Below are 144,179 nucleotides of genomic sequence, written 5' to 3'. Positions count from 1 at the left end.
AATCCTAGATGAGAAAATCAAAAGAGGGGACACATACACACACACACACACACACACACACACACACACACACATACACACACACACACACGCCAGGAAAATAACAAAAATCAACAAACAGTGCTTATTGATATCTTTCAACATCAATGGTCTCAATTCTCCAATAAAAAGACACAGAGCAACAGCAGAATGGATGCAAAAAGCAGACTCCATCCTGCTACACCCAATAAACACATCTTAACATTAAGGACAGATATAATCTCAGGTTAACAGGATGGAAAAAGATATTCCAAAAAAATGAACCTAAGAAACAAGCTGGTGTAAACATTTAATATCTGACAAAATAGACTTCAAACCAAAACTAACCAAAAGAGATAGAAAAGAACACTACAATAGACAGGACATTCTCCACAGTTGAGTGGAGAGTGGGGACTGACTTTCACACGTACTCTGGTGCCTCACATTTGACCACATCGCCTGGATGGGGAGGCCTGGTGGTACTCAGAGGAAGGACAGCAGGCTACCAAGAAGAGACTTGATACCCTATGAGCATATACAGGGGGAGGAAATCCCCCTCAGTCACAGTCATAGGGGAGGGGAGTAAGGGGAAAATGGGAGGGAGGGAGGAATGGGAGGATACAAGGGAGGGGATAACCATTGAGATGTAATATAAATAAATTAATAATAATATGAAAAGAAAAAAGTTTAAAAAAAAAGAAATGGACACTATGTATTCATCAAAGAAAAAATCCACTAAGAAGACATTGCAATTCCTAGCATTTATGCACCAAACACAAGGTCGCCTAAGTTAATAAAAGAAACACTACTATAGTTTAAGTCACATATTGATCCTCACACACTGATAATGGGAGACTTCAATACCCCACTTTCACCAATAGACAGGTCATCCAGACAAAGCTAAACAGAGAAACGCTGGAGTGAACTGACATCATAAGCCAAATGGACCGAACAAGTGTTGACAGAACATCTCATCCAAACACAAAAGAATACACCTTCTTTTCTGCACCTCACAAACTTTCTCCAAAATCAACCATATGCTTGGACACAAAGCAAATCTCAACAGATACAAGAAAACTGAAATAACTTCCTGCATCTTATCTAACCACCATAGATTAAAGCTGAATATCAACAATAGCAAAAAGCTTACGAACTCGTGGAAACTGAACAACTCACTACTGAATGAAAAAAAAAATGCATCAAGAAAGAAATTAAAGACTTCCAAGGATTGAATGAAAATAAATCCACAGCATATACAAATGTATGGGACATACAGAAGGCATGTCTAAAAAGCACATTTATAGCACTAAGTGCCTCTAGAACAAAAAGAAAAAAAAATCACGCTCAAAAGAAATAATTAAATGCAGAGCTGAAAACAATAAAATGGAAATACACATACATACAAACATACATACATACATACATACATACATACATACATACCAGAAGGAAGAGGAAGAGAAGGGAAAAAAGAAATAAAGCAAAGAGTTGGTTCCTTGAAAAAACAATAATATTGACAAATCCTTATTCAAATTAACTAAAGTCCATAGATAAATATCCAAATTAATAAAATTAGAAAAGAAATGAGGAACCTAACACCTGAGGAAATACAAAAAGAAAATCATAAGATCTTTAAAACCTGTACTCTATCAAATTAAAAAATACAAAAGAAATGGATAATTTTCTTGATATATATCACTTACTAAAGTTAAATAAAGATCAGTTAAGCAATTTAAACAGAGCTATAAACCCTAATGAAATAGAAGCAGTAATTAAATGTCTCCCAACCAAAAAAAAAAAAAAAAAAAAAAAAAAAGTACAAAGCCAGATGATTTTAGTAAAAAATTCTACCAGACGTTCAGAGATGAGTTAATGTTAATACTCCTCAAATTGTTCCACAAAGTACAAACAAAAGGAACATTGTCCAGTTCCAGTCTTTGTATGAGGCCACAGTTACCCTGATTACCTAAACGAATTAAAAACTTAACAAATAAATGAAATTACAGACCCATTTTCCTTATAGACATAGACTTAAAAATCCTCAATAAAATGCTCACAAGCCAAATCCAAGAACACATCAAAAAGATCACCCACTGTGATCAAGTAGACCTCATGCCAGAAGTGCAGCCATGGTCCAACATATGTAAATTGATAAATGTAATCCACCATATAAATAGACAGAAAGACAAAAACCACATATCCATCTCATTGGTGCAGAAAAGGCCTTTAATGAAAAATTTTAACACATTTTTATTGAAAAATAAAATAATTCATATTACATCTCATTTCCTATCCCATCCCATGCATCCTCCTATTCCTCCCTCCCTCCCACTTTCACCCCAATCCCACTTCCCTATGACTGTGACTGAGGGGGACCTCCTTCCCCTGAATATGGTGCTAGGGTATCAAGTCTCTTCTTGGTAGTCCGCTATCCTTCCTCCAAGTGCCATTGGGCCTCCCCAACAAGGGACATGGCCAAATATGGGGCATCAGAGATCATGTGAAAATCAGTCCCCAGTCTCCGCTTAACTGTGGAGAATGTTCTGTCCCTTGGTTAGATCTGGGTAGGGGTTTGATGATGGCTGCACGTTTTGTACTTGGTTGGTGCCTTAGATCAATCAGAACCCCTGGGCTCAGATCCACCCATCATAATGCTCCCCTTGTAGGTTTCTAGGACCCTCTGGATCCACCTACTTCCCTATCCCCTATATTTTTCTCACCTAGAGTCTCAATAGGATGTTCTCACCTCTATCCCACTTTCCTGGTAGGTGCAGACTTTCATGGGACCTGCCCCTTGGGCTAGTGTCCAGTTATAAGTGAGTATATACCATTTGAGTCTCTCTGCTTCTGGGTTAGCTCACTCATTATGATCATTTCTAGTTCAATCTATTTGTCCACAAATTTCGGGAATTCCTTGTTTTTAATAGCTGAGTAGTATTCCATAGTGTAAATGTACCACAGTTTCTTTATCCATTCTTTTACTGAGGGACACTTAGGCTGTTTCCATGTTCTGGCTATTATGTATAAAGCAGCTATGAACATGGTTGAGCAAATTTTCTTGTTATGTGCTGGAGCATCTTGGGTATATTCCAAGGAGTGGAATAGCTGGGTCTTGAGGAAGCCCTATTCCCAGTTTTCTGAGACAGCACCAGATAGATTTCCAAAGTGGCTGTACTAGTTTGTATTTCCACCGGCAATGAAGGAGTGTTCCTCTCCACATCCTCGTCACCATGTGTTGTCACGTGAATGTTTGATTTTAGCCATTCTAATGGGTGTAAGATGGAATCTCAGAGTTGTTTTGATTTGCATTTCTCTGATGACTAGAGATGTTGAGCATTTCTTTAAGTGTGTCTCGGCCATTTGATATTCCTCTGTTGAGAATTCTCTGTTTAATTTTGAGCTCCATTTCTCAATTGGATTATTTGGTTTGGTGAGGCTTAATTTCTTGAGTTCTTTATAAAGTTTGGATATTAGACCTTTGTCAGATGAAGGGTTGGTGAAGATCTTTTCCCAGTCTGTAGGCTGTCGCTTTGTTCTTTTGACAGTGTCTCCTGCCTTACAGAAGCTTCTCAGCCTCATGAGGTCCCATTTATTAATTGTTGACCTTAAGGCCTGGGCTGTTGGTTCAGGAAGTTGTCTCCTGTGCCAATGTGTTCCAGACTCTTCCCCACTTTTTCTTCTAACTGATTTAGTGTCTCTGGTTTTATATTGAGGTCTTTAATGCATTTGGACTTGAGTTTTGTGCATGGTGACAAGTATGGGTCCAATTGCATTTTTCTACATGTAGAAATCCAGTTAGGGACCGATCCAAGATGGCGGCGAGCAGTGTGGACCACGTTTGGAGGCTCCAGTGAACAATTCAGGGAATTGCACAGATTTCTGAGTCAGGAACACCGAGGTCCGAACATCACGGCAGCAGGAGTGCTCCACGGTTCGGAGGGACCAGGGTGCGGAGGACCTGCATGCCCCTGCACACGGGAAGAGCGTGGATTTTCTCTGATTGGAGCGGCAGCAGCAGAGGCAGCAGCACCAGTGGCACCAGCAGCGGCGGCTGAGGTTTGCAGCTCATAGCCTTCCGGTGGAGGCGATTGGTGTGGTGGCTGGTGGGAATTGCTGCGGGAGAGGGGACTCGGGGCAGGATTTGGGTCGAGTGGAGCCTTTGGACCCAGACTGGACTCGGCGGACAGTTCGGCCCCAGAGTCCCGGGTATTGGCCCGGCCCAGCAAACAATTCTGCCTGAGGCACTAACTCAGCGTGGCCATAGCTCCCCTGCTGTGGCGCAGGCTCAGTTGAGCACGCTGCTCCACACTAGGCACTACCTCAGCTCAGCGGCAGCTCCCCTGCGGTGACACAGTCTGGGCGGAGCACTTGGTTTCACCACAGGCGCTAACTCAGAGCAGCTGCAGTTCTCCTGCTGTGGCGCAGGCTGGACAGAGCTCTCGGTTCCACCAGTTCTAAGACTCTGGTTGGACACAGTGTACAGTTTGAATCCAGAATTCCTGGCTGAGATTGGTGGTCAGTTCGGGCCCTGAGTCAATAACTGACCACAACACGCACTTTGGGCCAAAAGGCCCTAGTGGAGCTTGGTGCGTAGTCCCAGCCCAAAAATTCTGGCTGGACCCTGTGTGCATTTTGGGCCCAAATCCCTAGCTGAGCTTGGCAGACGGTTCAGGCCCTGAGAATCTAGCTGAGTTCTGCCCGTGGTTCGGTCCCAGTGCTCCTGGCTGGACTTGGCAGGGAACACAGAAGGCTGTGGATACCTTGGCCTGACCCAACGCTCATTCAGAGACCCAGAACAATTGCAGGATCCACAGAAGAGGGGGACTGAGGATCACTGGCTGTGAGAGACCAGAACAACAGGGCTAACCTCCTAACATCCACACCAGTGAAGCTTTGAGCTCGCAGCCTAGGGAAATCGTAAGAAAACAAGTGAATCTATCGTCAGACACCCTCCATTCAACTCTGGAAGCTACCCAACAAAAACAAAGACGGCAAGATGTCTAAAGGACAACGAAAAAGCATATGCAAAAAACCCCAAAACAACATGGCGTCTCCAGTTTCCAGCTATCCCAAAGAAAACCACCCAGAGAACTCAAATACAACGGAAATACAAGAAAATGACCTCAAATCCTTAGTAATGAAGATGATAATGGAGGAAACAAATAAAATTCGTAATCAAATGCAGGAAGACGCAGACAAACAGGTGAGAGACATAAAAGAAGCACATAGAGTGGAACTGGAAAAATTGCAGGAAAATGCAAACAACCAGATGAAAGAAATAACTAAAACGGTTCAAGCTCTGAAGACCTATAAAGAGGCAATGGAAGAAACTCAGGAATATACAAAAAATCAGATGAAAGAAATCAAAAAATCAGTTCAAGATCTGAAAATGAAAATGGATTCAATGATAAACACACAGACAGAAGAAAAACGAGAACGTGAGACCTCAGAGAAGAAGGCGAGCAACACAGAGGTGAGCTTTTCTAACAGAATCCAAGAGATGGAAGAACGAATCTCAGGGCTAGAAGATACAATCACAGATATTGAATCAACCATTAAAGAAAATGCCAAATCTGGAAAACTCCTGACACAAAACATCCAAGAAATTAAGGACACCATAAAAAGAAGAAATCTGAGGATAATAGGCATTGAAGAAAGAGAAGACATCAGACTCCAGGGCCCAGAAACTATTCTCAACAAAATCATAGAAGAAAATTTCCCCAATCTAAAGAAAGAGATGCCTATAAACATACAAGAGGCCTACAGAACACCAAATAGAATTGACCAGAAAAGAAAAACTGCCCGCCACATAATAATCAAAACACAAAACATGCAGAACAAAGAAAAAATATTAAAAGCTGCAAGGGAAAAGGGCCAAATAACATTTAATGGTAAACCTATCAGAATTACACCTGACTTCTCAGCAGAGACCATAAAAGCCAGAAGGGCCTGGACAGAGATCCTGCAAACCCTAAGAGAACACAGATGCCAGGCCAGACTACTTTACCCAGCAAAATTATCAATAACCATTGATGGAGAAAACAAAATATTCCATGACAAAAACAAATTCAAACAGTACCTATCCACAAATCCAGCTTTACAGAAGGTACTAGAAGGAAAACTCCATCCCAAAGGGTCAAGCTACAACCAAAACTACCCAGGAAATAGATAACTATCCCATGGCAAAAACACAACTACACAAACGCTCAACTGGAAACAACATCAAAATTAAGACTCTTAACAGTCACTGGTCATTAATATCTCTCAACATCAATGGCCTCAATTCTCCAATAAAAAGACACAGACTAACCGAATGGGTACATAAACAAGACCCAACATTCTTCTGCATCCAAGAAACACATCTCACCCATAATGAAAGGCATTACCTCAGGGTAAAAGGTTGGAAAAAAATATTCCAAGCAAATGGTCACAAGAAGCAAGCAGGTGTAGCCATTTTAGTATCGAACAAAATAGACTTTCAACCAAAATTAATCAAAAGGGATGAGGAAGGACACTTCATACTCATCAAAGGTAAAGTCAACCAAGATGACATCACAATTCTGAACATCTATGCTCCCAATACAAGGGCACCCACATATGTAAAAGATCTCCTAAAAAAGCTTAAACCACACATCGATCCCCACACAATAATAGTGGGAGACTTCAACACCCCACTCTCACTGAAGGATAAGTCATTGAAACAGAAACTAAGCCGAGAAATAACATCATTAACAAATGCCATGGGTCAAATGGATCTAACAGATATCTATAGAACCTTTCACCCAACAAGAAAGAATACACCTTCTTCTCTGCACCCCATGGAACCTTCTCCAAAATTGATCACATCGTAGGTCACAAAGCAAGCCTCAACAGATACAAGAGGATTGAAATAATACCTTGTATCCTATCAGATCACCATGCTCTTAGGCTGCAATTCAACAACAACAGAAATAACAAAAAGCCTACACGTTTGTGGAAACTAAACAACTCTCTGCTAAATGACACCTGGGTCAGGGAAGAAATAAAGAAAGAAATCAAGGAGTTTCTGAAATTCAATGAAAATGAAGAAACAACATACCCAAATTTGTGGGATACATTGAAAGCAGTGCTAAGAGGAAAATTCATAGCACTAAGTGCCTTTAAAAAGAAATTGGAAACATCGCACATAAGCATCTTAACAACACAACTGGAAGCCCTAGAAAAAAAAGAAGCAGAAACACCCAAGAGGAGTAGACGCCTGGAAATAATCAAACTCAGAGCTGAAATTAACAAATTAGAAACTAAGAAAACAGTCCAAAGAATCAACAAAACCAAAAGCTGGTTCTTTGAGAAAATCAACAAGATAGACAGACCATTAGCCAAACTAACTAAAAGGCAGAGAGACAGTATTGAAATGAACAAAATCAGAAATGAAAAGGGAGACATAACAACAGACACTGAAGAAATTCAAAGAATCATAAGGTCCTACTTTGAAGGCATATACGCCACAAAATTTGAAAATCTAAGGGAAATGGACGATTTTCTTGATCAAGTTCACTTGCCAAAGTTGAATGAAGAACAGATAAACAAGTTAAATAGTCCATTTCCCCTACAGAAATAGAAGCAATCATCGATGGTCTCCCAACCAAAAAAAGCCCAGGGCCAGATGGTTTCAGTGCAGAATTCTACCAGACCTTTAAGGGCGAGCTAATACCGATACTCTTCAAGCTACTCCAAAAGATAGAAATGGATGGAAAATTACCAACTTCATTCTATGAGGCCATAGTCTCATTGATACCTAAACCTCACAAAGACTCAACAAAGAAAGAGAATTTCAGACCAATTTCTCTTATGAACATAGATGCAAAAATACTAAATAAAATACTTGCAAAACGAATACAGGAGCACATCAAAGATATCATTCATCATGACCAAGTAGGCTTCATTCCAGGCATGCAGGGATGGTTTAATATACGGAAATCCATCAATGTAATCCACCATATAAACAAACTGAAATAAAAAACCACATGATCATCTCCTTGGATGCAGAGAAAGCATTGATAAAATTCAACACCCATTCATGTTTAAAGTTTTAGAGAGATCGGGGATACAAGGCACTTTCCTCAACATAATAAAGGCTATATACAGCAAGCCAATAGCCAAAATCAAAGTAAATGGTGAGATACTCAAGGAAATTCCTCTCAAATCGGGAACAAGGCAAGGCTGCCCACTCTCTCCATATCTCTTCAATATAGTACTCGAAGTTCTAGCCAGAGCAATAAGACAACAAAAGGAGATCAAGGGTATCCAAATGGGAAAGGAGGAAGTCAAATTATCCCTCTTTGCAGATGATATGATAGTGTACATAAGTGACCCTCAAAACTCCACCAGAGAACTCCTAAAGCTGATAACACCTTCAGCAAATTGGCTGGATACAAAATTAACTCAAAAAAGTCTGTAGCCTTCCTATACACAAATGACAAGCTTGCAGAGGAAGAAATTAGGAAAACCACACCCTTCACATTAGCCACAAGCAATATAAAATATCTAGGAGTTACCCTAACTAAGCAAGTGAAGGACTTGTATGAAAAAAAAATTTCAAAACTCTGAAGAAAGAGATTGAAGATGACCTGAGAAGATGGCGTGATCTTCCTTGCTCATGGATCGGGAGAATTAACATAGTAAAAAATGGCCATCCTACCAAAAGCAATCTACAGATTCAATGCAATCCCTATCAAAATAACTACACAATTTTTTAAAGACATTGAAAGTTCAATTCTGAACTTCATATGGAAAACAAAAAACCCAGAATAGCTAAAACAATCTTGTACAATAAAAGATGCTCCGGAGGAATCTCCATACCTGATCTCAAACTGTACTATAAAGCAATAGTACTTAAAACAGCATGGTACTGGCACAGCAACAGGCTGGTTGATCAGTGGAATCGAATCGAAGACCCAGATATGAATCCACACACATATGGTCACTTGATTTTGACAAAGAAGCCAAATCCATTCAATGGAAAAAGGATAGCATCTTCAACAAATGGTGCTGGTCTAACTGGAGTCTATGTGTAAAAAAATGAAACTGGACCCATATTTGTCACCTTGCACAAAACTCAAATCCAAGTGGATTAAAGACCCTCAACATAAAACCAGAGACACTAAGCCACTTAGAAGAAAAAGTGGGAAAGAGCCTGGAACATATTGGCACAGGAGACAACTTCCTGAACAGAACACCAACGGCCCAGGCCTTAATGTCAACCATTAATAAATGGGACCTCATGAGGCTGAGAAGCTTCTGTAAGGCAGGAGACACTGTCAAGAGAACAAAGCGACAGCCTACAGACTGGGAAAAAATCTTCACCAACCCTACATCTGACAAAGGTCTAATATCCAAAATATATAAAGAACTCAAGAAATTAAACACCACCAAACTGAATAACCCAATTGAGAAATGGGCTTGGAACTAAACAGAGAATTCTCAACAGAGGATTATCAAATGGCTGAGAAACACTTAAAGAAATGCTCAACCTCCTTAGTCATCAGGGAAATGCAAATCAAAACAACTCTGAGATTCCATCTTACACCCATCAGAATGGCTAAGATCAAAAATTCAAGCGACACCACATGCTGGCGAGGATGTGGGGAGAGAGGAACATTCCTTCATTGCTGGTGGGAATGCAAACTAGTACAGCCACTTTGGAAATCTATCTGGTGCTATCTCAGAAAAATGGGATAGGGCTTCCTCAAGACCCAGCTATTCCACTCCTTGGAATATACCCAGAAGATGCTCCAGCACACAACAAGAAAATTTGCTCAACCATGTTCATAGCAGCCTTATTCATAATAGCCAGAACATGGAAACAGCCTAAGTGTCCCTCAGTAGAAGAGTGGATAAAGAAACTGTGGTACATATACACTATGGAATATTACTCAGCTATTAAAAACAAGGAATTCCCGAAATTTGTGGATAAATGGATTGAGCTAGAAATGATCATAATGAGTGAGTTAACCCAGAAGCAGAAAGAATCAAATAGTATATACTCACTTATATCTGCATACTAGCCCAAGGGGCATGTCCCACGAAAGCATTCACTTACCAGGAAACTGGGACAGAGGGGAAGGCATCCTATTGGGACTCTAAATGAGAGACGCATGGGAGAACAGCAAAATAAAAGGATCCAGAGGGTCCTAGAAATCTACAAGTAGAACAATATGATAGGCAGATTTGGGCCCAGGGGTTCCCGCTCAAACTAAGGCACCAGCCAAGGACAATACAGGAGGTAAACTTTAAACCCCTTCCCAGATCTAGCCAATGGTCAGAATATTCTCCACAGTTGAGTGGAGAGTGTGATACGACTTTCTCACGTACTCTGGTGCCTCACATTTGAACCATTCCCCTGGAGGGGGAGACCTGGTGGCACTCAGAGGAAGGACAGCAAGTAGCAAAGAAGAGACTTGATACCCTATGAGAATATATAGGGGGACATAATCCCCCTCAGGAACAGTCATAGGGGAGGGAATAATGGGTAAATGGGGGGGGGGGAGGAATGGGAGGATACAAGGGATGGGATAAACATTGAGATGTAACAAGAATAAATTAATAAAAAAAAAAAAAAAGAAAAAAAAAAGAAAAAAAAGAAAAAAGAAAATTTACAAAAAAAAAAAAAAAAAAAAAAAAAGAAAAAGAACAAAAAAAAAAAAAAAGAAATCCAGTTAGACCAGCACTATTTGTTGAAGATGCTATCATTTTTCCATTGAATAGATTTGGCTTCTTTGTCAAAAATCAGGTGACTATAAGTGTGTGGATTCATATCTGGGTCTTCAATTCGATTCCATTGATCAACCAGCCTATTGCTGTGCAAGTAACATGCTGTTTTAATTACTATTGCTCTATAGTACAGCTTGAGATCAGGTATGGAGATTCCTCCTGAGGATCTTTTATTGTATAAGATTGTTTTAGCTATTCTGGGTTTTTTGTTTTTCCATATAAAGTTGAGAATTGACCTTTCAATGTCTTTTAAAAAGTTGTGTAGGTATTTTGATAGGGATTGCATTGAATCTGTAAATTGCTTTTGGTAAAATGGCCATTTTTACTATGTTGATTCTCCCGATCCAAAAACAAGGGAGATCCCTTCATCTTCTCAAGTCACCTTCAATCTCTTTCTTCAGAGACTTAAAGTTTTTTTCAAACAAGTCTTTCACTTGCTTGGTTAGAGTTACTCCTAGGTATTTTAAATTGCTTTTGGCTAACGTGAAGGGTATAGATTTCCTAATTTCTTCCTCTGTATGATTGTCATTTGTATATAGGAAGGCTACTGATTTTTTTTTTTTTTTTTAGTTAATTTTGTAACCAGCCAGTTTGCTGAACGTGCTTATCAACTGAAGGAGTTCTCTGGTGGAATTTTGGGGGTCACTTATGTACACTATTATATCATCTGCAAATAGGGATAGCTTGACTTCTTCGTTTCCCATTTGGATCCCCTTGATCTCCTTGTGTTGTCTTATTGCTCTGGCTAGGACTTCAAGAACTATATTGAAGAGATATGGAGAAAGTGGGCAGCCTTGTCTGGTCCCTGATTTTAGAGGAATTTCCTTGAGTATCTCTCCATTTAATTTGATGTTGGCTATTGGCTTGCTGTATATAGTCTTTATTATGTTTAGGAATGTGCCTTGTATCCCCGATCTCTCCAACACTTTAAACATGAATGGGTATTGGATTTTTGTCAAATGCTTTTTCTGCATCTAAGGAGATGATCGTGTGTTTTTTTCTTTAGTTTGTTTATATGGTGGATTACATTGATGGATTTCCATATATTAAACCATCCCTGCATGCCTGGAATGAAGCCTACCTGGTCATGATGAATGATATCTTTGATATGTTCTTGTACTTGTTTTGCGAGTATTTTATTGAGTATCTTTGCATCTATGTTCATAAGAGAAATTGGTCTGAAGTTCTCTTTCTTTGTTGAGTCTTTGTGAGGTTTAGGTATCAATGAGACTATGGCCTCATAGAATGAAGTTGGTAATGTTCCATCCAGTTCTATCTTTTGGAGTAGCTTGAAGAGTATCGGTATTAGCTCCTCTTTGAAGGTCTGATAGAATTCTGCACTGAAACCATCTGGCCCTGGGCTTTTTTTGGTTGGGAGACTATCAATGATTGCTTTTATTTCTATAGGAGAAATAGGCCTGTTAAATTTGTTTATCTGATCTTGATTCAATTTTGGCAAGTGGAATTGATCAAGAAAAATGTCCATTTCCCTTAAATTTTCAAATTTTGTGGCATATATGCCTTTAAAGTAGGATCTTAAGATTCTTTGTATTTCTTCAGTGTCTGTTGTTATGTCTCCCTTTTTATTTCTGATTTTGTTGATTTGGATACTGTCTCTCTGCCTTTTAGTTAGTTTGGCTAATGGTTTGTCTATTTTGTTGATTTTTCTCAAAAAAACAGCTTCTGGTTTTGTTGATTCTTTGAATTGTTCTTTTTGTTTCTAATTTATTGATTTCAGCCCTGAGTTTGATTATTTCCAGTGTCTACTCCTCTTGGGTGATTCTGCTTCTTTCTTTTCTAGGGCTTCCAGATGTGTTGTTAAGGTGCTTATGTGGGATGTTTCCAATTTCTTTTTAAAGGCACTTAGTGCTATGAATTTTCCTCTTAGCACCACTTTCAATGTGTTCCACAAATTTGGGTATGTTGTTCCATCATTTTCATTTAATTTCAGGAAGTCTTTTATTTCTTCCTTTATTTCTTCCATGACCCACGTGTCATTAAGTAGAACGTTGTTTAGTTTCCATGTGTGAGTAGGCTTTTTGTTATTTCTGTTGTTGTTGAAGTCCAGCCTTAGACCATGGTGATCTGATAAGATACAAGGTATTATTTCAATCTTCTTGTATCTGTTGAGGCTTGCTTTGTGACCTACTATGTGATCAATTTTGGAGAAGGTTCCATGGGGTGCTGAGAAGAAAGTATAGTCTTTTGTGTTTGGGTGGAAAGTTCTGTGCACATCTGTTAGATCCATTTGATTCATGGCATTGGTTAGTGATGTTATTTCTCGACTTAGTTTCTGTTTCAAAGACCTATCCTTCAGTGAAAGTGGAGTGTTGAAGTCTCCCACTATTAATGTGTTTGAATCAATGAGTGGTTTAAGCTTTGTTAATAGTTCTTTTACAAATGTGGGTGCCATTGTATTTGGAGCATAGATGTTCAGAATTGTGATGTCATCTTGGTTGATTTTACCCTTGATGAGTATGAAGTGTCCTTCCTTGTCTCTTTTGATTAATTTTAGTTGAAAGTCTATTTTGTTGGATATTAGGATGGCTACACCTGCTTGCGTCCTGTGACCATTAGCTTGGAATATTTTTCCCAGCCTTTTACCCTGAGGTAATGTCTGTCCTTGTGGGTGAGATGTGTTTCTTGGATGCAGAAGAATGTTGGGCCTTGTTTATGCACCCATTCTGTTAGTCTATGTCTTTTTATTGGAGAATTGAGATCATTGATGTTGAGAGATATTAATGACCAGTGACTGTTAAGTCCTTTCATTTTGATGTTTGTTTGAATTGAGGGTTTGTGAGGTTGTGATTTTGCGATGGTGTAGTTATCTATTTCCTGTGTAGTTTTGGTTGTAACTCATTCCTGTGCAGTTGAGTTTTCCTTCTTGTAGCTTCTGTAATGCTGGATTTGTGGATAGGTATTGGTTGAATTTGTTCCTGTCATGGAATATTTTGTTTTCTCCATCTACGGTTATTGATAATTTTTCTGGGTACAGTAGTCTAGCCTGGCATCTGTGGTCTCTTAGGGTTTGTAGGACCTCTATCCAGGCTCTTCTGGCTTTCATAATCTCAGCTGAGAAGCCGGGTATAATTCTGATAGGTTTGCCATTGTATGTTATTCTGTCTTTTTCCCTCGCAGCTTTTAAATTTTTTCTATAGTCTGTATATTTTGTGTTTTGATTATTATGTGGTGGGAAGATTTTCTTTTCTGATCTATTCTATTTGGTGTTCTGTAGGCTTCTTGTAGGTTCATATGCATCTCCTTCTTCAGATTGGGAACATTTTCTCCTATAATTTGGTTGAAGATATTTTCTGGGCCATGAAGTCAGGAGTCTTCTCTATCCTCAATGCCTATTATTCTCAGGTTTCTTCTTTTCATGGTGTCCTTGGTTTCTTGGATGTTCTGTGTTAGGAACTTTTCTGATTTAGCATTTTCCTTGATGGTTGATTCGAGTTCTACAATTGTATCTTCAAGTCCCAAAATTCGTTCCTCCGTTTCCTGGATTCTGTTTGAGAAGGCCATCTCTTTGTTGGCTGCTTTCTTCTCTATGGTTTCTCGGTCACATTTTTCTTCTGTATATTCCTTCATCATAGATTCTGTTTTCGTCCTCAGATCTTGAAGTGTTTTTTTTTATTTCCTCCATCTGTCTGTCTGTATTTTCCTGAAATTCTTCCAGTGCCTTTCTATATGACTCTTTTATGTCCTCCACCCACTTGGTTGTGTCCTCCTACAGTTGTTTACAGGTTTCTTTCCTTTCTTCCATTATCATCTTCCTTACTAAGGACTTGAGGTAATTTTCTTGTATTTCAATTGTTTTTTGGTTCTCTGAGTTGCTCCCATTGGGATTGTTGGGATCTGGAGATTCCAAACTGTTTTGGTTTTTGTTTGCATTTTTTCGCTGTCCTCTTGTCACTTTGGTGTCTCTGATGTTGGGAGACCTTCACTGGTTGAGACTTGATAGTTGGTGAATGATTATAGGTCGCGTGCTCTTGCCTGTAGGGACCAGGTAGTTTTCCCCCTGACACAGGTAGGTGACCTAGTTTCCACTACTGGAGACTTTACTCTACACCTTAGGCTCTGGGATTGGTCAGAAGAAGTAGGCTTCTGACTGGTTCCTTTCACATTAGTGTTGTGATTCAGGTCCGCTGTTATGGGGTCTCAGATCGAGACTGGCAAGCTCTGATTGGGCAAGATGTTCTCAGTTGCCTGCACTACCCACGGACCTGTAGTTCAGATCTCGCCCAGCTCAGACCCACTGAGCGAAATGCGCCTTTTAGACCAGCATATAGACACCTCTGGGGTGTCCAGCCTTTTCCGAGGGGGTGGGAGATCCTGCTGAGGCTGTGTGTAGTGTCCATACTAGGTTCTAACTGCTGGTATCTGCAGGCTCAGGCCCTGCGCTCTGTTCCAATATGGGCCCGGTATGGCCCCGCTGGCTGCACACTGCTCTCTCTGAGTTAAGTGGGCCCAAGCAGCTCAGTATCCCGCGCTCTGTTCCAAAGTATGCCTGCTTTGGCGCCACGGGTTGCGCATACTCTCTCTGAGCTAGGTGGACCCAAGCAGCTCAGTATCCCGTGCTCTGTTCCAACGTGGGCACGGTTTTGCGCCGCAGGCTGCGTGCAGCTCTCTCCAAGCTAGGTGGACCCAGTTGCCTGTGTTTCCACGTGGGGTGGGGTCCTCGGCAGCTTTGCGTGGGGCAGGTGGATGGGACCAAGGGTAGCTTCCCATTTCCCTGTAACTTCCACAGGCCAGGGGCTCCTGTACCGCCCCGCACTCTGAATTCGGGCTTTATCTACCAGTTGCAGCCGGCAGGTGGGTTCCGTCCGAGCACCCGGAGAGTGGGTTCAGGGCCTCCGTGGACTGATACTTGACTCAGGGCCAGGCCCGCTGGTGGTCTGCATTCTGCGGGACCCAACTCACCTAAAGTTCTCTGGATTTAACAGTCTGTGGCTCCATTCAAATCCGTGCTCTCCGTGCAGTAGATCAGATACAGTGCTTGCTGGGCGCCGCCATCTTGAGGATCTTTAATGAAATTTAACACCCCTTCTTGATAAGAGTCCTAGAGAGACTAGTGCTGCAAGAGACATACGTCAACATAATAAAGGCAGTTTACAGTTAGCCCATAGCCAACATCAACTTAAATGGAGAGAAACTCACAGCAATTCGACAAATCAGGAACAAGATAAGGCTGTCCACTCTCTCCACACCTACTCAATATAGTGCTTAAAATCTCAGCTAGAGCAATAAGAAAGCTGAAGGGCATTAGGGAGGTTAAAAATTGGAAAGGAAGAAGCCAAAGTATCTTTCTTTGCACATGATACATAAGTGGCCCTAAAAATTGCCCTGGGAAACTCCTACAGCTGAAGATATGGAGACGTCCTGAGAAATGCCATTGTCCAGGCACAGTCTTATGGGGTCCCATCCCTACTGCTCAACTATTGGCTTCTGATAGACACTGAGTGGATGGGGAGCAATTATCTTCAGTCATTTGCCTACTCGGTGACTCCACCAGGCCCCAATGGATAGTTCCAAGTCAGGGTCACACAGATGGCTCAGGTGAAGGCCAACGGGTCACGAAACTTCAACTCTTGATTATAGAAGAGATTGGCTGAAGAAAAATTAAGTTGACATGGGTGGAAGGGGAGATAAGAAAGAAACGGGGAGAATGATCATAATGCATCATATAAGACTGGAATCATCAACAGAAAAAAAATACTTTTAATAAGGAATTGCCACTGTCACCCTATAGCCTTTAACAACCAACATCAGGTGCCAACATCTAGATAAGATCATGAGTTCAGTGTCAGCCTGAGATATATCTGGAGAAAGACTGATTCAGAAATGAAAAATACCGTCTTATTTCAGAGCAATACATTTTCCTTTGGAGAAGAAGTGTTTAGGTAGCCAATCGTTTCACCACAGCCATCTCAATTTGGCTGGATTCTAGAAAAAAAAATGGGAGACGATTATTCTAGAATATACACAACTCCAAAATTTCTGCCATCATCAGATGGAACTGTTCTCAGGGTAAGAGGTTACCCCATTTGCAAGGTGGCAAAGAGGCAAGATGAGGTGACAAGCCCTCAGGTCCAGCTACCCCATCATCCTTCCACCTGCATAAATTGCACCACACATGGCAGGGAATTTATAAGCTTTTCAGGCTGCAAGAGTTAAGAGATTTTATTTTTCCCTGTTAGTTCCTTTACTCCAAGATAAAAGAGATCGCTAAGAATGAATAACTGAAATTGAATTGAACTGTCCCAGTCTTGATGTGCTTAAGCTTTTCAAAGAGGGAAAGGAGCCAGCTTCCTGATTCCTTCATGACTAAGAATAAGCTGTGCTCGGGGATTTGAATTCAACCCAGGCTCCTTCAGTCCTGTGTACCTGGAGCCCTGACAGCCTGACACCTGTCTGTAAAGTCCCTTAGCAACTGTGTCTCTATGGTTAATGGATACACGCACATTGGATGATCAAGCTCCTGAGATGGCCTGACACTTGCTCGCCAGAGGGAAACTCATGCTAGCAGCCCACTGTGCCCTCCAAAAGCCTTCCTCGTCCTTAACTACTGCCAGTCTCCCACCTTATCTAAGTTGGCATTGAAAGCTTCCAATTAAAGGAGCTAATTGGATAAAGACAGAAATGCATCCTTGAACTGGAGGGAGGGATTGTGCCTGCGTTTTCTCCTTCACTTGCTGAAGCAAAACAAAAACACACATGAAGGTTGTGGTGTAGAAAAGGAAATTAGCCGCAGCTAAAACCTATGGCGTTTCAGAGACTACCGAAACATACCCAAAAGACCTAAAACAGCCCAGGATAGCAGCTGCCAAATTATCTCAGAGCCAATCTTGTTCAATACACATTTTAATAGCTCAATTTACCTCTACACATGAGAAAGTTATTTGTACCTAAAGATAATTTTTTTATGGCATGAGTTTATGGCAGTTTCATAACTGTGACACCTTATGTGGGTCCCAGGAATAAACAGAGCAGAATAATAATGCATCAAAATAAGGGTTGAATGTGAAATTGCCTAATACAATTGAGAGTCACAGCGAAACCAACAAGACACATTATGTTGTTCCAGTAATTTCTTGTGGACTAATATGGTCTGCATTAAAAGGAAATCTGCACTTGACTCAGGAGACAAGACTATGTTCCATCACCCTATTTTATGTAAAGATGTAATTAAAATATACAGTGAGCAATTTCATCTTTTTTTATTAAATTACCCCGAAGAAAAAGCAGTATTGCGACAGAGTGATTAAGACGCTCAGATTCAAAGGAGCTTGAGAGTGAGATAAGCTACTGGATTCACACCATTTAAAAGCTGGGCAGGATTAAGGCCATGGTGACTTTCTTCTGAAAGTTCACATCCATGTGTGCTATATTTTAATGTGGTTTTATACTCTGTCCTTGAAGGGGGCAGAATTAGTGGGGGCCGTGAGCTGGCACTACCATGAGGGAAATGAGGGACAGTGAGGAGATAATAAATTGATAGCAAGTGAGGAGGTGCTATCATGATGTGAGGGGGGTGCTGAGGAAAGAAAGAAAGAAGTTGGTCAACAGGAAATAACAGAATACCATATCTGTTCCACTTTTACAAGGTTGTGCAATGCTTAGCTCAGGGGGAAAAAAAAGACAATTCTGTGAGAAAGGCTCGAAATGCATAGCTAATTATAATCTAAATTTCCTTTGTTTGGTATTGTACACTTTTAAAATCATTGGTGTATATTCATTGTATATGGTAGCGGACTTTGCAAGAACATTTTCATACATGTATTTAATGTACTGAAACCCTGTCCCTCTCCATGCCCTCACCTCATTCCCTTCCACTAATCCCCTTCACTTCCATAGACATGTTTGTTTGATCTATTGTTACATATATATACAAGATTTTATCTGCCCATATAGAATCTAGCCTCCTTAGCTGAGAGAAACTATGTTGTTTTTCTGAGTCTGACTTCATTTGCCTAATGTAAGAGTCTCCTCTGCACCCTTTTTCTTGCATATGAAATGAGCTTTTATTATTTTGGCCTCTTTTAGAGATCCCATAGTGTAAGTGATTTTGTATTACTCTTTGACAATTTCTTGTATGCCTAAGTTATATCATGGTCATTTTTATTCCCCATTGCCCTACCAGCCCCTCCTCTCTCACTGAGTCCTTTCCTCTTCTCAGCTTGCTCCCTCCTACACTTTGATGGGATTGGTTTGGTTTGATTTGGTTTGGTGACCCACTGAATTTAATTATGGTTGCTTGCATGAACAGGCATTGGGGTTTATTTGCTGGAACATGGGCAAATTTTCAATGCTTACAGCACTAAAACCCCAACCCCAGCACCTTGGAAACAAGCACGAAAATCTTGCTGTCAAACCTGGAACTGTAATGCACTGTGCGTATTTGCAAGGTATCTTGCTCTCCAGGGGGCTTCTTGATGTCTTTACTGGGTGCTCAAGTACATAGCAACACAACCTATTCTTCAAGTTGTCTATTGAAACCCAAAGGACTTCCAGGTGTTTCTTCTCTGGGCCTGCCACAGGTGCACAAGAACAAGAGAAGTCTCTGGGTTCAAGTTCCAGAGGAAAAATACACAGCCTCACCCCAGTCCCTGCCATCCCCCCATATTTCATGGACAGTTCCCTCCTCTCAAAGTGCTGATTGGTGGGGGGCAATCCAAAAAAACTTCGAGTATCTGCTTTGTTTGCATCTTCTACGATAGTTAATTTTCTTCCCCAGTGAAATCTACATGTTCTATGAACATATATGTTATGTCTATAGGCTAACCTCCATCTCTAAGACTTGGAAAGTGATCAAATGAATTTCCAGGCTTGGCTTGAATTTCTCCCACAAAATGTAATGTGATGATTTAAAGGCATCATCACTAGAAAGCTGATTGCCCAGGCTTGCTCCTAATTTTAAATGGGGAAGTAATCAGAACTAATACTTATAGATATGCACACACATTTCCTCATGGTCATAAGCAGGTTTTTAATTAAGTCAGAGCATGGTATTTAAGTCATTAACTTTGGTAATAGAAATACAGGTAGGATTCAAGTTCATAAATTCACTCATTGATCTGCCAGGCACTCTGCATAGGAGAAACGATACCTCCTGATCTCCAAAGAACTCTGTCTGCAGGAGGCAAATAGGTAAACAGATTCTAAAAATAATATGAATCCTTCTATAGGCTCCTGGTGCTAAGAGCATACTAGATGAGCATATCGGACAATAAAAGGAAAGGTGCGTGATAATTCAGCAAGAGATTCTGTGGTTCATTCATATAGTAGTCTAGATGCTACATCCAAAACACTAGGTGATGAACACACTGACCCACTTCCAGTCCGTTATGAAAACTTAAAGAATTGGAATATAGAATTCTGCACAACAGCTACTGTATGTGTTATTCCAGCTCACGGGTGGGTGGGTGTGCACATAAGTGAGTATGTATATACTAACTTTCCCCAATTATCTGGGGAGACCATTTGGGAAATGGGCTACATTGTTCCTCCATTCCATGCTGGAGAATAGCCTGGTGATTGCACAGGAAACACACATATACACAGTATGTAATGAAAGGCGGAACTGAGCATCCTTAATCACAGCACTCAGGGGAAGCTGGAGGCATGAGGACCAGAAACTTAAGGCCAGCCTCAGCTACATCATGAGCAAAAGTTCTGTTTCTATATGAGATCCTACCAAGAGATGGAGGCAGGGTTGGGGAAGAAACTGACCACCTCCGAGACTGTTAGGAAAGACTTCGCTGAGAACATAGTTAGATTTGAGTTTTGCAGAACACATAGAGAATCGTGTAGCTAATATTCTCAGAAAAGGAAATAAAAACAGCGCACACAAAATGCAGATATGAAGACACTAGGGAGAGTCCAGGACACATGTAATTACTTTGCATAGCCAGAACCTGGAGACATACTGAGAAGACACACACTTGGAGAGTCAAGGAAAGGCCATATATGACAGGATTGGTCATGACAGAGTAAATGATATTTGATTCGAGGTGGGGAAGCGGTTGCTAAAGAGAGAAGACCTGAAGTGAGCAGAATACAGATAACCCACATTTGGAGGAAAGACTAGATAGGAAATTCATCTGAGCCAGAACCCAAAGCTTTACGGACATGACCTTGGAAGAACAAGCCTAAGCTGGGTGTGCACAACTAGGGAAACTTCGTAGAAAGGAGTAAGCAGTGTCAAAAGTGCTTCTACTCTAAATAGTCGTAGTGCCAGAGAAGTGCAAGGACTGTAATGCCACAGGCCATCCCCATGCAAATAGTCCTTCCAGCTGCTCTTCCTCTGACTTTTTAACAAGGGGCCAGCATATTATCTATGGGGCATTCTAAGTATGAGATTTGTCTGTATCTGCTAAGTGCATCTGAAATGACCAAGGTGACCATATCCGTGTACAGGATCCTGTGCTCTCATACCCTCCTTAAAACACAGGGTGGGATCCTTGGTGACAAAGGAGGCAAAGTATGTGCTATGGAAATTGGAACGTCCCTGCTCTGTGATGATCCATCTCTGCACATGGCATAAGAACTTCCTGACAAAGCAAACAAGTGACTGTGTTCGTATGTCATTGAAGATGAAGAAAGAGGAGCCAAGTGTAGTGACCCAGCAATCTCGGAATCAGGAGGTGGCAGCAGGAGAGCCAAGGCTAGCTCCTGCTACACAGGGAGTTCAAGGTTAGCCTAGGTTATATAAGACAATCTCTCAAAAATTAATAAACAGAAAGTACTAAGATGTTAAATAATATACATATTAAACACTTACTCTGTGTGTGTGTGTGTGTGTGTGCGCGCACGCGTGCACACATTCATGTGACAGAGCACAAGTATGGATGTCAGAGGGTAACTTGTATGAATTCATTCTCTTCCTCCACCATTGCAGCACAGGGGATTGAACTCAGGTCATCAGACTTGGCAGCAAGTTCCTTTACCCACTGAGCCATCTCTCTGGCCCCTATTCAATAATTTACCAAGCCAAGTACATTTGAATTTTAATTTTTTTAAAGTAACTCATAACTCTACTCGTGCTTACAATGAAAAGAGGAGAAAGAAAACTAGATTTTATCAGTGAGTAGCTAACAGATGGAACCAGAAACATTTAGGGGAGAGGACACAGAGGCAACCATGGTTGTCATGGTTTCCTTGAAACTCAGTAAACATAGGGACCCAAATGGACAGTGAAATCCCCCATTGGGAAGAACATCTTGTTGCTGCTTTCTTTCTTGGATAATTGCCAAAGCAGGCTTTGAATGAGGGGAGTCCATGTGAGATGACTAGAGAAACTGTCACTCATCCTGAGCTCTTCTCATTTTAAATTAGCCTAGACTATGATATCCTCCTACACAACAGTCACAAACAAGTAATGGCTATCTGAAATTAATCAGTTACCCCAGTGGGCACTGCCTGAAGGAAATAAGTAAACTCAAGAGAAGGTGGGTGTGGCCTGAGCCTGAGTCTGCTTCCCTGAAATGCAGAATGTAAGGGCTTATCTCAAATGACTTGTCAATTCTGGTAGATACCTCCAGGTCCCTGGTCCTTAGCAATCGCTTTCTGGTCATCTAGAAACATGTTCAAACCCCAAAGTGCCATATAACGGCATATCATACTTACACTGTCAAATGTTCCCCCCCCCCCCAAATACATTTGTGCAGATGACAGAAAGGGAGAGAATAAGGGTAGGTAGGGCTCTTTTGAGATTTCCCAGTGCAGGGAAGACCAGGCCTGAATGCTGTCAAACAAACATTGAACACATGGTTTGGCTGAACTTGCATGTTTCGTCTAGAGGTTCCTATCAAGTCGACACGGACTGAAAAATCTTTTCCAAGGTCACTTCTGAGGCTGCCAGAAATGAGATCACTGTTTAGCAAGGGTCCTACAGCAAGGCCCTCCTCACCGCAGCCAAAACAGATTCTAGTCCACACCAGATCACCACGGGTCATTCCCTGTTTTTTTCCGTCTCCTACGATTGACCCTCCAGCTCACTGAGGGATTGTGCAACCTTGCTGGGGACTGTGTGACGCTGCAGGAGTAATGCTTGTGGGTTTCAGAAACTAGTCTGCAGTGGAGGGTGGCAATGCTGAGGGCACATGAGCCTCCCGCATTGAGGTATGGAAGCTTGGCTCAGCAACCTAGTCTCCAGAAGCCAAAGTGTCACAGAGCACTTTTTAGAGCATTGAAATGTGTCTCTCTTATGACTCTGTCTCCAAAGCCCAAAGCTTGCAACATCACATTTCCTGTTTGGGGATTTCTTGCAAATGAGTGTAGGCTTTATGAAACACACACACACACACACACACACACACACACACACACACACACACACACACTTTCTTTATGGAACTATCTGTGCATCAGCTCCACTAAGCAATCTGCCCCAGCAGTTTAACACTTTATCACCTCCAAACAGGCTTCTATAACTTCTCTACCTTTTCCATACTTGTATGTTCCATGTTGTTAGTCTTCCAGAGTTTGGGAAATTTTGAGAGTCTTTTTCTAACAGATGGTCCTAGACATATGATGGCTCAATTTACAGTGTTCTCAACTTCATGATGTTATGAAAGTAATACACATTTATGGGACTGTACTTCCAATTTTGAATTTTAATCTCTTCCTGCACCAGGGTTATGTAATCTGAGACTCTCTAGTGAGGTGGGGTGGCAGCAGCAGGTCAGACTGCAGTGAGGCACAGGATCCTGGCTGGGGGAGGTGCGGGGGGTGGGAGCAACAGGCCTGCACAGGATACTCTGGCTGAGATGGAATTCAGCACTCAGGATGGACTAAAGGCATTTTTAACTTACAAATATTACTATGAAGCCACTTTCTAAGTCAGGGGACATCTGTTTAGTAAAGTTTATTTGGTGATGTTTGTCTCTCAAAAAATGGATGAGAATATGAGTTTTGGAAGGAACCAATAGGAGATAAATATAGATGACATTGACGTTTCTCCAGAGGAAGACAGGCACATAGATAGACAGATAAATGTCATGACGTTTACAGAGGGATTTGCCTCTCTGCCTACCAGCTGTAGCTGGAGAAGTAAGGGAACTTGGAGTACAATTCCTGGTCCAAGAATTAGGAAAGAATTGAAAAGGGCAGGTTGTTGGGGTGGCAGGGGAATTCCAAGGTTGAGTCCAAAGGTCCCTGTACCAAGAACATCACTGCTAGGGGAGGAAAAGGTGGATGTCCAGGCTCAGGAAGAACGAGGTTTGGACCTTACTAGGCCTCACTTCACCACTGCAAATAATAAAGTTGCAGCTTTTAACATGACCATATATCCTTTCTATATCGACCTCTTTCATAACTCTTCTGATGAATCTCATAATTTAAAGTGACCGTTAGCTCATGGTTATTATTGCTTTACAAAGAGAACATTGGAAAATAGCTCATTCACTGGAGAGACTCGTTTTTCAATTGGCATTACTCATTTACTGTCGCAGACACTAATATGTTTCTCTGGGAACCTTAGTTTTCTCTTTCTTCTCCTGACTCTTTTTTTCTTTCCTTCCTGCTATGGTTTGAAATTTCCCTAAAGGTCATTTGAAAAAACAACTTGGTCCCTGATGGGTAGTACTGGGTGAAGAGGTGGAAACTTCATAAAGTAGAACAAGTTACAGGAAATTAAATTACTGGAACTGTTTCCTTGGTGTAGTGTGTGTGTGTGTGTGTATGTGTGTGTGTGTGTGTGTGTGTTATAGTGTATGTGTGTCTTCATGTGTATATGGAAGCCACAAATTAACATTTATCACCTCATGTCTTACATCATCATCGTCGTCATCATCGTCGTCATCATCATTGTTATGTAGTGTGTACATAATGTGTATCTAATGTGGGGGAAGGCTATGGAGTCAGTTCTCTCCTTCCATCGTTATGTTGGCTTGACGGATCAAACTCAGCTTGTCAGTTGTGCGTAGCCAATGCTTTCCCTACTGAGCCATCTCTTGCGCCACTTTAATTTTGAGACAAGGTCTCTCAGTAAACCCAGAGGTCACTGTTGGTTAGACTGCCTAGCCAGAGAGCTCCATCGACCACCCTCTCTCTGCTCCTCCTCCCCACCCCCAGCTGTCAGGTTGCAGATGCACACTACCATACTAGGCTTGGTGAAACATTTCTCAAACAGTTGATTGGGACCCTGACTTTCCTTCTCTCTATCATGTCTAGCCTCCTCTCTCCTTATTACCTTCCAGTACCGTGAAGTCAGCAGATACAAAATGATGGTTTCAAGTTACATGGGTGGGAAACTCCAAAATTATGAGATTAAAATAAATCTCTACCCTCTATAAGCAAGCTCAGCATTTTTGTCATAGAGGTATAATACACTCATCTTGTTTGTCTTAGTCCCAGGCATATATATCACAGGTCATCTCATACAACTACCCGCCCCATTTACTGGGTATGAATACTAGGTTACTATGCCCTGCCTCTCTTTTCCTATAAGTCTCAGGGGTCACTGATGTCTTGTGATAAGTGTTCTCAGTCGTGATATGGTCTCTTAAGTTCATCAAGATATTTTAAATAATAGTAAACTTAAAAAGAGCCTAATAACAAAATCATGACCTACAATGCATGATTATAGAAAAGAGCACACCTGACAGGCATATACTATCTTACTTGTAAAGTAGTGTGGCTGAGTGCAGTGGCTGTGGTGCCCTTTGAGTGTCTGAGGTAAAGCTGCTCTCCTTTCATCTGGGCAGGTGTTTCCCTTCCAGCCAAGGAACAGATCAAAGGGATACAACAGTCATGTCCTTCTACAGAAGTTGAACATGAGATGCCTTTATCAGGAGCCAAGGTGAAGGTCATGGGGAATACAACAGTCCTGTATCCACAGAGGTTGGCCACAAGGTGTCTCTATCATGCCTAAGACATTACTGAGCCAAGGTGAAGGTCACTGGGATACAACAGTCTTGTCCTGCCAGCAAAGGAGTTGACCATGCACAGTGTCTATCCTGCCTAAGACATTTTTGAAGGATTTAAACTTTCCACCCCTACTATTATCACCCAGAAGTCTCCAGAGCTGCAGCACCACCCAGTGCGGCACTGTTGCTGATAAAGTGAGCTCTTGTTTGCCTTCATCCACTCCAAGCCCTTTCAGCACAACCCTGGGACTCTAACAATGAGACTCCATTACCAGATGCTGCTACCCTTCCACCTTGGAGCAGAAAGACAAGCCAACATATTCCTCTCTCCTTTGAAACTTACTTGGTCTCTGGTACTGTGCAAGACAACATCAGTAAAGATGGCCATCGTTTCTGCTCTATCACATCCAAGCTGGACTCTGATCCTTAAAGATGCTCATCTGAGTCACCTGTGTTCTCTCAGGCCAACAGACTGTCTCGGGGCCAATGAGTCTTGGTAATGGTGTGTGAACTATGTATATGGCGCTATGGCATATCAACTGGTAAGATAAAACTTCACCCTTTGAAGTTGCTCTGCCTCATCACGACCTTTCTACAGATGGACACAGCCTGGACAATTTCTTGCCTCTATGGGATTACCAATGTTATATCCACCACCACCACCCAAATCTCAATTCTTGTCAGAAATCATCCAACTTTGGAATAAAGAGTGAAACACACACACACACACACACACAGAGAGAGAGAGAGAGAGAGAGAGAGAGAGAGAGAGAGAGAGAGAGAGAGAGAGAGAGAGAGAGAGAGAGAGAATTGCTTTAGACATGCCAACAACAGAAATGAAGTCTTTTTTCCTCCTTATATTGAAAATAGCTTTATTTTCTCATACAATATATACTAGCTATGGTTTCCCTTCCCTCTACCCCTCCCCTCCCATCTGGAGCCACTCCATTTCTATCTCTCCTTAGAAGACAAATAAGCTTCTTTGTACAATAATAAAATATAATAAGATAGAATAAAAATCAATATACCAGAACAGGAAAAAAGAAAACAAACAGAAGAAAAAAGAGCCTCCCCCCACCAAAAAAAGGTACATGGAATGTATATGGACTCAGAGACTCATTTTCCTATACTCTCGGGAATTCCTTAAAACTAAACTGGAAGCCACAATATATATCCAAATGGTCTGTAGGGTAAAAAGAGAGAACATATATATAAGCAAAGTAAAATAAAAAATAAGATAAAATTAAAAAAAAAAGAAAGAAAACAGCCCTGACATGACATTATGAGACAAGGAGCCTCCGATGATGCCATTAAGGTCGTTTTTTGGTGGCCCTCTAACACTGAGCGTGCAGCCTACCCTTAAGAATAGCTTCCCCCTCCCTCCTCTCCTCCCAGTCACTTCCCACACCTCCTCTCTCCCCAATCCCACCCCCCACCCACTCCTCCTCCATTTCTTTTTAGAAAAGGGCAGGCCTCCCATGGATATCAAACCAGCCATGGCAAATCAAGTTGCAGTAAGACTAGGCACCTCCTCTCCTATTAAGGCTGGACAAGGCAACCCAGTAGGAGGAAATGGTCCCAACGGCAGGCAGCAAAGTCGGAGACAGCCCCTGCTCCCGCTGTTAAAGAGTCTCACAAGAAAACCATGCTACACAACTGTAACTCTATGTGCAGAGGGCCAAGGTCAGGTCCATGCAGAATCCCTGGTTGGCTCAGAACTAAACTCTTCGTGCTATGAAGGAATCTTGCTATAAATAAAGCCCATTTAATATACTCCATAAATATTCCACACTTATATCACATTTCACATGGAGTAGTAGGGACCCAGAAATAAATTCCATCTCACCAGGCTCTCATGAAGAGAAATAAAAGTGTCCTTGAATGTTTTATGTTCTGCTGAAGAATTTTAAATTTTTCATCCCCTACTAGAATTAAGAGCTCCATGGCAACATTGTTTGAATGCATTAGACTCACTCTTGTCTGCTCAATGAAATTTTACTAAAAATATTAATAAGTCCTGGGCTGTTTGATCAAAACAATAATTACTTTTTATTGTTTTAATACATATTTTTCTTATTCCTTAATTTATATTTTCTTGTTTCCCAAATAAAAAAAGCCAAAAGCGTTATTTTCCTTGTTGATAACTATAATTGTCACATCTTACTCTCACTTTCGAAATAATCAATATTTGGCTTTGTTATTTGTTTTTAGAGAACAGGATTTTGTGTTGTAACCTCAGGTGGTCTTGAACTCGTAATCCTTCTGCCTCAGTCCACTGAGCACTGCAATTATAGTGGTGAGCTAGCATGCCATACATCTATCAATATTGTCAAAACCTCACATAAGGAATGCTTCAAGTAAAATACAAAACAAAACTAAAATAAACAATTCTCTCCCCAGCATAGTCTCTCTCCCTTCTTTAGAATTATTAAAAAAAAAAAAACACCCCATGCTTTCATCTTATCTTCATTCTGTGTCAAACATTTGTTAATATTCGTTCCCTTGTTTCCTTGGGAAAGTCTGTACTGGGTAGTTATCAGGTTCGATCCAAATAGATACTAGCTTCCCAATTTTCAATTTTCACTTGAAGGTTCTTTTATTTTTAGTCACTGACAACCAATTCTATTGGCTCACTTTGTTTTCAAGAAAACAACTGACAAGAACTCAAGGCTGCACTTGTGTAGCTTTCCAGACACTCTTGTCTTGAGCAATCATGGTGTTCCCTGAAAAGCGTGCACTCTGCACACGCTCCACCACACAGGACTTTCCCTCCAGCTCCTGCTGTACTTCATAAAAGAACTGTTGTTATTTAAAGTCTATGGATGTGTGCATGTGCACCTGCTCATGTGGGCCTATGCCTGTGTCTATGCAGGTGTATGCACATATGCACACATGGATGTGGAGGCCTGAGGCTCCTGTTGGGTATCCTCCTCAGTCATAGTCTTCTCTATTTTTTATTATTTTATTTTATTTTTTGTGAGCAGTGCCTCTCAGTGAACCTGGAACTCACTCATGTGACTACATTGGCTGCCCAGTAAGCCCAGAGATTCCCCTGTCTCTGCCTCCCAGCACTGAGATTATAGACATGTGATATAGCACCCTGCATTTTTATGTGAACACTGGGATGCAAACTCGGGTCCCCAGGTTTAGTGCAGCAAGCACTTTATTGCTCAGCCATCTTCCCAGCCCTGGTAGCAGTCTCGTGTACATTCCCAATCTTGTCACTATGGTTGGTTTTAATGTCAACTTGCCACAAATTAAGATCACCTGGGTAGGAAGCCTCACCTAAAGAACTCTCTTGATTGCCTTTAATTGCTGAGTGGAAACCCACCTGACTGTGAACAGAATCTTCTAGAGGCAGTCCAGAAAGAAAAAGGAAGCCGAAGATTCCTTGCCTTTTGTTCACCTGACTTTACTTCTTGACACTGAGTTGAGTTCAGTTGCTGCTGCTGCTGCTGCCCCCACCAATTCCTTCACTGATACCAAAGCCGGGGTGGCCAAGCTTAGTCCATCAATGGACTAAGGACCAGGAATTTCCCAGGTTTTGCGTGCCAGATTGTGACTGCTGAGAAACCGGTCTTGTGGACTGGGTGGTTGGCCCCTCTTGGGAAAATACAGCTGCTTTGGGACCACTCTCATGGCTGAGGGACCTGGCCTCAGGGCCAAGCAACTACACAGTTTTCAGCCTCTCAGGTGTGATTCCGCTATTGTTCCTATTTTAAGGTAACCTAACCTAATAAATTTTTCATATATTAAATATTAATATACATTCATCCCATAATTTCTGTTCTCTAGAGAATACTGACTAATACAGTCACACACAATAAAAAGACAGGGCGTGATTTAGTTCATCATTTTTATTGCGTTTATTTTTATGTCATGGGCATTCTTTCCTAAAACTGCCCTTTCTCCCCTCGTTTGAGTAGACTCATCAAAAGAGTTTACTCTGTGTGTTTGAAAAACAACTTCAGTCCATCTCAAAGGCTCTTGGAATGTGGCCAGCCTCAAACCATTAGTACCCCCATGACCCATGATCATTAATGATGATCTTTAAGTCACCTAATCAGCTAATCATGGTTACACATTAAGTTCATGGTAGTAAAATGTTGAATATTCATAACGACCTGTGTGGGTCGGTTCTTCTCATGTTCTAGATTGGATGATGATGGTGGGGGAGGGGGTGGGGGAGGGGCAGGTAAGTAACATAGAGAACATATTTTGGGCCTAATTCCCAAATGTCCACAGAAGTATCCATCACTGAATCCATCATTCTGAAGTCTTGGTTCACTTCAGAAGCTTCGGCGGCACCGATTGAAGGAACCTTCCATTTACAGGTAGTGAAGTGACTGGGGTGTAAAAGCACACTCCAGTGTTGTGCCTGTCATCTCATATCTACATCACATGGCGCACAGGAGAGGGCAGGTGTGTTTGCAGAACACTGATCAGGTTTCTCTTCTTTTCCTTCTCCTCAATGATCTTCTGGGAGTGAATAACTGGGGTTCAGATCTACAGACCTTGTCACTTCTATGTCCTCTCTCTTGGTCCAGGTACATTAAATGGCGCTAGTGCCAAGATTCAGGACAGGGAAATGGGAAGGAAACAAAAGAGCCTCCTTGGGTGCCAGGTCTAAACTGTACTCATCAATCAAACAGGCAGGTTAACAGGGTTTGTCCCCTACTATCACAGGACCATTTCAGAGTCACTATGGTGCTTCAAGCTGTGTGTAAAGGCATCAGAAACTGCACAGGGGTAACCGAGAATACTCTGGGCATTCCGTAGTACCTGTTTGGTTTTTTTAGGCTTTATTTTATGAGCCATGGAGGGAGAGGGGGGAGAGCTAGAGGAAAATGGAGAGAGAGGCAGAGACAGAGGGTATGAATGTGTGGGGATGTCCTTGGAGTCCAGGAGAGGACATTAGGTCCCCTGGAGATGGAGTTACTAGCTGCCAACATGGGTGCTGGGGACTGAGCTTGGATCCTCTCTGCAAGATCAGCCAGCACCCTCAATCATGGAGCCGTTTCTCCAGCCTCCTAGTGCCTGGTTTTAATAAAACCATAAAGCCTTCCCGGAGCCCTTTGCCTTCTCTTTCACACACATCTTACATCATTACCTTGCCTGTCACAATGCCTATTTCACAACATCCAATAAACACATATCAAATAACAAACAAGAACAAAAGGGTCATTCCCCCTTATATTATCTTCCACCAATCTGTCTTACTGGACAAATCTCAGTCCCAGTCTTCATAGATAAAACATTTGTTTATTCAGCCATCACAACCATCTCACAAAGAGAGTAGCTAGCACACTAGGCATACGGTAGAATAGGTCGAAAGACTAAGTAACTTCAGCAAGTTACTCCATTGCAGAGAGTCAACTGGGGCTATACTTTTCATCTTCATAGGGCATATGTATTTTTAAAAGCCATTTCAGCACAATTCCTGCTAAAGATAATCAGAGGTCTCTTCTATCCTTCCCTTCCCCCAGTTCCAAGACACATAACTCATTTAACTCATTCTACATGCCCTGACTTTTTCCAACACATCCAGCAATCATACGTGTACATGTTTAATATTTATTATACTTACATCATATAGTATGTATACATATTATATGTATGTATACATGCATATATAGTATATGTTGATAATATAATATTCAGTAAAGATAGTCACTAGTAAATTTTAAAGGCAAAAAATTTAAGAAACAATTAGGGCATTTTATAAAACAGTCAAGACTTCAAAGTTTTCTGAAACATAAACTAATTCCTTTTTAAACTATACTTTGAAGATTCCAAGACACATTACTTATGTAGAATTGTGCCCATCTTGCTCTAGGGTAATCAACTTATTTTACAGTGGTGCTAAAATTTTAATGTCAACTATTTGGCATTTACCACCTGTGCTGGTGCATACCTTTAATTCAAGCACTTGAAAGGCAGAGGCAGGCAGATCTCTGTGAATTTGAAGCCAGCATGATATACAAAAAGAGTTGCAGGCCAGGCAAAGATACATAGTGAGACCCTATCAAAAAAGAGATAGATATATAGATAGATAGATAGATAGATAGATAGATAGATAGATAGATAGAACCTTTACGAGGTAAGTAGGGCATGTAGGTGGATCAGTGTTGTTATAAAATAAACCTCAGAGCACTCACTCACCTACTGTTGTGTGAGCCACAGCAAGAAGACTGTCATCTATGAGCCAACCAGTCCCTCATCAGACACCAAATCTACTGGCTCCTTGAACTTAGATTTCCAAGCCTCCAAAAATTTACACCCAAAGAAGTAGGTTTTTGTTATTAGTAAGTCACCAAGTCTATGCTATTCTATAAAACAACCCAGGGAGACTAAGACAGAACTTGGTATCAGAAGTAGGGTGTTGACGTTCAAGTACCTAAAGTGGGTTAAGTGTCTTGGAATTGGGGAAAGGGAAAGCTAGAAGAGATCCCTGATTATTTTTAGCAGGAATTATGTTGGAATGGCTTTTTAAAAATGCATAATATGAGGCCTTTCAAGTTCAGGTCAGTACTGTGTAGGATTCGGTGTTCTGCAGACACTGAACTGGCTTTCCTATGTGTAATACATAAAGTATGACTGGAAAAGTGATGCTCATTTTCACTTTTCTCCCAAGTAACATACTATGCATTCGGTTACTAATAATGATAATAGCCCTAACTGATGTTCTAGCCACCAGAAACTAGTCTTTAAGCCAGTGAGCACTTAGTCTCGGAAACTTCAGATTTGTTACATGACCTAAAGTCAAAGTTGTCTTCATTTTCAGATACAGAGGTGAAGACTATTGGTGAGCATTAGTAATATCTTCATAAAAATTCTGGTAGGTTTTCCAACCACCTTCTCTATTCTCACTGCTAAATAATAAAGTCCTGAGACCTTGAGGCATAGTTTCCAGAAGCCTCACAGAGAGTTCAAGGTATAGCAGGGCTTATCTCAGAGAGATGCCCATCTAACTTGTGTTTAATGGAAGAGGTTTATAATGGGCACATAAAAGCCATAGTGTTTCTCATGGATTCTGTCTGGGTGGAAAGAGGCCTATGATGAAGATGCTTTCAAGCTGATATGATTCTAAGAGCAAAGAGTAGGACGTTAAATCTACCCGTCTTGGCTAATTTTATGTCAACCGGACACAAGCTAGAGTCGTCTGAAAGTTGAAAGAACGCCTCCTTAAAATACAGCTGTTTGAAACTCTGTGATTGTGAATAATCTAAGTGAAATATACTGAGGCACCAAAGTGACTATTTCACTGGCATTCCTTATGGCGGTCCTTTGTAGCAGTTCACAGAAAGTGAGGTAAAGAGAAGTGTGGCATGAGTGCAGCTTCTATTTGCAGACAAGAGGCCTGTCAGATTAGGAGCCACTCCTCACCCTATAAAAGTGATTATCAGAAGCAGAAAGGTATCTTACTAAAGAAAACCTAATGAAAGAAGGAGCAAATGCTAAGAAACAAAAATAAGTCTCAAATCTGTAGGTCAAAGTATAGTCCTTTAATGTCTCACTTATTTTCATTGAAATATACTCCATTAAAATATTTGTATTAACCACTCCCTTTGCCTCTCTCATCCACCGGTCATGACGTGAAGAGAGTTCTCTCTTCCCCTCACCAGCTGCAGCACTCATGAGACCTGGTCCTGCACCTCACCTGGGCAGGACAATAGTGCTGGTCCTCATTGAGGGGGAGCAAGTAAGTCATCCCCAGGTCAGGTTAGGAAGAACTGGCCCTGTTATTTATCTGCTGAGAGGTAGTGTGAGTGTGGAGGGGATGCTTCCTTCACTCCTCACCACTTGCAACAGTCAGAAGAACTGGCCTTGGTGTCACAGGAGCAGGAGAGCTAGCTCTGACCCCTCACTTGTAGCAGTTGGGAGAGTGGGCCTTGCACCTTGCCTGCCCTGAAGGCAAGGCACGAGTGAGCCAGATCCATGGGTGTGAGAGTGTGAGAGCTGCCTCAGCACTTCCTGGGATGCAGCACTTGGTAGGGTGAGCCCCAGACCTTGATTGGGCAGCACAGATGAGCTGGCTCTGGAGGCCTGGTTTCAGATGAGCTGACCTGGAGGGTGTGAGAGCAGGAGAGCTGACCCTGCCTCCTGCCAGGGAGCTGGAGAGCTCACCCTGGTGGTGCAGATAAGGGAAAGCCTGTGGGCTGATCAGATCAGCTACCACCCAGGCCCAGAGCCAAGGCCCTGAGTTGGTCCAGCCCCAAATCTATATCATCTGCGAATGGTTGGGATGCGTGGAAGGGCCAGTCTTGTTGACTTAAAGCTCCAGGATCTCCATGAGACAGGGCAACACCAGAATAACTGGGAGGACTCCTGGAGAAGATGCAATATTGAAGGTGCCACAGAAGGTAGAGATCTCGAACCAGACCAATGACTCATTGCAACGAACATTTGCTAGTAAAGATGTGAGGACAGAGGAATGTACTGCACAATATACTGTGACATAGTACAGCTTCCGCACTAAGATGTTTTCTAATGCTCTGGTTGTTGCTGTTGTTGCTGGTGTGTGTGTGTGTTTTATTTTGAGGGGTAGGTTTCAAGGGTTAAGGGCAGATATGAAGAAATTGAAAGAATCAATTAAAAGTTTTAGATGTTTTTATTAATTCCTTGAGAACCTCATACAATGTATTTTGATCATATTCACCCACAATTCTTTTCCCCATCTCTTCCCAGATACACCTGCCCACACGTGGCCCACAATGTCATATCCTTTTTGTAACAACCCACTGTGTATTATCCATTCATTTCTGGGTGTTGAATAATCTACATGAGCAGTGGTGACCTACCAAGGGTGAACTACACCCTTAAAGAAAAACGACTCTTCCCTAGAATTCAACAACCATCCACAGTTCCTCAGTTGCTGGTCAGGGTTCAAAAATTCTTTCCCATTCCACACCATATTGACTGGCTTGATCTTGTGTGGATAAGCACAGCCTCTCTGAGTTCAGGAGTGTCGCAGTCCTGTAATGTGCAGAAGACACTATGTCACCCCAGTCCTCCATGACCTCTGCTCCTCAGAAAATTTCTATTGACAAACTGAAAGAGGGAAGGAGGGGGAGAATGGAAAGATACAAGTGAGGGGACAACAACTGAGATGTAATATGAATAAATTATTTAAATAAAAAAGTAAAAATAAATCAATAAAAATCAAAATTTGGAACAAACAAACAAAAACAGACGTCAACAATTATAAGAGCCAGAGAACCAGGATATCTATTACAAGATAGTGTCTTCTAGACTTGGCAAGGGCATTGCACGCATGAAATCTTAACAGAAGGGTTGCCTAAATAAGACCTGCACAATGACCAGTTGACATGCCAGTGGGAATGGATGAAATCACACAAGGGCTCATCCCTTCCTAAAGAGCTACAGGCAATGAGTGGCTGCTGAGAGAGAAAGAATCAGATTCTCTAGGTACATGCCCACTGACAGGTGACCTGATATCACCTAGTCAGCCCTACCCAATGGCTGTGGGTAGCAGCCATTGGAGAGACGCACAACTAGTCAAAGTGCTGAGAATAATTGGCCGAGTGCTCAGCCATAAATAGGACATCTATCTCAAACATCTACCCCTAGTCAAGGCTCAGGCAACACTGAAGAAGGGGGGCAGTGTGAAAAAAGTGTAAGAGCAAATAGGTAGGAAGTTGTAAAATGCTGTCTTCTAGACACAGCACGGCTATCATACCGATGAACCCAGAGCAGCTGGGGTTACCTGTATACGACCTGCACAGGTCATGTCAGTCACAGTTGCTGTAAAAGTGGGACAGATTATCTCCAGGCTCCATGCCTTACAAAGGAGCTATTTACAACTGAGGATGTGGCACCTGACAGTGCTCCTATGTACCAGGGTATGGCCACTCACCCATGCACATATGAGTGGCCCTAACTGGATTTAATGTGTTCTAATATGCTTTTTATGTCCATCCTCGATATTAGAGCTTTCACCTTGTCTTGTCGTATCTGGTTTTGTCCTGTTTGGCTGTTGCCTTTGCTCTTTTCTGAAGAGGACATGGAGGTGGAGTGGATCTGCAGGAAAGGAGAGGTGAGAAAGAGCGGAGGGAGGAAGAACTACAGTTGGGGTATATTGTATGAGAGAATAATCTATTTTCAATTTTAAAAAAGACAGAGTTAGGAGGAGTAGACATTGCAGGGATATTGGGAGAGGTGGGGAAGAATCATATTCATCACTACATACTTGAAGCTCTCAAACATGTTTTTAAAAATTGCCTGAAATATTGAGATTTAAGGCACATGCAAGCAGTGGGTATTTGTCTTACACTTTTATGGGAAGAGAAGCTACTGTGTTATTTTGTCAAAGGTTGCAGACCACTTTTGAGGATTCAGAAAGGATTCCACTTCATTTAGTAAATAGTTTAAAGCCTACCTTTCACCAAAGACCCTTTTCAAACACTTACTGCCTTGCTGTTACTAGATGGAATGCTGAGAACCCCCTCTGTTCTCAATACTGTCTAAAATACAGCCACTCCTTCCTCCAAAGGGCATATTTTTCTTGAAAAACACACATCTAAGCCAGCTTATCCCCACTGTACTGAAAGTGCCTATAAAATTAAACATCTTAAATTTTGATGAGTAATTAAAGAATGTTACAAATTGAAAAAGCAGTTCAGTCACTTCTTCTTAGGATACAAACCCAAGGCCCAGAGAGGTTAAGCTATTTGTCTGAGATCATGTTTAGTCCATGTCAGAAGTGGGATGGAGGAGAAACACTCCACAGGCTCTCCCACCAGCAAGGTGACCCTAGTACTTAAAAAGATTATGCTGCTTTTTTAAAAAGATTTTATTTATTTATTTTATGTATAAGTGCCTTGTCTGCATGTAGAAGAAGGCATCAGATTCCACTATAGATGGTTGTGACCAACCATATGGTTGCTGGGAATTGATTTCAGGACCTCTGGAAGAGCCGCCAGTGCCTTTACCTGTGGAACCATTTCTCTAGCCTGCTTTTAATCCTCATTTCTTCACGGCTGAAGAGTGATGACTTGTCTTCCCATGTAAAGAGCACAGAAGTCAACATACCCATTACCAGAGGCTTTTGGGTTGACTAGAAGTCTTCCTACCATCTAATGGAAAGAAAGCCAGTGTTGTTTCTCCTTATTTCCAGAGAGCTGCAGTGGGTAACCAGATAATATGGCTGAACCTTTTGCAGCAGTATCAGAAACTAGGAAATGCTCATCGTGGCCTACCTGCCTACCATGACAGGCTGTATCCATCATCCTAATGACGATCAGCTTCAACCCAAAGAACAGACAGGGCATTTACTCCCCTCACCTCAATCAAAATGAATGGCTGGTTGCCACGAATCTGACAATTTTTCCTGTCTTGTTCCGTATTATCAGAACAATTAGTGACATCTCACTGATGGAAAAACTAGGCAGAGTAATGTCTTTATATAAAATTCAGGGGGAAATGGGAGGAGGGCAAGGATGAAGTGAATATAGATGAGGCTAGCAAGGTGGCTTGGGGTGTAGAGAGGCAGGAAGACATGCATGTATCCACTGGACTGGGAGAGCAGAGAAGCTTAACACAGCTTGTCTTACTCACTCACATGCCCGAGAGCAACAGATGGACTCTCTCATTGCCAAGTTCTAACGTGCTTCATTCATTCTTAGTATCAAGAATCTGGACTTGCCAAATACCAGTGATCTGCTGACAGGGAGGTGAGCATCGCCCACTCACGGCTAGAGGGAGGTGAGCATCGCACACTCACTACTAGAGGGAGGTGAGCATCGCCCACTCACAGCTAGAGGGAGGTGAGCATCGCACACTCACGGCTAGACGTGCAGCAAGGAAGGCACTTGACCTGAGGTCAGTTTCCAAAGAAGACAGCGAGTACATGGCTCCAAGCACATAAGCTGAAGGCAACCAATGTCCAAAGTCTACTTTTTTTAGTATAAAAATATAGAGGCGACCCCTAAAAGTAATTCACAGCTATTATTTGACAGAGCTCTTTGTGAGAACCGCTGCAATCAAGTCGTATCCTAAGGGATACTCGGTGGAATAGCTATTATCATCCAATATTAAGGCAACCAAGAAAATGAACCTCATCCTGTCATTCCAGTACCTTTTAAAATTAGTCCTTAAATACTAGGGCCCAAAATTCTTCAGATGAAAAGTTTTGATTCCTCTCCACTAGCCACCTCAGGGCCTGGGCTTCTTTCTTAGCCTGCTGAAAGCTGGGTAGCCACAGCTCTCTCAGTGATCTCCCACGTAGAGCCGGAGAAGCTGGAGATGAGAAGGTGAACAAGTTAGGCTCTGGGCAGCTCAGGTGGTTGACTTCTGCTTTCCATTGTTTGGGTGGTAAGCCCTGCATTGAGAGAAAGAGAAAAAAGGAATTAACACATAGTGTAAGGAAATGCAGTCCCCGTGTGCCTGCTACTCAACAACAGGACACAGCACACTTTCCGCAAAGCAAATACTGTGCCCTCCACAGTCTCAGCAGTTACAGGGTTGAAGTGGCACAGGATAAGTACCGGAAACTCCACCAGGCACTACCTGAGACAGCCTCACTTAATTCTCCTGGCAGGCAAAGGAAATAAATACAACCACCATATTTTACAGAGGTGGGAAGTGGAGTTCTAAGTACTGTCCTAAAACAATATGTCCACACACCTAAGGCTGGGCCTACTTCGCTTCAGAGTCTGCTTCCCCTGCCTTGCTTGTTGTCTTATTCAATTACTTGTCTTCAATGTCACCTATGCCTATATCCTCCTCTGCGTAGGATAGTTTTATAATGTAACATAGTTCTTGATATTATGATGTGACACTAGTCACTTTTCTACTGCTGTGACAAAACACCATGGTGATGACTGTTTATTTTTTAAAAAGTATTTGATTAGGTTTACAGTTTCAGAGGACTAGAGTCTTTGATAGTGGAGCAAAGGCACAGCAACAGAAAAGCTGAGAGCTCACATCCTCATCTACAACTAGGAGGCAGAGGGCTGGAGAGATGGCTCAGAGGTTAAGAGCATTGGCTGCTCTTCTAAAGGTCCTGAGTTCAATTCCAAGCCACCACATGGTGGCTCACAACCATCTACAATGAGATCTGGTGTTCTTTTCTGGTGTGCAGATGTACATGCAGGCAAAAACACTGTATATATAAAATCAACAAATAAAGCTTTTTAAAAAATAAGTAGGAAGCAGAGAGGACACATGGGGGATGGTGTGAGTCTTTTGAAATCTCAAAGCCTGCTCTCCCTCCACCCCATGATACACCTCCTCAAATAAGGACACACCTCCAAATCCATCTCAAAAAGTTTCACCAGTTGGGAACCAAAAAATCACATGCTTTCCCCTCCCCCACACCTCCCCCACAAACCCATGAAACTTCATGTTCTTTCTGTCTCTAAATAAATAAATAAATTTAAACATGGCTAGAAGTTACCTCTAAGGGAAGTTACCTCACGGCAGCTTGGCCGTGCATACGCCAATGAGTATATGGGCAACACAAATTGGACCTGATTTCTTTTTTCTTTTTAGGGGGAAGGCACCAGGGTGGGAGGAGGAATGGGAAGCAAGTGTGATCCGGGTACATTAAATGAAATTCCCAAATGGAATCCGCAACAAAACGGAGCCTGAGTCGTGCATGGGGCCTGCCCTGGAGTATGTCTGACATGCCTAGAATCACTCCATTAAAGAAAACTGGCTTTCTCTCTTCCAGCAGCTATCCATTGCAAACAGCTGGAGAAATGCAATAAGGTTTCTCTAATGTGAAACATACCTGAAATCTGTAATTCAACTAGTAGCAATATACCAATTTTAATGTGTTAGTGATAACGTGTGTGTGTGTGTGTGTGTGTGTGTGTGTGTGTGTGTGCGTGTGTGTGTAGTGGCTATTAAGAAGCTAGGTAAAGGGTATATAGAAATCAGCTTTTCATAACTCTTCCATTAATAAAATTTGTTCAAGAGAAACATTTTTAAAGGCAATGGTAAATGCTATAATATTCACAGGAAAACTGATATTTTCATAGAACTATTATGCTGAGTTATGTCATAAACACTGGAGTAGAGTGAGGATTCCCCACACATTTGTCAGAAAGCTACTGGGCACCTTGACCAGCCAAACCCAGGGAGCAAACCGAGATAACCACGAAGCAGTGTCAACTCGAGAAAGAACAGAATTCCTACAATCAGCAAAGACTAACTTAGAAAGAAGTCACCAGAAAAAAGTAAGCCAACAAGAAAAAATACTAATTAGAAGGAAAGAAAAAGCTATATAGGTAAGAAATAAGATATAGTATACTATATAGCTAATCCCAGCACTTGGGAGACAGAGGCAGCTGGAGCTCTGGATTTGAGGCCATCCTGGTCTACAAAGCAAGCCCAGGATAGCCAAGGCTATACAGAGAAACCCTGTCTCAAAATTTAAAAAAAAAAAAAAAAGCTGATTTCTGAATAAGCTATATAACATAATCATATGAACATTGACTATCAAGACAATATAAATATTGTTTTAGAAATATCAAATAAATGTCAAGATGATTACATAATAGCTAATTATTGTAGTTTCTGAAAAAGCAAAAAGAGTGTTTTAAATGTGTTGGATTATTTGATGCTTCACCTATATGCATAACTGTCTTTCACTAAAAATACGTTTTTTTGGAATAAAAATGACATTAACGCATCAGGTTTATAATTATTACAACCCTATTCTATCTAAAATTTTAAAAGCAGCAGAGCAGTAAACCAAATTTGGAAATCTAATAGCAATTTTGATGCTACCATAGTTAGGTCAGTATACTTTCTTTTCCTTAAAATGCCCATAGAAATCATATGAGAAGACACAGGATGTTTACTCTGAAGGAGAGGGGGCTGTGGGTGAACAGCTGTGGGACTGTCGAGGGAAGTGTGAACTAGTTTACTTGGGAAGGCCACCCTTCCCTCCCCAACCCTCCCTCTTGTCAGCCTGGTTTCCAAGGGCCTGGCACCATTACTGAAGAAACATCAACCATCTCCATCTTCAGGCTTGGCCTAACATTAGTGCTATGCCCAACACATCATTTTATACAAAGCTAGAGACCAGAAAGGAAACTAGGGAGCTCTTATTAAAACCAAAGTGCAGGGGAGAACAGAGCTTTGTAATAAGGGGTGAAAGCAGAAGTGGGTAGGGTGATACTGCATCTTGGAGTCTGTTCTGAGGCTTTATTGGCATAGGCATGGAAAGTGCATTTCACTCCCTTGGACCAGTGTAGGAAGAAACACATAACCATTTATCTCTGATGGTTTTTAACTTTGGGTCTGTTAAATGCTGCTTATGGGACCTAAGATTCAAGATAGGTGTTTGGGAAAGGAGACAGCTGGCCTCTTTACACGCTTGGGGTCTCCTATCAATGTGTGTCAGCTGTGTGGTAAGAAGGTTGAGACCAGCACCTGCTGCTTTCAGTTTACCTTTTAGCTTTGGACTTCTTTATAACTAAGTAGTGATGAGCAGTTTAAAGACTGCTTTCCACAATGATAGCAAATTGAAGTTGTTGAGTTGCCTTTTCGACAAATGGCCCCCTCTCACAATTCCCTAACTCTTAGCCTACTGGAAAAAATGCCACAAGAATTCTTTGCAAAGACATTAAGACATTTCTGAACAGAGAGAACCAAATGGCAGGTCATGAAGAAATTCTCAGACTGAAAGATGCAATAGCAATACAAAGCTCAAAAGACCAGAAGTAGATTCAAAATTGAGTTGTTTTTGCTAGGCTTTGTGTTGAGGTACTCTTGCGTTGCTTTGGGCAGGCACTGCGTTGCTATACACTTGGGTTGCTTTGATCTAGCATTACGTTGATGTACACCTGGGGTCTCTTTGGCTAGGCATTGTGTTAGGGTACACTAGGAGGAGGAGCTAGTAGATGCTGTTAATGGCATCCCAAGGTGATAACCACAGACACTGGTCCAGTTCTCATCAGTAGAAGAACTGGAGGCGGGTAGCTAAGAATGGATCACAAAAAAAGAATCTTGGGAGACATATAAAACACCACACAACTGTCAGAACTGATGAAGGATAAATGAAACTGCCTTTTAAAAGTAATGTCATCACCCATGCTGGAAACATGATAGTGACGACCTGTACAATTTGAATCATCAGCCAGCTAGTGACTGTACTGGCCACGTAAGTTTGGGAGTCTTCCTCAACCATGACCCTGCATAGATGTTTATATGAGGCCATCAGTAATAAGAGCATTTTTTCTGCCACTCAAGAGAAGGGTCCACTGAATGGTATAGTGTTAAGTTCCATCCGAAGGTGACACTACAGAGAAAAGAAATGTATGAAATGTACTGTTTTCAGTCTAAGATTCTACCAGAAATATTTCACAACATAACCTGAAGTACATTTGATGAAACAGTTATGACATTTTTAGAAATAACTACGTTTCTCCACCTCCTTCCAGCTGAGGACTTGAGTAGAAAAACCAGCTGTTTCTAAATGATTTTTTTTAATATTCTGCTTCCAAAGAGAATGGGTCTCCTAGGGCAACAAAAAGCAGATTCTGAGAGTCCTAAATTTCTTAACTCTCCCACAGTCTATTAGAGAACTGAATTACAAAGAGTGAGAAAAAGTAAACTATAACTTCGGGCATTAAACAGGAAAGAGGAGCTGGACATGGTGGCACACACCTTTAATCACAGTACTTGGGGAAGCAGAGGCAGGTAGGTCTCTGTGAATTCGAGGCCAGCCTGTTCTACAAAGCCAGTCCAAGACAGCCAAGTCTACACAGAGAGAGCCTGTCTCAAACAAACAAACAAACAAACAAACAGGGAAGAGGTGGCTGCCACACAAACAGGTAGCAAGGGATGAGCAAAACTTTCCACAAATTCCTAAAGGTCAAGAATCATCTACTTTGTCCTTGTGGAACACCTGGAAGGCCCAAGTGCAAATGAAGTTCAAATGCACTCAAATCATCTCCTCTATGGTCTTCCATTAAATACCCAAGAAGTAAGGTAAAGGCAGAACAGAAAACCCAAAGTGCCCCCCTTCTTTGTTACAAGGTAAGGGTGGTGGACAATCAAGAACTCCAGATTCTTTTCACATAAAGAAAACCATATTGAGCCACTAAGGGAACAAAATAAAAATCCTTCTACCCCTGGATCTACTTCCATGGAAGAAACAAAATAAGAATCATCTTTCTAATGGTTGAGGGGAATCTAGAAGCCATTTTGTGACTGACAGGCTACAATAACAGTAGAGGTCACTGAGGTCATCTGCCATTGGAATTCTCACATCCAAACCACCCAGAAATACAAGGTATCATCTGACTCCCATGGGAAGTAGACTCAGGAAAATCCACACAGCTTTAGCCCTACATGCAGAAATCAGAGGCTGCCTGGGTCTGAGTCTTCTAAAACAAAGAGCCTAGTACACCAGCCATGAGCTGACCACATCATAGGCCACAAAAGCAGTTTACAATAAGGTAAGAGGGAAAACATTGAAGCCTATGGGGGGAGGGCGGAGGCAAGTAACAAAGGTCTAAGGCAACAGCACAAATAGTAGAGTACTTGTCTGATATATTCAAAGCCCAGGGGTGCAGCATTGGGGGAGGGGGAGGCAGTAAACGCAAAATCAAACTCCAACTCCACTCCTAACAGACTGACTAGAGCCAGACAGTGACAGAAGCATAGGCACTTTAAATACAATGGCTAGACTACCTCCATGTCTGCCCCTCTGTTACTTGCAGTGCAGCAATCAGTCGAGAACCACCAGGGCACATTAAAAAATAAGACTGAAAAAAATGTAAGCATTGTTAAAAGAAGAAGAAATGAACGGAACCAGAATCGGAGATGACTCAGATGCTGGCCTTACCAATGGCCAGTAACGTGCTAAAAATACACAGTGGTTAATGCAGGAAATAGGCATAGTAGGGTCAGAAACATAAAATGAATCAAATAGAAATGCTGTTCCAGTAGCTGATGAGATGTTGAACCTGGTGATGCCTAAGCTGCTTTCCATTGATGCTCTATGACTTCAATGGTTTTTGTTTACTGGGTGGGGGCATGCCATAGTGTACAGGTGGGCATGAGAAGAAGACAGCCACTCCTTCCCCCACATACGTTCTAGGAAGTCTAACTCAGGTCACCGGGCTTGGCGACAAGCATGTTATCCTGCTGAGCCATCTCACCAGCCCGCCCGCCCACCTGTCTACGATTTCTAAGCCACCACTTCAAGATACTGAGAGAAGAAAAACAAAACGAGGGCATGTGTGGTGTCTACGTGGGAACTGTGAGGTGATCAATAATCTCCAGCTTGGAACTGTCCCCTCACATCCTCTCTCGGTAACATAAAAAGCTAAGGAATTTCCAGGCGACTTTTATTACAGTAAACCCTATTAACCTGAAGCCACACTGCTTAGCTTTGCATAAGTAGAAATAGGAAACACTTAAATTCTCCTGTACAGTCAGGTCAGAAGTCTACCCTCTCTTTCTATTAAGAGTGTTTATCACTCTAATACCTCCAAAGTCATCCAAAATACATAAAATATTGTTTAACATTTAAGAAGCATTTTGACTCAAGGTATGTTCATTGGGCAATTTTTAACAGCTAGTATCTGTGCTACAGGAAATACTAGTTTGTACATTTAGTAGATATTAGGTAAAAAGTTTGTTCATAGCTAGATTAAGGGCTAAGCGCTGGGGAAAGGGCTCAGTGATCAAAAGCTCTCTCCATTAGGACCACAGTCAGACTCTGAGAAACTATGGAAAGTTGGGTACATGGTAGCTGACACCCACAATCCCCGGCTGCTGAGGTGGGATGGCAGGTCAAGGTGGGGTGCCCCAGAAGCTCACAGGCAGCTAGCCTGGTGTACACAGCAGTACCACACAACAGAGGTCCTGTTTCAGATAGGGTGGAAGGTGAGAGCCAACCTGAGTTGGTCATCTGACCTCCACAGCTACCCTGTAGCACATGTGACCACACTCACATCACACATGAAAGTGCTCTTTTCTCCCTCTCCCTCTCCCCTTCTCTCCCTTCCTTCCTCCCTCCCTCCTTCTCTCTTTCTTCTTCTTCTTCTTCTTCTTCTTCTTCTTCTTCTTCTTCTTCTTCTTCTTCTTCTTCTTCTTCTTCTTCTTCTCTCTCTCTCTCTCTCTCTCTCTCTCTCTCTCTCTCTCTCTCTCTCTCTCTCTCACACACACACACACACACACACACAGGAATTCATTCATTGGTGACTTATGGTTATGACAAGGGTGCTTATTTAGTACCAATGGCTATATCTTGCCAGAGAATTCTGAAATGTGACTCTGACTCCATTTAATTCTGTCTTTTGTTACTCAAATATGCACTTTCTTGGTGGTTAATGGAGTCACTGTTAACAGCTGGTGCCCTCAGGACTGGGGCAGATGTACTAAAAAGTTTCTTCCAATAATGAGGATGGCCCTTTGGAAGATTCTAGTAGAATCTAGACTGTAAATATTCATGTTCCCCATCATAGACTCTTTCCTTCACAGAGCCCATCAAAGTTTATTTCCATAATTATTCAATGATGTCTGTTCAAACTTACAAAGGCAATGTCTTTTATCGATGGCCATTATCTAAGTAAGTCATTCCAAAACGAGGGAACAGCCTTAATAAAATAGTTTTACAGCATTTTTTTCCAGTAAATAAAATGGAGATGTTCAAGTAAAACAGTATTCACTGGACACAAATTTTAATTCCATTCTCTCCCAAATGCCCACAAGATGAAAATAATATATTTTGTGTTATGGTGTAGATTCATGAGGAAAAATTTAAATGATGAAGAAAACAATGTCCAAGTTTTAGAAATTGTGACGTTAATAGATGGGCAGCAAATAGATGGCCAGAGAAAGACCAGTCCTAACACACAGCAAGTACACTGATAGCTTGATAAGAGACAGAATCCCTGGGTGTGGCTTGAAAGATGAGGGGGACAGCAAAGTAAAGGCTATCTGTTGTTGAGTAAGAAGAAACTTAACTACCCATATCACCACTCTGCACACAGAAAAATGATGCTCACCATGCACGGCCAAAATAGGTCTGCTTTCTAAGAATTTGAAGAGTGAGACTTGATTCCCTTGATAATAATGAGTTACACTTTACTCTGTGGGCAAGACAGGAGGGGTGTGCAAGCACAAGATAGAGAGCAACCTTGCAAGTCAGTTCTCTCCTTCTATCCTGTGTGTTCTCGGGATCAAACTCGGGATGTCAGCCTTGGCATCAAGCACTATTCAGTGCTGAGCCGTCTCCCTGGCTTCATGGCGAGACCTTAGATTCCCAGGGGTGAGAGTACCTAGATGAGTGTAAGGCCATTGTATTCCAGCAGATACCTGATTGTAATTTAGATATGAGGTACCCCCCCCCCAAAAAAAAGCTCAAAAACTTGGTGTTCAGCTGGTAGTACTGTTCCACAAGGCTCTGGTCACTGAGGGCTCCTCAGGGAGTCCCTCTCCCTCTCCTTACACCCCTGCCTCCTGTCTTCCACTTTCATTCTGCCCTGAGGTGAATAACTGGCCCCATTCCTACTGCCATGGTGTTTCCCTGTTAACATAAATACACACATACACACATGCTCAAAGACTGTGGACTGAAATTTCTGAGTCCTTTTGCCCCACACTATCTTTACTAGGGGTGATATGACTGACATACGTCTCACATGCCTAAAGAGCTCAGCGCTCTCTTGTTGCAAGCAGGGCTTGACCAAATGCATAAGTCACTGCCCTCTGTGTGACCTCCCTGCAAAGATAACCACTGACATCATGGAAGTCCTCATAACCATATCCCAACCCACTACAAAAAGGAGTCGAGCTCCTGAGGGCACTCTTTCTTTAACCGAGACGATAAATTGTATCTCCGCTCTACTCTGCAGAAACAGTCCTGAGAGGCAGGGCATGTGTCTCTGTGGATAAGTACAAAGATTTAGCCAGCGCAGTTCATGGGAAAGCCCTGTCACACCCTCACACCTGCCCCCCTTCCTTCCTTGCTTCGTTCACCACTTCCTCTCCTCTCTGGGGTTAGACGCCCTAATAAAACCCAACTCCTTAAGACTCTGTTTCCATTTTTGCTTTCTGTGGACACCAAGCTAGCAGTGCACTCTTCACCTGATGACAATAAATGCTGCCTCCACAGCTGTGATAAAGAGGCCCCAATATTAATACAGATTGCGCTTACCCATCACCAGGCCTGAGAAGAGACAGCCTGCACAGACCACAGGAATCCTCCAGCAGACCTGAACAAGCTCTACTGGCAAGAACTAGGGAAGCATATGGAGCCTGTCTTGAGGTGTGTGGGCTGAGGTGAGAGCTGCATAGAATCGTTTTCACAGACCTGGAGGGACACACTTATGAAATTCAATGCTATAGCAAGGATGCCCAAAGCTGTTTCTTGTGACATGTTGAATAGCTCCTTGAAACTTGGACGTGATGACAGCCTTCTGCAAATAGAGATGTCAAAGCCTCCTTGGAGTAATACTGAGCAAGGTGGTCCAAAAGCTATGGGAGCTGGAAAAGCCAGGATAGGCTTTTACCGTGTGATTATGATCCCTGTGACAGAACACATTCCCCTTGTGATGGCAAGTTGGAAAGCAGAAGTGAGGTGATTGGCTATATTTTTTCTCAATTGTACATGGGGATCCATAATGTTACATTTAAATAGTAGTAAATATGCAGTATAACTTTTTTTTTTGAGACTGTCATTAAATTTTTCCCTTATCTTTCCTCCCTGGTCCAAACCCTCCCATGTACCCCTCCTTGGTCGCCTTCAAATTCATGGCCTCTTTTTTCAGTTTTTATTGCATGCATATATATATATATGCACATATATGCATACATTCTTAAATACAATCTGTTCAGTATATACAACGGTGCTTGTATGTATATTTTCAGGGTTGACCATTTGACCAATTGGTGTGCTTTTCCATGGGGAAGACCACCTCTCCTGCTCCCAGCCTTCTCTGATTACCTGTATTTCTTTGTAGGGTTGATACAGAGTTGTCGAGCCCAGTGCAAATGGATATATAGACACAAAACACTACTTCACCTAAAGGAACTTTGAAGAAAGGGCAAAAAGATTATCAGAGGCAGAGAGTCAGGGAGTCTGCTCTGAGGTTTGTTTCCTACCAATAGCAGAAGCTAAACCCATAGCATATCACCAACATGAACAAGGATGATACCAGTGGCCACAGCAAAGTGGACAGGAAAAAGCCCATGAGGCCTTGAGCCTATATTGTATAATATATATATATTATGTATATTATATTATTGTGCATGTTTATTGTACCTGATCCTTGCTACACAAAGACATTTATACACATATATATGACATACTGAGGAAAATTCCCTCCATACACTCTTCTCTCTGCTTTCTAAGCCTCCCAGTTCCACTAAGGCCCTTTGTTTCCATAGCCAATTTTGTTTCTCCTCAAGCATCATATTTTCTCATGTGGTTTTTGAGTCTATATAAAATCGTGAAACTACATATGAGATACGTTTATATGAGAATGGCTTAATTCATTTAACATTCTCTCCAGTTCACCCATTTCCTTACAAACAATTTTATGTCTTTATAGGAAAAAAAACACACACACACATTTTCTTTCTCCATCCCTCTGTCATGGGACACCATGCCTGATTGCACAGCAGCTGTTGTGGACAGTGCTGCAATAAATATTGGTGCGCAAGTTTCTCTGAGATATGTTGACTTGAAGTACTTTATGTAAATACCCAGAAATGGCATAGCTGTGTCACATGATAGATATATTCTTAGTTTCCTTAGGACCTGCCACACTGATTTCCATAGAGGCTGGACAACTTTCCCTCCCCACCAGGGTTCCCTTATGCCCCTTACCTCATCACCATTTGCTGTTTTCTCGATGACAGCCATTCTGAATGCAGTTGAAATTTCAGTGTTTTCATTTCTCTTTCTCTGGTGACTACTGAGGCTAAGCATTTTTTTCAAGTTTTAATGGCCATTTGTGTCTCATCTCTTAGGGGCTTGTCTGCTCAGCTCATTAGCCCACTTACTGTTTTTGTTTTCTGGTGTTAATATTTGCGGTTCTTTCTATTTTCCAGATATCAATACTCCTGTCTGAAGTATAGCTGACAACAATTTTCTCCCATTCTGTAGGCTGCCTGTTGCCTCTGCTGACAGCTTATTTTGCTGTACAGAAGCACTTTAATTTCTTGAAGCCCCAGTTGTCATTTCTGGAGGGCATTTGCTGTGTTCATCAGGGGCTATTGAGAAAGTTCTTGCTTATAACTTTCTTTACTCTGAAGTATTTTCCTCCAGGAATTTGGCTGTTCTTAAATTAAGGTCTTTGAGCCACTTTGAACTGATTTTTGAGCAAGGTTGGGGGGGGTCTAATTTCATTCTTCTGCTAGTAGAAATCCAGTTTTCAGCAAAATTCACTGAATAGGCAGTCTTTTTCCGGTGTGCTTTTTTTTTTTTTATCTTTGTCAAAAATGTATATAAAGTCTTCCATTTTGAGTCCTTGAGATGTGAATGGAATGGTTTTTTTTTGTGTGTTTACCCCCATTTCCCAACTTCTTCCAGATCCAACCCTCCCTCCCTGCCCCCCTCCACTTCATGACTTCTTTTATTTTTTTTTTTTCAAATAATCCATCCAGATCAATATGGGCTGTTCACATACTCCTGGGTGTGGGGCCATCCACTGGAGTATGGCCCCACCTACCAGTGGTCACACTCTTAAAGAAAATCGACTCTTCCTCTCTCAACAACTAATTGCCAATAGATCATCAGCTAGTGGCGGGACTTCCTGACCACTACCCTCCTCCATGCTGAAATTTCTGTCTGGAGCTTCCACAAGTCTTGTATGTGATGTCACGAACTCTAAGTTCATATGTGCAGCTGCCCAACTGTGCCCTGAAACCCCTATTTCAATCCTAACCCTAACCCTATCCACTACCTCTGATTCTTAACCATCTTTCTCCTTCCTCTTCTACAGTGATCCCTAAACCTTGGGAGCAGACGTGTAATATACACATCCCATTTAGAACTGAGACCAGGCTCTTAACCTTCACATCTTGAGCAGTTGTGTGTGTCTGTGTTAACTGCCATAAGCTACAAAAAGATGCTTCTCTAATAGGATTGAGAGATACACCAATTTATGAACGTAACGATAAGTCATCAGGAGTCGGTTTAGCAAAATAACAGCAGGTTCTCCCCTGGAGCCTCGATCAGTCTAGCCATATCACAGGTTCTTAGGCCTTATAACGGTGCCAGGTATGAGTGTTATCTTAGGGGAAACGCCTTGAATATAACCAGAACACTCGTGCCACAATTGCACCAGTGGGCATACCTCTCAGGCCAGTCATTTTTGAAGGCCATATAATTCACAGCCAGCTAAGACTCATAGCTACTTTTCTCCTGAGGTAGCAGGTATAGCATGTGCCAATACAAATGAACCTTCCAGGCCAGAAGTAGCTTGGTTTCTCCATGTGCTATGGCTTTCATATATGGGGTCTTCAACGAGGGTCTTACCCAAGATCTGGAGAGTTATCAAGAACAATGGCAATAGCCTGTAACATTTTGTTGGGGAGTCTATGGGACCAACAACTCCAAAAGAAGAGGTAACTCACTCCTGGTATTGGCTTTTGATAGCCTATAGGGTCTAGCAGGGGCACTGTCTTCCCATTAGAGAGTGTCTCCATTAAACGTCATACAAATGCTTCTACAGTAGCAGGTTTCCATATAACTGTTTCAAATGTCTGAAGTGTTAGCTACTCCTCCCTGTAGTCCCTCTTTTTCCCCCACTTATTCCTTCCTGTTCATTATTTTCCACTCCCCTTCCTGTCACCTGCATTCTATATCCCTTAAAGCCCACACCCAAGCTTCTGACCAGATATCCCAAAGGTATCTAAAGATTCAAAGCTAACTCCACAAATGTGAGAAAACATGTCATGTTTGTCCTTCTGGGTCTGGGTTATTTCACTAAGAATGATTGTTTCCAGCCCCATCCATTTACCTGCAAATCTCATGTACGTTTGGGTCATCTAAACTTACATGTGTACTTTTTACATTCATTTGTCAACTGCTACAAAAATGCTTGCTAGGTCTTCTACTGAGATTAGGTTAAATCTATATCAATTTTAGAACTGACTATATTGACTAAATCCTTGGACATGATTTATCTTGGCCACTGATTTATCTGACCATTGATTGAGCTCTTCCTCTGCTTCTCTAAACAGTATTTTTCACTTCTGCTGTGTGTTATTTTGTAACTGGTCAGGCATCTCTAATTAGTTCATGTTTTATGGTACCAAAAGAGCATAACAATTTTAAACTATTTATTTCTCTAGTTGTTTATTGCTAGGATATTAAAAAAAAAATCATTTTATCCACTTTGTGTACTTCAAGTTCATTCAGCTCGCAAATTAGTTCTGCTGTTTTCCTTGAACATCCCCTTGTTTAGTATCCCACCTTGTGTCTTAGTGCATTTAGGCTGCTGTAACAGAACACTGTGAATTCGGTGCTTCTTACAAGTCTGTAGCACGGGCAGCACAAAATCAAGGAGCTAGAAACTTCAGTGTTTGGTGACGGCTTGTCTCTTGCCACAAACATGAGCATCTTTGTGTGTGTGTGTGTGTGTGTCCCCATGAGAGATGCATATGCACACCAGGGGATTGTGGTATAGGTCCATGCACAAGGATGTGAAGAGTAGAGTAGGGGGTGGCCAGTGTCGTCTCTCACATTCTGTTTCATTCCCTTGAGATAGTGTCTCTCACTGAACCTGGACCATCATGCCCCAGCAAGGATCTTGTCTCTACTTTCTACATCAATGGAACTATAGGCCCACACACTGCCATAACGAGCTTTTCATGCGAGCTCATTACTCCCACCCCTAACTAAGATTCTCTGGACAGCTGATGGCTTCCGGGTGGGAGTCCACTCCCCTTAAAGGTGTGGCTTTGGGTAGGTTGACCATGCTCAGGTTCATAACCCGATACTCATGGGCATATGAGCAGTGCAATCAGACTCAATGAGTTTAAAAAAAAAAAAGAAAGAAAAGGACATGATGTTGGAGGATAGGGAGGTGGGGTGGATCTGAGAGGAGTTAAGGGAAGGGGTGTGGGTGGGTATGATCAAAATACATTGAGGAAGTTCTCAAAACTTAATAAAGATATTTTAAAATAAACACTTTTACTAATAATATTATATATCATAGCCATTCCTCAATAATCTCGCTACTTTAGATTCCTGTACGTGGCACAGAAGAATACTCAGGACTGTCATAATTCTTTCCATTTTCTGTGATCTACGTCTTAAAAGAGAGTAAAGGCAAATCTATACCTCTGAAAGTTCTGTTTTATGCCTTGATGTAGCCTGAGAATAAATAATTGTCACAGCATGGGAAATTAGTGTAGTCTGTGTTCCCATGTGTTACTGCAGTGTGTGCGTGTGCGTGTGTGTGTGCGCGCACACGCGTGCGCGAGAGAGAGCCTGTACCTTGCATTTTCCGTGATGCAGCACTATAAATTGTATCATAAAGGAAGTCATTAGAAAGCAGGATACAGTCTCTGAGAATGATGAAATATTTAGCGTTCTTGCTGCTGACCAAGATGCTGAGAATATACCAAGTAATTTTATGGCTTAAAATTTAGTCTATAAAATCAGGTAAGATTCTCAATTTTCATATTTGTTGAAATTAATAAACTGACACTTCAAATATATTAAATTTATCTAACCACGCATATATATGTATGTATATATTTTGTATACGTAAGTTTCACATAGTACCCACATAATACATAAAAATATCTATACTACTTATGTGATAACTAAAGCAAACATTTAATTACATCATGGGCCTTTGTGGAATTCAGATAAGATGTGTTTATAGGAGTCAGGAAAGATTATGATAGGTGGCAGAAAATAGTATATGAGGACCTTTCTTAATTTTGTAAAAAGTTGACACTAGCATTTCTGTTTCCTTCGATAAATACCATTTTAACAGTTTCAGTTACGCAGAAGAGTGGGGCCATTTGCAATGCAAAGAAGTATCAAAAGTAACCTAAAAATCTGAAGATGTACCCAAAGAAGATACGTAACGAGGAGCACCCAAGGGAGGATGCTTAAATCTCACTCATAAGGGGAACTACATAGAGACAGGTAGTGGTTGAAGAGAGGGAACAAGGTAGGAGAGGGAGCACAGAGAGAAATGAGAGTGGCAATCAGATCTGGGAAGAGGCTGGAGGACAAAAGGCCTGCAGAGAAAAGAGAGACTGTGGGTGGGGACATCTCTGTGACAAGCTGGAAACCTAAGTCAGAATAGGCCTCTGGGAGGGTATGAGGAGGACTCTAGCTAAGACTCCTAGCAGCAGGGGCCATGAAGACTGATGAGGACACACTCTAACTAGACAAGTCTCCTAGTGGAGGGAGGAGAATACAACCCATCCAGAAAAAACTTTAATCCACAACTTACACTGCCTACAACACATGCAAGGACAAAGATAGGTCAGGTAGAGAAGAGATTGAGGGGCTGTCCAACTAATGGCTGGCCCAACCAAGGACCCACCCAATGGAAGAGAGCCAACACCTGACACTATTAATGATACTCTACTATGCTTGCAGCCAGGAGCCTATCAGAGTTGTCCTCTGAGAGGCTCCATACAGCAACGGTTCAAAATAGATGCTGAGAATTGCAGCCAAACGTTGGACAAAGAATAGGGAGTCTAGTGGAAAAGTGAGACGGGGTGGGAGAGGGGGGAGAGGGGGGAGGCTAGAAGGACTTGGAGGTGACAGGAGCTCCACAAAAAGACAAACAGAGCCAAGTAACCAGGGCCCAGAAGGGCTTGTTGAGACTGAAGCACCAACCAAGGACCATGCATAGATTAGACCTAGGCTCCCTACACAGATGTAGCCAATGGGCAGCTCAGGCTTCATGTGGGTCCTGTAGTAATGGGAGCAGGGATGTCTCTGACGTGGATTTTGTTGCCTGCTTTTTGATCGCTTTCCCCTGATGGGACTGCCTTGCCAGACCACAAGAAAAGAGGATGAACTCAGCCCTGATGTGACTTGGTTGGTGGATGGGGGGGGGGGGGGTTCCCCTTTTCTGAGAAATAGGGGAAGGATTATGGAGGAGAGAGGGTGGGACTGGGAGAAGACGAGGGAGGGGGCTATAACTAGGATGTAAAGTGAATACATAAATTAATTAATCAAAAATTCTGAAAATGTTATAAGCCATTTTGTAAAATTTAAGGAAAGGGTGTTTCCTGAGGCTTGGTGTGATGTTCCTCTTTCTCTGCTGCTGCCATTGAAGGTCTGACTCCCCGTTTAAACCCCCTCCTGTGGGAAAGTCCCTTGAGAAATAACCCAGCCTCATCCCAGGGGCCTGAGGTCAAGATGCCCCAGCTCACTGCCCCTTTCTACTTCTGTGAAACTGCTTGCTTGCCCTACTTCCACTTGTAACTCACAGCCAGGGCCTGGTTTCTGCCTTTAAAAGCTCCCTGCAGAAAATAGTCAGGGCTGCTCTGTGAGAACTGGTTCTGGCCAGGCAGTCAGGGAGGGGGTATAATAAATACTCTCAAATCTGTGCTCTGGTTGTTGAGTGGCCCTTGGGGGTCTTAGCCCCATGAGGTTAGTTTGAGCAGCCATCATGTGAAACCTGAAGATCTGAAGTCCAAAATGCTCCAGTGTTTGAAACTTTTTGAGAAACAAACTGACATTCAAAACTTTCTAAGTTTATAGCATTTCAGGTTTGGTATCTGGGGATTAGAAATGTTCAACTTGGGGCTGGAGAGATGGCTCAGAGGTTAAGAGCACTGGCTGTTCTTCCAATGGTCCTGAGTTCAATTCCCAGAACCACATGGTGACTCACAACCATCTATGAGACCTGGTGCCCTCTTCTGGTGAGCAAGCATACATGCAGGCAAAACACTATACTTAATAAATAAATAAAATCTTTTTTAAAAAGAAAAGAAATGGTCCACTTGTAAAGTCTATGTAAACAATTTAAATTTTGAAAAACTTCAAAATCTAAAATACTTCTGATCCCAAGCACTAAGGACTATGATAATTAGAGCTGGTCACAGTGGTGAGCACCTATAATCCCAGCACTCTAGGAGACAGAGGCAGGCAGATCCCTATGAGTTCAAGGCCAGCCTGGTCTACAAAGCAAGTCGAGGACAGCCAAGGCTACACAGAAAAAACTTGTCTTGAAAAACCACATATATACACACACACAAAGAGAGTTAAGGTAATTAAATTACATTAGTAAGCATGAGTATATATCAGAAAGAATAAGATCAAGATTGGAGACAGAGGTAGCTAACTGTGCATGCAAGCTGAGGTTTCTGATGGCAGGCTTTAGTAAAGGGGGCTGGCACAAATCACAGGCTCCTTAACAACTGTATTGATGGAGATGTCTCAGGTTGTTTTGGGGGGAGTTGGGGGGGAACCTTCTCCTTTTTTCTGCAGCCCCCAGTGCCAGTGCTCAGCTCCTGTAGCGAAAGCATCCTTCAGAAGAAACAAGGAGAACTGAAGAGCTTCAGAGGTTGCCGAATTGTAAGCATGCCAACGTCCCCAAAGAGTAAAGCGATCTTCTACCTTCTCGCGTGGCCCACCTCTCCATTAGGGATGGAGAAGGCAGGCCAGCACCACACAGAGACAACCCTCGGCCCCCTGCCAGCCTCCCACTCACTCACCTGCTCCCGTAGCCTACTGTTGGCCCACACCCTGCGGCACACCATACACTCAAATGTATCGATGTAGTTGTCCTGGTTAACGTCTTGCACTCCCCACTTCCGTTCCCGGAGAGCTGTCAGAAGGCGCTGGTTAGAAATCTCACCCTTTAGCTTCCACTCTACATAGGCCTCATACGATCTGTCATCATAGTCCAGTTGTCTGATGAAACGTGCCAGTTCCTTGGGGTGAGAAAATTCGGATACAAGAATGGCACTTCTGTTACTTGGAAGCCAGTCTGCGATGCTGGGGGACCCATAATACACAGGCACGACCCCCAATTTCAGCGGCCTCCAGAACTTCTCTGTGATGTAATCATCACAAACCGCGTTCTCAAAAGCAAGCATGAACTTATACTGGGCTACGATCCTGTAGAAGCCATCAGCATCCATGGAGGCGGGGTTTCTCAGCCCCTGGGGAAGATCTTTGTTTTGTAAGCACTCACCATAGGAATCAACTTCAATATAAGCCATCAGCTCGCGAACGTAGCTGTCCCTGTCTGATGGTGGATCGCAGTCCGACTGTACGTACACCAGAGGAGCTAGTTTTTGTCTTAGGTGGTTTTTAGACTGCAGCGGAACCAGGTAGCGTAGTGACTTCAGGGCTTCCACGCTTTCCAAGTACTGAGTTGTCAGTGGCAAGTGAGAATGCCTGCTGAACGTGGCTGTGTGGTTGAATAAGGTGATGACCGGCTCGTGAAAGAGCTTATAATTGTTCTTGGGGGACTCTTCATGGAAAAGGGCCCAGTCGTGATGCGCCTTCCGAGGCAGGGGTAAGCTGTCTATGTTAAAGTCAGTACCTAGGGGGAGAAAATAAAACATGAATGAATATATCCAAAGTAAGTGTGGTATCTTGGAGTAAGATCATAATACAGAGAAGTCTGACACTATAGATAAGTATATTTGTCAGTACCCCTCCAAATGAGCCAGAAGCCAATTGTGAAAAGCCTGTCCCCCAAAACTGACCAAGAAAGGAATCACCAAATATAAGGATATTCTTTTTAATTCTATTTAAAAAAAAAAAAGAAAGAAAGAAAAAAAGACACAGGGGAGGGAAGGGAGTGTCTAGGCAGATTTAAAAAGAAACATTATTCTATTGACTTCTACAAGTGGCTCTTCAGTCCAGAGGTGTTGTCTACAAGACAGCAGGAGAAATAAAGACATCAAGATAGATGGACGGTTCCTTAAAAAAAAAAAAAAAAAAAAGAAGAGCAAGAAAAAGAAAGCCAAAATGGAGAAAAACAACTGGCTAGCAAGTTGATTGATCGGGTTGGGGGGGGGGGGTCATGCAAGAATAGCCTTAAGAAATATGCAGAATAGATTTTTTAATCCAAAATTATTGATTCCAATAGCATGCAGTTAATCCATCTTAGTCAAAATGGTAGACAGGAGGCTTTAAAGACAAAAGCCCTGATAATAGGCTAATGTTACAGACTGCGGCAAGGACAGGCATGAATTAACAAGTACATCAAAAAATAAAGAGGCATAGCAACTTTATAATTAGGAGTGATTCTGGCTCCCACAGGATTAATTGGAAAACCTTTGAAATGCGATAATATGCAGACAGACATGATAGATGTGGTCAGTAGTTTTTTTTTTTTTTTCCTGACCATGTGAGTAGAGATCCACTGACAAAGAACTAATTTCTGTGCCTACGAAAAAAAAATTAAGACTTTATCCCAATATAGAATTTCTGAATGTTTATGACAATCATACTGTGAACACCGGCTTGAGGTTTTCAAACATTAATATAAGGAAATAGCAAAACCAAACTACACACACATACACACATGTGCGCACATACACGTGCAAGAAGGAAAAAAAACAAAAACAAAAATGCTATCTTCTATCTCCTACCGGAGGACTAAAATGTACCAAATAACTACAGCAGTATGAAACATAGTCTCCAGTGGGCTCATAAAAAGCAGTTAATGTAAGTGCAAATGCTCTCAGAAAAATATAAACTCTTCAATATCAACAGTACACCAGTGAGAAATCAGGTAATCAAAAAGGCTTTTAGTCGAAACTGGTGAGACTGAATGTGGTGGCCTGGAGCTGCTCATACACAACCCTGAGCTCAGATGGAAGGCAGGATGACAGTCCCGTGGGTCACCATCATCAGTCATCAGCAGGAGTGAATCTGAGTTGGCACTGGTTATACTTGATATTAGGTCACAAGAAGCAGTCTCACCTACACACTTGAAATGGAACACACAGAGCCCAGAAAGAGTCTGATAAGATTGTTCATAGGGGTTAATAATGATCAGCACAGGAAAGCAACAGGAAGACATAAAGGAACATCCAGTTAGAAATTCACCATAATGAAGATGCAGCCACTGAGAACAGGTCTAAGCTGGTGGCAGCCAATGAAGGGAACGGGAACCCATAACAATTAATTTGAAGATCAAATTTCCACCTAGAGCATAACAGGAGATGGAGGCCATGTGAACACCAAGTGTTCACACATGGTAGCCATACTTGTACTCCCAGAATTCAAAGGGCTGGGGGATCCCATTTAACACTTGGAAGGTTGAGGAGGCATAGTATTTGGAGAGCCAAAGACTCATACCTAGCAAATGAGAGGCGAAAGTAGGAGGACCATGGGTTTGAGATCATTCTGGACTGCATAGTGAGATCCTGTTTAAAAAAAAAAAGAAAAAGAAAAAGAAAACACAGAAAGAAAGGAAGGAAGGAAGGAAGGAAGAACAACAGGTCGAGAATAAACTATTGGATCAGTCACGGGTTCTGAGCAAGGAACTCCTACCCACCGGCTGTCCACAGCTAACTGCTCAGTGGTACATGAAATATTCTTAATCCAGGTCACAGTGGGACAGCACAACAGAAACTCTAAACTGTAGAGCAGCATAGGGAGTGGAGGAAGCTCTAAAGTCCTGAGTGAATATATGTCATTGGCATTAATTGGCCATATTGAGGACTACAGCCAGCATCAGGCCCATGAGAAAATGGCAGAGCCTTCCCGTCTGGTCCCTGTGTGGGTGTCGATGGTGTCTGCAGAAAAAGTCCTCCACAGCTTTCTGTCCTCAGATATTTGCAGCTGGGTGACTGCTCCCCCACAGAGACTGATCCTTCTGAGGTTGGCTAAATCTGACTCCTTGACACCATGACCCTCACCGTCTGTTGTTGTATGTAATATGCCATATGCAATAGTCCCGCCTCTCTGTTCAACTCCATATCATAAACACAATGCGCTCCCAGGCCGCTGTGGTTTCTTTAACAGAAAGCAAAGACTACCCGATCCCAGAACACTCATTTGTCCATCTGTCTATTTTTTTTTTCTTCATCCCCTCACTTCCTAATCAAATCCATCTTTGGAGCCTTGCCATGTGCAGCAGAGCAGGGGCACAGAAGCCCAGAGCATCCTCCAGTGTTCCCGAAGCTCTACCTCGGCTTGTCCACATCAGTGAACTGCAGCAGGAAGTAAAAACAGCTGCACCAAGACTGCTGTGAACACTATGAAGGTCCACAGGTGTTGTGATATCAATGGGACTGAAAGGAGCCTGTTATGCATTACAAGCGTACTGGGCATCTAGGTGAGCTGCTACAGACTCTCGATGTCAGAAAAGACAGAAGATGATGAAGGCCTCACACATGCAACCTAAGCAGGACTATTTATATTTGTTTATTAAGAAGCAATACACATAGATGGGCATGGTGGCCCACACACTGATAATCCCAAGGTTTGGGAAGCTGAGTGAAGAGGAATGAGTTCAAAGCCAGCCTGCCTACATCCGGAACAACACAGCATGACCCTGTCTCCAAATACTGAGAATGCACATCAACAGTAGGAACACTGTGCCTACTACCATGCACAAGAATGTAGGTTCAATGCCCAGTGCCTCCCTGAAAAAAAAAAAAAAAAGTTAAATCTTAAACTGTGAGGTTCCTATTCTCTCTTCTTAATTCTGTCAAGTCTGCAGGGATAGGAGAATCCCCCTCTTAGTGAAAGATGTCATTGTACTAGAGAGAAAAGTTAAAGAATTTAACTTACCAGAAGTACTTTGCATGTTTGCTATTTTCACAAGCATTGCCCAGTAACTTTCCTGAGACATACACAGAAGGTAGCACAACCGCAAAGCCCTAAGCACAAACATCATCACATTAAGTAAGTCTTCTCCGGATTGTTTCAAGCTAAAATGCTCCAGGGAACAATTTTTCAAATATCACTTTGCCCCTATAAGCTACTATCCTAGCTTAAGATAGAAAATGCTCAGAAATAGTAAAAATCAGAACCACTACAGACCTCAAATACCACACTAGGGACAGCACAGCCTACAGCGGTGTCAATGCTGAACCATTCTAAAAGGGGGTGGCTGAAAAAACCAAATAAACGGATTTGCTTCAACTCCAGGGTAATGGCTATTACAGGAGTGGAGCTGAGTAACAAAATGGAAATAAAAATATGGCGATCCATTTATATAGTCACTTTGGCTGCCTCTAACATTTAATAGCTTTGGATTCAAACATCTGTTTCTCTGGGTTATTTTCTGTTTACGGAATATTGATACATTTATTAGCTCCTTTAAACAGCTGCTGATGAACAGAACTTATGCACTAAAAAAGTGCACTGTAAAGGGATTAGAGATAAAGTTGATGCTAGCAAATCATGCCAGATTGCTGACTACAGAAGCTGATTTGCAACAGCAATAGGAGGAAGTGACATGTTTTATGGGATATGTTTAATGCCTCCTTCCTCCAGGCACATGGACATCTTTCATCATCCACACAAACTGAAAAAAAAACAAAAAAATAAAAAAAAACAGAAGGCACTTGGGTTATTCACCCGACTCCAATCACAAAGGTTGGCTTACTTGGCTAGAAAGAAAAAGCCAGATGAGGATTGGCTGAAATCAGATTGGCCAATGGCAGAAGACTAGAATGATCAGTGGCCCTACTATGGTCCTGATTCTAGCAAGTAAATAAATGAACGAGTATGAAGGAATGAGTGTGCACACACTCAAGTACTCCCACCAAAATATGCAGCTACTTTAGCATTCTAGTAGTATGGTAAATCCACCCTGCTTAGAAAGGTGGCACAGCTTCACCCGAAAGAGAGGCACGCTTCCCAAAGCATCTTCCAAACTTAATGCATATTTAATAACAACAAAATATGCTGACCTTAAAGCTGCTTAGTCTATAAAAACTCAGTCCTACCAAAAACACTCAAGAATGAGAATTAAAACATCTGAAGAAAGGCAGCATAGAAAAAGTGTCAGAATATTCTCCACAGTTGAGTGGAGAGTGTGATATGACTTTCTCACGTACTCTGGTGCCTCACATTTGACCATGTCCCCTGGAGGGGGAGACCTGGTGGCACTCAGAGGAAGGACAGCAGGTTACCAAGAAGAGACTTGATACTCTATGAGCATATACAGGGGGAGGTAATCCCCCTCAGGAACAGTCATAGGGGAGGGAAATAATGGAAAAATGGGGGGGGAATGGGAGGATACAAGGGATGGGATAAACATTGAGATGTAACAAGAATAAATTAATAAAAAGAAAAAGAAAAAAAGAAAAAGTGTGGCCTGGTGTGAGCTCATTCCATGAATGCATTTACTGCTACTTTCACACCCTTCTCCCCTGAAGTTTCCTTTTTTTTTTTTTTTTTTTTTTTTTTTTTTTTTTGGCTTTTTAAATATATATTTTATTAATTTCTTCATATTACATCTCAATTGTTATCCCATCCCTTGTATCCTCACCTCCCTCCCTCCCTCCCGCTTTCCCCCTACTCCCCTCCCCTATGTCTGTGACTGAGGGGGACCTCGTACCCCTGCATATGCTCATAGAGTATTAAGTTTCTTCTTGGTAGCCTGCTATCCTTCCTCTGAGTGCCACCAGGCCTATCCATCAAGGGGACATGGTCAAATATGGGGTATCAGAGTTCGTGTGAAAGTCACTTCCTGCTCTCCACTCAACTGTGGAGAATGTCCTGTCCATTGGCTAGATCTGGGTAGGGGTTCGAAGTTTACTGCATTTATTGTCCTTGGCTGGTGCCATAGTTTGAGCAGGACCCCTGGGTCCAGGTCCACCCATCATAATGTTCTTCTTGTAGGTTTCTAGGACCCTCTGGATCCTTCTATTTCCCCATTCTCCCTTGCTTCTGTCACCTAGAGTCCCATTAGGATGTCCTCCCCTCTGCCCCACTTTCCTGTTAAGTGAAGACTTTCATGGGACATGCCCCTTGGGCTAGTGTCCAGTTATAAGTGAGTATATACCATTTGACTCTTTCTGCTTCTGGGTGAACTCACTCATTATGATCATTTCTAGCTCAATCCATTTGTCCACAAATTTTGGGAATTCCTTGTTTTTAATGCCTGAGTAGTATTCCATAGTGTAAATGTACCACAGTTTCTTTACCCATTCTTCTATTGAGGGACACTTAGGCTGTTTCCATGTTCTGGCTATTATGAATAAGGCCACTATGAACATGGTTGAGCATATGCCCTTGTTGTGTGCTGGAGCATCTTCTGGGTATATTCCAAGGAGTGGAATAGCTGGGTCTTGAGGAAGCCTTATTCCCAGTTTTCTGAGACAGCAACAGATAGATTTCCAAAGTGGCTGTACTAGTTTGCATTTCCACTGGCAATGAAGGAGTGTTCCTCTTTCTCCACATCCTTGCCAGCATGTGGTGTCGCTTGAATTTTTGATCTTAGCCATTCTGATGGGTATAAGATGGAATCTCAGTGTCGTTTTGATTTGCATTTCCCTGATGACTAAGGAGGTTGAGCATTTCTTTAAGTGTTTCTCAACCATTCGATATTCCTCTGTTGACAATTCTCTATTTAGCTCTGAGCCCCATTTTTACTTATCCACACAACTGTATCAGGTTATTTCATTTTTCCAGGGTTATAAGCAGTAACTAACAATTTGAAATTACATCAGGATAAGAATCCTGTTACCTGAAGTCAAAGTCAGAACAGTGGAACTAGTCACATGCACCTCTGTAGACATCCTGTCTCTCTAGCCATTTCAGAGGGAGCTCTGACAGGACACTTGACTCCGAGAGTCCTTCACCTAACTGCTGGGCCCACATTCCTCCCTCCCCTGTGCCTTAATCAATTCCCCAATGTGCAGCCACCCTCTCTCAATTACAGACACTCATTAAACATTCCTATTCGCCCCCCAGACATAGAAATTTCTCAAATGCCTTATTGAGCCTGTGCTGAGGGCCAGTCAATAACTTTGCAATCCACTTCCTAATATTCACAGGGCCTGAGGCAAAGCAAAAATAGAATACCACAGACCACATGCCTAAATATTTTAAAGGCTAAAGATCAATCTAAGAAGCTATTCAATGTTCTCTCCTTCCACCTTTGCACACATGACTTTATGATTACTAATATGTACACACATGCATGTGTAAGCAGTTCATGACATGTATTTAAAACAACCTTTTTCTCTTTTCAAGTATAGTAGTGCGCATCCTAATCTTACCCCACTGTCTTAGTTAGGGTTTCTATTTCTGTGACAAAACTCCATGCCCAAAGAGCAAGATGGGGAGGAAATGGTTTATTTAGCTTCCACTTCTACATTGCTGTCACCAAAGGAAGTCAGGACAGAAACACAAGGAGGGCAGGATCCTGCAGGTAGGACCTCACACAGAGGCCACGGAGGGGTGCTGCTTACTAGCTTGCTTCCTGTGGCTTGCTCAGCCTATTTTCTTGTAAAAACCAGGACCACCAGCCCAGGGACAGCCCCACCTACCATGAGCTGGACCCTCTCCCATCGATCACTAATTGAGAAAATGCCCTACAGCTGGATCTCATGAAGACATTTCCTCAAGTGAGGCTCCTTCCTCTCTGATGACTCTAGCTTGCATCAAGGTGACACACAAAACCAGCCAGTACACACATTGGAGACTGAGGCAGGAAGCTCAAACGCTCAAGGCCAACCTAGTCTACATAGAAAGTTAGAACAGCTTTGGCTATACATAATGGGACCTGCCTTTAAAAAAAAAAAAAAAAGTCAGGCATGCCTATCATCCCAGCACTCAGGAGGTGAGGGAAGAAGGACCAGAAGTTCAAGACTAGCCTGGGCTACATAGTGAGATCCTGTTTCAAAAGGCGAAAAACAAAAACATCCTTTGTGTCAAAGTCAACAATTCTCTTTAGAGCAGAGGTTCTCAACCTTCCTAATGCTGTGTCCCTTTAATGCAGTTCTGCGTGTTGTGGTAACCGCCCCCCAACCATAAAATTATTTGTTTCTGCTTCATAACTGTAATTAAAAGTGTGGTGGTTTGAATGAAAATGGCCCCCATAGGTTCATAGGGAGTGGCACTATCAGGAGGTATAGCGTTGTTGGAGGAAGTGTGTCACTAGGGCCTGAGCTTTGAGGTCCCACTGCTCAACACATTCAGTGAGTGTGGCATTCACTGCCTGCCAATCTAGACATGAAACTCTCAGCTCCTCCAGCACTATGGCTGCCTGCTTGTGCCATGCTTTCCCCATGCTGATAATGGACTAAACTTCTGAAACTATAAACAAGTCCTGGTTAAATGTTTTAAATGTTTTCTTTTATAGGAGTCGCCAAGGTCATGGTGTCTCTTCACAGCAATAGAAACCCTAACTAAGACAGAGAGCATTCTGGGTAATACTATCAACTTGACTAAATCCAGAATCATCTAGAAGACAAACCTCTAGTTGTGTCTCTGAAGACATCTGTAGGTTGGGTTCACTGGGGTGAGACTATGGGCTGGAGCCTAGAGAGGAGTGAAAAGGAAAGAGAGAGCTGAGCAGCAGTGTCATTCCCTTCTCTGCCCTGCTGTGGATGCAACGTCACCAGCTGTCTCAAGTTCCTGCCACTCCGACTTCACCACTGTGACAACTGTAGCCTTGAACTGGGAGCCATATACCGTTCCTTCCTTAAGTCGCTTCTCGGATTTTCTGTTCTAGCAATGGAGAGAGACACTAATTCACTGGCTTACCTTTCATTCACCTGGGATGCCACAGCTGAACACCATTTCCTCTTCCTCCCGCTGCTCAGAGGACTCCGAAAGCACCTCACCTTGGTGCTTCTGAGATTTCTCCCCAGCTTCTCGTCCACAGACAACCTCTGCTCTACATCTCTGCTAGCACCAGTGGGTTAAGGTTCTCAAATCCTCAGAGGTGGAAGCAAGAACTTCTCCTGCTCCTGGGCCTCTCCCACGTCGTGAGTGATCAGTCTGTGCACACACACGTGGCTGTCCTAACCTACAATCCCAAGGTGCGTAGCACCAAGGTCTCCCTCCTCAAACTTCAGTCAAACTCCACAGAGAGCCCTTCACCATTTGATCCTCACCTTAGCCTAAGTCCAGATTTTTTTTTTAAGATTTATTTATTTATTATTATGTGTACAGTGTTCTGCCTGCACGTACACCTACAGGCCAGAAGAGGGCAGCAGATCTCATCATAGATGGTTGTGAGCCACCACGTGGTTGCTGGGAATTGAACTCAAGACCTCTGGAAGAGCAGTAAGTGCTCTTAACCTGTGAGCCATCTCTCCAGCCCCCTGAATCCAGATTTTTCAAAGAATCCTGCCATATCTGGTGAACAAGAGCCTCCTGACTGGGTGACCTCTCTGATCGCTGCCTGCCTTCAGTAAGAGCCTCCACACCCTTAATCTAGACTCTCCAATTGCCTTTCCACTATCCCCAGCTATCTTTCCACATTCATAGTTGAGCTCAGTTTTACAGTAAATATCTATTCTCTACTGTGGCGATGCAAAGAAAATGTCTTGCTGTTTTTAACAATTATTTGGTAGTGAACTTTGATTTGTTATCACCTTTCGGTTAACGCCAAACCTAAGTATATATTAACAGTCCAGCCTACCCTGGAGACTACATATAGGAGAAATGCCAGTGCAGATTTTGGAAGTGGACTGACTCTAGGCCTTTAGGGCAGGGAACTCTGTAGTACTGTTTTTTGAGTATGATGTTGCGCCAATGCTTTGTATTATACGGGACTTTATCCTGCAAACCCATTCTCCCAGGATCCCTGAACAATTCATTGGCCTGCAGCTAGGTCTGGCCAACGAGAGCGATGGGGGTTCGGGAGTGAGAAGGAGCCTCTTGCAGTGGAGTCCCAGAAGAGCAGCTAGGTTGTCACTGCTCCAGAAGCCACACCCCCTGCACTTCACCAGCCCACAGCTATAGTTGTTCCTTTTCATAACCCACTTCTCCTTTTTCTCCCTCACTCAGGCTTCAAGGCCCTTGCACCTGTCCCTTAACTACAGCACCATGGCCTGGCATGCCTAGACTAACTTCGGCTTTCTCATAAGAACAGGAGTGACACAAGGCTCATTGCTACCTTGCTTCTGCCAACAAGTTATTCCAAAATGTATTGTAAGTCGGGCAGTGGTGGTGCCCACATTTAATCCCAGTGCTCAGCAGGCAGAGGCAGGCAGATCTCTCTGAGTTCAAGGCCAGCCTAGTCTACAGAGTGAGCTCCAGGACAAGCAAGGCTACACAGAGAAACCCTGCCTTGAAAAACAAAACAAAGCAAAACAAAATGTATTGTAAATTTCCTCTTGTTCTTCTGATCCCTCACTTTTCTAAAAATAATTTCTTGCTTCCTTCACCTAACACCTTGTCAACATCATCTTGGGCTTCTATTTTCCCTGCCGAGATTCACTTTCCAGCTTATTTCCCTTGGTCAGCCTAGTGAAATGTGGAAACATAAAAATGCATGCTTCCTTTCTGCATAAAAATATTTTTTAAAATTTTAAGAAGGAATCATCAAATTACTTAAGATTTTAAAAACCCACATTTTTCATTCCTGTACTGCATTATAATTCTTGGGCCGGGCGGTGGTGGCGCATGCCTTTAATCCCAGTCCTTGGGAGGCAGAGGCAGGCAGATTGCTGTGAGTTCAAGGCATCCTGGTCTACAAAGCAATTCCAGCACAGCCAAGGCTACACAGAGAAACCCTGTCTCGGAAAAAAAAAAAGAAGAAGAAGAAGGAAAGAAAAAACATACAGGACACTTTGACCCGTGTAGCACACAGATAGATTTTTGTTTGTTTGTTTTAAATCAGAGATCAATTTTATCAGAGAGTCAAAAAGATGGCTCAGTAGGTGAAGATGCCACCAAGCCTGAGGACCTAAGTTCGATCCCTAGTCCCACATGTACAAGCTTGGCTCCTTTGAGTTGTCTTCTCTAATTTACATGTGTGTGGCATGACACAAGCACGCCTTCTGACTCCATGCACACATGTGCATGCTTACACACACGCACACCAACTAAAGAAATAAATGTATAAAAATTCAAGTCATGTTAACATCCTTACATGAGCCACATCCCTGTTACTCAGTTACTCACCAAATATGGAGACTGCAGTACCAGCTCGGAGAGGAACCACCATTACTAAAGAACTCCGCTTTACTGGGTCCTGCTACTTGGACATTACACTAAAGCTCTGGAGCTTCGATGAGGAACAAATAAAAAGATCCTCAGGGGATTTTATGATGATGTAAATGTTAAACCATTAGCTGAAATTCAAATTAGAGTATGAAACATACACACAGTCACTGCAGAAGAAGGGAAGGGGTAGTTATTTCTGACTAGTCTAAGAGAGTGGTGCTGAAGTATTGTCAAGTACACAGAAGGCCTAGTAATCAAAAAATTAGGCTCAATTACTAGCTCAAGGCAAACAAGCAAAGCAATCATTGTATTCTCTGGCTTATCTACAAATATAATCTGCATGATGACAATGGTAATGTAAAGAGTGACTGTTGATATACCAAACACGATAATTAGCCATATTGGAGGGTGGAATAGAGGATGTGTAATTCACAAGAGCAAACAGGAAAGAGTGAATGAATGAGTGCACATCTTGCACAGGGTGAGGTGCTTCTGAGGTCCTCTGAGCAGTGGGAGGAAGAGAAGATGGTGCTCAGCTGTGGTGGCCCAGGTGAATGAAAGGTGAGCCGGTGTATTAGTGGCTCTCTCCATTGCTAGAACAGAAAATCTGACAGAAGCTAGTTAAGAAGGGAAGGGGTTAGTCAGCTCCCAGTTCAAGGCCACAGTTGCCACAGTAATGAAACTGGAGTGGCAGGAACTTGAGACAGCTGGTGACGTTGCATCCACAGCAGGGCAGAGAAGGGAATGACACTGCTGCTCAGCTCCCTCTTTCCTTTCTACTCTGCTTTGGGCTCCAGCCCTGGAATGGTGTTGCCCATAGTCCCACCCCATTTAACGCAACCTAGAGACGTCCTCATAGACACAACTAGAGGTTTTTCTTCTAGATGATTCTGGATTCAGCCAAGTTAGCAGCATTACCCAGAATGCCCTGTCTTCTGTTTTCTTCACCTTCCAGCTCACACAGCTAGCAGTTAAGACTCTGTGGCCTGAATTTCCACCCAATGAGGTCAATAGGTACGTGTGACCATGAAAATAGATATCAAATTAGAGAGAAACTGGTGCAGCAAATCACTTGTCTAATGAAATTTTTATTGCCTTATTTTCTTGGGTATGTTTCATTTTAATTTTTCATGATACTATTTCATGGCAAATGGATATGTCATAGTACCACCTTATTAAAATAATACAATACAATAAAATATAAGCAATGCTTTGGTACTTAGCTGTTCTTTGCAAAAAATTTATAAAGCCAGTGATTTGAGAAAAAAAACTAATGAGCTGCAAGTATGAAAATGAGACCAAGAAAATGTTAGACTCTTAACTTGAGCCTTGAAAGGAAAGATCCTTCAGTTGGCTGTAACTTCTTGGTTATCCCACGCTGACCGGACCCTCTGTGCCTAAGTGTTTACCTTCAGTAGTCAGCCACGGAGAAATACTAAATTTCATTCTGAGCCCATATGAAATCCTGAAGTTATAACTGACAAATAAATCAACAACCCAAACATACTGTTTATCTGAGATGCTTTAAGCACGCCAAAACAAGGAAACAAATAAAATCTTTGTTTAAAGTAGAAAAAATTTCTGACCTCCTGGTGCTTGAAATGTTTCATTATCCATTTTTTTTTCTTCAATATATTCAGCTGTTAAAAATATTCAAATTTTGAATGGAAAGTGGGTACTTTTGATGTATATATATCGGCCTAACAACCCAGATAGAGAACTAGTAACACATATGGCCAAAGAGCAACAAGTATGTTCACAGTCACTGTTACGGCTGCATCTGAGGCACCCTACCAAGACTTTTGTGATAAAGGCCTGGTAATCAGCCTGCCATTAGATGGTGGTGGTGGAACCTTTAAGATATGGCGTCTAGTGGAAGGTAGTTGGGACATTAGTGAGAAGACCCCGGAGGATGAAGGAAGCCTGGCCCTCCTCTTCTCTTTTTTTCCTGGCTGTCATGAGGTCAGGAAATGTGCCCCCTTACAGCCTCCCCACCAATCTCCTGTGCTGTGTCACTACAGATGAAAAAGAAACAAGGCAACGGCCATGTTCTGAAACTCTGAGATACTGTCTCCCTCACATACCTCAGGTGTTTTGTCCAAGGGGTAGACATCTGACTAACACAGCTCAGCATAAGGGAAAAAGATGGGAAGCAAAGCCAAATATGTGTAACTAAAGAATCAACATAGCTTTGAAACAATAAAGTGTAAAAATGCTTAAATATATACACATGTGTATGTATATATGTATAAATAGTGTGCGTATGAATCAGTTCCATAAAACAGACAAATATACGCGCTAAACAATTTTACATGAGAACTCTAAAAGCCCTTAATACAACTAGAATGTGGCTTGTAAAATATAAAATTTCATTGTTTCCTGGGAGACTGCTTTTACTGTTTAAATTTTTCTACAGTGATATACTCATGCACTATTTGACTAATTTTTCAAAACCAGAAATTTATGTAGAGAGAGACAAAGGAAAGCATAAGAAAGCCCCAGAAACTTAGTAACGTGTGGAAGGCCTCAGACACATTCCTAAAGCTACCACCTGGGCCCCACTGCTACTGCAGAAATACTGCCTCTGGCACCCTGCCTGCTTGCAAGGCTATCATGGAGCCCAATTTATGTAAAAAATTATATGGTACAGTAAACGGCCAGGGTCTCATCTACCTCGGGGCGGAGGGGCAGATTATACTTGAACTTCAGCAAGTGGAGCACTCTGCTAAGTCCCAGCTAGGAAATTATTTCAGATGCAGATGGAGGTCCACACACACACACATCTTCTGCGAAGTCCCATTAGGGAAAAAAATTGCCTTGGGGTTCAGCTTTAAAACCATCTAGATATTAAAAATTAAGCTGACATCAAAATTATCCAGCCTGAGTCTATCCATACCAGGCACTTTGAAATAATAACACCTTGTAGTTTAATGTATTAATCTTAATGCTTTTGATTGGGTACTTCTTGTTTTTTGTTTATTTGCTTTTTGTTTTTTCAGACAGGGTCTCTCTGTGCAGCCTTGGTTGTCCTGGACTCTGTAGACCAGGCTAGTTTCGAACTCACAGTGATCCACCTGCCTCTGTCTCCCAAGTGCTGGAATTAAAGGTATGTGCCACCACACCTGGCTGATTGGGTACTTCTTTTTAAGAACTTAAAACTTATGTGTGCTTACGCATCCAGCTCTATCGAGCTTCCAAACAGTCTCTCTAAGCTCCTACCTCTGTTCCCCTAGCATCCCTTGTAGTATGTCCTAAAGGAGACTACAGTGGCCAATTCATTCCAGTTAATGCAGAATGCAGGTTTTCCCACTGAAAACCCTGTGAGGAAGAGCCTCTCTGCCTCTGGGCAAGCTGAGTTGGAGCCATACTCCTACTAAAAAGCCCTCCCTTAGCCTCCGCACGGGTTGGAGAGGCATGTAACTGTGCTCAGCTACGCTCAACTCTGACATAAAAGTTTGCAGTGTGCGATAAAGATCAGAATTCGGTTCCTTGGTTGGGAAGAAGTGGACTGTCCAAAGCACGCTGTCCAAAAAGATACCAAACACAAGAGGCAAGAGCAGGGTGTATAGTCCAATTCACGTGAAATCCTCAAGCTGATGAAATAAAACTCTAGTGAGAACAACCGGGTCGGTGCTTGCCTCGTTCCTGGGGAGGTGGCGGGAAGGGAGGTGCGTTTGGGAGAGTTTCTATATCTTGTCTAAGGTAGTGAGTAAAAGATGCATTTGCCCACGATCACCATCTGGATGCTTAACACTATATTTCTCATGCATAAACCTCTCCTGTAAGTAGTTTTCACTGAAGCAATACCTGCTTGTACATTACTGAGTACCATTTACACCAGGAAGGATAAGGAACAGCCAAGGTGCACATCTACAGGTGCCTGCATAAAGTATATACATACGATAGTTTTACCCAACCGTATGAAGAACGGAATTCTGACATCTCCAGCAAGATGGATGGAATTGGAAAATGTGAGAAGGGTGGGAATGGGAGGAATAGAAAAGGGGAGGTTGGAGAAGATCCATTCATGCTTTAAGAAAATATCACTATAAACCCACTAACATAAACAGGTAATAACAACCATTAACAATAAACCATTAACATAAATGGGTCATACATGTAAGAAGGCTTTAAAAACAGAAAAACAAAACTCAGTGTGGTAATGAGTGCTAGTAAACCCTACACTTTGGAGGCTGAAACCGGGGGATGGTGAGATTGAGGCCAGCCTAGGCCACACGGCAAGACCCTGTCTAAAGTCAAATTGCTTAAAACACAAACTAAACTAAAATCAGAGCTACCCTGTGACCTAGCAATCCCCATGTACACAACAGGAACGGAAATGAAGTCAGTACATTGATGTGACACCCACACCTCCACGTCTGTTGCAGTGTGATTCACAATCACCAAGAAATGCAAACAACCCGAGTGTGCATCAGCTAACGACTGCAAACAACCCAAGTGTGCATCAGCTAATGACTGCAAGGCTGAAGTCTTGTCAGTGGAACTGGAGCTCAAATGACATAAGCCAGGCCCAAAAAGAACTTGCTCGTATGAAGAAACTTTTAATCTTGTAGATGTTTCAAAGTAGTCTAGTGGCTACTGGGGAGGACAGAGTGGATGGAGAAAGGAGGAGAAAAGCTAATGGAGTGGGGGTACCAGGCCACAGAAGTAAGAAGCCCTGTTGTGCAGTGACAGGGATAGGGGGAAGGGGGAAGAGGGAAAAGGGGGTGACACATGGTTAACAATAACATTGGTTTGTGCTGTGATTTAAGGAGCTAGATATGATTTTTCATTTCTGTGGTTAAACATCACAAAGTTAGAGATGATCTGCACTTCACAGAAGCAGCCTTTGAACAGTTGCATTTTAGAGTGCTCTCCTGCCCCATCTGAGGAAACCGTGATTCTAACACCCATCTCCCCCCCTCCACCAGAGGACTGGCCTGCACCACACATAGCTGGCATATGAGGCTGGGACTGATGGAATCTACCTCAATGCTATGCAGGTAGAGCTAGTGTGCAGCAACCATGAGAGGGGAGGTGCTGCCTGCTGATGGTAATGGTGGAAGAGGAAAGCAGTCCAACCCTTAAAACGGCCCAGGAGGCCCCTTCTGTGGACTTGCAATGAAAACGCCTCACGTAAAACAGCCAGAAGTCTCTCACTCGATACATATTTGGCAAGGGTCTAAGGCTTGGGAATGGGAGAGTATGTGTGCAAGCACATACATTTCTATGTGCCAGAAGCCTTGCCGGTTCCTGTTAGCCAACAAGGCGGCTCTTTGCACTGCACCAACAGAGCTGAACATCTTCCTGGAATTATTTCCCGGCTGGGAGCTGGAAAGCCATAGGATGGCCTCTTCCATCTAATGGTATGTAATGAACTCTAGGACACAGTGGAGATCCTGGCCCAGTAACGTATCAGAGCCAATTTGATCTTCTGCAAACCTGAGAGTCAAACTGGCACTCAGGGGCCAAACACAGTGCTGTGGGCCCAAGCCAGATTCTTCAGGCCAGCAGCCTGTTCCCAATGACTACCCCTAACAGCCACTGTGCTCAGATTTCCTACCACACCGCTGGTCCCCTCTGCCTAATAACATGCAGTGGACAGCCGCTGGGTATAACAGGCTGGGCCATTTAGATGCCAAACGGTGAAAGTAAATCCTCCCCCAGCACCTCGCAGCTAGTGCTTGGGAAAATAATGGTACTACAGAGATATCATTGTGTCTGCAAAAAGAGGAATTAGAGGATTAGAACGGGTGAATGACGTTATGTGAAAAGTACAACACATGCACTGATCCAAGGTGAGAAAATTAAGATAGGATAACACAAAGTCAGGGGGAGCAGGCGACAGGCAGTGCGGAGGCAGTTTTCATCTAAAGTATGGCTAGACCTGGGCCAAAATGAACTACAGAATGATATTTTTAAATTTTATAAACCTGCTCCCTGAGAAATAAGAGTAAAGAGAGTATGCTGTCTCAAAGAGGAAAGCCTATAGTTAATAATAATAATAATAATAATTTTAAAAGTGGGGCATGGTTGCATATACCTATAATCTCAAAGTAAACTCCATATTGTTGAATATTCATTTTGGATTTAAAAGAGTTGTATGATGTGCCAAGAGGGTGTCACCTACAGCACCATCATAGGACCAGCCTCAAAGCATGGAGAGTGTCACCAGGTGACGCTGGAAAGCCCTGAAACTCAGTCATGATGGTTGCCCAGGCACCCAGCCCTCACAGCTCTCAATGCACAGGAATTTTCTGGTTCCTGAGTTTTCGTTCACAGTCTGGACACTAAGAATCAAGCCTCAGCACCATGTAGTAACAAGAGACAATTTGGTGGACTTAACACATGAACACTGGCTAGCCTGCTGCACTTAAAACCCAGCCTTACTGAATAGACCCTTTCACTTTCTTTCTAAAGAACTGGAGCTGTAAAACCTTTAATAGTCCTGAAACACAGACCCTTTGAAATCAGCCATTACCGAGTTAGTTTTTTGAATGATGCCTCGGTGTATCTTCAAAGAAAATGAAAGAGCTACATTGAGAATTAAGAGTAAGTCAACAGTGAACTAGTGAAGTGGCCTCAGAAATAGACAGGGATGGCACAAAACATAGGCTGCACCTGCTTCTGTTCCATTCACTCTGGCACTACAGAGACACACAGGAAGGCATGGGTTGGAACCTTTGTCACTCACAGGCCACAACCTCACAATGGAGGCACAGCCTATGGAACTGTTCAGCTGTGCCTGAGTGTTACTCTGGGCCTGAGTACATATTCTGTACCTGAACCTTTCCCAGCAATTCCCGTATCTCTATTTTTCCATCTTAGACTATGTTTCCTGAGGTAAGGGAGGTCCATGAATTAGAGAACGAAAAAGTGCACTTCTGGGGGCTGGAGAGATGGCTCAGCAACTGAGAGCACTGGCTTCTCTTCCAGAGGACCTGGGTTCAATTCCACATGGTGGCTGCCAGCTGTCTGTAACTCCAGTTCCAGGAGAGCCGACACCCTCACACAGACATACATGCAGGCAAAACATCAATGTACATAAAATAAAGGTAAGAAAGTTAAAAAAGAAAAAGTGCACCTCCTAGGTCTACAATGGCATAATAGTTTTATCTTTTCATTTCTTTATACTTATCTTCAGAAATGAAAATGCTGACAGTGTGCTATAGACTATGTTCCCCAAAACTTAACTGTTAAAAGCCTAATTTGTTGGTATTTTAAGGTGTTTCCTCTAAGAGGTAATTAGGCTCATATGAGGTCATGAGAGGTGGGGGACTAGTGTCCCTAGAAAAGGGACACACCCTCATTCTCTACACTAAGTGTGAACACAGCAAGAAAACGAATTTCTACAAGGCAGGAAGAGAACCTTACCCAGTGTGGGCTTCACAAGTGCCTTGACCTTGGACTTCCCGGATCAGGAACTGTGAGAAGTGTTTCCACAACATTCAGGCTATGAGGTTTTGTAACAGCAGCCCACACTAAGACACGCTGCTATCCTGGGGCACTGCTGTGTCTATCTTCCTTTCCCAAGGTCAAGTTACTCTATCCAATTTCAGAACCATTTTTCACAAGAATAAGTCAGCAAGAGATTAGGTGAGCAATGTGATGGTGACACAGTATGCATAGTGTATTAGTGTACAATGCCACACTATCCCGTCAAGAAAGCAAGCAAATTCCAACACATACAATGCCAATACATCGTAAGCTCGAAAATTGAGCTAAAACAACTGGGCCTTTAACATATGCGAGGCCTTGGGTTCAACTCCCACTGCTTATAAATAAATAAAAGACAAATGAGCCAACCTAAACAGGACAATTTGACATAAAACATGAAGATTAAAAAAAAAAAAAAAAGGATAAAAATAAAAAAAATTAAAAATAAATTTTAAAAACATGAAGATAACTTGTACTTAAAATTTAGTAAGTATATACACTAATTTCAGTACTGTAAGAAACACTCTCAGCAATCCACGTTCTATTGGCCCAGTTGCTTTAGGCTCATCGTGGCACAGCCTTGTTGAGCACATGATGGAGCAAAATTGCTTATTCATGGCAAGCTTCCCAATAATCTAAAACCTCCCCCTGGGCTCCACATTTTGAAAGCTCCACCATCTCCAAGTAGCCCCACATGGTAGAGTACTGGGCCTTTGGGGAGCACCTACGATCCACACTATGGCAGTAACTTTCTTTCAAAAGCACAAAGCTCTGAAATTACCTACCAAAAGCTAACAATTTAAACTCCCTTACCTTAGCCACATCCTTCCTTCTTTTCTTCCTAAATTAACATATTGTCTGTTTCCTGGGGTGTTGTGTTTGTGCATGCATCCGTATTTGTGCATGTGTATGTATCTTAAATGCCACAAAGTTAGGTTGGATCCATGAAGCTGGCAGGCAGGGTAAGGGAAAGTACTAGGCTCAGCTCACTGGATTCCATGGTCCCCAGTCTCCTGGCTAAACATAAGCCAGCGCTTTCCCCATCCCCAAACCACCGCTGACATGGGGGAAATAGGAACCTACAATACAAAGCTGGAGAGCATCGCTGAATCGGGTGAGGAATTTAAACCCACAGGTGCAGACAAAGGACCCAAGGAGAAAGGTGACATGGAAGAGGGCCTGTGGTGCTGCTGGGTCATGAAAACTGCAGGACCACACAATAACCAAAAAGCCATGAAGTAAAAAGCTTAGGATTAACAAAAAGTCTAATTGCAGATAAATCAAGTACCACTCAGCAGGTAACCCATGTGCTCCGATCCAGGAAAACAGGGTTCTCTCTAATTTTGAAGTGGAAATCATCAGTCTTGGTTGCACATGGTACAATAAAGGGTAGAGGAAGATGGAGAATCATAACAGGAGGATCAAGAGAAAATGTGGGGACTGAAGGCCTCGCAACTACCCCTGCCACCCTGAGGACCCAGAATTTTGGCAGCCAGGCTTACAGGGTGGAATACATTCCTTTAGAAAGCAAACAGCTCAATAAACATGGCCTACATTAAGTGTGATACTTTATAATCTCCTGGGAGAAGTCATGTTCAGTCAGCTTCCCCTAAAACCAACTAGAGACAATAAGAAGACAGGGAAAACAATTAAACCGAAGGAGAAAAAAATTCAACTGTTGAATTTTTATCACCCAGCCGGGCGAGGTAGTGCATGCCTGTAATCCCAACACTCTGGGAGGCAGAAGCAGGTGGATCTCTGTGAGTTCGAGGCCAGCCTGGTCTACAAAGCGAGTCCAGGTCAGCCAGGGCGACACAGAGAAACCCTGTCTCGAAAACCCAAAAATAAGAAATAAATATTTGAAAATAAAAAGAAAGAAAGAAACTAAAAGTATTATTAGAAAATGCTATAAACTGATAAAAGAGCTGAAGATAAAACAAAAGTCTCCATGAAAACTAAACAAAGGTGAATGAGATGGCTCGGCCAAAGACCAACGCTGATGGCTAGTGCCGTCCCCAGAACCCACGTGGAGAAAGGAGTAAACTGACTCCCACAATTTGTCCTCTGACCTCCAAACGTGTGCTTGTGACACTAGCATATGCATTCACACTTAAATGTCAAGAACAGCAATTAAAACAAAAAGTAATGGGAAAGAAAAAATTAAAAATACAGAAGACTGTAAATTCCAATATCTTCTTCATAGTAGCTTCAAAAGTTGCAATCAGAGCGGAGGACACCATTAAGAAAACACGTTGACACACATTTTCAGAAATGAACAACAGCCTCCAGACAACAAGGACTGCCAAGTACCTATTCTGAAGAAGCCCCCCCATATCAAGATCTGTCACCCCAAGCTCCTGAAATCTTAGAGAGAGGGGGGAAGGGGGGAGGGAGGGAGAACCCGAGACTAGAGAGATGGCTCAGCGATTAAGAGCACTGGCTTTTCTTCCAGAGGGCCTGGGTTCTATTCCTAGCATCTATACGGCAGCTCACAACTGCCTGTATGTAACTCCAGTTCCAGAGGATGTGACGCCGTCACAAAAACATTCATGCAGGCAAAACACCAATTTAGAGAGAGAGGGAGAGAGAGAGAGGGAATATGAATGAATCAAAAACATTTCTAGATACACAGAGGTTTATATAAAAGTCAACCCAATTCTAGACACCACCATGTTTTAGCTAGGATGCATGGTACCTTTCCTTCAAAGGCACAACTTTGAATAGTAACTCATGGGGAGATAAACTGCCAGATGGACCATGACGGAACTGCCCCATGAGATGTACTAGGGACAATGGTCACTTAGGGAAGAAGCCTCAGATCTGCCGCTGGTCCCAAGAGGCAGGGGAGCAGGACCTCCAGTTCCAGTCTGGACTCCATACTTCCTTCACACTCTTCCTAGGAAATGACTAGGAAATGGGCTCTAGCTACTCAGAGGGGAACAAAACACACTACCTAGGCAATTGGGACTCCATTATAAACCACAAAAATGGACCAGGGGAGGGGGTACCTCAGGCTATCTGAAAGTCCAGAATAAGAGTATTCCAGAACACGGGGCATGGTGGGTCACACCTTTAATCCCAGCACTCAAGAGGCAGAGGTAGGTGGATCCCTGTGAGTTCAAGGCCAGCCTGGTTTACAAAGCGAGTGCAGGACAGCCAAGACTACACAGAGAAACCCTGTCTCGAAAAAGAAAAGAAGAAGAAGAAGAAGAAGAAGAAGAAGAAGAAGAAGAAGAAGAAGAAGAAGAAGAAGAAGAAGAAGAAGAAGAAGAGAAAAGAAGAAGAAGAATATTCCAGAATATTCAGAAGTATTAAAAAGCAGAACAAATGTCCCTTACAAGAAAATCAAGTTAGCCGGGTAGTGGTGGGGCACGCCTTTAATCCCAGCACTCGGGAGGCAGAGGCAGGCAGATTGCTGTGAGTTCGAGGCCAGCCTGGTCTACAAAGTGAGTCCAGGATGGCCAAGGTTACACAGAGAGACCATGTCTCAAAAAACAAAAACAAAAAATCAAATTAATAGATCACGATAAAGTAGTAGACCATTTACTTCAATTTTATTCATTTAAAACATTTATAGATAATTATCTGTCTAATGGAACACAAAATTAACTGTAACTAATTAATAAAATTTCAGAAACTTTAGAGATTTAGTTCAAGGTAAACGAAATATACAAAAAAGAAATGGAGTCATTGGCTCTGAGTTAAGCAAGGTCTCCATGGTGACAGTGATGTAAACAATGCTGGTGAGTGCCGAGCTGGGACCTATTTACTGTAATGTGAAGGAGAAGATGACTTGGGAGTAATCAAACCCAAACAGGAAGCTGACAGAGCTGCTTCAGACGGTGAAGAACGGGAGAGATTTTTCATTCTATCCTCTCTGATTCTCATGTGAAATGTGCCACGAGGAGAACTTAAATTACAACATTATATTGTAATCGATTTCTGATGTGAAATAATGTAACTATATTAGATTTGGAGTAGAGAAATATATGTGTCCGGGGAAATGTATTAAAAATGAAGCTAAGAGGGCCAGTGAGATGACTCCATTTTCTGCATAGCCTGATGACATGAGTTCGAGCCCCAGGACTGACAAAAAGGGGAAAGGGGAAAACCAACTCCACAAAGTTGCCTTCTGACCTCTTCACAAGAACTGTGTTACATACGCACCCTCACATACACACCACACACAATAATAATAGGTTTTTATTAGATTAAAAAAAATTTTAAATAACAGGTTTTTTTATTAGGTAAGACTAACAGTCCTCTATATGGGAGAGGGGACTAGAGAGATATCTCCATGACTTTGAAGGCTTGCTGCTTTTCCAGAAGATGCAAGCTCAGTTCCCAGCCATCATAGCAGGCAACTCATAACCACCTGTAACTCAATCTCCCGAGGACCCAATGCCCTCCCCTAGCCTCAGCAGACACTGCACACAAATGCACCCACCACACAGTACACCCATTATAAAAGAATGAACACATTATTTAGAAGTGGTATTGTGTATTGCTCCCATTGCAGGACCTAGAGAAATCGAGTGAGCTGGTAGCTTTTCCCTGCTGGGAAGCCCTCATAGTGACAGAAGGTTCGCAGGCTGCTAAGGTACAACTGACATTCTTAGTCAGCTGTGAACCCTTCCCAGGACACTACTGGCCACAGATGATCCCACGGGCTCAGTCAGAGCAAATAATTAATGGCAGTAGCCAAATGTTTTCTGATCCCCTCCTCAAGTGGAAATTCACACATCTGGCCCTACAAACCTGGTCAAAAGCCCATGGCTGAGAAAGCTATGTGGCCTAGTAGGAAAGCTATAGCTGTTGTTTTTCTAAGTGATCATGATATGCCTTCTAAATAAAAACATTTACATCCACTAATTAGTGCTATTGCCGGCCTCATTCGAGGAAGTTTCCTCTGCAGAAAATAATGAGAAAAAGTAACAGCTGCGTGTTCGGCCCTAAATGAGACATCCCCTCTAAGTGTTGGGGGACATAGGAGCTCAAGTTTGGGGAGCTGTAGTACGCTATCATACTGGCATCCCATGGCCACTGTGCTATTAAACTCACAGTGGCTGAGTTTACCCACAGAGACCTATACAACACTGAACCCACCCACACCTGTCACGGCAGGCAAGATGTCTGAGTGGGTAAACGATGGGCTCGCCGCCAAGCCTGACAACGCGAGGTTGCTCCCCATGACCCATGCAGTGCGAGAAGAGAGCCAATCGCTGAAAGTTGCCTTGACTTCATATGTGCAACATGGAATAATACATGCATGCGTGCGTGCACACATACAAACATACATACACTCCTGATAAGAAAATGTAATTGTAATAATCTTTTAAATGACATCCTTTCCTGGACAGGGAAGAGAATCAAAAGGTCCTATCCTTCCTGAGCATTTATAGGCAACAGCCTAGGTGGAGGAGCTCCGAAGGCTCCAAACTTTCCTGAAGAGTACTGGAAGTTCAGAGTTGCAGAGAGAAAGGAAGGCACCTTCTCCCACAGTGTAGGCCCCTGACGAAACAGCCATGTTCCTACAGATACCCTCTCCCTTGGGATTCTGTAAGCAATCCGAATGAGGAGGAGGGTGGGTAGCAACGGTGCACGTTGGCCGACAGCTGCAACCCCGGCATTTGGGAGAGGGAAGCAGGAGAAACCCAAGAGCATCCTCGGTTAGGTAGGGAATTGGAGGCCGCCTGCTCACATTAGACCTTGTCTAAAAATGAGAAAGGAAAAGGGGAGAGAGAAAGGAGAAATACAAAGATAAATGCCCGAGGAAAACTTCAGGGTAAGAAAATATGGAGGAGAAGAACTGCCATTTTTATTTGTATTGTTTCAGGGCCTTCCTCCTACATTGCGATGAATTGGTTCCACATTACAATCCTGCTGCTTCAGCATCCTGACTTCTGAGATTATAGGCAAGAGCCACAACACTGAAAATACTTTTTACATGTGTCTTATATTTTTTTTTTTTAAGTTTCATTTTGAACGTTAAATTTAAATATTAACTTGATAAAAATTATCAAAATCTTCATCCTAAGATATCTTTTGTTCTACTAGTACACACCCTTTTTTTCCTTTGTGTAATAAGGTGAAGCATTAAGGAGTGATACATGAACATTTTAAGACATATTTGGAAGAATAAAAATCCTAGCTTGCGCCATCATCAGTTTTCACTGTACATACTGCCCTCTAGTGTCTCCTTGTGGGAAAGCACCCTGAAATTTTTACATTAAGTTTACTTACCAATCAATGCCTTGTTGGATCCTCCAGTATCTTCATGTGCTCAGTCTACTAACTTGGCTAGAACAATTTTTTCAATAGGATGTCTTCATTGTTTTCTTTTCCAAAAGGTTTCACTAGAGTATCAGGGAAACTATTTAGTGGTGAATTTAGAGAGAAATAAGTTCTAAGTTCCAAGCAAGCACTTCTTTAGCTGGAAAAAGGAACCCTCTGTTTTCCCTGCTCCTTGTCTATGGTGCTTTCCAAACAAAGGCAGGGTTGGACCGAAGCCTGACACAGAGAACCACAAGTGCCCTGGGCAGCAGCCCCCTCCACAGCTACACCGACATCTGCCGGCATCTGAGGAGCAGTAGTAACCGCTTCACCAAAATTACCAATAAGAAAAAGGAAACACAGATAATATAACTGTGGGTGATAATGGGAAAAAGGACACAAATAAATCATTCCTGCCGGTGGAAATGTGACAGTGAGGGCAGTGGGGACAGTGAGGACAGTGGGGACAGTGGGAGGACAGTGGGGAGCAGTGAGGACAGTGGGGAGCAGTGAGGACAGTGGGGACAGTGGGAGGACAGTGGGGACAGTGGGAGGACAGTGGGGGCAGTGGGAGTACAGTGGGGAGCAGTGAGGACAGTGGGGGGCAGTGAGGACAGTGGGGGCAGTGAGGACAGTGGGAACAGTGGGAGGACAGTGGGGACAGTGGAGGACAGTGGGGGCAGTGGGAGGACAGTGGGGAGCAGTGAGGACAGTGGGAGCAGTGAGGACAGTGGGAGCAGTGAGGACAGTGGGGGGCAGTGAGGACAGTGGGGGGCAGTGAGGACAGTGGGGGGCAGTGAGGACAGTGGGGGGCAGTGAGGACAATGGAGATCAGTGAGGACAGTGGGAGCAGTGAGAACAGTGGGGGGGGGGCAGTGAGAACAGTGGGGGGCAGTGAGGACAGTGGGAGCAGTGAGGACAGTGGGAGCAGTGAGGACAGTGGGGGCAGTGAGAACAGTGGGGGGCAGTGAGGACAGTGGGGGGCAGTGAGAACAGTGGGGGGCAGTGAGAACAGTGGGGAGCAGTGACGACAGTGGGAGCAGTGAGGACAGTGGGGGGCAGTGAGAACAGTGGGGGGCAGTGAGAACAGTGGGGGGCAGTGAGGACAGTGGGGAGCAGTGAGGACAGTGGGGGGCAGTGAGGACAATGGGAATCAGTGAGGACAGTGGGGGGCAGTGAGGACAATGGGGATCAGTGAGGACAATGGGAGCAGTGAGGACAGTGGGAGCAGTGAGGACAGTGAGGAACAGTGAGGACAGTTGGAGCAGTGAGGACAGTGGGGGCAGTGAGGACAGTGGGGATCAGTGAGGACAGTGGGGGTGAGGACAGTGGGGGGCAGTGAGGATAGTGGGGGCAGTGAGGACAGTAGGGGGCAGTGAGGGCAACAGGGGGCAGTGAGGACAGTGGGGAGCAGTGAAGGCAGCGGGGGCAGTGAGGACAGTGGGGGGCAGTGAGGACAGTGGGGAGCAGTGAGGACAGTGGGGGGCAGTGAAGACAGTAGGGGGAAGAGAGGGCAGCGGGGGCAGTGGAGACAGTGAGGACAGTGGGGAGCAGTGAGGACAGTGGGGGGAAGTGAGGGCAGCGGGGGCAGTGAGGACAGTGGAGACAGTGAGGAAAATGAGGGCAGTGAACGTAGTGGACCCAGTGAGGGTGGTGAGATAATGCAGGCAGGGCAAACTGTGAGAGCAGTTAGGGCAATGGGGACAGAGGGGGCAGTGCGGGTCGGAGAGAGCTCTCCTGAGAGGAGCTCAGAAATTCAGTGTCTCTGAAGTGTTTCTGAAGCTGGCTCCTGAGCCATGAGCTGATAAACCCCGCCCTTCTCCACACTGGCATCTGCTTCGAGCAAGAAACCCTCGCAAAATGTTGGTTTGCTTCCACGTAAAATGAAGAGAAGAATCCTGACAGGTTTTCCTTTACACACCAACCACACAGAACTTGGACATACAGCTAAATGCAGTAGTACTTCGCAGGAACCCACAAACACAGTTAGGGCAGCAGCTTCCCGTGCTGCGTGCAGTTTTTCTGTGCGTGGTGCCCAGGATGGAACCCAGGGCCTTCAAGCACACTAAACAAATTCTCCTTCGCCAAGCTGAACTCTTCACTATACTCATAAAAATTTTGGTTCTACTATGGCTTAGAAATGAAAAGAGAACATACGGCTCCTTACACAGAGAGATGTTTAAAGGGGAGAGGGGGGGGCAAAATCTTCCGGTCTTCTGAGTATATTAGAAAGACATGGATGTGTGAACCATACAGCTAAGATTAAAATTCAGATTAGCCTCATGGATGAGTGACACTTCTGACTATAAGCCGCAGAGCAAAAGACATTCACCTATCTTTTAAATGAGTTAGATCTTCCCAGACTATGCCGTGTGTATAACAGTATTTAGAAATGTCAGTCTCTACTCTCTTCCTTCTTGCTTGTGTCTCAAGGTCCAGCCTGTTCTGAAAGGAAAGAAGCTGCTGGCCAGAAGAAAGTGGCCTCGGCCTCATGCACTAGCCGGTCTGCAGCATAGCGTCCCGGTGTACTGATTCGGGCAGGATCCTTTCCAGCCCCTAGAGGAACCCCTGTGAAGAAGGGTGCCCTCCATAGACTTGAAGCATGCTCACAAACTCCGCCAGCCGCTTCTCCCTCACTCCAGCTAGAAGTTTCTAACACTTACCCCATTTTTCTTCTAAACAAATTGTTCTCTTGCTTCTCAATTTCCAAATTGACATTTCTCCCTCCCCTAGTCTGTTCCTAATTTAGTCAGCCTGACAAGCCTGCCTTGCTAACCTCACAGAGGCGGCTACTCTGACAGCTCTCTACTGCCCCCTCTTGTCACCACGTGGAACAGTTGACTCTTGCCGCAAACCCCACTGATTATTTTGGCCAAGGCAGCTCCTTCGAGGGTTCTCGGCATGACGGGCACTAAAAATGCAATAGGGAGCAAAACGAAAAATGCCCTCACTTGTGTGGCACTCACAACACAACAGGAAATGCACCCAGCGATCAGCCACATAGTAGTAAATGTTGCATCAGCGCTCAGAGGAGTTATAAGATGCTGTAAGAGCAGGCAAGACCTTGCCAGGAGCTTAGAGGAAGCCGTCTAGGGCAGTGGCTCCGGCTGCGATTGAAGGATGGGTGGAACGAAGAGAATGGGGGGGCGGGGAGGGTAGAAGGATCAGACCCGAGGAGGAAGCAGCACTGTGGTCTTTGAAAGCAGGTGATCCGGCAATTACATGAGAAGAAAAGAAAATCGGTGTGGTTAGAGGAGGATGCAAAATGAAAGGCGACGCAGCAGAAGAGGCAGACAGCTGGCTGGTAGAGCCACTGGAGACTGCTGCGAGTGGCAGTGTCCAAGGAGGAGGCTGTGATGCTTCAAAGTTGAGAAGCTAAGAGCGAGCTTAGGAGAAGGGACGCAGTCTGGTAAGGAGTAGGAGCAAGAAAACATTGTCTATATTTAGGAAAACACTGTGGAAACAAAGGAACCTTACGACAAGTGGTTCCCTGTAGAAGGAAAAGGATGTTTGGTTTCTAGATTTCATGACAGGTAGACACTAGAGCCATTATCTGAGTCTGGAGGTGATTGTTGTTGCCCTTGGGATGGATAGTAGGCACAGAATGGGCACTCAGAAAGAATCTGCAGTAAAGGGGTACGCACGTGGGCCGTCAGCCTGGGTTGTGTACAAAAGCAGGACAGAAGGGAGGGGGAACAAATCCACTTCTCAAATAAGCACACACACACACACACACACACACACACACACACACACACACACACACACACACACCGTAGTAAGGACATTCTTACTGGCATGCACAGTCCTCACACTCTATGTACCACTTATGAAACGTCACCTCACAATACTGTCACACTGGGAACTCAACGTTTCAACACTGGACTTTGGGAGCCCATTCAAACCACGGGGAGCCCCTTGGGAGTTGGGAGAGCAAGACTCCTGAGGGGAGCTTTTGGGAATTTTCTTATGAGTAGTGAAATGGGAGCGTGTTTCTTACAGTGACTTGGGGTTGGTACTGTCGTCATCAGTGGTCCAGGGAGACCAGCAATCTTACAAAGCTCAACATAACCCAGACAAGAAATGCCCCATGTCCCACGGGTCAAGGATGTTTAATAGGCCTGTTTTTAATTAACTAAGCCTGGAACCTAATCTATCAATAGCAATGCTTGTCCTCCTTGCCTACTTTTAGTTCATAGTCAATTTTCCAGGAATGTAGGATTGTGTAAATTATAGGGCGTGTTGTTGAGCATCTTCCTAGCACTGCTCCCCAGTTGGGAAAAATCTCATCAGTGTTTCTCTATCATCTGCACCGGGGATTCTAGAAGGGACCCATTGTCACCAGGTGTCCATTACACCTTTCACATGCCCAAACATACAAAGATTGAAACACTTACTAAATACAAACTATCTCTCTTTCTATGAAAGAAGGGGAAGAATATACACTTTAAACTGCTGTTTGTTGTACCAGGTTGGCATTTATGCTGAGAGGATCATACCACTCTCCTAAAGAGGGGAGCTAGAATGAGAAACTAGGCCTCGTAGTGAGCACTGATGAATGCCAACACTGAGTCGCAGCTAGACAGGGGTGGCATTGCAAGTCAGACAGAAAAGGTGAGAAGCCAGAAACTCTGGGTAGGAGGAGAATCATCCTTGTCAATGACACTAGAACGAAGGCCAGAGATGCCTTCATTTTACTCATCAGGATGAGGGATTTAGCAACAGGGGATTCTGGGGGAAATGGGCAAGAGCCAGAGTGCAAGGCTGAGATATAAGTAGAGGCTGTCAGCAAGACAATAGAGATGGATCTGACATACTTCTGTGGAACTTTGAGTATCAAAAAGGAGCTGCTAGGCTCAGAGGTTAAGAGGACTGGCTGCCCTTCTAAAGGTCCTGAGTTCAATTCCCAGCAACTGCATAGTGGCTCATAGCCATCTATAATGAGATCCAGTGCCCTCTTCTGGCATGCAGGTGTACATGCAAGCAAAACACTGTATGCACAATAATAAATAAAATCTTTAAACAAACAAACAACAAGCAAACAAAGGCCTTGGGCTAAGGAGATAGCTCACTCAAACACGTATGCGCGTGTGCACGCGCGCACACACACACACAAAAGGACCTGCTATAGCCATGGGAAGATGAACTAGAAGTTGTATTTTCTTCCTCTTCCTCATCTTCTTCCTCTTTGTTTGTTTTTTTAGACAGAGTTTCTCTGTGTAGCCCTGAATGTCCTGGAACTTACTCTGTAGACCAGGCTGGCCTCGAACTCACAGAGATCCAGCTGCCTCTGCCTCCCAAGTGCAGGTATTAAAGGTGTATGCCACCACACCCTGGCAAGAAGTCATGTTTTCAAGAGGAAGACTGTATACACTGTTCACCGGTGTGATCTTCCCTTTTTTAGTGGGAGCTAACTCTCTGGGCTCCTTCTATGGTCAAGTAAGGAAGAGAAGCTGGGATCTCAGATGCACTTGGAAGTAGAGGCCAGATAAGCTTTGGTCTGGTTCCCAGTTAGTATATGGCACTTCAGAGTGCCCAGAAGACTGACCTTACTGCATTTCATGAAATAAGTTCAAATCTATGCTCTCTAAATTAATCCTTTGCAGTCTAGCATATCAAGAGCAAACCATCAGCTAAGAAATAGTACCAGCTCCACTTGGCCTGTTATCAAGACAAAAAAAAATAATTGTTTATAAAACACCACATAGAAATTCATCACATCAGGGTGAATATGACTAAAAATACATTGTATAAATTACTAAGAATTAATAAAAAATATTTTAAATGTGACTAGGTCTATTTTGAATTTTCCAGGAATGCAAGGTTGTATAAATTAAAGGGAAAGTGGCCTGTGGTTGAGTATCTACACAATGTGTTCCTCAGTTGAGAAAACTGCATCGGTGTTCGTAGAACTCAGTGCCAATACAGCATTCCCCTGTTGTCTACACTGGGGACTATGTAAATGGTGACCCAAAGTCACCACCAATGACTTCCCACGGTCATAGAAGAGCTCATTATGCTTTCCACGTGCCCTACAAGACTTACAGATACAAGAACTCTGACTATAAGTTATTGTATTTATGTGTGGACAGCACTGCCTGAGTAGGAAACTGGAAAGGGGCCACAGTGGGGAGCATCTGCTTCCATTGCTGCTGGGTATTTTTATAAGCAGTATTGCCATGAGCTGTGAGGCCTGGCAATGGACTTCCCTAAACAGCTTGAGACACATTTGAAAGCAAGAATGCAGAAGCAGCTGTAGGAAAAGGCACCTGTGTGGGTACAATGCCGCCAGATTTGCTCACACAACACCCAACACTCAGAGGAAAGAAAGTATACTTTTCTAAAAACCAGTCAGATTTCCTCGAGAGTTCCTATCCACGGGGCATAAAAGAAAACACCAGATGAAGCCAATCTTAAAGCAAAGCCTTGAAGCCACTGTCCTAGGCAATGTTCTTTTCCTCTAAGGAAGAAGGTCTACCTTCCAGATTTCTAAGATTAAATATGGACAGGCCTATAGAAGCATGACATTTACTGATCAATGTTTATCTGCCAGGAAGGAGATGAGTAACTGAATTTACATTTTTATACATCATATTATGGTAAGTTGGTAAGTTAAGGATGGATAGTGTCTAGCAAGCCACGGAGTTAAATGAATATGTCGTTAATTTTTCTCTTTTGACACAGAGAGCTCATCATCAAGACATAAATTCTATCTCCAACTCACATCTCCACTGATGCCCACTCTCGCTTAGAGAACTATCACCGACACTCACTCCTCCCACCCTCATCCAGTGCGGCCTGGAGTTCACAAGTGGACTAGACTACATCTCCATGAGCGCCATGGACAGTGCTGGCTCTGCCTTCACAGCACTAGGATAACAGGTGCACACTGTATGCCTGGCTGTTTTTCATGGTTCTAGAGATTGAATGCAGGACCCCATGTCCCGTGGTTAGAATGAAAATCACTCTCATAGGCTCTATGTTTGAATGTCTGGTTCCCAACTAGTGGGACTATTGGGGAAGGATTAGGAGGTGTGGCCTTATTAGAGAGGTCTGTCATTGGGGATGTGCTTTGAGGTTTCAGAGGCTTCACCATTCTAGTTGGTTTTCTCTGATTCTCCCCGTCTCCAACTTTTGGATACGATGTAAGCTCTTAGTTACTGCTCCTTGTCATTCCTGCCTGTCTGCTGCATGCTCCCACCCTGTACCCCACCCCCACCCCTGCCATGATGTTCATGACTTCAATTACCCTCTGGAACCATGAGTTTTCTTTTATAAGTAGCCTTTGTCACGGTGCCTCTTCACAACGACAGAAAACTAAGCCACCTTGTTTACAGAGGAATCGCCTTAATGACTTAGCTCTCTCCCCAGCCATTACTTTTATTTTGATTAATTCAACACCAATGAAATAAACAACACCATGCTCGTTGATGTCCAATTAGGCATTTGTGATGATAATCAAAATGCCCTGCCTGCCTTCTTCACAAATGAAACTTGAACTGATGTCAGCAATACCAAATTCCAAGTATCAGATTCAGTAAATGCTATACGTAACCTGTGAAAACACTGCACAGCCCACCAACCAAGTCTATGTTGGTGTCTTAGGTGCCTGTCCTATCATTATGAAGAGACGCCATGACCAAGGCAGCTTATGAAAGGCAGCATTTAACTGGAGAACCGCTTACAGTCTCAGAGGGTTAGTCCATGCTCATCATCATGGGAAGCATGGTGGGACACAGGTAGACATGGCACTGGAGCAGGAGCTAAGAGCTTACATCCTGATCTGGAGGTAGCAAGCAGAGACAGAAGAGACTGGGCTGGGCACAGGCTTTTGAAACTCAAGCAACAATGACATACTTTCTCTAACAAGGCCACAACTCTTTCCTAAACAGTCCACCAACTGGGGATCAGTCATTCAAACATAAGAGCCTATAGGAGCCATTCAAAGCAGCATAGTTGGCCAGAATTGCTTGATACGTGCTAAGTGCCTCAGGCCTTCTACAGAGCCGAACTGAAGAAATCAGGTGTACCAACACATGTTCAAGGAGTGCTCTGCCCTCTCAGCAGTAACTCAGCCCTGACAGAGATATTAATGAATGAAAGGAGGAAGGAAAGGCCAGCTCACCATAGAAGAGGAAGGCCTTGGTCATGTGATGATGCTGGAAGGTCCGGTTGATCGTGAAGAAGCAAGCATCAGCCCCACACTGGCCAAGCCTGCCAGTTTCTCCAGTCAGTGGGGACCACCACAGCATGATGGGGTAGCTACCAACATCCACTTTGTTCTTCCCACCCAAGGCCAGCGCTTCCTTCTTGGGAAAAGGGTTGAGGCGTTTAGGCTCTTCCTCCACTTTTTTATGCCCATCTTGCAAGTTGGGATTCTTAAACTTCTTCCTTTCGAATTTCCCCAGCTCAACCACTACCTGGAAGTGAAGGCAACCATTATCAGAAGCTGATTCCTCCATCTCGTCCTGCACATCTCTCATCCATCTTGATGATTTTGCTTCCTGTCAGTCTTTTGCAACCACTGCATACCAATTATTGCTATACAGTTGTAGATGTCAGGAGCTGGACATGGGCTTATAGTGTAAAATCAAAGGATCAGAACCCTGTATTCTTCTCTACAGACTCTGAGAGACAGGCCAACCTCTTGCTTCTCCTATCTTTTAGAAACAGCTCACAATGTTTACTTGGCTCATGACCCCACTTTCAATCATTAGATCTATGGATACACTTCCATCATCACTCCTGACATTGCTCCCCCTGTGACTACATCCAAGAAAGGTTCTCTGCTTTTAAATGACTTGTGTGCTTGCCTTCAAACTCTGAGGATAATTCAGGATCATCTACTTTCTCGGTCCAGTGGGCACTGCTAGAATGGAACACCTGAGGTTGATCATCTCAAAAGAATAAAGATTTGTCTCTCATAGGTCTGGAGACTATGGTGTCCAACACTGTGGAGCCCAAGACAAAGAAAGGTGTAGAGAGAATCTCTTGTGTGCTGTATGGAAGTATCACCTGTCAATAAAAAACACTGATGGCCTATTAGCTGAGGCAAGAGCTCTGGCATAGGAAGAGATGAACTCTGGGACAGAGAGGCAAGAGATTAGCCTCGGGCTCTGAGGAAGACGGACACGTGAAACTCTTAGGTCCTAGGAATGGACGCATGAAGAGAGATATCCAGCCATGCGACACTCATGGAGTAGAATAAGTGGGCAATTTAAGTTAAAAGCTAGTCAGGGAACAGGCTGGCTGTCCTGGAACTCACTCTGTAGATCCGGCCGGCCTCGAACTCACAGTGATTCGCCTGCTTCTGCCTCCTAAGTGCTGGGATTAAAAGCGTGCGCCACCACAGCCCAGCAGGAGCAGCCCCTTTACAACAGGCTTCCTATTCCTGCTGTAAGAAAAGGACCACTGACCACCATGCATCATATGGAGTCTGTAACTCTCCGTAGAAAGGGTAAAACTTTTACCAGATCTTCAAAAGTACCCATGCCAACTAAAATGTTAAGACTATGAAAGCCAAGTGCTACTCCATAAAAGTAAAGCAATTGCATTAGCTTTAAGCAACCAAACTCAAGTCAGCCCTTGCCAAGAGCTTTCTCAGCGTTTTTATAATATAATAATGTGGCTCGTCCAAAAAGCTTGAGGGAAACAAGTTAACTTACGGCCCCAAACTCTCTCTTCTTTTGACCTTCCTTGCTAATGTACACCTAGTAACTTAACGGGGAAAAAGAAAAAGCTGTCAAAACTCCGTGAGAGCTAGGCGTGGTGGCGCACGCCTATAATCCCAGCACTCAGGAGGGCAGAGGCACATGGATCAATGTGAGTTCTAGGCAAGCTTGGTCTACAGAGTAAGTCTAGGACAGCCAAAACTAACACAGACATACCCTGTCTCAAAAAAACAAAAATAAAAAAAAAAACAAAAACAAAAACAAACGAAACAAAAAAAAAAATCCTCAACGAAATGGAACTTCAAACACAGACTTTGTTCCAGATGTCTCACCCCGTGTCTCCTGTGTAAAGTGTAAGTTCATTTACAAATAGTGGAGGCAGTTTTAAGGAGAGCTGTCTCTAAAAAAACAGCATTTAATGTGTATTCATCCCTAGATTTCATTGTCAGGTTGTAGAAAACATGGGAGACAACATTACACTAAATAGAACCCTAAGGATAAGAGCAACCAAATCCACAATCTGAAAGGCAAATAAACCAATTCCTTCGACAAACCCAAGACACAGAATAAAATGTGGAACAAGAGAAACCTCCCAAACCACTCCAACTCCACCACACCCCACCCCAAAAAATAAAACAAAACAAAAATGCAAAAGCTGAGATTTACCAGCCAAATGCAGAGTGGCTTAATGACCAAGTGCACCGGCTGCTCTCCTAGAAGACCTGAGTTTGGTTCCCAGTACCCATATTAGGCAGTTCAAACTGCCTGTAACTCTAGCTACGTAGGATGTACAGTCTCTTTTAGTCTCTGGGCTGCTCTCAACATTGGTCAGAGATGCTTCTTTTTGCAATGAGTAGCTTTCGATGCAGAGACGTATAAGTAGCTGGTCAAAGTGCTGGGAACAGGAGACTTGGGTCTTTATAAGGCTTTGGTGCTCAACTTCCCACACCCGGAGGCTCAGAGAACATCACAGAGGAGGAGAGGAAACGCATGTTAGAACTGGAGGGTGGGGAGAGGCTGGGAAATGCTCTTTTCTAGGCGTGGCAGGGCTATGGAACACATGACCTCACAGCAGCTTGTTTACCTACAGGACACCTGCATGAGACCAAGCTTGGCAAAATTCAGGCACAGATGGGGCAGGAGCTCTCCAGGCCCCACCCATTATCAAGACGCCATTGGCAGCTTATCGCTGGTAGGGAAGGAAGAATCCTTCTTTGAGGCTGTAACCACTTGAAGTTTTTCAGGCTCCCGGAAATGGTCCTACGCCCATGCTCCTCATGAACAGCACTATTTAGGCTTAGCAGATTAGAAGGCAAAAGAGAAGGATGACAAAGACGACATCAAGTTGAAGGGTGCTGGGGTTCGCATGATAACTGTTCCCCACAGTTGCTAGTACATGAATGTTTGGTCTGCAGTAGTGGCACTGTTTGGGGAGGGTAGGAGGTATAGTCTTCCCGTGAGAAGTATGTCACAGCGAATGGACTGTTTGTCATTCAAGATGTGAGCTCCCAGCTGTGTCTGTCTGTCTGTCTGTCTGTCTGTCTGTCTGTCTCTCTCTCTCTCTCTCACACACATACACACACACACATACTCACACACCTTCGTGATCATGCGCACACATGCACGTGTGAGCACACAGATGCACATGCACACATGCTCACACACACACATATATGCATCCACACACTTAAAATTTTTCAAGTAAATCTAAAAGAAAAAAAACTCAGTTCATCTGTTAAAAACTATAAAAGCATTCATTCTCCAAAGACTTCAGAAGAAATGGCTGCATCAGACAATGCTATAGAGAAAGACAAAGGGTTCTCCCAACTGGGTATGGTGGCTCCTTCAATTCCAACACTTAGGATCAGAAACGAAAGTATCCTGAGTTCCCTGGACTACATAGAAGAAACCCAGAAACCTAGACACACAAACACACACACACACACACACACACACACACACACAGAGAGAGAGAGAGAGAGAGAGAGAGAGAGAGAGAGAGAGAGAGAGAGAGAGAGAGAGAGAGAGACAGACAGACAGACAGACAGACAGACAGAGACATAGAGAGACATGCAGACACACGGACAGATAGACAGTCAGAGAAAGAGAGAGAAGAAAGGAAGAAAAGAATTAAGGTATTCTCCCTGCATTGTGCAATATGGGCTCATGAAAGCTAAGCAAACATCAAATACTCAGAATTCTATGGAAAGGGAACTGAGGATGAAGGAGATGACAAAGGCCCAGCCACGAATCTGCTCTGCACAACCCAGATTCCCAGTACCTGGAGTGTGACCATCAGAAAGACAGTAGCTGTCATGCACAGGCAAGGTGCCAGCAGCTTCCTCCTCTGAATCCGCACCATGCTGCCCTGACCCGGATGACTGATAAAGGGCCGGCCTGGCCACCAGGTGCCCTCTAGTCAGCCCACAGCCAGAGACAACTTCACATGGAGGGACCATCTGGATGACAATTTCTTGCTGGGAGCTGGTCTCCATGAAGGGCTGAAATCCAAGGTTCTGAATGGGCCTGGTGTGGCGCTGACAGGGAACAGCATGCAGTCTTCTTAGGCTATCATCAGAGCAGCTGGAATCTTCGGACAGGGCACCATCAAAAAACACTGCAATGAATAAATAGTCTTTCAGCCATAATGAAGGGTTGATGGGCATAACCTTACTGGGTAAAAGTACAGAAGTCTTAAGCTAAAAGGAACCTTGTAGATCATATGCCACACTATACCTCATACCTACTCATACGCACATAGCTAATACTCCACTCAGAAAAAAGGTAACTGAGACCCGAATCGTTACCTAACTTGCTCAAGGCCACACAGCCCCCATCAACTCCCAAGTCTTGACTCTCTCCTTAATTCCTCTGCCATCAGAATAGTGGTTTCCAGGGGTACTTGCACGAAATCACTTTCTAGCCATGTCTCAAAGGAATAAGGAAATAGATGACATACCCACTTCAGAAAAATGGCTAGGAGAAAAATCAAGTAAGGTGCAGGCTTGGGTTATAAATGCGATAGTGATCAACTATAGAAACCATCCAGCCCAGTAAGGAAGTCTGATTACTGCTCATGGAGGAATTCTGTTTACTGTGTTACTTGCTAAATCCTTTGTAAAAAGTACAACAAAGTAATGGGTTGTGTGGGTAATATGAGTTTCTGGAAGCTTCACGGAAGATTTTCATCTACCTGAACTGCCTGTCTTTTGGTGTTTCTGAGATAGGTTCATGAAACCAGGCTGACCTTGAACTCACTATTGTACCCAAGGATAGCCTTCAACCTCTGATCCCTTCCCCCACCCTTGATTCCACTTCCTAAATGCTTCAACAGACATCCACCAACACCCCCAGATTTAGGAGGTATTTGGAATGAAACCCAGGGCCTTGTGTCTTCAAGGGGAGCGGCCTACCAACTGAGCTTCATTCCAAGCCTCTTCAAAAATAAATAAATAAATAAACAAATGAATGAATAGCTTATGAAAGGCACAGAATTGGCACACTGAATCCTTTTTATTCCTAAAATGCTATGACTCCAATATCCTGGGCAAACAGTCCTATGGAGGCAAAAACTGAAGGAAGATTAGAGGGCAGTGTGGCTGCACATTAGTACGTCAAGGGCTGGATTCTAAGTCTGAGTCACATGTCTCCAAGATGCAGACTTAGAGATAGATAATCTAGAAATACGATGGTGGAAGAGAGGTCAGGAGGAAAGCCTGTACCTTAACAGCATGTTCCTCTCTCATGACTCTTTTGATTTTTTTAATGTGTATGTGCTTGTTGTGTCTGTGTATGTGTGTGTGTGTGTGTGTGTGTGTGTGTGTGTGTGTAAGTGCATGCATGCGCGTGCATGTGTATACCAACAGAAGCCATAGAGTGCACTGGATGCATTGGATGCACTGGAGCTAGAGTTATAGGTGGGCTGTGAGGTTCCCAATGAGGGAACTCAGAACTGACCTCCAATCCACTGCAAGCATTCTTAACCACTGAGCCCTCTCCCCGGGCCCTCTGTTGACTGACTTCTAAATTTAGGATATTTTTCGTAATAATGATGATGATGATGAAACTCATCATTATCATCATCATCATCATAGTTTTCCTCTTTCACCCATCGAATTCCAAGAATAAAATAGCTAGGTGGAAAGGCTCCAGCATCATTCTTCCAGGATCCTATCTCACCATCCCAGCTAGCTTTCCCTAACTTCTACCTCTGAAAGCATGGAGTGGCAACTAGTCGGTGTCCCTGTGGCATGATTTGAGACTGATAAAGCCTACCCATCAACACACCACAGAGATCCCACGCTAATATCTATTTGTCTTCTTTTATTTAAATGGTATTCATGCTATAAAAGCTTTATGGAGACAGCGAAGTTGAATTCACACAGCACGCAGCTGCCTTGTCAATTTGGAACTGCAAAAGGAAAGTGGACAAGGGAAAGGACCCACTAACATCCGTTTTAAAAAGCCACCAGGAACGGAGCCATTACCAGACACATCGCATGCATGATGACATTCAGTCCTCCCCCAGTTCCATGACATCCCAGCTGCCTCCCTCATCTTCAAAGAAGAGCTGACTCTGAAGGCAGCAGAGTAAACTGCTCAAGAGGCAATCCCACAGAGAAATGTGTAGATATCATCTAGCAGGAAAGAAATGGCTCTTTTGCAACAGACCATTGGGGGTGGTGGTGGCGGGAAGTAGTACCAAACCAATCAAAATGCACAGTTGTGGAGCTTAGTCAGCCACAACTGTTACATCCACGACACAACTCCTGCACCTAAGGCTCAGGATCTTTGCAGAAGAGGGAGCCAAAAGAAGGTTAAGAGCCAGAAAAACGGGAGGTTAGCTGTGAGATTGTGAGCCTTAGAAATATAAGACGCTATGCCCGTGAAGTCTCACCAACATGCCTGCCCCAACACGACCTGAACAAAGACAACACTAACAGACATGCCAACATGGAAGGGGAATTTTCAGGGGCCCTCATCCTAGAAAAAGAACTACAGGCAAGAAAGTAATGCTAGGAACAGGAGGAATAGTCCTTCCCACGGTAGGGCCCGCAAATTAGTTATACGATTCCAAGTGGTCAGCCCTATACATGCTAGTAACTATATACAGACTGAGCAGGTTATATATATATTTAGGAATGTGTGTGTGTGTGTGTGTGTGTGTGCGTGTGCACATATATGTGTGTAACAGCAATTTTACTAGGAGGCCATGAATTTGAGCGCGAGCAAGCAGGTACATGGGAGGGATTGGAAGAATAAAAGGAGGGAGAGAAATTCTGTAATTATATTAATCTCAAAGAACAACCAGCCCTGTCTAGAACAGCTGTCAGCTGGTGGGTCAAAGAGTAAAGGAACAAAGGGCTCTAAGAACCTCAAAAGCAGTCTGCAGGGGTCTACACAGTGCACATTAATAGCGATTAACTACATAAGAATGTGCAGCCTGCATTTTGAATTCCAGTTTCAGGTTCTGTCATTCAAACATAATATAGACTTGAGAAAGTGACTAAGTATTTCTAATCCTCAGTGCCTTCTCTGTGAGGAATAAACTTCATCCTTTCCCTCACATGACAGGAAGATTATTAAACTTTCATTTTATGTGCAAAAGTAATTTACTATAGCCATAATTAATATGATCCCAGATTAGGTAGTAAAATATTATCATCTTAGAAGCAAATAAAACTACACCATTTTCAAGCCAGCAAGATGGGTCAGTGGGCAGCATCACTAATGCAGACCTCCGACCTATGTCCAATCCCCTGGAGCCCATTGTGAAAGGCAAGAAACCACTTCTGGAAAGCTGTCTTCTCACTTTTACATGCAATCACTGGCACACACAGCTACATTCACCCCACACCAAGCACACATACAATAACATAAATCACTATAAGTAAAATGAAGACCCTATCACTTTCCAAAGAGTTTTTAATCTATCTCATTCAATCTTCTTACTTTGAAAACTAACATAAGGTATTATTAATAATTCTAGTTATTACAAAAGTGAAACTAAGCCTTACTAAATTTAAGCAATTGGCCCGGGATCTTATTTTTAGAAATATGCCTAGAAATCAGGTCATCGGATTCCAAGATCATTAGAAAGGAGAGAGACACCAAAAACAGTGGCAGCCACTGAGAGGGCAGAAAAAGTCAAGAGGAAAGGCGAACAGAAGCTGAAGAGAGATTCGGAAGCTGGCATGAGATATTTTTATAGCTAATATTGGCTCAGGATAGTTGCAGGATTTTTTTTTTTTCAATTTTCATGCAGTCATATCTACTGCCAAAAGAAAAAAAAGAAGAAGAAGACAAGAGTCCAAATTTACTAGCACGTAAAGAACAGCAAGTTAGATCACTGCTAAAGCCAGGGATGTAGTAAGGAGTCAAGAACGGGCTGTGACTAAATATTCTCCACCTAAAAGCAGGTCCCATAGCTGAATGGCATGCTGTAGCATCCTGTCAGGCCTCGGGGTACATGTGCAGTAGTGGCAGTCAATCTATCCCATGCTAGTAATTAGCCAGGAGCATGTCATCAAGTCACAAGTCCTCCACCTGGGGAGGGCAGATGGCCACACAGAGAGCACCATGAAGGCCTCAAGCTCCAATGTAATGGCACTCCAAAAGGGAGGCTCCCCCCTGTTCCTGTTTCACCATTGCCTACAGGGTGAACGTCGGAGTCCTTCAGGACAATGCCCCATATTATTTTCCAGGACACAGAAATGTATCTGCTCCCAGGGTGTGGTATGTAACATCTGAAATGCACTCTGGCTTACCCAAGTACTGACTAATGCATTGCACGGCTGGTGTCCACTATCCACGGCTGCCCATCCGCTCTGCAGAAAGGGTCTGGATGAATGGAGCGTCTATAAGTACTCTTCTACCAAAACCAGCAGGAAAATAATTCCAGTTTTTTCTTCTACAGAAAGTAAGGCTAAGTATCTCAAAGAAGATTCACAGGCTGTGGGTACTATGTTTCAGATTTTAGCAATGGAACCAAGGAATGACTTCCTTCAGGGCCCTGATGGGGGTGATAAGCCAGCCGGAGGACAGGCTTGACACAGTGAGTTGTCTAACTTTGAAATTGCTCCTTTGCTTGTGCCTGTAACAAAGTGTGTGACAAAGGCAACTTGAGGGGGAATTCCGTGCGGTTCACAGCGTGAAGGGACACCGCACAGCCGGGAAGGCACAGGGACAGCTGTGTGACCCGGCTGCTCGTTACTATGCCAGCAGTCAGGAAACAGATGACTGCTACTGCTCAACTCACTTCCGCCCGTTTGTCCAGCACACAGGATGATGTGCTGTCCTCACTCAGAGCACGTCTTCCCTTTTCAACTAAACCTTTCTGGAAACATCCTCGGAGACATTGCCAGAGTCATGCTTCCAGGACTCTGACATCACAAATCCTGAGGATCACATTCTCCTCCCCTTCCCTCTCCCCATTGTCAGGATGGAAGTGAGGCCGAAGACAAACAGCTCTGAAATGACTCTTCAGATTGGGTCTCTATTAACAACTGGGGAGTCCATAGCAATTGTCTTTATTGGGCTAACCATAACACCAGGGAGGAGTTTTGGAAGAATCTATCCAACCTAAATTATTCGCCATAATGCTTAATTTCTCAAGTAGACTTGGTTTTCTCAGAGACATTGTCATCTCATACTGCAGAAATCTCCAGTTCACGCCTTCAGCTGTGGCTGTCCTTAGGAAGAAATGACATGGTAGGCTGGCAGGAATGTCTCGTGTCTTCAAGTATTTGTTACTGCCTCCTTTCAAGCATTGCCACATCAAGACTCTCCGTTTAGCCCTACAGTGGCTGCTGTCAAAGCCCCGAAACTGGTGTTCTTCCTACTCCCAGCCACGGCTTGGTTTGGATTCTCCATTCAGCTAACTATAAACTGATGTCCTGAAAATGAAAACTGATTGAAGTCTTCCCATGCCTTCCCAAAGATTCCAAATGTCAGCTTAAAAGAGGCTCAGGTATGGGGCTGTAGCTCAGTAGGACACATGCCTACCAGACACGAGGCCACTCCATGCCCAACATTGAAAAGGAATCGCAGATGTGTGCCCCACTGTGTGTCTCTAGCTTCTTTCCATCGTCTCTTCCTCGAGGTCCCTGTTCCTGCTGCTCCCAAAATGGAACCTGCCTGTTCTGCACTGCTGAGCCAGCTGTGAACACCAGTGCCTCTGTCGCTGCCCTAGACATCCCCCAAGACTTTGAGCTAAGAGTAATGCTGGGAACTGAACTAGAGGCTTCAAATATACTAACTGGGTTAATAATCTGCCACCGAGCTACATGACTAGCCCAATTTTCATTTTTGTTTGGTTTGGTTTTGTGTTCTTTGGGTGGTGGTTGATTTGTTAGTTTATTTTTGAGACAAACTTTCTCTGTGTAGCCCTGGCTGTCCTGGAACTCACTCTGTAAACCTGGCTGACCTCAAACTCAAAAACCCTCCTGTCTTTGCCTCCTGAGTGTGGGGATTAAAGCAGCGAGCGACCATGCCTAGCTCCATGTTCCCTGGCTCCATGTTCCCTGGCTCCATGTTCCCTGGCTCCATGTTCCCTGGCTCCATGTTCCCTGGCTCCATGTTCCCTGGCTCCATGTTCCCTGGCTCCATGTTCCCTTGCTCCATGCTCCTTTTTAGTAATTCAGCATCATTTCTTCCTGAAAACGAAGATTTTACATAGCTCTTTAAAAAACTTATTTAGAAAGCATGTACACCAAAATAAATGTATTTAAATTTTCAAAAGCCCATTTCAGGATTTTATATACATACATATATATTCATATAATATATTATATAATTAATATTATACAATGTATTATATAATATATTTTATATATTCATTAATTCTTATCACTGTAACCTAAATAAAAAACAAACAAAAATGACAGAAGTAACTTAGGGTGGAAGAATTTATTTTTGCTTTCCACTTCAAAGAGTTTCCCTTCACCATGGTAGGAAAGGCATGATGGACAAAATAGCTTCATCCATGGTGGTAGGGGCGCCAGGTGGTGGGCGTTCCCACAAACCAGCAACCGTAGCTAATATCACCTTCAAAGCATATCCCTAGCCCAGTCAACACCTTCTGCCACCAGGCCCCACCTTCTAAAGGCTCCACAACCTCCCAAAGCAGTGCCAGCAGCTGGGGACCAAGTGTGCAAACAGGAGCCTGTGGGAGAGGATGCCTGGTGTAGGATGATGAGAGTGAGTAAGATGCTAGGGTTCTTAGGACCATCAACTCTACATATGTATAAACATACTTAAATATAGGCTGGGAAGGTTGTTGGACTAGGCCAGATTTATGCATACATGAGTCACAAATCTCTTCCTTTATGCCCTAAGGACGGGTTTCTGAGCACTGTTTATAAGCAAAAAAAAAACTTGAAAACGGCTTTATTTTTGTCCTTGAAGAATGCAAGAGGAGCAGAAACGCAGCAACAACGGAAGCTTTGATTCACTGCTAGACACTGCCATCTAGCAGGAAGCCAGCAGAGGAGTTACTACGATCTCAGAATTTTAACACACCTCACTGGCCATTTGATGCACTGCCTTTGGCTCAGAGGAGAGTGACAGGTTTTGGTTTTCTATTTTGTTTTCTTTTCTTTTCTAAGACAGAGTCTGGCAACATAGCCTAGGCTGGCCTTTAAATCTCTTCCTCTTGCCTTGGCCTCCAGAGTGAGTGTTAGATATACAGTTTTGCATGGGGCTGGGGTGGGGGGGGGGGTGGGGGGGGGGGGGGGGGGGAGGGGGGCGCAGAGGACCATGACTGCTTGGGATGGTGAAGGAGAAGGCTTATAGTAGATATGAGGGAGAGCATAGCCCGAGGCAGGGCCATGTGGGAGAGTCTAGCGTGGACAGGCCCGGCAGACTGGAACAGGCCATGTGAGAAGAGGGGGAGGAAAGAGAAAGGGAGAGACCCATGAGACCAGCAAGCCAAAACAGCAAAAAATGGGCTACAGCCAAAATGTCTGAGTTATATACGGAAGAGCAACCCAGAAGCTGGAGAAGTTTAAGGTATGGGGCTGGGTTTGCCGGCCAAGAGGACCCTGTAACAGCAGGAACTGAGGGATGATGGGAGTTCGCGTGAAGACCAGCCTCAACCTTGATTTGTTAATAGGCACCTCAGTTAGCCATCTGTCCGGATTTGAGACCTAACAGCCTTAGAGTGGTATGCACAGCTTGGAAAGCATCTGAGAGACAGTTCTAACAGTGAGACTGGACGCTGTCTAAATTGGTAGCTGGAAACTTCAGTGTTCAAACACCTGGGCTGCTTGCCCAATGTAGAACCCAATTCAGGCCCTACAGGAAAGAAACCCCACCGGGGAGTAGGGTGGGGCAAAGAGAAGCAAGATTCTAGTTTGTAGTGTGACATCTCTAGCAAGCCCAAGAGGGGTCTTGGGCATGTGAGGAGTGGTGCCCCTCATCTGAAAGAAGGAAGGCTACCTATGAAGACATTGAGGTCCTGAGCATCAGCTTATTCAAAATTGACCCTATCCAGGTTGCATGCACTGCACAACACAAAGTCCTTTCACTCATCAACTGTTCTACCAGCTGTTTCAGGGCATGGAGTCTGCGTTTTGGAGGTAATCTGTACGAGCTGTTATGTTAAGAAAAAGTCATTTTGTGTAAGATTTGCTAGCAATTAACGAGTCATGGAAGAAATCCCCATCAAATGTCATTAAAAATCACAAGCTCTGTATCTTATGATACGAAATGAGTCTTACACTGAGTGCCCTAGGTGGGTACAAAAACCCCTAGGAAATAACTTGTGTACGGATAATGAAAGCCTGCTCTTGCGGAGGCTCTTCCAAAGTATTTTCTAAATGCACAAAGTATCCACCTCAGGAAAGTCAAAACTGCTACTTCCTAGGCACAAGTTCTATCAACAAGTGTTTCTAAGGGTGTGTGCAAGTGCCAGCAGCACTTCTCAACACAGCAGGGCCCCGAGACTTTTGCCTGGGGCCTTCGAAAGGAAAATGAGCTGCGGTCCCAGCTCCGGGCTAAATCATGCCCTAGGGATATCGTGATCCTGCTCCCGGCTCGCTGATCCTAGCCTCCGGGCTCACCAGCTCCCAGATGAGCTCTCAGCGGCCAGATCAGCTTGCGCCCCAGCTTCTGGATCCAGAAAACGGCTCCCCGGGTTTTTAGGATCCCCCAACAGACGTGAGTGCTTTACCAGGGCCCAGCAAACTGTCTTCTCTTAGACCCCGCGTCCGCAAGGAGCGGAGTTGCCCTTCAGCTAGCTCCAGCAGGCGCCCTAGTTTTCACCCGCAGAAGACGACTCACCTTAGGCCTCTGGGCATCAAAACAAGTCCGCATCACAGTATTTCAAGCAGCCCGGTGGGGGTGCAGGCAGCAATACCCTCTCCCCCTAAGTCTTCACTTTCTATTTACGCGCCTGAGCTCTCGCGGAGACCCGGAGAAGGCTCACTGGAATGGCAGGCGCAGCTCCCGGATCATCCCGCCGCAGTCAGCCCGTGAGATCCAGGATCCATGTTTTCATGGATATGGTGTTTAAAAGGTAGCAGTCCCGGACCGCCCCTCACTGGTGCGCCTCAGAGAAGTTTGCTCTGGAATGCATCAGGTCCTGGAAATTCTGGGAAGTTCTCTATTAAAACCCTCTCTTGAAAGGAAGGTTCCTGATGTCCTTAAGTCGTGGGAAACTGCTCTCACTCTTTAGTAAGACTGAAACATAAGTCAATGTCCAATTATGTTAAATCCAAGGCTCCCAGCAGGAGGTGGTTGTGGTCTTAAATTCACGTGTGTGGGTGCCACAATTTCTAGTTGCCCAAGGTGCTGGGAGCTGGGATACTTTGGTGACTAACTCAGCCCTCACTAATAAGATCTGACCCCTTATGAAAAGATAGGGGCTCCCACTTCCGAACACTATCACTGTACACCTTCAAAACACAACAGCCAGCTAGGCACTGTGGCACACACCTTTAATCCCAGCACTTGGAGGCAGAGGCAGGTGGGTTACTCTGAGTTCGAGGCCAACCTGGTCTACAAAGCTACTTCAGGACAGCCAAGATAACACAGAGACACCCTGTCTTTAAAAAACAACACACACACACACACACACATACACACACACACACACACACACACACACCAGGGATGCTACACTTGGCTAATTGAAAGAAACAAGCATCTGAAGTAATCTGCTGCAGCTGCTGCTGGTGGTGGTGGTGGTGGCTTTTCGAGATACGGTTTCTCTGTGTAGCCCTGGCCTTGAACACAGAGATCCTCCTGCCTCTGCTTCCAGAGTGCTGGGATTAAAGGCATGTGCCACCATCCCCAGCTAATAAATATTTTTTTTTAAGTGAGCTGGTTGCTTTTTTGTCTTTGTTTGTTTTCAACTTGGCACACACTAGAGTCAGTTGAAAGGAAGAGCCTTAAATTGGCCTGTAAACAGGTATGGGGGGGGGCACATTTTCTTGATTAATGATTGCTTTAGAAGGGCCCAATCCACCATGGAAGGTGCCACCCCTGCACATAGGCCTGGGAGTTATAAGCCGAGTATCTGAGCACACACCTTTAAGCCCAACACTCCAGAGGCAGAGGCCAGCTTGGTCTACAGAGTGAGTTCCAGGACAACCAAGGCTACATAAAAAGCCTGTCTGAAAAAAAAACAAAACAAAACAAACAAAAGGCATCTGAAGAGCAGGCCAGTAAACAGCACTCCTCCATGATCAATTACTGTCTCAAACTTCTGCCCTGACTTCACTTCACAATGAAATATAAATTGTAAACCATTTCTTCCCCAAGTTGCTTTTGGTCACAGTGCTTTATCCCAACAACAGAAAGCAAACTAGGACAAAAAGAAAGAAAATTGTGACAACCTGTAGACTGTTGCTGGTGCTTCCTGTAGTTGTTAAGCATGTGGTAAAACTATCCCTTGTAGGGGTCTTTTATGCCTTAGATGACAGGCAGAATGGTAACTGTGTGCCATCCTACCTTTTAGCGGCATCTTGGAGGGTGGGGGGAGCTTACAGATAGAAGAAATAGAAAAGAAGTATCAAAATATATCAGATTGTAAAATAAATCTAGCCTCTTCTCCAGGATCTCCTGCTAGAAAAAGAGCCACACAGCTCTCTGCCCTGTCTACTGAGAAGACCATTCTCAACAGACAGACTGTGGACATCCCGGAAAATGTCGCCATCACTATGAAGGGGTGCACAGTCCTTGTGAAGGGCCCGGGGGGAACTCTGTGGAGGGACTTCAATCACATCAGGCTACAGCTGAGTCTTGTTGGAAAGAAAAAAGAAGAGTCTCCGTGTTGACAAATGGCGTAAGAGGAAGGACCTGGCCACTGTCAGAACCCTCTGCAGGCACACTCAGAACATGATCAAGGGTGTCACACTGGCCTGCCCTTACAAGACGAGGTCTGTGTAGGCTTGTTTCCCTGTCAATGTCTTCATTCAGGGGAGTGGGTCTTCGGTTGAAACCTGAAATTTCTTGGGTGAAAAATCCATCTACAGGATTCGGATGAGGACAGGTGTTGCTTGTTCTGTCTCTCAAGGCCAAAAGGATGAATTAATCCTGGAAGGAAAGGATATTGAACTTGGTTCAAATTCAGCTGCTCCTCTTCAGCAAGCCACAACAGTTAAAAACAAGGATATCGGAAAGTTTTGGGATGGTGTCTGTGTGTCTGAAAGGGGAACAGTGCAGCAGGCTTATGAGTAAGATGAAGTTTTCCCAGTTCCACAAACAAGATCCTGAATTATTTGAGTGTCTTTGGAAATAATAAAAGACTTATATTGGTGGGAGAAAAAAAGAGCCACACAGTGAGGTTGGAAGAGCCTCCATTACATGGAAGGTCTTTTCCACTAAACAGAAAGCCAGTAAGGATGATAAACATGTCTCTCCTACCTCAAAGCTGCTGACAAGCCCAAGGTAATCAACCACAAATCTAGAGACAGAATGTTGTTTGGAGAAAAAAAAAAGCATATATCCAGCCTTTGCCCAATGGAGTAGAAACTGAACAGGGTGCTCACCGTGTTTTTAAAGTTTCATATAGTGAAAATTGCACCCAGCTTGGATTTAAAGGAACTGAAATTATTCACACTGAAGACAAAGAGCAAGCACTGGGCAGTGGTTTCCCACGCCTTTAATCCCACTGTCTGGGGCAGAGGCAGGTGGATCTCTGAATTTGAGGCCAGCCAGGTCTACAGAGCAAGTTCCAGGACAGGCAGGCCTACTTAGAAAAACCCTGTCTCAGAAAAACAAAAAGAGAAAAAGAGAGCAACAAAGTCGGGGGTGGGGGTGAAGGGGAGGAGAGGGGAGAGGAAGGAGGAGGGGAGGCAGAATTTAAGAAGTAACAGGAAAATCATGAGAAGGAAGAGTGTTTCCCAGGGTCACACCCAGAAGGTTGATTGACAGGCAAGCAGCGAGTTTGAGCTTGCTTAGAAAGCAAAACAGAGTCCCACTGAGGGGACACAGCTGCTGCCCTGAGTGGAGGGAGTTGGCCTCGTTTGTCGGCGGGATTCAACAATTGCTAAGGACCAAGGACTGGTGGGGGATGGTACTATGATTGTTGGCTCCTGCACAAATAAAAATCGATTATCCCCAGAACTCAGCTCTCACTCTCTTCATAAGATACCACATTTCAGCCAGGCGTGGCGGTGCATGCCTTTAATCCCAGCACTCGGGAGGCAGAGGCAGGAGGATCCCTATGAGTTCAAGGCCAGCCTGGTCTACAAAGCCAGTTCAAGACAGGCAAGGCTACACAGAGAGACCCTGTCTCGGAAAATCAAAAAAAAAAAAAAAAAAAAAGACACTACATTTTTCCAAACATAAAGGATCCTCACGCACTGCCCCAGCCCTGAAAGGGAAAGTGGGCACAAGCCTCCATCCCTAACCCAGAAGATAACCACTCACAAAGGAAAAATTCATCTTCTCCAGCTGAGTCTCATGGTTTACACAAACCACATTTAGTGGCAGGCCCATGCCTACAGTAGATGGTCAAAACATGGAATTTTGGGAGGTTTTGGTCTCACAATGCTTAGTCTGTTTGTTTGTTTGTTTGTTTGTTTGTTTGTTTTTGGGGGGGTTGTTGTTTTTGTTTTGTTTTGTTTTACCTTACAACGCTTTTGCTTATAAATGATGGTTTCTGATTTTAATTTATGAGTTTTCTGTGTGTGCAAATATGTGTGTCTCAGTGTCTGTATGTGTTTCTTGTGCTCTTTTTTTGTTTGGTTGGTTTTGGTTTTTTTGAGACAGGGTTTCTCTGTGTAGCCTTGGCTGTCCTGGACTCTCTTTGTAGACCAGGCTGGCCCCTAACTCATAAAGATCTGCCTGCCTCTGCCTCCGGAGTGCTGAGATTACAGGCATGCGCCACTGGGCCCAGATTTCTTGTGCTTTTCTTTGAGCTCTTTTTTTCCTGTGTGTTCATTTTGTCCCATTCTAGTTTGTTTATTATTTTTATTTTACTTATCATCATCATCATCACCCCACCATCATCAAATATTGTTACTTTAGATGCCTGTTTGTATGAGAGAGGAGGGGCTCTGTACGGAATCTGGGAGGAGTTGGGGGAGAGGAAACCATAAGCAGAGTATGTTCTATGAAAAACCTATATTCAGGGGCTGGAGAGATGGCTCAGCAGTTAAGAGCACTGGCTGTTCTTCCAGAGGTCCTGAGTTCAATTCCCAGGAACCTATAATGAGAACTGGACCTTCTTCTGGTGTGCAGGTGTATATGCAGTCAGGATACTGTATACATAATGAATAATTAATTTTTAAACAAACAAACAAAAAGAAAAATCTATTTTCAATTTTTAAAAATATCAAAATAGATGAACAGAACATAGTATTCACATATAATTTTTTAAAAAATGGAATACACCAGGCATGGTGGTACATGCCTTTAATCCCAGGGAGGCAGAGGCAGGTGGATCACTATGAGTTTGAGGCCAGCCTGGTCTACAAAGTGAGTCCAGGACAGCCAAGGCTAACACAGTGAAACCCTGTCTGGGATTTAAAAAAAAAAAAAAAGATGGAATACTCTGTCGTCTCACCTTGTAGCCTGGGCTGGCCTTAAACCCACTGTCCTTCTCAAAAGGACCTTAAACTATGGCAATCCTCCTGCCTCAGTCTTAAAGTCCTGAACTTGCAGCTTTTCTTTCTTTTTTTTTTTTTTTAAGATTTATTTATCATGTATATAGTCCTCCCTGCATGTGCACCCACACGCCAGAAGAGGGCACCAGATCTCATTATAAATGATTGTGAGGCACCATGTAGTTCCTAGAAATTGAACTCAGGACCTTTGAGAAAGCCCCTAGTGCTCTTAACTTCTGAGCCATCTCTCCAGCCCATGCAGCTTTTATTTATATGTTTGAAGTGTTGGTTGAAAGTCTAAGCCTTTAACAGCTGAGCTATCTCTCTATCTTTATTATTCATATTTTAAAAGAGATGAAATTCCAATACATACTACAAAATAAACACTTAAAAAAACACAAAGAAAAAATACTATGTAATTCTATTCATACGAAATTCATAAAATAAAATGTCCTGTTGCATAGAGTCAAAGCAGACTGGAGATGTTTAGTTTAACAGACAGTGTCAGCTTGGGCTGTGAGAAATAAACATTGAACTATACACTTTAAGTGGGTAAAGTGATAAGCCTTCTATATGTTGTATCACAATGAAAAATGTCTTAAAATTTAGCCCTCGGTGTTCAAAGATGAACTGTCCCTTATTTGTCAGTACCCACTACATAATGGCGATGACACAAAGACTTTGATGGAACTCGGTTTTGTGTAAGTGTAGCTATGTGTATTTCCTATAGATTTTCATAATTTAAATTGCATTTGCCTCCATTACTTTTAACACTTTTGGAGAACTGTCATAAATAGGGGAAAAGAAAAAGAAGAGGAGGAGGAGGAAGAAGAAGAAGGAGAAGAAGAAGAAGAAGAAGAAGAAGCTCTCCTCATATTTCCATGTCCTTGGGCTTTCTGTCTCCTTTCTTAATGCTATGCCAGAAAGATTCAAGCACTTGAACTCAATTTACTGCAGATTATTATTTTGCCAAAAAATGAGGAAACCATCCTGGTAATAGATTGTTCCAGCAACCTTGCCAGGACATAGACTTAAATCAAGAAAGAGTGTTCTGGTGCCCAAACATTGTGTCATCCAGGTTTTCTGTTTCTATTCTTTTCCCACAGACCCAGAACCTAGTGTCCTAAGCATGGCCACCTGCCTGCCTGTGCACATTAAGCAGATCCTTCCATTTCCTACCTGAGCAGAGCCACGCTTCACCATCTGCTAAGCCGACCTCTGTCTGTGACTGTCTTCCTAGAGTCGGTGAGTGGCTGCGGATGAGGACCTGGAGAAGAACAAGCAAGCGTCACTGCCAGGCATGACCTAGGAGAAGTCGTCAGGGCCTCCTAGCAGGGTTCAGTCAGACCCCTGAACAGGAAAAACATGTTCAGTGACTCACCATTTCCAAAGCTGCCTCAGCTCTTCAGACCTGAAAGTTCTCCTAGCAGGACCCCAGCTTTGGAAGAGGACGCCTGCTTTGAAATTTCATCCTATCCCCTTCATAACCGTGACTGGAAGGCTTGATTTTCAAGACAATTTCCCTTGCAAGAGATGCAAGAGATGTTCCTGTCAACATTGCCATGGAGACCTTCTCAAGTCCCACTGTGTTTGAGTTGCTACTTAGCCCAACTCACCCTGTCATTTCCTTTTTTCAAGACTTCCAGAGCAATTCACAAGGCCAGCGATTTCTCCATTCCTTCTGCTGAATTACCACCATCTTGTTCGAATCCCACAGTTACCATGTGACTTGGAGCTTCTCCTTCTACCTGTGCTTTGTCCCTGTCCTTCACAGAGGCAGCAGCATCAGAGGAGCTTCCTCTTGCAGTGGATGGGAACACACACAAAGACCCACGATGGACAATATTCAGAGAGTGAGAGACTTTGAAACACACACTCAATTCTTTGTTTTGTTTTTTGAGACAGGGTTTCTCTGTGGAGCCTTGGCTGTCCTAGACTCACATTGTAGACCAGGCTGGCCTCGAACTCACAGGGATCCACTTGCCTTTGTCTTCCGAGTACTGGGATTAAAGGTGTGCCACCGGTCACACACTCAATTCTAAATGGGATTTCTTGGCCAAACCTCTCCCCTCAGAGCTCAGGGATCTATGTAGAAGAGAGAGCAGAAAGTTTATAAGAGCCAGAAGTGACAGATAACTCCAAGGAAACCGTCTTCCAGACACAACTGGGCTGGTTGTCATATGACCTCACAGACACAGGGCCTGCACAGGTGCAAACCAGATATGGGGTCCCACTGCTAAGACGCAGTAGTAGAGAGGGACTCCCACCCCTAGCCAAGAAGCTACCTGGAACCTACATCTGCTGGCAAAGGACAAATTAGTTTTCTCTAGGTACAGTAATCAAATTTTGGGGTAGGCCCCATGCCCAGCAGGAGTTGGCCAACATAAAACAAACTCAATGATATTTTCATAGATTTTAGGACCCATTTTGCTTCCTTTGGCCATTTATTTTGTCTCGTTGATCTTTTATGTATACAGTGTTCTGTCTGCATGTACAGAGGGTGCTAGGTCTTATTACAGATAGTTGTGAGCCACCATGTGGTTGCTGGGAATTGAACTCAGGACCTTTGGAAGAGCAGCCAGTGCTCTTACCCTCTGAGCCATCTCTCCAGCGTCTCGTTGATCTTTTGCTTGCATATTTCATTTTCTTCTTTGCGTGTTTTGGAGCGGTGGTTTGTGTATATTTCACTGTCTGCTTTTTAACGATAGAGAATGGGCATTCGTGGATTTGGGTGGTGGGAGGGAGAAAGGATCTGGGAGGTGTTGGGGGAGGGGAAAATGTGATCAGAGGCATTGTATGTAATTTTTTTTCAATTAAAAGTTTTAAAAAGAAAAAATACCCATAGAGAGTAAGGTGACAAAGAAGTGTAAGGCCACATATTATATAGATAAGGCTATTTCTCTGACTTCATTTCACATACCTCTCCGTTCATACCGTCTCTACGCATACCTGTGTAGGCTCTTTCCCCAGTTACTTGCACAGGCCACTCTCCACTTCTTGCCACATCAATGTTAAATTTACCTCCTGAGAGAGGCTTTAATTTAAGGCCTTATTCAAAACAGCCTTCCCACCACTCCTCAACCTTGTCCTATTCTGCTTTCCTCACTCAGCATGTTTGTGTTTGTTCATTCTGTCCGTTTGCTCAATCGGCATCTTAAGTTTTCTGACCGCAAGACTGAAAAAGGCTATACTTTCAAAATTCAGACCCTGTCTCAAAAAAAAACAAAAAACAAAAAAACCTCCAAAAAATCAGCCTATTAAACATATATAATGAATAATATAACATATAACGCATATAAGATAGAAATTCATGCATTATGAAAAATATGCAGAGGCAGAGACAGGTCAATCTCTGTGAGTTCAAGGATAGCCTGGTCTACAAAGTGAGTTTGAGGACAGCCAGGGCTACACAGAGAAACCCTGTCTCAGAAAAAAAAAAAAAAAAAAAAGGAAGAAAGGTAGGAAGGAAAGAAGGGGAAAAAAGAAGTATTTGCATGCTTCCTTGGAATTTTAAAGTATCCTTGTGGACAGCGTTTACAAAAATATACTTTTCTCTTTCTTAAAACTCATAAGCTCTTGAAGAATGCCTAAAAGACTGTCGGAGAATGCTATCAAAGCGAGAGATCAAGCATAGAAAATCAAACTGTCAATTGAAGAGGACTCTTAGCCCTGCTATTTCAAAACCACTCCACAGCTGGGTGAAGGCTGTCAGCCAGGCTTTGAAAGCACCTCTAGTGAATTCAAGGCCTCTCATCCAAGATTTCTCTGAGATAAACCTGGAGAAATATAAGTGGAAAATACTCAGGGCCACTTTCCTGAGAAACGAAGCTCTTGGTAGCATCTTTGTCTCACCTTCCACTCTTCCTCTCTTTGCTCCAAGTAGTATACCTGAATTTCTTTCTTTCTTTCTTTTTCTCCCCCCCCCCCCTTTTTTTTTTTTTTTGGTTTTTCAAGACCTGGTTTCTCTGTGTAGCCTTGGCTGTGCTGGAATCGCTCTGTAGACCAGCCTGGCCTCGAACTCACAGCGATCCCCCTACCTCTGCCTCCCAAGTGCTTATACCTGAATTTCAAAGCAAATGTTCTTCCAGTGTTGTCACTGGAATCCTTCCATCACCAACCCAGGACAGACTCAGGTCCTTCTTAAAGACAAGGGGGGAAAGTAAGTATTATTCTTTTCATTTCAAATACAGAGCGAGCAGGGCGTGGTGGTGCATGCCTTTAATCCCAGCCCTCGGGAGGCAGAGGCAGGTGGATCTTTGTGAGTTCAACGACAGCCTGTTCTACAAAGCGAGTCCAGGACAGCCAAGGCTACACAGAGAAACCCTGCCTCGAAAAACAAAACAAAACAAAATAAAGTGCGAGTCCAGGGCAGCTAAGGCTACACAGAGAAACTCTGTCTCGGAAAAAAAAAAAAAAATGCTGCAGTGTGTATTTCAAAGTGAGAATGGAGATGGCTGTTAGAGAAATTTTCGCAAGTTGCTAAGAGTTGACACCTTCAATCCACACAGGCTAGCGGCCACAACCCAGAAGTGGGACTGTATTAGCATTAAGTCTCCGCGCGTGCACATGGGGGCCTCGGGAGCGTGTCTTGAGTTAGAGAGGACGAAGGAGCCAGGGTTCTTAGAGGTTTGGGGCGAGTCCACATAAGTAGCCAGCGCGGCCAGTCACGGCGGGAGACCCTAGGGACGAGCACTCCAGAGAGAGAAAGACACACAGCAAGCAGAATGCGCTACGGCAAAGGAAGCAGGAGGCTAGCACGCCCCGAACCAGGCGAACGCCGGAGCGCGCACGCTCAGTCCGCCAGGAGACGTCACAGGCTTCCGCGAGATTGGGACTTTCTCGCGATAGGTTAGACCAGGCTTTCCGGAAGTAGCTCTCCGGAAGGAGCGTGTCTGCTTTTCTGATCCTGCCTAACGCGGCGTGCTGACCCGCCGGCACCATGCAGTCGGACGATGTGAGTTCCCATCTGTTGCTCTGGCTCCCCGGGGTTTGTTGCAGCATTTCCCTCACTTAGGACTCAGACCTGCATACTCAGCTGGTCCGTTTGTCTCCTGTTTTCTTGGATTGTGAGGCTTCAAGAACCAGGATTTCGAAAGTGGGTTCCCACTCGAGTTTATTATATCAGCGTCCCAGTGTGGTTAAGAGGCCAGGACACCCCAACTTCAAGCCCACCGGATCGGCTTATTTAGTGCCTAGTGCTTAGCAGTAAATAAATGTCCTTGTGCCAATTGCCATCTGAAGGGCAATTGTCCCAGGACTTGGAAAGAGGGAAAGATGCGAAGTGTAAAATTCATGTTTAAGGATCCTGCCGACACATGAACGGTACTTTTCGGTCTACTTTTCCTGTGTTAGGCTTTTCTTTACCTTGCTCTTCAGTGTGCCCCAGTCGTAATTTCGGAAGTATCCTACGAGTTTTAAGTACTTAGCAGTTCAACAATGTGTAGGCACTGTGGTTAACGAGTCAAGACAAAAGCAAAACACCCTTCTGCTCTCGTGAGAACTCTGGGGATGGAGAATAAACAGACAAGCGTTTGCATGGTAAATGGTTCTACAAAAGAGGAGTAATGGAAAAAAGAGTGGTGAAGAGAAACTACCGTAGATAGGCCTGTCAGACATTGGAATAAAGACCAAAAAATTGGGAAGGGGCCAGCCACTTAAGGTAGGCATGGTAAAAGTACAAAGACTGGAGGAGGGAAGGGAGGGATTGAGAGGGCAGCGATGGGGTGTGTTAAAGGAATCGAGGCTGAGAAAGGGCAAGCTCCGGTACATCTTGGAAGGAAATGTTTTTAGTTTGTTTTTCCCACAGTGGGAACTGGGGGAGAATGTTGTGTTCTTTTAGAGGAATGTGGGACTGAGTTGCATTCGGGCATGGTATTATTGGGACCCTTTTAGAGATGGCCAAGTGTGCAGCTGGATGCACAGACAAATCAGGTGCCCAGGAAAGAGGTCGGACTAAATGATGTTTAAAAGCCACAAGCCACTTTCCCGTTTCATTTCTTCTTGTTTCCTACCTCACCCTATTAAATCTCCAACATGTATTTTAGTCCTGACCCTTCTTCATTGTTTTCCTGTAATTGCTCTAGAGTCTTTCTCAGTTCTCAAGGCAGTCCATCTAAAGATTTGTATGCTCTCATACACCCATATATGGCTTTTAAAGTGACTGCCTCATTTATATACTTTCCACATAACTAGGTACAGTGTTTAAGGACTGTACTTTTATCCAAAAAACACCTGAGAGTTTATGAAGTCAGAGCTTAGAGATGCCAGTGCTTCTGCTTTAGAATAAAGAACACATTAATTAGTAAGAGGTGGTGAAAGGTAGTAAAGTTGTGGGATGTATATCTAAGGATCTAGTACTCTGCAGCCTTTAACAGTGGCTAATGAACACCTGTGAAAAGGGAAAGTTCCAAGGTATATGTGATAGGACTCATGTGTTAAAACTATACACAAGGCATACTACAGACGTTAGAATGTATGCATGTAAACAATTCTGGGGAAATAGTTACCAACTATTAGTGAAATCCTGTTGTTGAGAAATAGGGTATGGTTATCACATTTGCATAGTTGAGTTTTTATTTCATTTTTAAAAACAAGAATACATGTTACCATGTAAAGGAAACAGGTCAAGCTTATTAAAAGACGACTGCTTCTTTTCATTCTGTAAGACCCTGTCCTCTTTTGAGGCACTACAGCCCTGTGCTGCGCCATGGTCCTCATCTTCTGTGATGGGATTTTGGTGGTGCTGGAGACTAAGGTGAGGGCTTGCTTTGCATGTGCTGGGCAAGAATTCACCCATGGAGCGCCATTTGCAGCCAGAGAGCACTTTCTCGTTTCATATTAAACAGCATCTTTGGGGCTAGAGCAAAAAGGCTTTTACTTTGTCTTGCAGGTTATCTGGAATACTCTAGGAAATAGACAGTTTTGTTCTTTCAAAATAAGGTGAGTATATTGTAGCCTAGATTTAAATGCATTTAGTTGCCCACTTGGTTCTAAACATTTCTTTCCTTGCATCCTAGAACCAAGACTCAGGGCTTTTGCAGAAATGAATATAGTCTGACTGGGCTGTGTAATCGGTCATCCTGCCCTCTGGCAAATAGTCAGTATGCTACCATCAAAGAAGAGAAAGGTATGAAAGCTCCAGCACACTTTATGAGAGGATGTTCCTAGTCTTTCTGTCAATAATAATAATGCTATTTAACTTGTCTGCAGGACAGTGCTACCTGTACATGAAGGTCATAGAGCGAGCAGCTTTCCCTCGCCGCCTCTGGGAACGGGTAAGACTCTGAGAAAACTGCAGTGACCATTGGTCAAAAGCAAAACCACCACGTTTCCTTCTTCCTTGGGCATCTCTAGACTTTGAAGCCATCCTCATTAGGCACATAGGTACTAACAACGGAAAGCTAACATGATTTACCCTTCTCCTTCAAGTTTCCCTTTTCTGTTCCACAGGTCCGGCTTAGTAAAAACTATGAGAAAGCACTGGAACAAATAGATGAAAATTTAATTTACTGGCCCCGTTTCATTCGACACAAATGTAAGCAGAGATTTACCAAGATAACCCAGTACCTGATTCGAATTAGAAAGCTTACACTGAAGCGACAGTAAGTACTGGGCTCATTCCTTTATTCACTCTGTCTGTTTTCTAAACATGTTACAGTGTTTTCTATTGAATTCAACTGTGACTAGTGTTTTTAATAGGCCAAGAAAACACATTGGGTTAGAAAGATATGTCCAGTGGTTTTGTAGGACTTTAAAGTAGAATATATGATAACCCTGCCTACTTGGAAATTTTTCTGTGCAGGTTCCTGAGAAAATCTGAAGTTAAAGATTTTGAAATGGTGTTAAAATGTGGTTAGCAGGAGTATGAACTACACTTTGAGTAATTGAAGGCTACTTTAATGGTGTGGAGCCCACAGGCCTAATAGAATAGCTTCTTAAGGAGTCTGAGGATGAAGGCATTTTCATTGAGATTGGCAGAGAACGATAAAGATCCTCTGAACTTTTTTCAGAAAAATTCCAGGGTTTGTTTGTTTTGTTTTGTTTTTGTTTTTTAGTTCATTGAAGCATTACTCTTACTGTAATGAACATGAGCAAAACAAAAATGACCACATTAATATACATGCCAAGGGGGCTCAGTGGTTAACATCATTAGCTGCTCTTCCAGAGGTTCTGAGTTCAAGTCCCAGCAACCACCACAGTTAGATAGATAGATAGATTGATTGATTGATTTTAAGAGTCCCACCTGGGTTCCTGACTTTTCATACCATTAAACTGTAGGAAAGTATGTGTGTGCGATCATGCACATGCGCACATGCAGATCAAACCTAGAGCCTTGCATGTGTTGGGTCAATGTTCCATCACTGAGCTAAACTAGCTCTGAATATCTAGAAGGTATGTACTATATGGAGCTGAGTTACACAAAATCAATTCTAATTTCTTCATCTTTAAGATGCACCTGAATTTTCTAATAATGTATTTGATTTCTGCTAGGAAGAAACTTGTTCCTTTGAGTAAAAAAGTTGAACGACGGGAAAAACGAAGAGAGGTAACATACTGTTCTGATATTTACAAAGTGTCTATATTTTCATGTGAGAAAGGAGTTTTGTGCTTGAGATTCATAATAATGAGTCACTAATGGCATAGTTTTATCTCCAATGATAGGTGATCTCTTTCGTATCTTCAGATTATTATGGTTTTCACTGAAGGCTAAAATTAGATACTGTGGGGTGTTTGGGGTGTAATAGAAAGAAAGTACCTTAGACAACTCTGTGTCTAAAATTCTTCACGTCAAACATTTCATATTTTAGATTTTTGACATTGCCTGTCTCATACATTATATTACCTTCAGCAGTTTAGACAATGTCTTAAGTAGCCTTATGGCTATTTGGTTATATTATTTAGTAATTTAAGGATTTGATTGTGAGATTGTTGGTTTAAAGAAAAAAAAAAGCTGGACATACTTTGGTCTCAGATTAAGCAACTCTGAAGTAAACCGGGTGATTGTGTACTAAAGGATGGTGATGGTGATGTGCAAGAAGATGGCTGCTCCAGAATCTTGCTTTTGTCCAGAGGGTAGAGTAGTCTGTCTGTCCATCTTACGATGCTTGAGTGAGTTGAGCTGAGCTTCATTAGTCTTTAACACCTACACTTGAGAATCAGCTGTTCCTGACAAGTTCCAGTTTGCATTTAATGTCTCAGATTTATCATTTCATTGGTATACAAATAGCATCTTGCTGTATGACCTCAGCTGGCCTTCTATGATCCCTCTTCCTCAGCATCCCAGCGTGCAGAAATGCTGGAGATTCCATTCATCATGAATTTTTGGTGGTGGTGGTGGTGGTTGGTTTTGCGAGACAGGGTTTCTCTGTGTAGCCTTGGATGTCCTGGACTCACTTTATAGACTAGGCTGGCCTCAAACTTAGAGAGATCTGTCTGCCTCGCAGTGCTGGGATTATAGGTGTGCGCCACCACCGTCTACTCATTGTGAATTTTTATTCTTCACTAATTATGTACCTGTTTTTGTCCAAGTCCAGCTAATGAGTTTCCATATTCCCTAATCAAGCAGGTATCCATGCAGACATTTCAGAATAAGTACACTTTTCCATGTGAACTAAGAGGCCTCCTCTTCTCACCTAAAGTATTTTGTGCAGTTCTTTATCCTCTTATATTTATTTAGTATGTATGCAGTACACATATGCATGGATGGCATAGCATGCACTCGAAGTCTTGGGTGACAGTCCTCAGGCTCTTCCTGCTTTTTGTTTGAGAGAAGATTTTTTTAGTGACACTTGTCCTCTGTAGGCCAGGACCTTTCCCTCTCGTTTCCAGGGACCCATCTATCTCTGCCTCCTCTTGCTATTAGCATCATTACAAATGTGAGCCGTTGTGCCTGGTTTTCTGCATAGGTTCTGGAAGTCCAGACTCAGGTCCTCATATTTGCAAGTCAAGCATTTCACCAGCTGGGCCATCTCCCTCAGCACATCTGATGTTCTTAAATGTATGTAAGTTGATAGTATATCAGGGGCTCATTGGAAATTCAGAATGCTATTGCTCAGGCTGTAAGAGAAGGTTCCCAAGAGGCTTTGTGGGAGAGAAAAAAGAAATGTATCTCGTTAGGCAAAAGCCTCAGTGGAAGCAAGTAGGACATAAGCACATCACACTGTTAGTAAAAATTGGCAATTCCATTTGTACAGGCTAGAAAATGAATCCTAATGGAATATTGGATTTGCTCTTTTTATTATAGGAAAAAGCATTAATAGCTGCCCAGCTGGACAATGCCATTGAGAAGGAATTATTGGAGCGACTGAAACAAGATACGGTGAGAAAGCTAGGAGTTGCGGGACAAGTGTTTTCTTAAGTAGTAGAACATGCTAGGAAATATGGAAAATGCATTTATTTTTAAACATGTCACAAATAGCCTTCCCACCCTAATTTGTAAGTAGAATAAAACATGTAGGTCTATATTCCTGATGAGACTTTCCCCATTTACCCTTATTGTCAGCTGATGTTTCTAAGCTCATCAGTTCTGTATAAAAACATCATAAAGTCCCTTTTTTGGGGGAGGGGGGGTTTCGGGTCAGGGTTTCTCTGTGTAGCCTTGGCTGTCCTGGACTCGCTTTGTAGACCAGGCTGGCCTGGAACTCACAGTGATCCGCCTGCCTCTGCCTCCTGAGTGCTGGGATTAAAGGCATGCGCACCACCGCCCAGCCTTTTGTTTGTTTGTCCAGATAGGTTTCTCTGTGTAGCTTGGGCCTGTCTCTGCCTCTCCGAGTGCTGGGATTACAGGTGTGCACCACCACACCTGGCTGGGTGTGGGGTTATAGACAAAGAAGGAGACAGGGTTTATGGTGTACAGTGGACCAAGGGGACAGGTCTAGCCAGTCTCGGTAGCAGTGTCTCTAGTGGGAACATCTTTCAGCCATAAATAGTAGGGGAGGCTGATCTATGATTAACATTTTTTGCACACACTGTCAACACTTGCACTCAGACCAGAGGATGGCTTTGCCATCCCTCTTTGAGCCTCACCCTGGGAAGAAGGCCTTTCCATTCCTTCATGGGTTTGAGGCTCCGGGGTCCCTGGCATGGCTGTGCCACGCCAACAGTAAACATTCACTCAGCACTCCACTCACTGTGGCACCTCCTCTACTCCCTGTAGTTTTCTTTTGTTGGTTTGAGGCCATATGTAATGATATCCCAGACTGGTCCTGGATTCACTATGTAGCAAAAGATGAGTCTGAATTCTTGGTCCTCCAACCTCCCGTGTGCTGGATTTATCACCATGCCAGGTGTATGTGATGTTGGGGGTTGGACCCGGGAACTCATGTGCTAGACAAGTACCAAATGAGCTCCACTCCCAGTCCCCATGCCTAGAGGTTTTGCTACTTTGTATTTCTTTAACCTATTAAGTCTCTTTTTTTCAAAAACATCACTATTGCTTCTGTGCCTTTTGGCAAATATCACTTAGCCAAAGATAAGAAGGTGATTAAAATGTGTTATTTCTCCTTCTAAGCCAAGTTAGATATGTTGCAATTCATGTGGTTTCATAAACAAATAAGTTTGAAATGGCTTGTTTCTCTCCTCCTGAGAAGCTATCTTTTTAATACCAACCACTGATTGATAACTGTCAAAAACATACTGTAGCTACGCTGGAAAAGCATATGGGAATATTGTTCCTCACGGTTTTCTTACTAGGGGTAAATAATATGCTTGTAGAACAGAGGAGCTTTGAAAAGCGTGATGCGTCAGCATAGCTGAAGGTGGTCTATGTTTGTTCTTCAGTATGGAGACATCTACAATTTCCCCATCCATGCCTTTGACAAGGCCCTAGAGAAACAGGAAGCAGAGAGTGACTCTGAAGATGAAGAAGAAGATGAGGAGGAAGATGAAGAGGTGAGTATGCTTTGTCTTGTTTTTGCTTTTCGAGACAGGGTTTTTCCATGTAGACTTGGCTGTCCTGGAACTCACACTCTGTAGACCAGGCTGGCCTCGAACTCAGTGATCCACCTGCCTCTGCCTCCCAAGTGCTGGGATTAAAGGCGTGTGCCACCACCGCCCGGCCCCAGTTTGTCTTGTTTTGAAGCACAGTAGCCTGCAGATGACATGTTCTCTTATAATTCCCAGGCAGCATTATCTCTGTCCTATCCCCCCCCCCCTTTGTATCATATGATGATTAACTTTGGTTTAGCAGGGCTCTGGCAAAAAACTTTGTTGACTTTTACGTCCCTAATTTTTCTTTTTGATTTCTAAATGTTGAATTTCAGAGTAGAAGACTTTAGTGGCTGAGTATGTAGGCTGAATCACTTATTAAAAGAAGTAAAACCAGATGTCTAAAGTGGACCTTCATTGTCTTTTTCTCTAACCCACTGTTTTTTGTTGTTGTTGTTTCTGTTTTTTTAGGATGTAGGAAAAAGAGAGTTTGTAGAAGATGATGAGGTAGATGAGAGTGACCTGAGTGACTTTGAGGTGAGCTCTGTGACAGAGAATGTCTTGGGGCCTGCAGCAAAAGGGGGCACGGCGAGGGGATTTGAACACAGTGAGCAGATGAACGCTGTGGTGTGTACTGACTGAACTGGGTGAGCAGTTTGGGAAAACCTGGCACTTTTCCTATCTGACCTCTGTCTCTACATATTAGGATATGGATAAGTTGAATGCTGACACTGATGAAGAACAGGATGAATCCTCCAGTGAAGAAGAAGTTAAGGCCAAGCACAAAGGCAAAGCACCCCTGAAAGGACCTTTGCGGAAAAAACGGGCCTATGTGGAAATAGAGTATGAGACAGAGCCCACGGCCAAAGCCAAAACCACATGAGTTCCCATGACATTTTTTCTGAAAGTCAACACTTCCAACTGTGTTCTTTGTGTTATATTTCATACAGTATTTATATTGTTTATATTTATGTCACTTCAGTGGAGCAAAAACTCTGGAGTGAGTGGGAAAGAGCCTTAGATTGTAAGAAGTATTTTTGTAACACGTGCTGGAACATCCAAGGAGCCTATGGATGAGTTCCTGGAGCTGGAATGACACTGTCTGTAAATATTTCCAGCCCCCCCCCCCTCAACTTTTACTTAGAAATGTCACCGTTTCTTTCCTTTTTTTCTTTTTTTCCTTGTTTAGTTTCTCTTATGAGGATAAACTGGAGGAGACAAAAGTTTCAACTTAAATTTTTTAGTACAAAAATAGAATTCTTTCCCCCTTAGCTCCATCCATAGGATCAGGGATAGGAACAGCAGCCTTTCCCGCTGTCCGGTCATCTTACGTGCCATGGCACGGAGCCTCTGCAGAGTCCTGCTGCACTTGCCTGATGCAGCTCACCACTGTGTTGTCTTCACAGGACAGGACAATTTTAGCCAGAAGGCCCTGAAACACGAAACAAAACAGGCATTAATTTGTAAAGCCTGTTTCCCCATTGCCTTCACTCTTCACATACTGAAAAGTGAGAATGCACAGCACTCTTTAAATTGGAGATTTCTAATTGTGTTAAAAATGAGAAGTCAGTCTTATAATTAATTATATGTAAATACACATAGATAACAAAAGCTATGGTCGAGAATTTTGTGGACTATGAAACCAATGGAAGAGTTTCCTGTTAAAACACTTATCTCCTAGAGAGATAACTCAGTGGGATGAGCAAGAGGACCTGAGTTCAATCCCGTGTTTTAAAAATCATGTCATCAGTGAGAATCTACACCAGTAACCTCTTAGTACAGGGGAGGAGGAGACAGAGGCTTACTTGGGTTTACTTGGCTTGCGAGCCAGACAAGCCTGCCTAAAGAGTTCCTTGTCAGTGAGAGATTCTGTATTAAAAGAAAAAGTGGGGACTGTGCTGGAGGGATCATGCCCTAAGTTGCCCTAACCTGTACAAGCACAGATAAAAATATGGACAGACTTGTAGGAGGTGCCCACCCTCCCATCATGGGAACATTCTAGTATGTCAGTTACAGTCTTACTCCTTGATAGCTTACAGCCTCTATTTTGAGGGGCTTTGTCGGTACTGGTTTTAATTCAAAGTCTACAACAGAACTTTAAGATACCTCCCTAACACCGTCAAGCTTAAAACAGAATTTCATAAAACCTTGCTTATTGTGAATGCCACTCACATCTGATTCTCCTTTTGCTCTAAATGGTTTTGAATAGAATTAACAGCTCGGCCCTAGCACCAAAGTAGGATAAGGTTTTGAACAAGCAATGCAAGACTAGAGAGTACTGAAGTTGGGACCTAACACCTTCCACATTCATATCCAAACCTGGCTGGGCCTACAAGTAGTGAATTACAGTCAATCACTGGTGTTGCCTCGGAACAAGGCCACCTGAGACCAAGAGCAGATAGCCTTACCTTTACCTGCCCCTGAGAGCAGTGGTCCAGGAGAATCAGGCAGTCTGTGGCTTCCTTGAGCAGGGCACTCTTAGTGGCCTCAGGTGTTAGGCTCGTGTCCCTTGCTACATCACATATGAGTTTCAGGAGAGCCTTCAGTAAGACCACAACTCTGCAGGAAATTCTGGAATCGGAAAGAAAAACCTCATGATCCAAACTGCAATGTTAAACTTGGACGAAACTTGGTCCAGACATGGGAAAACTGAAGTCAAATGATTTGCTATGACAGAGCTGAAAACAGGACCAAAGACAAGACTGCAGACAGCCTCAAAGTTCTATTATTTCCACAGCTGTCTGCCTGTGTATACACAGTTGTTCAAGAACTCTGTGCCAGTCAGGAGAGTTTCAGAGCAGCCAGGAAGACTGCAGGGAGACCCTGGTAAAAACCAACAACAAAACTCAACTTGCTTTCCTGCCAAAGCTTGAGTCTCTTCCTATAAACTGGGCCAGCATGGGCTGAGGATGAGGGCGCCAGCACCTCCTGTTGGCTTCTATTTTTGAGCAAAGAGGAGATGGTCCAGTCATGTAACTGTATGCCTGGACATCAAGAACAAAGTGAGGCTGGGGGTGGTGTGTGCTCATAACCCCGTAGTTAGGGTGCAGAGCCAGGGGCATCTAGAGCCTGAGTTTTACTACAGAGCAAAAAAAAAAAAATAAGGGTGACTGGTAGTATTGAAGAGTCAGTAAGAACTCAGACGTGGGCTCCCTGCTTGCTCATAACTCCAGCCTACTCTTATTAACGCTCTAAGTCTTTAATCCTTTTGGTGAAATGGACACAGTATTCCTTACCTGACATTCTGACTGTATACCATGCCATTAAGTTATAACTTTAACTTGGTAAGTTTTATGAACTAGACTTTAAGGAAAGGCAGAAAATAACATACAGTGTGGAAAAAATAGAAGCAAACCATATTTCTGGATAGAGCTGTGACCAGCTGCTTTTCCATCCCTTCACCTCAAGATCGTTCGGTTTCCCTATGGCTTGTATTGCTCTAACCATTGACTGTGGTCTGCGGTGTCCACCGCTTCCCATGCCCTGCCTGCCTCTGCGGAGACAGACATGCTCCCACCCTGAGCGCTCTACATTGCTTCACTTCCCTTCTCCTTGGAACCTTACCCTATAAAGAGCTTACTTTCATTTGTCCGCTATTTGTTCTCTAGGGGTACATAATAGATGTGGTCTATGTTCCTATAGTTTAGTGGGGGCAGAGATAATAGATGATGAAATGTAATATAGTTACAAACGGGACTAAGAGTGTCACCGGGGAGTTTCTTGATTCCTGGCATATTTATAAGAAAGAGAATACATTCCAAAACAAGACTCTTGGGGCTCTGCATTTTCTGGCTAAGTTAACCCTTCCATTGATGTAAGAAAGCTGTTAGATGACTAGGCAGTTCAGGTTCTAGTTTACTCCTGGCCATATACAGAATGTCTTCTAACTAAGCATATTCTAAGTTAGCAATCTAAGCACACTCTGCAAAGGCTGTATGGTGGGCCTTGAGCACTCCATTCTCAGCTAGACTGAGGCCCTATGGGATGAACAGTTAGACATGCCTACTGAAGCACTTCTAAGTAGCCTTTGCGGGAGGACCAGTGCAAGGATCAAGCCTACGTGCTTGTTCATACTAGGCAAGTGCTCTCCACTTAACTCTACCTTCAGCCTTTGGTATTTTGCTAGAAGTTAGTCTGGAAGGACAGGCCATCTGTGTGGTGTGCTGAATGAGAATGGACCTCGTGGGCTCATGTTTGAATACTTGGTCCCAGCTGGTGGAACTGTTTGGGAAGGATTAGGTGTGGCGGTAGGGGTGAGCTTGAAGATTTTAAGTCCATTTCAATCTCAGCTCTCTTTTCCTTTATCCTTTGTGTCTCAAGATGTAAGCTTTCAGCTACTACCCCATAGTCATACATGACTGTCTGCTGCCATGCTCCCTGACTTGACGGTCACGGACTCTAATCCTCTGAAACTATAAGCCCAAAATAAACTTTCTCCTGTACATTGCCTTGGTCATGGTATCTTATCACAACAACAGAAGCAAGACAATCTACAAGGTTTCCCAACTTAACATGACCATAAAATTTGTTGTTTTGTGTGGGGTTTTTTTGCCTTCCTGCCTGCCTCCCTCCCATCTCTGTCTCTCCTGCCTCCGTCCGTGTCTCTTTCTCTCCTCTTCCCCCTCCCTTCTTCCCTCGTTCTTTTTCTGAGATGGGGGTCTATGTAGCCCTGGCTGGCCTCTGCCTCCTGAGTGCTGGCTGTGCCACAGTACCCGGCCTTAGAACTTTTAAGAAAGAGAAGTGATTTCATTGTGACAAAAGGGGTTCAAATATGAACATCTGAAGTAGCTGTGTATCCTAGAAGAAGAAAATATAAGGGTTTACTCAAAAAATATCCTGAATATTTTCATCTGGACAAGTTCTAAAGAGAAAGTTAGCTGAAGCATGGCCTTTTAGCTCATCTGTCAGCTTGGATACTATACCTGGGCCAAGTATACTGCATGACAAGCTTCAGGGTTTCCAGTATCTTCAATCTAGTTTCCTCTTCTGGTCCATCATAAACCTCCAGATAGCCAAGGATAACTTGCTCCATCCTCTTTAAGTGCCGGACAGTTAGGATCCCCAACCTAAGAATAAGAGAGAATGTGATGCTAAGTTGACCATGGGGTATGGGATGAGAGCAGAGGCCCAGGCACTCACTTCTTCACGAAAGCTGGCAGATTTCTGGCGTAAGTCCTACGTAAGAGAAGGCGGTGCTCTGGCTCCATGTGGGTGAGGATCAATTGGAGTACCTCATGACAGTGTGTAGTGGCTCCGGCTGCATCTCCCTTCCAGTGCAGAGCTTTCTCTAGGACAGGGAATAAATCTAGGAGGCACAGGAGGACAGCCTAGGAGAAAAGAACGAAAAGACCGTATTTATTCACTTGCATTCACAGAATTCCTGACTTCTAACATCTTTATTAACCTGCTGTCCCCAGGGCACATCAAAGGATTCTAAAAGATCCCTGTAAGTAATGTACAAGGTATGTACAAGGTACATACTATTGCAAGCTTTCAAACTTCCTCTCTAGAACTGCTGTTTACTAGTGTGTGAAATGGAAAGAATGGCCAAGGTCGGGCCTTAACCCAGGCTTTAGAAATCTAGGTCTATCATCCCTAGACTTAGTGACACATGATAGCTACGGGGACTTTACATCAAACTGCTTCACAGAATCTAAGATGGTCCAAACTTCTTTATCTGAAGTTACGGTGCCTAAGCATTCCCATTCAGCACTCGGGGATCTCAGTTTTCTGCTTGATTTTTAAAATCTCCTTTGTCTACCTCGTAATACATTTTCCATCTTATAATAACTGGATTGTCAGTACCAAAAATATTAGAGGTACTGGAAGCACAAAAAAGAAGCAAAGAGGAACAAGAAGGAGCAAGATGGTGTTGTGCATCGCCATCCCAGCACTTAGCAACCAGGGTCACTGCAAGGTCCAGACAGTCTGGGCTAAAATTAGTCCCTGTTACAAAAACGAAACCCATGTATGCACTTGCCTTGCATGGATGAGGGCTGGGATTCAATCCAGCACAAAGGGAAACAGGATGTTCCTACTTGAAACTTCCTATAGCTTGTTTCTTCTGTCTTTATAGTGTTGTTCTGCTTTTTGCCATTCATAAACACCTATCCCATCATTCCCACAGCTTTCTAAAGCCATGTTCAACCTCACTAGTTGCCTATTGCTGCTGGTCACACACTACAGCTCTGGTAATATAGCTACTGGTATGTTGTACATACAGAGATATAGGTATACAGGCGTATATTTACATTAATGTCTTCCAAGGAATTTCATGCCAGAAACACTTTGAGTCACTTACTCTTGGAAGCTACCACAGACACATAATAGATATCAGTTGATGCCTGCTGGCTGGAATAATGACACTAAGTGTCTACAAACAAGGGATTTCAAACACATGTGTTGAGTCGGAGCAGCACAGAGGAAGTACATTTAATTTAATGAAAACAGACATACCCCCAAGTGGCACGTAGTTGACATACATGCAGATAAAACCGAGTTGTTCTGTGATGCTTTCAGCTAGGCAGCAGCTTTCAGGTGCCCTCACTTTCCAAGGGAAAAACAGCCCTAAACTGCCCCTGCTTACATGATAGCACCTCCTACTCACAGCAGGGCCCAGTCAGTTAGGAGTAAATCTTACCGTACCTGGATGAGTTGGTGCTCTGGCATGTACAGGTGATTGAAAAGGGCGTGGTATAGGACCTGGGCTCTGTTGTACTGCAGCAAATCAGCAGCTGGCTGCAAACACACAGATTAGCCAGTTAAGTTTCCCAAAAGTGGCCAAAGTTTTAATTAGCTATGAGCACATGGGTATTCAGTAAGCCCTTCTACTTCTGCAAGCATGTAAAAAGTTCCATAATACAGAAGCTTAAGAAAAGTCCCCTTCGGCCAGGCATAGTGGCACGCCCCTTTAATCCCAGCACTCGGGAGGCAGAGGCAGGTGGATCTCTGTGAGTTCGAGGCCAGCCTGGTCTACAAAGCGAGTCTAGGACAGTCAAGGCTACACAGAGAGACCCTGTCTCAAAAACACCAAAAAAAAAAAAAAAAAAAAAAAAAAAAAAAGAAAAGTCCCCTTCAGTAACACTTGTACATTTTGGTATGACCTCTTTTGAGTTGTGTGTGTGTGTGTGTGTGTGTGTGTTTGTGTGTGATTTAACTTGAAAGTTACCTGCTAGGCTGGAGAGATGGCTCAGCAGTTAAGAGCACTGACTGCTCTTGCAGAGGTCATGAGTTTAATTCCCAGCAACCATATGGTGGCTCACAACCATCTATAATGTGATTTGATACCTTTTGCTGACCTGGAGGTGTACATGCAGACAGCACTGTATACATAATAAATAAATCTTTAAAAAGAAAAAGGGGGGGGGGGGCTGAAGAGATGGCTCAGAGGTTAAGAGCATTGGCTGTTCTTCTGAAGGTCCTGAGTTCAATTCCCAGCAACCACATGATGGCTCCCAACCATCTATAACATGATATGATGCCCTCTTCTGGCCTGCTGGCTCACATGCAGGCAGAATACTGTATGAATAATAGATAATTAAACTTTAAAAAAAAAAAAAAAAAAAAAAAAAAAAAAGGCTGGAGAAGTGGCTCAGTGGTTAGCAGCACTGTCTGCTCTTCCAGAGGTCCTGAGTTCAATTCCCAGCAACCACATGGTGGCTCACAACCATCTATAAAGACATCTAGTGCTCTCCTCTGGAACACAGGTGTACAAGATGACAGATAATAAATAAATCTTAAAAAGAAAAAAGAAAAAACAAGGAAAAAAAAAGTTACCTACTAAGGCCAGGCATGGTGGCGCACATGCTCGGGAGGCAGAGGCAGGCAGATCAATATGAGTTCAAGGCCTGCCTGGTCTACAAAGCAAGTCCAGGACAGCCAAGGCTACACAGAGAAACCCTGTTTAAAAAGCAAAAACAAAATCAAAAGTTACCTGCTAATACATACATGTATGTGTACAAATAATTTCTATAGGTTTGTTTCTGCTTTTTTTTCACATTTTTATGATAAAACATGATCTTGTTTCTTCTAAAAATTGCCTTCTTATTTATTATATTACCAATGAGATACTATTACTACTAGGCTAGGACAGAAAAATATATATGTTGAGAAAAATATAGCTAAGTTAATTAAGTAACTTAATATGAAAAGAAAGCTACTTACAAAGACATAAGCATAAAGCAAATAGACCAGACATGAAGAGCAGCCATGAGTAACCAGTCTGGCCATCGGTCAGGCCAGAGCCGAGGTGCTTACCACATTAAGCACAATGTGATGAAGGCACTGCACACCGAGGATTTTATTCTCAGTTTGATAATCATCTGAGATGAGCAAAGACGGGGGGAGTATCTTTTCTAGATGCTCGCTCAGCCAGGGCTGGGTGACTTGCTGGAGAGTCCACGAGAAAACATGTTTGACAGCAGGATTATTCTTCCAGGATTCTCTGAAAGAACACATGAAAACCTCACTAAATAAAATGATAAGGCGTTAGCAAAAGAAACCATTTCAAGCTTAACCAGAGTTGTTCCTTTTATTTTTTCTTTAACACATTTCATACATATATATGCATGCATGTATGTATATCTCCTATGTGACTCTTGATTTTTTCCAAATATATTTTATGATTTGATTTATATTATATACATAACTTAGCAATTGCCCAAACACTGGGTAATACAAGCTTATCCAATGAATAGCAGCCATTCATAACTACAGCGATGTAAACAACCTAAGGGGTCAGTGGTAGTCATGTTGGTGGATGATGTAAAATGTGATGAGAAGAGAGAGAGGAGAATAAAGGTGTCTAACCACTACAGGGTGGAAGGAATAAACAAATCAGTACACGAGCACCAACTCAGTTTAGAAAAGGAGTTTGAATATCTGGCTCAACATCCTCAAAACAATAACTGTATAAGAGGTATATTGCCTTTAGTTACAAATAACAAAACAAGATTCATGGATGCTATCTGACCCGGTCCTACTCAGAACAATACAGAGGCACTAAACTAGGCACAGTGCTGCACCTCTGTTAATCTAAGTTTTGAGGAAGCTGAGGCAGGAGGATCTCTCATGGTTGAGGCCAATGTGGACTACATAGAGAGTCCCAAGCCAGCCTGTAAATGTGCATGTCTTTAAAAAAGAAAGAGGCAGTAGTTTCAAAGTTTTTTAACGCCAAGATTATTTCATCTCGTCATTCTGGTACCAGAGGACTGGGGGTCTAGCTCAGGTGGTAGGGTGCTTGCCTAACATGCACAACACCCTGGGCTCAATCCAAGGCAGTGCATACAGCAGGCAGGACGAGGCCTGCCTGTGGGGCACACATGCAATCTCAGCACTTGCCTGTAAGCCCAGCACTTGGAAGCAGAAGCACAAATTCAGAGCCATCATCATCCATGGCTACATGAAAACCTTCCTGAAGGGGCCAGAGGGAAGGTTCAGTCAGCGGTCAAGAGCACTCCCTGCTCCTCCAAAGCATCCAAACTGAGATCCTAGCAACCAGGTCAAGTAGCTCACAATAATATGTGAGTCCAGCTCCAGGGGACCAGATGCCTCTGGCCTCCTCAGGCATCTGCACTCTCATGCAGACACACACCTACCTACACATAAGTAAAAATAACAAAATCTTTTTTTTTTTAAATCCACCTAGAACAGATGTGGTGGCATACACAAAAATCAGTGGCAGACCAGGCCTGTAGTTCCATGCCAGCCTAGTTTACGTAAGAATTCCAGGGCAGTCAGGGCTACACAGTGAGACTATTTCAAAACTAAGTAAATAAAAACAGAAATAGATAACTAAACTTAAAACCTGCCTAACAAAACCACTGAAAGTAGCAAGTCAAAACCCATAGCAAGCCAGCTGTGGTGGTACTCGCCTTTATTCCCAGCCCATAGGAGGCAGAGGCAAGCAGATCTCTGTGAGTTCAAGGCCAGCCTAGTCTGCCATGCAAGATCCAGGACAGGCAGAGTACAACCAAAGAAACCCTGTCTTGAAGATAAACAAAACAAAACAAACAAACAAACAAAAACCCACCGCAAGTACTTTAGCTAGAAGCAATCTAATTTAATCCACTTCTTACAAAGCATTTCATTATTTCATTCCTTAGAGAATAATCACCCTTACCTAATAATTATGAACAAGTTAGACGTCCCTGTATTTAAATTCAAGCTGAAAGACTGAATCCTGTCCAAATACCCAAGGGTACTTAGCATAAGATACTCAATTCCATACAAATGGGACAGAATTCCCAATTTCCATGTCTACTGTCAGAATTTCCAATTTCTCCAGGCAGAAAATGTAGAAGACTTCAGCTCTCATCTCAAATGTGCTTCTATCTGATTAACTCATTTCTAGCAAGTCAGACCAGGTCTGGGCCTTAAGAGATCTGTTAGGCCAACATCCTTATCCGCCTAATAATGGTGAAAAAAGTACAGTACAATACTCACTTATTTAAATGGGGTTTAAGAAGCCCCAAGACCAGAGCAAATCTCCCTCGATCATCTTCATTTCCTCCGCACAGGAATCCTGGCAGAGAACTGCACTCAGTAACTCGAAGCAGTAAGGATAGCACCTCACCAGCAACACGCTGAGATCTTGGGCTGGTCCATGGCTGCTTCAGTCTGTGTGTGATGGCAAAAATATACATGGGTCCTGCCAAGTGGCAGAGGCCTATCTTCCACGCAGGGCAGAGGGGAGAAGAACTCTTAGCAGTTTCAACCTTCCCCAGCAGCTTAAGAAATAGTAACCCAACTTCCGCTGCCTTCTCAGGCACTTCGGAATGCCCGTCGCCTCCTCCAGCCGTCTTCTCCTTGGGTGGGGCCGCCAACTTCTCCAGGGCTTTCGCCACCTGCCCCAGGATCTCCGGCATCCCCGGCATCCCCCGGAGCGGCTCGTCACTCCCGCTCCCCTCAAACAACGTGTCGCATTCGGCGGCTTCTACTAAAGCGCCCAGGTCTTTGAGAATGGCATTTCTGGCGTTGCTCTGCCCTGACTCTTGGCAGCTGAGACCGTAGAGAATTTTGGAGAAGGCTTGTCCGAGGGTGGAGGGAGACCCCTCCGAGGGCGGCGTCGGGCCGTCCGGTGTCTCCTCTCCAGCGCTGTCAAGCTTCATTCCTAACCGCACCCGGGTGGGCTGAATTCCCTGCGGGGACGGAGACCAAATCGGGGAGGGGTCTGGAGCCTCAGAGGGAAGATCGCCCCGAGCCTATGAGCCCCCCTCCAACGAACAGACCCAAAACCATACGCAGTGAAGAGGCGAACTGTCAAGCGACAAGGATCGAGTGGGGCCGGGTTAAGTGGGTGTAAGAAGGGACCTTGCTATGTTGAGAGACTCAAACCTCTAACATGTGGACAAATTTGTCTTTCTGAAGACTCAAGAACAACGACAACAACAAAAAGCTAGTTTTAAAGATAAACTACTGAGCCATAACACCAGCAAAGTTCCCAGTACCTATAGCTTTTCCCGAACAGCTAGGGGCTGCACCCAGCAATTTCCGGCCCCGCCTATACTCTTGCCGTAAAGTGCAAAATTAACTTCCGCCAGTGGAACCGCAACGCTTTTTTTTACGACTTACAAGCCGAAAAGCAACGAACAGCCCGACAGAGGGAACGCGTAAAAAAGGTGGAGCTATGAAGAATATATTTGCATGATTAAGCGTCCGCGCACCAATTTTGCTTCTGGTTTCATTGGCTAGAGCAGAAACAAGGGAATGCTCAAAAAGTGTCATCAAAAGTTTATAATTGTACGAGATTTTGTATGTTAAAAACTAAGTAGAACTGCATTATGTTAGTCACCCTCTCTGTTAAACTGGTAGGACATACTTGATTCTTCCCCACGAAGGCAAAGCACCGATCCTTTTTTGGTTCATAAGCGTGATGATTGGGTATTCACGCCTCTGCGTGACATGTGCCGCCCACTAAACCTTGTTACGACGTGGGCACATTACCCGTCTGACGTTGAACTTAAAGAGGATCCATGTGCTAGCTTTTGGTTCATTGCCCGCAAATGTAGGTCACTGTCCTGGCCACACTTCGGATCTTGGCTTCTTGATATTGTGTGAGAATTCCAGATTTATTTATTTATTTTAGAATTCTAGCTCTTACAGAAGGTTTGGCGGGTGCATATTTTGTTTTTTACTTATTTGGGGGGTGGTGTCTATACAGGGTTTGTCGTGCTGCCTAGGCCTTACAGAGATCTACCTGACTCTGACTCCTGAGTGTTGGGGTTAAAGGCTCGTGCCACCATGCCAGGCCCTGCCACATGCACTGTTAATAAAAGTTGTTTTGATAACTATATGTGTGTGAGTGTTTTGCCCATGTGCATATCTGTGTAACTAGTGTGCGCACTTGGTCCCTGCAAAAGCCTGAAATGGGCGTCTAATCTTCTGAATTTGAGTTTCTGAAAGTTCTTAGTCATGATATGCTATGAACTGCCGAGCCACCTTTCATCTTCGTGGCATGCACTTCTTAGTACACTATTTGCAACTACCCCTCCCCTTTTTTCTCTTTGTGACCTTTTGCAAAAGTGCAATAGCTCAGATCTCTGTCTTAATTGCTGTCAGTACTGAGAAACAAATAGATAATAATAGTCCCCATCTCTTAGGACTGTTGGGAGAATTTTTTAAATACGCATAAATGCTGAGAACAGTGTCTGATCTGCATAAAGTTCATACAGATGTTAGCTCCCGCTATGCAACAGCACCGGCATTAATTTACATTTTCTTTTTCCAAGGAAATTTGGTCATTAGAATCCTAAGTCAGGACCTCTTTCTTTTGGCTTTCCCGGCTCTGACCGATTGGTGGCACTCCTGATCAGTCACTGTTAACCACTTACAAGGGAACCTTTCCATAAAGAAGCCCCAGTGCAGCTTGAGCCCAGTCAATAAGACGTTATTGTGTCCATTCTGTGTGGGACGTTTCTTCTCTGTAACATTTGTCCCTTGTGTCCAGTGGATCCAGACGTGCTTTGGACTTGAGGAATGCTCTTTATTGTAGAGAACTCTTGCTGAGTTTCCTGAAGCCAGAGCCAGCCATGCCTTTACTCCTAGTGCCTGGCACAATTTAGTCAGGCAACAAAATGTATCCTGAACCGCTGTGTCCACACACAGAGGACAGGCTAAATTGATCACGGTTCATCTGCACAATGAAGCTGTATGGAGCTGCGTTCACACAATGTGGCTTGGTGCAGCTGCACTGAGACAAAAAAAACAGCAATCTCTGTGTAACTGTGTGGATACATACATAGGTGAAAACAGCGAAGGACAGGCAGTGTAGCTGTCTTTCCTGTAAAAAAAAAAAAATGGGGAGGGACTAGCAAGATATATGCATTTTTTTGTATGTTGACAAAGTAAAAATGAAGGCTAAATAACAAACAAATAAAAAATTAAATGAAGGGGGAATAACAATAAAAAGAATAGGAATGAAAGCCAGACCTCTATATGTACTTTTATAGTTTTGGCTTTGGAATCATGTGAAAGGCTTACGTTTTCTTTCTTTCTTTCTTTCTTTCTTTCTTTCTTTCTTTCTTTCTTTTTGGTTTTTTCGGCACAGGGTTTCTCTGTGCAGCCTTCACTGTCCTGGACTCATTTTGTAGAACAGGCTGGCCTCGAACTCACAGAGATCCACCTGCCTCTGCCTCCCGAGTGCTGGGATTAAAGGCATGCGCCGCCACCACCCAGCATTACACAGTTATTTTAAAGAGAAACTAAACCAGGCATGGTGGCACAGTACTGTAATGACAAAAGTTAGGAGTCTAAGGCAAGACGATCCAGGCCAGAGCTGGATAGTGATGTAGCTCAGTCAGGAGTGTGCTTGCCTAGCATGCACAAGACGAGGGGCCAGATCCCCAGCACCACAGGAAACCGGGTGTGGCGGCCCATGCCTGTACCCCTAACACTCGGGAGGTGAAGGCAGCAGGATCAGAAGCTCAAGGCTACTCTGGGCTACCCGAGGCCTGACTCAAAATCAATAAACAAAGATTGAATGAGTGAGTAAGTTATGAGGTCACAGTTACTAGAATGGCTAGACTCAAAAAAGACTGAAAAATTTTGGTACGATTTTGGGGAAACTGGAAAACAATAGGAAATGTCTACATGTCGAAGCCTGAAGTGGTTCAGCTGCCATGGGACAGTTTGAGAGCTTCTCTGAGAATTAAACAGAGTTGACAGAGTTGAACGTGGCTCCACAGTTCCCTTCCTAGATACACAGCCAAAAGAACAAGATGCCTGTAGTGGTACAAAAGCTTGGGCGTGAGTGTTCACAGCTTCTTAGGCAGTGGAATCAGCTCAACAGAAACACAGACAAATAAATGCTATAAGCTGGGTGGTAGTTGTGCATATCTGTAATCCCAGCACTCGAGAGGCAGAGACAGGCAGATCGCTGTGAGTTCGAGGCTAACCATGGCTACACAGAGAAACCCTGTCTCAAACAAAACAAAACAAAACAAAAACAAAAAATAAAAAATTAATAAATGCTATAGCTTACAAGCCAAATGTTACCCCAAGGCCCGTTATCAAAGGCTTGGTCCCCAAGGCAGTCCTGTTGGGAGATAGGTGAAGCTGTAAGAGATGCAGGTTTTGCCAAGCAGTCATGCATTGCTGGGATGTGTACTCGAGACTCTCCTTATAGAGGGAAAGATTGTTATGGCTCATGATCTCAGATGTTCTCTGCCTTTGGGCCTGTGGTGACACAATAGCTCATGGTAGGAGAAAACTGAAAAAGCTGCATCTGGGAAGAAAAAGAGAGAGAGACAGATACACACACACACACACACACACACACGGGCAAGGGTATGACTAAGACCAGATTTCCTATGTCTCCTTTGAATGTAGGCCTCTGTTGATCAAAAGACTTTATACCAGGCCTTACTTCTAAAGGTTCCATCACCCTTCAGTGGTACCATATATTAGATTCCAAGCCTTCAGGGTTGGACCTTCTGGGTTACAGTTCATATCCAAAGAAGCCTTTGAGATAAATGATTGCTCTACCATGGATGATGTGCCACAGGCCCAATGCAGCGTGGCCAACAGATCATACACTAGAATCTGAACCCTATGAAACAAACCTTTTTTTCTTCACCAGTTAACTACCCTGGCTATTTTGCTATGATGACAAAAGCTAACACAGTAAATAGAGTGTAATAGATACACACAATGGGATTTTACTCAGCCATACTTAGTGAAGGTTTTTGGTTTGTTCTGTTTTGTTTGATGAGTGTCCTTAATTCTGGGAATTGCACCTGTGGTCTTACCCATGCCAAACACATACTGAGCTGTGAGGTTCCGGTACATACTACACAATGGGTGGACCTTCAAGACATCACACAAAGTAAAATAAGACAGTGACAGAGGCCCATGTTATATAATTCTACTGACCTGAAATGCCCAGATTATGCATACCAAAAAGGCACAACATAGACCAGTGGTTGCTAGGAGATGGGAGGGGGAAATGGAGGACGACTGCTAACAGTTGCTGAGTTTCTTTTTTAGATGCTAAAAATGCCCTGGAGTGGCTAGTGGTAGTGATTGCCCAATCTTGCAAAACTTTGGTTTGTATGTTAAATTTTAATTGAAAAGTAGTAAGGGCCAGTGAGATGTCTTCATAGGTGTAGAACATGCTGGAACTCATGTAAAGGTGGAAAGAGAAACAAAACAGCTATCAGTTGCAAATAATTATGTGTAAAGATATGGACTCCAGACCTCAAGGCTAAGTAGCTTCCAGATCATACAGGAAAAACCCACGGACAAAAGCAAGGATGTGCTACTAAACCAAGTAACATTGTTAAATGGTTCGTGGACAATGCACAAGGTAATATGGGGCCTTGCGTATAAGACAGCTTTAAAAAAAAAAAAAAACAGTGCTAAGTTTGTGCAGATTCATGCAAAGGTGAAAGGTGAGGCCCAGACTTACAGCACAGATAGAGGACGCTGAGGGGCAGAGTGGACAGGGCTGACGTAAGCAAAGGAAGACTGAGAAAAAGATGGAGACAAACAAGCCAGTTAAAAAATTATCTCACCTTTTAAAATCACGTATATATGACATATTTATGTACTTATCTAAAATAGATATGAGTGTACTCTTGTATAAAGGGATTAAATTTGAGATATTTAATTTGACAGGAAACAAGACTACAGTCACTTGCAAGAAACTCTTTTTTGTTTGTTTGTTGTTTTTTTCCAGACAGGGTTTCTTTGTGTGGCCTTGGCTGTCCTGGACTCACTTTGTAGATCAAGCTGGCCTTGAACTCACATTGGTCCGCCTGCTTCTGCTTCCTGACTGCTGGGATTAAAGGTGTACGTCACTATGGCTAGGAAGCTCTAAACTAAGCAAGATTTCCAGAAGACTTCTAAGCCTTCCAAGGACTATACCAAGACAGGTCTGGACTGCCATAGAACACATTTGTCCTCTTAGTGCTTGAGAGGTCGGCAAAAGACAATCAGAAGTTCAAGGCCAACTTTGACTACATTCTGTCATCTACTCTAAAACCATTTCAGGTGAAAACAGCTTCACAAAGAAAAATAGAAATGGCTGGGCGTGGTGATACACGCCAGTAATCTCAGCACTTGGGAGGCAGAGACGGGTGGATCTCTGTATATTCAAGGCCGGCCTGGTCTACAAAGTGAGTCCAGGACAGCCAAGGCTAATACAGAGAAACCCTGTCTCGAAAAACAAAAACAAAAAAGAATATCAACAAGAGCAATTTCATTTCTTTGTTTTACTGAGAATAATTGCGAAGGGTGAAGCATGAAGCTGTCCTTGCTTTGGCTGTCAAGGCCTCTGTGGCCCACACATGATTTGTAACAAATTTCAAAACACCATGAGGCAATTACTGCAGAATAAATCCTTCAGCCCCACTTGCTTTGAGTCACTTGTCTTTATCCCCGAGTTTAGAGGTTGTACAACATGTACCCCATTAGCTTTGCTGTGGACATCACCTAACACAGGGGTCATAACGGTGACAACTGTTTCTGTTTGTTTGCTTGCTTGCTTGTTTTTCCCCAGAAATCAGAGGAAATTCAGGTAGGCTGCAAACACAGACCCAACACTCCAACCTGAGAGAGTCCATGCTGCCAAGTTCCCAGCATGCAACCTCCATAGACTACTTTCCTTCAAGCCACCTTGAAATGGGTTTCTAGGTTAGAGAAACCAGACACTGTCAAGATGCAAGTGGTTTTGTTTTGTTTTTTTTTTTTTTTTAATCAGAGCCAACTTTGGACCTGTATTGAAAACTGCAAGTTGGCCCATTTCACAGTGCTTGAGCTTTGGGGTTCCTGTCTACTTGTTTCGGGCTGCCCATGAGTAAATTTTTTTATTTCAATGACTGCTACCCTGTATGGCTAGAGAAACAAACAAGACACAACAGCCATTTTAGCATATGGGACTATACACTATTTTTTTTTTCGAGACAGGGTTTCTCTGTGTATCTTGACTGTCCTGAACTCCCTTTGTAGACCAGGCTGGCCTTGAACTCACAACAATCCACCTGCCTCTGCCTCCCAAATGCTATAAACTCTTGTTTGTTTGTTTGAGACAGAGTTTCTCTTGTGTAGCCATGGCTGTCCTGAAACTCACTCCGTAGACCAGGCTGGCATTGAGCTCATGGAGATCCACCTGCCTCTGCCTCCTGAGTGTTAGGAGTAAAGCCATGGGCCACCACCCCACCCCCAGGGACTGTTAACTCTTTAAAGCTGTCTTAGTTCTAGTGAGAGACACCATGACCACAGCAACTCTTATAAAGGACAACATTTAATTACGGCTGGCGTACAGTCCATTACCATCATGGTGGTACAGGCAGACATGGTGCTGGAGAGGTAACTGAGAGTTCTTCATCCAGATCTGCAGGAAGCTGGGAGAGAAAGTGACACTGGGCCTGGCTTGAACATTTGAAACCTCAAAGCCCACCCCCAGTGACATACTTCCTCCAACGAGGCCACACCTCCTAATAGTGCCCCTCCCTATGAGCCTATGGGGGCCACTTTCATTCAAACCACCACAAACATTAATTGTAAAGACTGCTTTGGGCTCAAGGACATACAAATTGTCTTGAAGAACATGCTAATGAAGCAGGACATATGCCCTGTATAGAGTAGGGGGTGGGATCCATAGTGAAAACTGCAAGTTGGGTCAATACTTTTATTCATGTGGCCCACTGTCACTTTCCACAGTGCATTGAGATAGGCAAGGTTGTTTGTATGTGTTGCGGGACAAAGGCTGGATTTAAAAGGAAAGTTAAGGGTTGAAGTGACAAGGTCAGGAGCACCAAGAACGGTGAATAAAAGGGCTTCTAGCCAAAAATAATAAATGGAGAGGGACAGAGCTCTGGATCAGTGACAGCAGGCCAACAGGTTTTCTTGAGGAAGGTGTAGAAGATACATATCCTGGATTCTTTTTTGTTTTGTTTTTGGTTTTGTTTTGTTTTTTGAGTGAGACAGGATTTCTCTGTGTAACAGCCTTGGCTGTCCTGGACTCACTCTGTAGACCAGACTGGCCTCGAACTCAGAGATCCACCTGCCTCTGCCTCCCTAGTGCTGGGATTAAAGGTGTGCGCTACCACGCCCAGCTATGGATTCTTCTTTTTGTTTGTCTTGTTTTGTTAGTTTATTTGATTGAGTGTTTTGAGACAGGGAGAACTGTGTAGCCTTGGGTGTACTGGTACTTGATTTGTAGACCAGGCTGGCCTTGAACTCACAAAGATCTGCCTGCCTCTGTCTTTGCCTCTGCCACCCCACCCCCCAGTGCCAGGATTAAAGCCACTTGATATACCTTGCTCAACTCATATCCTGGCTTCTAATGCAGTTGATTATAACAAAGTAAGTAAAAATAGTTTCTAAAAAAGCCCATCTCCACCTGTTTCAAGAAACAAAACCTACAGGTAGGTGGGCACTGTGAGTTCGAGGCCAGCCTGGTCTACAAAGTGAGTCTAAGACCCCAAGGCTACACAGGGAAACCTGTCTTGCAAACAACAACAAAACAAAACAAAACGGGGTGTGGGGGGAGGGGTCTTTAATCCCAGAACTTGGGAGGCAGAGGCAGGCTGATCTCTGTGAGTTCGAGGCCAGCCTGGTCTACAAAATGAGTCCAGGACAGCCAAGGCTACACAGAGAGACCCTGTCTCGAAACAAACAAACAAACAAACAAAAAAGAAAATTGGGCTACCTGGGAGTTCTTCCCTTTGACGGAAACTCGTCTCATCTCCCGTGGATCTTTCACCCTCGAGGCTCCAGGATTGGTTAGCTTCCCTTTTGCTCTATGCTTTCATTTTGCGTTTTCTGCTACTAACTTTTTTAGGGTAGGATGTGGTCTACCCAAAACCTTGTCCATCTGGCCCGGCAGCTCCTGCTCTCAGCTTCTCCCTGAGCTGCCTGCCCACTCCCGTTGTCCTCCCTTGTCCCCCTGCTGGTCCGCCATCCACATCCCTGTACCCAAACGTTCTGTTTCTTTGTGAACATGTTCTCCCTGGTGCTACATTCCTCCCGGCAACCACATTATTTCTCTGCTCTACAAAACATCTTTAAAACAAAACCAGCAGACTTTCCCATGGCACAATGTACAGGAACGGTTTCCCGCCTGCCGTTCCCTGTCACCAGGGTTCTCTTTAATTAGAGAACGTTGGCATTCGGTTTATGTGTTTCAAATATTAAAAATTTTACAGTGGATTGCTTTGTCTTATTTTTCTTTCAGCCTTATCTCCATGCTAGGCAAGTGATTACCACTTAGCTACCCTCCACAGACATATAATATTTTTAATGCCATTTTGAGAGGTATAACTTAGTGGCAGAGCTCATGGCTAGTATGCACAAGGAAAATAAACAGGGCCATGTGTCCTATAAAGTGTTCAAAAACTGCATCCAGAAGATTGCTTGTTGTTATTATGTTCTTAAGTTTCTAAGGATCAGATTCAGGCCTCACACATGCTACCACTGAGCTCTGTCCTCCATCAGATTTCTTTCACATGTATCATTCAATTAATCCCTCTAATTTCTCCTTTCCTGCCTGGGGGGAGGGGGTGTGGCTTTTTTGAAGGATTGATTTGCTATAAATGTCTCCATTTTCTTTGCCCGGGTGGCTTTCCTAGAACCAGCCATCTCATGATTGTTGCTTAGTTTCATTATTTCATTAAAATTATGAAATGGCAATTTTCTAATTTTATTTCCTTTCACATTCTTCTACTGGGAACTACTTTTTAAATAGGAGTTTCCATCTGCAGCTAGTTAGCTGATGACCCTGAATATAACTTGCCCAGGGAAGGCAGGAAAAATGCTCCGTTCTTTTCCTTTATTTACCAGTGTTTACAGTAATGAGCACAGGGCCCGAGTGGCCTCCAGTCAACACCCAGCACTTGCTTACTGCTGTTCCTGTCAGTTCTATCTGGTCTCAAGGAACTTCGTAGATGTAATGGGTTTTTCCCAAAAGTTATACTCAGCTTGCCCAGACTATTGCCAATGGGAGCCTTTTCATTTTGGCTTTGTCCCTGTCACGTAGTCTTGGAATGCTTCCTGGATTTCCAGAAATGGCAAGATTGCATCAGCCGTTTCTCCAAAGAGCCCCGGTACTTTTTCAGAGGAACGTTATTTAAAAGCTACAACTAAGCATTGAAATGCCATTTCTATGAGACTTTCTTTTCTTTTCTTCCTCCCCCGCCCCAGCCCCCCCCCCCAGCCCAGAAACAGGGTTCCTTTGTGTGCATCCCTGGCTGTCCTGGACTCACTTTGTAGACCAGGCTGGCCTCGAACTCACAGGGATCCACCTGCTTCTGCCTCCCGAGTGCTGGGATTAAACGCGTGCACCACCACCGCCCGGCTTTCGTGAGACTTTGACTTGATTTCCTTCTTCAGTTCCACTAGTCTTTCACATGTAGGAAACACACATTCTTCAGAAATTAAAAAAAAAAAACAAACAGCCGGGCGTGGTGGCGCACACCTTTAATCCCAGCACTGGTGAGGCAGAGGCAGGCGGATTGCTGTGAGTTCGAGGCCAGCCTGGTCTACAAAGTGAATCCAGGATGGCCAAGGCTACACAGAGAAACCCTGTCTCGAAAAAAAAGAAAAAAAAAAAACTGAATCTATATTGACATTTTCACGGTGTGTTTATATATGCATGCATGTGTGTATATGTGTCTGTATATGTGTACGTGTGTGTGTGTGTGTGTGTGTGTGTGTGTGTGTGTGTGTGTGTGTGTGTATGTGTGGTGTGTGCTAGGGCTTAAATCCAGGACCCTGAGCATGATAGGCACCCACCCTACCACTGAATTACCTCCTTAGATCTTCCAAAGTAATTTAGGATTCCAGGCTTATGAGTCCTTACCACAAGACTTCTTTTTCTTGAGACAATGTGTCACGTATCCTAGACCGACTTTGACTGACTGTGGTGTGGAAGATAACCTTGAACTCTTGATCGTCCTGTCTCTGCCTCGGAAATACTGGGATTTTAGGTATGCACCATGTGCAAATGGTCTTTTCAAAGTTATGCTTAAGCTATGGTAAGAGCTACAGACATATAACTGGTTGTGCTTGACACCAGGTTTCATTAGTTTGTAATTGCGTTATCTTGTTTGTGGTTTTCCTGATGTCTCCAATCCCAATGTTTCAAAAGATTGATACACAGTTTAGTTTTGTCTAGATGAGGGGCAACTTTAGCGTCAGTGACCCCATGCTGATATATCTCTTGTAGCTGGGGCCCCTGTAGAAGCTTAGTCCCCAACCAAAACCCTCTAATTTGCTCTGCTTTTCACAGCTGTGTTTCTCTGGAGAATCCTAAAGAAAGTCATCACTCTGGATTATTTAGGCTTCATCGTGCATACTAGGCAAGTATTCTTCCACAGAGTATTGACTATTTCCCCCAAGCAACATTTGACCTCTGACCTTCTCCTTAAACCATCTCTTCTGTTTGAGAAGAAGTTCTCCACCCCAACCCACCCCTCCCCATCCCCCTCCCATCACTGCTATTCTTTCAGACCCTCTGCTTCCTTCGGGTATCAATGGGGCGGGCGCTTGCCACTTGGTCTTGCTTCCTCTTCTCAGCACTCTGTCTTCTCCTCTGAGGTGAGTCTCTGCTTCTAAGTTCAGTGACTACTGCAGACCTCTAGCCCCCCAACATTGCTGATCTTCATCCACTTTGCATCCAAGTTGTCCTAGGATCTCTTTCTGTTTTTTTGTTTTTGTTTGTTTGTTTGTTTGTTTGTTTTTTGAGATGGGGTTTTTCTGTATAGTCTTGGCTGCCCTTGACTCGCTTTGTAGACCAGGCTGGCCTCTAACTCACAGCGATCTACCAGCCTCTGCCTCCCGAGTGCTGGGACTAAAGGCATGTGCCACCACACCTGGCTTTAGGATCTCCTGTAGATCTCAACAGTGAGGAGTCTCTCAACTGACGTTTGCATTCTTCCGTGTTAATCTCGTCACTGAACTTCTCAGGCCTGCCAAATACTCCTGTTTACCAAAAACCAGCCTGAGTTTAATTCCTTCCCTTGCTGCATGCATCCTTATGGGAAATTCTGTTGACTTTTACCTCCAAAATATACCTTAAATTATCTTCTACTGTCGGGCACATGAACCATACCACCAGGGAACTGGCATGGAGCTGGGACAAGGTTGAGACATGTCCAAACCCCAAAAACCTCAGTCTTGAGACCAGCAGAAGTAAGGATCTCTTCTTCCTTGTTCCATGCCTACATGCCAAGTCCAAGTAGTCTCCCAACCACTACCCCCGCAATTCTTCAGGCACCTGGAATTCCTCTCCGTGCAAATAAAGGATCCCCAGTATCTCACGCCCAGCCAATGATATGCACCCACCCTGGAAATCCCTTCCCACTCCCCAAGGTTCATATCTGCTTTGTTCACCCCAAGTAAACACACACAGCTGTTTCTCGGAATATAGTCTAGGAGGTGCTGTTTCACTGGGAGCTAAGAGAGCTATAACGCTAGAACGCTCGAAGAAGGCCTTCTCCTCGGCACTCTCAGCCGGACTGGGATCCTGCAGACCTCACCTCTTCCAGCTTTTCATCCTTTCCAGCCTGGCATGTAGGAGTGATGGGGCACCCCAAGGAAGGAAGCAGAGCCTGGAGTCCCTACCACCACCACCACCACCGCCATCACCACCACCACCATCAACAACTCCTCTGCCTCCTCCTTTTCTTATTCTTTTTCCTCCTTCTCTTCTTTCTCTTCCTCTTTCTCTCCCCCACCTCCTTTTTTTTCCCCCTCCAATGCTATAGATGGATTCCATGGCTGTATCATACTGACCAGTTATCTACCATTAAGCTAGAGCCCCAGTGCCCTCTCCCATTTGCTGCCATCCCTGTCTCATGCCAAGCTCACTTACCTGCACCACTCCAACTGCCTTCAGATTGACTTTTTTCATTTGTGCCCACAATCTCATTTCTATTAAAAAATTCAGACAGCATCACTTTTCTCTTTGGGTCTCATTGCTATAATTGAAACTCATTGACATAGCTGCTCATCCCTACATGGTCTTCACTGTGCCCCTTGGACCTACCTCACCATATACCTTGCTACTCCTCGTCTTGCTCCTCCACTCTAAGCGCTGTTTGGCTTCCAAATTCTTTTTCTTTCTTTCTTTCTTTCTTTCTTTCTTTCTTTCTTTCTTTCTTTTTCTTTTTTCTTTTTTGTTTTTTTTTTTTTTTTTTTTTTTTGTTTTTTTGTTTTTTGTTTTCTTTTTGGCTTCCAAATTCTTATATCTGCTTTTTGGCCTAGTGTCTAGCTCCTGTCATTCTTCTGTCCTTAGCTGAAACAACTCCTGCTCAGAAAGGTCTTACGTGGCTGGGCGGTGGTGGCGCACGCCTTTAATCCCAGCAATTGGAAGGCGGAGGCAGGTGGATTGATGTGAGTTCGAGGCCAGCCTGGTCTACAAAGTAAGTCCAGGACAGCCAAAGCTACACAGAGAAACCCTGTCTTGAAAAACAAAAAACCAAACCAAAATAACAACAACAAAATGCCTTGCTTTGTCTCCAGCTCAGTTTAGTGTAGATAGACCCTCTGTAGCTGACCATGGTTGTGTATGTGGACACACATGTTTGTTGACTACCCATGTCTCTCAGGATCCAGTCTTGGTCACTGTAACACTATTTGTATCTATAAGGCACACAGTTAGTTAATATGTCCTAGCTGGTGGCTACATTTAAAAAATTTGACGGAGTAAGATTACCCACGTCAGACTTCCCTACAAATGGCATATTCAGTGGATGCCAGCTATTTCCACTGAAGTAGAGCAAGTATTGAGTGGAATCCTGTGACACAGCTACAGTCAGTAAGGAAAACAAGAGCTGCATTCATTCAGATGGCTGCTTTGTTGTTCATTTGATTGTTTTGTCCTTTGAGACTGGGTCTCCATATATAGTCCAGGTTGGTCTGGAACTCAGTATGTGGGCCAGGTTAGCCTCAAGCATGTGGCAATCCTCCTGTCTCTGACTGCTGACTGTTGGGATTACATACCCAGGTATGCTTTATTACCCCCCCTCCCACACACACGTGTATGTGTGTAGGTGAATGTATGTTTACAGGTGCATGTGCATTTGAGTGTATAAATGTGGAGGCCAGAGGATGACATCAGTATCTTCATCAGTTCCTCTTCACCTTACATATTGAGGCAGGGTCTCTTACTTGTATCCAGAAATCATGAATTTTACTGGTTTGCTAACTTGTCTCTGCCTCCTGAATACTGGGGTTACACAGTGGGCTAGGACACCCCACCCTCCTAGCATTTACATGGGTGCTAAGGATCGAAATTCTGATCTCCACACTTGTGTGCAAAGCATTTTACCCACTGAGACACCATGCCATTCCATTTTGTTATGTTTCACAGTCTTTTTATTCAGTTTCCTTGTTGGTTACGTAGCTCCCTATGACCTGAGATGTGAAAACTTCGAGACTTTCTTTCTTTTTTTGGTTTTTGAGACAGGGTTTCTCTGTGTAACAGCTTTGGCTGTGTCACCCTGCCCTGCCTGACTTTGAGACTTTCATGTACATTCTTGCATATGCTTTCCTTAAACGCATTCTGACACATTTCCTATTACCTCCATTTATAGAAGAACAGTGTGTCCAGCACAGTTTAGGACTTGACCTGACTCGGGTGATGAAGAAGACAGGACAGACCCACAGACTCATGTCTAGAAGAGCAGGGGTCAGGCCGGGTGTGGTGGTGCACACCTTTAATCCCAGCACTCAGGAGGCAGAGGCAAGTGGATCTCTGTGAGTTCAAGGCCAGCCTGGTCTACAGGGTAAGTCCAGGACAGCCAAGGTTACACAGAAAAACTCTGTCTCAAAACAAAAACAAAAACAACAACAACAAAAACAAAACCCTCATTCCTTGGATTCCACTTTTAGATTTGTTTACTCCACTACATCTTATAATGAGGAAAGAAAGGTATCCATGTTTTCTTAAAACACAGCTACATGTCATCACTGATTCTTGGCAGTGGACTTTTTGTTTATAAAATGTTGGGAACTTGGGAATTTGAGGAGAGGTGGCTTGGCAGTTAAGGGCACGTGCTGTTCTTCCAGAACGACCCAAGTTCAGTTCCTGGCGCCCATAACTGGTGGCTCACAAAGGCCTGTAAATTCAGCTCCAGGAGCTCTGACACTCTCTTTTAGTCCCTACACACACAGCGTAAATAAACACACACCCATAAATAATGTTTTCTTTTAAACTTTATTATTAAAAATAAAATGATGGCTCAAGTGGTTCAGAGTACTGACTGCTCTTCCAAAGGACCCCAGTACAAGCTCACAGCTGTCAGTAACTCCAAGATCTGATACCCTCACACAGACATACATGCAAGCAAAACACCAATGCACATAAAATAAAAATAACTAAATTATCTTTTTTAATGTTATGCCAGGTAGTGGTGGTGCACACCTTTAATCCCAGAACCCAAGAGGCAGAGGCAGGCTGATCTCTGTGAGTTCAAGGTTGGCCTGGTCTACAGAGTGAGCTCCAAAACAGCCAGGGCTACACAGAGAAACCCTGTTTTGAAAAAACAATAAATAGATAAATTAATTAAATTAAATGTTGCAAATTAAAAAAAAATCACACATGGAAATAAACCAGACCCCAGGACTATACAACTCGATGAACTTTAATACCATTGGAATAAAATATATAAATAGAACACTGAGAACCAACTGTCTCTCTTGTGTTTGCTAATGAGGCAGGAGG

General features: G+C 43.4%; 3 protein-coding genes, 1 non-coding gene and 1 pseudogene across 7 annotated transcripts; 3 read left to right on the top strand and 2 right to left on the bottom strand.

Moving 5' to 3' along the window:
* Positions 1-37,439: 37,439 nt before the first annotated feature.
* On the bottom strand, positions 37,440-101,536 carry Fut10 (fucosyltransferase 10). Of its 3 annotated transcripts, none has more exons than XM_051169713.1 (4): positions 101,319-101,536; positions 92,320-92,655; positions 55,269-56,104; positions 37,440-37,977 (listed from the first exon to the last, which is right to left on the bottom strand). In XM_051169713.1, exons 2-4 carry the CDS (start codon positions 92,531-92,533, stop codon positions 37,744-37,746), a joined length of 1,284 nt encoding a protein of 427 aa, XP_051025670.1. In that variant the 5' UTR covers positions 92,534-92,655; positions 101,319-101,536; the 3' UTR covers positions 37,440-37,743. The 3 variants fall into 3 exon arrangements, with proteins under 3 accessions (XP_051025670.1, XP_051025669.1, XP_051025672.1); XM_051169712.1 differs by lacking the exon at positions 101,319-101,536 and adding an exon at positions 88,493-88,787 and having other exon boundaries at positions 92,320-92,542; XM_051169715.1 differs by lacking the exons at positions 37,440-37,977; positions 55,269-56,104; positions 101,319-101,536 and adding exons at positions 56,361-56,487; positions 88,493-88,787 and having other exon boundaries at positions 92,320-92,542.
* Positions 100,596-103,718, top strand: LOC127209832 (60S ribosomal protein L9-like; annotated as a pseudogene).
* Positions 103,719-110,953: 7,235 nt separating this feature from the next.
* Mak16 (MAK16 homolog) lies at positions 110,954-118,898 on the top strand. Its single transcript, XM_051169626.1, has 10 exons — positions 110,954-111,044; positions 112,980-113,029; positions 113,107-113,216; positions 113,300-113,364; positions 113,540-113,691; positions 114,581-114,635; positions 116,334-116,408; positions 117,869-117,979; positions 118,487-118,552; positions 118,722-118,898. Exons 1-10 carry the CDS (start codon positions 111,030-111,032, stop codon positions 118,896-118,898), a joined length of 876 nt encoding a protein of 291 aa, XP_051025583.1. The 5' UTR covers positions 110,954-111,029.
* A 444-nt stretch (positions 118,899-119,342) lies between these two features.
* Positions 119,343-129,123, bottom strand: Tti2 (TELO2 interacting protein 2). 2 transcript variants are annotated; one of them, XM_051169625.1, is made up of 7 exons: positions 128,459-129,123; positions 126,272-126,458; positions 124,661-124,753; positions 123,155-123,342; positions 122,938-123,081; positions 120,424-120,586; positions 119,343-119,447 (listed from the first exon to the last, which is right to left on the bottom strand). In XM_051169625.1, the coding sequence occupies exons 1-7, from the start codon at positions 129,121-129,123 to the stop codon at positions 119,343-119,345; spliced, it is 1,545 nt and encodes a 514-aa protein (XP_051025582.1). The 2 variants fall into 2 exon arrangements, with proteins under 2 accessions (XP_051025582.1, XP_051025581.1); XM_051169624.1 differs by lacking the exon at positions 119,343-119,447 and having other exon boundaries at positions 120,180-120,586.
* A 740-nt stretch (positions 129,124-129,863) lies between these two features.
* LOC127210370 (small nucleolar RNA U13) lies at positions 129,864-129,968 on the top strand. The gene has a single exon (XR_007833281.1). It is a non-coding gene; the product is annotated as a small nucleolar RNA U13 (small nucleolar RNA).
* Positions 129,969-144,179: the final 14,211 nt, after the last annotated feature.

The sequence above is a fragment of the Acomys russatus genome, chromosome 27 (assembly GCF_903995435.1).
Source record: "Acomys russatus chromosome 27, mAcoRus1.1, whole genome shotgun sequence".
Taxonomy (NCBI): domain Eukaryota; kingdom Metazoa; phylum Chordata; class Mammalia; order Rodentia; family Muridae; genus Acomys; species Acomys russatus.
This window is presented reverse-complemented; position numbering and strand designations above follow the sequence as displayed.

Bases quoted from the DNA above. Each gene is read 5' to 3' on its own strand.
- Mak16 (XM_051169626.1), top strand. The intron at 113,365-113,539 runs GTAAGACTCTGA...TCTGTTCCACAG, and splicing joins CTCGCCGCCTCTGGGAACGG to GTCCGGCTTAGTAAAAACTA. The intron at 113,692-114,580 runs GTAAGTACTGGG...GATTTCTGCTAG, and splicing joins AAGCTTACACTGAAGCGACA to GAAGAAACTTGTTCCTTTGA.
- Fut10 (XM_051169712.1), bottom strand. From the start codon at position 92,400: ATGGTGCGGATTCAGAGGAGGAAGCTGCTGGCACCTTGCCTGTGCATG. The intron at 88,788-92,319 runs GTACTGGGAATC...CTTCACTTCCAG, and splicing joins TTCTGATGGTCACACTCCAG to GTAGTGGTTGAGCTGGGGAA. The intron at 37,978-55,268 runs GTGAGTGAGTGG...CTCTCAATGCAG, and splicing joins ACAGTAGGCTACGGGAGCAG to GGCTTACCACCCAAACAATG.
- Tti2 (XM_051169624.1), bottom strand. From the start codon at position 129,123: ATGAAGCTTGACAGCGCTGGAGAGGAGACACCGGACGGCCCGACGCCG. The intron at 123,343-124,660 runs GTACGGTAAGAT...CTTTTCTCCTAG, and splicing joins CAGAGCACCAACTCATCCAG to GCTGTCCTCCTGTGCCTCCT. The intron at 123,082-123,154 runs GTGAGTGCCTGG...TCTTATTCTTAG, and splicing joins CTGCCAGCTTTCGTGAAGAA to GTTGGGGATCCTAACTGTCC.